The sequence below is a fragment of the Lepus europaeus genome, chromosome 5 (genome assembly GCF_033115175.1).
Source record: "Lepus europaeus isolate LE1 chromosome 5, mLepTim1.pri, whole genome shotgun sequence".
NCBI classification, from domain to species: Eukaryota; Metazoa; Chordata; class Mammalia; order Lagomorpha; family Leporidae; genus Lepus; species Lepus europaeus.
Genome location: NC_084831.1, coordinates 135,153,492 through 135,297,670, shown reverse-complemented (window position 1 = coordinate 135,297,670; position 144,179 = coordinate 135,153,492). Strand labels below are relative to the sequence as shown.

At 38.7% G+C, this 144,179-nt stretch overlaps 1 protein-coding gene across 1 annotated transcript; it reads left to right on the top strand.

Annotated features, from left to right (window-relative positions):
• The first annotated feature begins 27,049 nt into the window (after positions 1 to 27,049).
• MROH9 (maestro heat like repeat family member 9) lies at positions 27,050 to 121,192 on the top strand. The gene is made up of 20 exons (XM_062190198.1): positions 27,050 to 27,286; positions 36,004 to 36,083; positions 37,023 to 37,158; positions 37,733 to 37,819; positions 39,304 to 39,408; positions 54,624 to 54,759; positions 69,097 to 69,221; positions 70,455 to 70,604; positions 85,696 to 85,850; positions 88,712 to 88,877; positions 89,165 to 89,307; positions 90,329 to 90,466; positions 92,809 to 92,929; positions 98,625 to 98,762; positions 100,102 to 100,278; positions 104,353 to 104,505; positions 104,598 to 104,714; positions 105,283 to 105,385; positions 120,210 to 120,272; positions 120,909 to 121,192. Exons 1-20 carry the CDS (start codon positions 27,050 to 27,052, stop codon positions 121,190 to 121,192), a joined length of 2,814 nt encoding a protein of 937 aa, XP_062046182.1.
• Positions 121,193 to 144,179: the final 22,987 nt, after the last annotated feature.

The window sequence follows — 144,179 nt, the reverse complement described above, 5'->3', positions numbered from 1 at the left end:
GGTTCACATTTACAAATCAATCAATATGATACATCACATACATGCAGAAAAAGAAAAAGCATTTGATAAAATACAATACCTTTTCAGGATGAAAACTCTAAGGAAATTGGGTATAGAAGAAAAATTCCTCAAAATCAAGGTAAATTTATGACAAACCCTATTGATTGGGAAAAGTTGGAAGCATTCCTGTTGAGATCCAGAGTCAGAAAGGGATGCCTACTGTCACCACTGTTTATCGATATAATCCTGGAAGTTATAACCATAGCCATTAGGTAAGAAAAATGAATCAAAGAGATACAAATTGGGAAGGAGGAAGTCAACTATCCCTACTTTTTAATGACATATTTCTATATATAGGAGATCCAAAAGACTCCATTAGGACACTATTGGAATTCATAAAAATTTGGTAAAGTAAAAGGATATAAAATCAACACACAGAAGTCAGCAGCCTTTGTATACACAGAAAATGCCATGGCTGAGAAAAAAATTTCTAAGATCTATTCTATTCACAATAGCTACAAAAAATCAAATACATTGGAATAAATTTAACCAAGGATGTCAAAAATCTCTACAATGAGAATAACAAAACATTAAAGAAGTAGAAAAAGATAAAAAATGGAAAAACCTTACATGTTCATGGATTTTAAGAATCAATACCAAGATCCCCTTACCACCAAAACCAGTTTAAAGATTCAGTGTGATACCAATTAAAATAGCAAGGACATTCTTCTCAGATAGAGAAAAAATGGTGCTGAAATTCACATGGAAACAGGATACCCTGAATAGCTAAAGAAATCTTACACAACTAAAACAAAGCTAGAGGCATCACGATACCAGAGTTCAAGATATACCACAGGGCAATTATAATCAAAAGAGCATGGTCCTAGTATAAAAACAGATGGATAGAACATGGAACAGAATAGAAATGCCAGAAATAAATCCACTAGTCTACAAACAACTTATCTTTCACAAAGGAGCTAAAATCAATCCCTATAGCAAGGACAGACTGTTCAACAAATGGTGCTGGGAAAACTGGATCTCCACATGCAGATGTATGAAGCAAGGCTTATCCCTTATCCCTTTCACAAAAATCCACTCAAAATCGATTAAAGATCTAAATCTATGACCCAATATCATCAAATTATCAGAGAACCTTGAGGAAACCCTGCAAGACATTGGCGCAGGCACAGAGTTCTTGGAAAAGACCCGACAGGCATAGGCAATCAAAGCCAAAACTGACCAACATCAAGTTGAGAAACTTCTGAACTGTAAAAGAAACACTAAGTGAAGTGAAGAGGCAGCTTCAGAATGGGAGAAATTACCTGCAACCTATGCAATTGATAAAAGATTAATGACCAGAATACACAAAGAGAACAAAATACTCAACAAACAAACAAACAAACAAATAAAAAACCCAGTTAATAATGGGCAAAGGACTTTAAAAGACATTTTTCAAAAGAGGAAATCCAAATGGCCAACAGGCACATCAAAATATGTTCAGTATCACTAGCCATCAGGGAAATGCAAATCAAACCACAATGAAATTCCACATCACTTCAGTTAGAATGACTTTCATACAGAAATCAACAAACGACAAATGCTGGTGAGGATGTGGTGGAAAAAGCACCTTAATTCACTTGGTGGGAATATAAAGTGGTATAGCTAATATCTAAGAAGTATGAATATAGACCTACCATATGACTCAATCATCACACTCCAGGGAATTTACCCAAGAGAAATGAAATCAGTATATTAAAGATTTTTCTGTACCCCCATGCTTATTGCAGCTCAATTCACAATAGCTAAGACATGGAATCACCACAACACCCATCAACAAAAGACTGAATAAAGAAATTATGGGAAATGTACACCATAGAATACTACACAGGAGTGAAAAAAATGAAATCCAGTCAACTGCTACAAAATGGATGAACCTGAAAACTTCATTCTTAGTGAAATAAGCCAATCCCAAAAGAACAAATACCGTATGTTCTCCCTTACCTGTGATAAGTAGTAGAGCACCTAAAAGGCAATATGTAGAAATGAAATTGACATTTTGAGAAGCAAAGTGAAAAGTCCTTGTCTCGACTTTTGAAGAACAGTTTTTTTTTGTTGTTGTTCCATAATATTTCTTGAACTCTTTACTTACCATAGAGTTAATCTCATATGTATAATGTTTATTGACAACAGAAAAAAAATGTTTTGCCTTACACATGAAAAAATAACTAGTGGCAATTTTTTAATGTTGTAGCCTACTGCTGTGGCAACACCAGTTGTAGAAAACAGTAAACTGACCAAAATGTTTGAAAGGAGCGAAATGTCTACAGGGGGCTTAGAAAGGTCTCATATATTCCTGGAAACTGAGGAGGGCACTCATTATGCTGGACTCTGCTCATGTCAAATAAATACCCAAGGAAACCCTACTCTCTAGTTTTGGCTGACTGTAAGGCTATTCACAACCAGAAAGTAAGGGTTAAAGCAGATGGTGGGATATTGAAAGTGTTGAAGATATTCTATCACATATTAATAGACCCTACTAGCAAAGGTTAATTGGCTTATTGGTTGAAAGCTTTTAAGGCAATCTGTCCAGTGATTCACTGACCAGTAATCTAACCGAGAAGAGAATTCAATGCTACATGTGAGTATGAAGATTTTATGTAATTAGTCTGGACATTTGTTAATTTATAAAATAAAACAAGCATTTATACAATGATAACAAGCACACCAACAAATCTTGGCAAGGCAAGGGATAGATCTGATTGCCATAGCAGCAACATCATGTTATTTCCATGTCCAGATTTCACTGATCACACCTGGAAGGAAATGGAGAAGTATGGACCACATACAGAAAAAAATAGTCAATAGCTGAGAAAACTTGAAACTAAATTTATTAAATGAAGATTTTAGCAAATTGTTAGTAGTATAGTCAAAGAACTTTAGGAAGCCAAGATTAAACAAGTAAAAGATGGTACAAGAATGATGCCTCTTTTATCAAATATAGAATCACAAAAAATAAATTATATAAAATAACGAAATATACATTATGGAGTTAAAAAGTAAAATAACTGCATTGAAAAATGTACACAACAATATATTTGAGTAGCAGAAGGAAAGATGAGCAAGCCTGATGTTAGATAAATTAATATTATCCAGTCTAAAGGGTATAAATAAAAAGGAAACAATAAAAATAAAGAGTATCAGAGCTTTGTGGGACATCATGAAACATGCCAACATATGAATAATAAGGGTCTCAGAAGGATATATGAGATGGAAAAAGTAGAAAAAGTATACTTCTAAGAATGTTGATAGGCTGGCGCCGTGACTCACTAGGCTAATCCTCCGCCTTGCGGCGCCGGCACACCGGGTTCTAGTCCTGGTTGGGGTGCCGGATTCTGTCCCAATTGCTCCTCTTCCAGTCCAGCTCTCTGCTGTGGCCCGGGAGTGCAGTGGAGGATGGCCCAAGTTCTGGGGCCCTGGACCCGCATGGGAGATCAGGAGAGGCACCTGGCTCCTGGCTTCAGATTAGCGCGGTGCCCTGGCCACAGCGGCCATTGGAGGGTGAACCAACGGAAAAGGAAGACCTTTCTCTCTGTCTCTCTTTCACTGTCCACTCTGCCTGTCAAAAAAAAAAAAAAAAAGAATGTTGACAAAAACTTCCTTAATCTGATGAAAAACAGCAACTTGTGCAATTGAAAAAGCATAGCAAATTTCAAATAGGATCTCTAAAAACAAAGACCAAAATAGAAGTAGCTGAAAAGTAATTGAAAATGTATTGGATATTATCATTAAAATTAACTGGATTTATCACCAGAAACCATAGAGGCCAGAAGGCAATGAGATCATATTCTCTGAGGAACAGGAATGAAAACCTATCAACCAGGGGCTGACATTGTGGTGTGGTGGGTAAAGTCACCACCTTTGATGCCAGGATCCGAAATGGGTGACAATCTGTGTCCTTGCTGCTCCACTTCTGATCCAGCTCCCTACAAATGACCTGGGAAATCAGCAGAAGATATGCCAAGTGTTTGGGGCCCTGTCACTCTTGTGGGCTCCTAGTTCCTGGCTTCAGCCTGGACCATCCCTGAGCACTGTGGCTATCTGGGGAGTGAACAAGTGGTTGGAATATCATTCTCTCCCTCCCTCTCTCTCTCATGCTGACTTTCAAATAAATAAATAAATCTTTTTTACAAAAAGGATTTCCAACAAAAAATTTCATATCTGGCAAAACTATCCTTCAAAAATGAAGGAAAATTTAAGGCATTGACAGATAAACCAAAATGGATTTTGGATTTATTTCTGATCGTTTCTTTTTGTTAAGAGATCTGCCCAGGAAGAAATACTACAGGCATTGCTCCAGGCTGTAGAGAAAGCATAATAGTCAGTGATTCAAATTTGTATAGAAAGCATATGAGTAAATCACAGAGTAAACTAAATTTTTCCTTGTAATCACAGGACTAACACTAAGGAGATAATTTTAAAATATGAGACCATAAAATAAGCTGCAACATATTTATGATGGAAATCAAATGATGTGTGTTTCCATACACAATGAAGTATAATCAGAAATCAGTAACGGAAGGAAATGTGGGAAAATATACAAATAAGCAAGAATTAAACAGCATACTTCTAAATAATCTATAGATCAAAAAATCAAATAACAAGGAAATAAGAAAATACCTTGAAATACCTGAAAACAAAAATATAAGCTGCGAAAAGTTGAAGGATGCCCATAATTTATAATAGTAATGTTTATATCTAGAAAGGAGATAAAGATTGTTGGTCACAGCCATATTGGTCTGCCCAATGTTTGACTTCCTGCCACGGCTGGCCACCAAATCTCAGGCTGTGAAGCGCCCTCTCCCCCCACCTCAGCTTTGGTGAGTGCCTTGATTTCCTTTTCAGCATAGTCCGAACCACCTTCCCAATCTTGTGTGGTCACAATTTGTCAGGTGCACCAACCCAGGATATACATTCCCTTCTTTAGTGGGCCTCAGCTTTGATGAGTGCCCCCGACTCCAGCCTAGGTGCGGTCCAGACCCATTCCAGCTTTGGTGGGCATCATTGGCATGCACACCTCTGAGGCAGTATGACTTCCTTCTGTAGTGGGCTCCAGCTTTGATGAGCACCTGGACGCCAGCAACATTTTAGTCTGAGCTTTCCTTTGCTTGGTGAGAGTGATTGTTCACACACATGTACTCAGGCTTCCCTCAGGTTTGGTAAGCAGCCCAGACTGAAACCCCAAGCTTCCTGAGCTATTCACTGCTCTGGTGGATGTGGCTGAATGTGCACATCTGCTGGGATGTGTAGCTCTCTTCTCCAATGGTCCTGACTTTGGTTCGTGTCCTGGACTCCAGCCTCATGGCAGATTGGGCCACCCCTGTTCTTGGTGGGCACATGTGACAGACTAACATGCCCCAGACTTGGGCCTGGCACTGTCACAATCCCAGCTACCACCACTGAGGCCCACTTGTCCCTACTGGAACTGATGGAGCTCTACATGCCACGACCATCATTAAAGGTAGAAGAAGATGTAGGGAGACTCGACTTCAGTGTGCAACTGTAACAAAACCCAATGTAGCCTGCCTAGTTGATGTCCAAATACACATGTGAAAATGCCTTCAATCCATAGAAGCTACCATTTTACACAATAGAAACTAGTGATCTTCCAGATTCATAAAAGTTAATATAGAAATACAAGTATTAAACAGAAAGGCAATATGACACTACAAAAGGAACTCAATAAAAACACTTTAACATTAGACTCCATGGAAGGATTCTTTGAAAAAATGCCTGAAAAATAATTTAAAAGAATGATTATATATACTCAGAGAGGGGGCTGGCTCCGTGGCGCAGTAGGTTGATACTCTGCCTGCAGCACCGGCATCCCGTATGGGCACTGGTTCTAGTCCTGGCTGCTCCTCTTCCCATCCAGCTCTCTGCTGTGATCTGAGAACTCTGTAGAAAATGGCCCAAGTCCTTGGGCCCCTGCACCCACATGGGAGACCAGGAAGAAACACCTGGCTCCTGGCTTCAGATCAGTGCAGCTCTGGTAGTTGCGGCCATCTGGGGAATGAACCAATGGAAAGAAGACTTTTCTCTCTGTCTCTCCCTCTCACTGTCTGTAATTCTACCTCTCAAATAAATAAAATCTTTAAAATAAAGATATTCATAGAGATACAAGAGAATACAGATAGACAGCTACATGAAATTAGGAAATTGACACATGATATGTGTGGGAAATGCAGCAAAGAGATAGATATTGAGAAAGAAACAAGAAGAAATTTTAGAAATGAAGAATTCAATAAGTCAATTAGAAAATACAGTTGAGGGGCTGACGCTGTGGCACAGCTGGTTAAAGCCCCATGCCTGTAGAGCCGGCATCCCATAAAGGTGTTGATTTGAGTCTCGGCTATTATATTTCCGATCCAGCTCTGTGCTATGGCCTGGAAAAGCCATAGCAGTAGAGAATGGCCTAAGTGCTTGGGCCTCCGCACCCACATGGGAGACCTGGAAGAAGTTATTGACTCCTAGCTTTGACTCAGCTCAGCTCTGGTGAGTGATTTGGGGGAGTGAACCAGCTGGTGGAAGACTTTTCTCTCTTTCTCTGGTTCTATCTCTCTCATAAACTGTCTTTCAAATAAACAAAATAAATCAAAAAAAGAAGTACAGTTGAAAGCCTAAAAAACAGACTATATCTACCAGAAGAAAGAATATCTGAACTTAAAGACAGTCCTTATGGAATGTTCTAGTCACAAAAAAGAAAAGTAAAAAAAGGTAATAAGCATGAAAACAGTCTTTCCCCATTAAACTAACAAATATTTGAATTGTTAGGATTTCTGAGGACAAAGAGAGGAATACAGGCCTAGAAATTTTTTTTAATGATAGCTGTAAACTTACCTAGTCTGGGGAAAGATATGGACCAGATCCTTGGTCCTGGCTCCTGGCTTCAGATTAGCCCAGCTCAGGCCGCTGTGGCCATTTGGGGAATGAAACAGTGGGTAGAAAACTTTCTCTCTCTGTATCTCTCTTTCTCTGCCTCTCTATAACTCTGCCTTTAAAATAAATAAATAAATCTTTTAAAAACATATATATTTATTTATTTGAAAGGCAGTTAGAGAGAGAGAAAGAGAGAGAGAGAGAGAGAGAGAGAGAGATCTTCTGTCTGCTGGTTCAGTTCTCAAATGACCACAGTAGCTAGAGCTGGGCCAATTGAAAGCCAGAGGCCAGGAGCTTCTTCTGGGTCTTGCACACGAGTGTATGGGACTAAGAACTTGGACCATCTTCCCCTGATTTCCCCAGCCATAGCAGAGAGCCTGATCAGAAGTGGAGCAGCCGGGACTCGAAATTCCACCCATATGAGATGCCAGCACAGCAGCAGTGGCTGCACCCACTATGGCATACACCGCTCCCTCTTAAAAACTAGAAAAAGAGCAGTAACCTAACTCCACACTATCAGAAGGAAAGTAATATAATGATTGATGTGAAAATAAATGCAATAGAGTTTAGAAAAGGGCAAAAGAATGAAAATGAAATAAGTTCATTTTACTTAAAATGGTAAAATTAACAAACCTTTACTATACATCTCTTCTTCCCTGGCCTCTTGCCAAGAGGGGGCTGGCTGTAGCCCCAGGCCTCCAGGGCACATGGCCTTCGGGCCACACGCCCTAGGCTCCCTGGCCTAGATGCTCATCCACGTGGCTGGTTCCTGGTGCTCGGTTTGAACCGCTATTCACCTCTCTCTCTTAAATAAAGCTCTCACTCTCCAATGCATCTTTCTCACTAAATAAAGCTTAAAATCTAAAAAAAAATATATATATATATATACTGTCCAAAAAAATACTATACTCTCCAAGAAAAATACAGAAGACTTAAATAATCAAAACTGCTAGTAAGAGAATTTTGCAGTAAATATTATGAAAATACAAAGAATTGTATCAGAAGGCTCTAAATAATTATGTGCAAAAAATTCCCAGAGATCAAACTACCAACAAATATTAAAGAGGTAGAAACAATTTAATAGATCTATAATAAATAAAGAGATTGAATTGGTAATCAAAAACCTTTCTATAAAGCAAACTTCAGAATAAGCTGGCTTTACTGGTTAAATCTTCCTAATGATTAAAGACAAATTAACATCAATCCTTCCAAAATCTTCTTGCCCCATAAAGGGAATTGAAATACTCTCCAGTTCACTTCATGAGGCCAGTATTACTCTTATTCCCAAACCAGACATACATCACAAGGATATAAAACTACAGAGCAGTATATTACATTATAAGATAGATACAAAAAGCTTAACAAAATATTATTTCTTGCCATTTTCAAATTTATTTTTGTCATTTTCTCAGTCTTTAGTATTATTGAGTTAAATAGTTATTATTATTCACCTTGAAAAAACTTTAACAAAATAGTAGCAAACTGAATCCATTAACATTTAAAAGGATTCTATATTACAACCAAATAAAATTTATTTCAAGAACACAATATTGACTTAGTATCTAAAAATGTATCAATGCAAAATACTATGTTAATGAAAACATTCTAGCATTACTAGATATGGAGAAAACTTTTGATAAATAAAACAACTTTATTTAGTAAACTTAGGAACAACAACTACTGTTTCTTCTTCTTTTTAAATATTTATTTTATTTATCTGGAAGGCAAAGTTACAGAGAGAGGGACAGGGAGGAAAAACTTTCCACTAGCTGGTTTACTCCCCAGATGACTGCAGGGCTGGGCCAGACCAAAGTCAGGAGCCAGGAGATTCATCTAGGTTTCCCACATGGATGCAGGGGCCCAAACACTTGGACCATCCTCTGCTGCTTTCCAAGGCACATTTTTTAGCAGGGAGCTGGATCAGAAGTGGAACAGCAGGGTCTTGATTCAGTCTCATATGGATGCTGGCATTGCTGACAATGGCTTAACCTACCACAACACAATGCCAACCCCCAACAAAAATTTCTCCAATCAGATAAAAGGAAACTGTGAAGAAAACCATGGCTGACATCACTTAGTGGTGGAAGACTGAATACTCTCATTAATTACACTTATAATGTCAAGGTACTAGTAGGCAAACAGTAATAACAACAATAATAATAACAACAACAATAACAAAAAAGTGTCTAGACTGAAAAGACAAAATTAAAACTGTCTTCATAGGTGACATAATCTTGTACATGGAAAACACAAGAAATGTAAAACTTTTGGAACTAACAGATAAGCTCCATAAGTCAATATATAAAAGTTCATTGTATTTCTAATGTTTATTTGTGTATTTGTATATTTTATTTGTGTATTTGTGTAGAGAGACAGAGAGAGAGAGAGCTCCCATCTGCTGATTCACTCCACAAATGCCTACATTGACTGCAGATTCTTAGGCTAAAGCTGGAAGTAAGAATTCCATCCAGGTCTCCCACATGGGCAGTAGGTATCCAACCATTTGACCCATCACTTACCCTCAGCAGGAAACTGGAATAGGGAGTGGAGCTAAGGCACAAACTCAAACACTCTGAAATGGCATGTGGGTGCCCCGAGCAGCATTTTCACTGTTACGCCACTCACTCACTCACTCCTCAACTGAATAAAGAAATATGAGATTAAGAAAACAATTCCTTTCAGAGTTACATGCAAAAGAATGACATATTTGGCAGCAATTTAACAAAATAAGTGTACCAACTGTACTCTGGAAACTGTAAGATGAAGCTGAAAAAATTTGAGAGAAGATAATAAATGAAAAGTTCATGGATCAGAACTTAATATTATTAAGAGAGCTCTATACTCCCCAAATTGTTCTATATATTTGACTCAATCCCTCCCAAAATCCAAGCTGTGTATATTGCATAAATTGACAATCAAATTCTAAAATTCATGTAGAAACTTCAAGGATCCAGGATGGATAAGACAAGCTTGGAAAAAAAAAAAAACCACACACAAAGCTTAAGATGTAATTCAAGGATGCCAAGACAATTCATTTGGGGGAAAGAATAGCCTTTTAAACAAGATAGGGTGGAGAACAGCCATTTTTAACAAATGAGACTAAGTTAACTCAACATGCAGATGCAGAGGTATAAAGGTAGACTTATAACTCCCATCACATACTAAAATTAGCTCAAAGGATGATGGACGTTTGATATAGCAGTTAAGATACCACAGATTAGAGTTCCTGGGTGGGGTAGCAGCTCCACACCCAACTAAAACTTCAGTATTTGTGTCCCTACCACCACATGGGCAACCTAGATGAATTCCCATATTTGGCTTTATCCAGGCCCAGCCCCAGCTTTTGCAGGAATTTTGGAGAGTGAACCAGGAGATGAGAGAGCTCTGTGTGTCACACTCACTCTCTCAACTTTTAAGTCAATAACAATTCTTAAAAATAAAGAAACCTCAAAGTTTATCAAAGACCTAAATGTAAGACACAAAAATTACAAAACTCTTAGAAAAAAAGAGACAATTTCAGACTAGTTGGATCAGACAGTTAATTCTTAGATGTGAGTCCAAAACATAAGTACTAAATAAATAATAAATTGAATTTCATTTAAATTAAAAACTTTTTTGCTTCAAAGGATAGTTTTAAGAAAGTGTAAAGGTAGCTCACAGAATAGTAGGGGATATTTGCAAATCATATACCTTATAACAATCTGGCATCCAGGATATATTTGAAAAATTCATCTGCAGCTCAACATTAAAAAGACACAAAATGTCATTTATTGTATTTTGTTTATATGAAATGTCCAGAAAGGGAAAATTCATGAAGAGAGAAAAGAGATTAATGGTTTCCAGGCACTGGGGGACAAAGAGGAATGAGGATTTGACCGCTTGTGGGTACGAGGTTTCTTGCAACTCAAAAACTCAACAATAAAAATAACAACCAATCCAGCGGAGATGAAAATGTTCCAAAATAAGGTTTGAGGCCAGCGCCATGGCTCAATAGGCTAATCCTCCGCCTAGCAGTGCCGGCACACCGGGTTCTAGTCCCAGTAGGGGCGCCGGATTCTGTCCCAGTTGCTCCTCTTCCAGTCCAGCTCTTTGCTGTGGCCAGGGAGTGCAGTGGAGGATGGCCCAAGTGCTTGGGCCCTGCACCCCATGGGAGACCAGGAGTAGCACCTGGCTCCTGCCTTTGGATCAGCGCCGTGCACAGGCCACGCCGGTTGCGGCGGCCATTGGAGGGTGAACCAAAGGAAAAAAGGAAGACCTTTCTCTCTGTCTGTCTCTCTCTCTCTCTCTCACTGTCCACTCTGCCTGTCCAAAAAAAATAATTTCTGATTGTTGTGTGATTGTACATATATTAAAAAGCACTAATTGTATACTTTAAAACTATGAATTTTATAGTATATGAATTATCTTAACAAATATGTTATAAAGAGAATACTACAATGAACATCCTTCTCCATGTTTTAGTACATCAATTGTTTAAATGTTTCTATAATCTTTGGACCTACAATTAGAAATTCTAGGTTGTAGGATTAAAATGTTGCTAGAACATGATAAATTGTTCTATAAGTTACTTATATCACTTATGCTTTAACCAGTTGTATGAGAAATCTCAAAAGTTCTATTTATCCTTTATTTGCTTGACATCAAATTTTATTGATTTATTTTTAATTATTATTTTGTTTTTACTTACTATAAATTTATGTTTAACTGACTTACTTTGAACCGAAGTGAAATTAAATATATTTTCATACTTTTTAGCCATTCAGTTTCCTCTTCTATAAAATTTCTATTCATATCCTTTGTTTACTTCTACTGAGCTGTTAGTTTGCAAAAATATCTGTCATTGCTAGTTACACAGGAACCAGAAACTTTCCATTCTCTGTAGTGAGAGATGAGCATTAACAGTCACTTGAACATGTTAGAATATTCTATCCAGGCACCACAACCATTCTGGAATGGAATCTTGGAAACATATGGTTACCATGACAAGTGAAAACATTACAGAGGATTCTCATCATTTAACTGAACAGAGGATTTTACCTTTGCTTAAAAGGAAATATAAGTTTCTCTTCTATACTTTGCCTTACCAGTGATTACAGAGAAATTATAAAAGGTAAGTAATTATGCCCCTGTTAATCTTTCAGTCAAAATCTTGTCTGCTTTCTAACCCTGACCTTTTTTCTTAAGTGTTTTTGTTTTGGTTATTGATGTTATTGTTGTTGTGATAAGAGAAAAACCATGGATATATTAGAAAATATTTCACCATAGGCCCTCATCTAAAATTCCCACCAAATTTAACAATTGGAAGAATTTAACTGTTAGTTGAACTCTCCAACTTCATGTTGCATTAACCAGCATTCTCCAGAGAAATAGAACCCATACATGAAAACGGACTTATTGTAAGGAATTACTGACATGATTACAGAGATTGAGAAGTCCTACAACTTTCTAGCTGTAAGCCAGAGATGCAGGAAGTCCAACGGTGTAGTTTGAAGGTCTTAGAGCCAGAGCCAGTGATGTGGATTCCAGCCTGATACTGAAGGCTTGAAAACAAGGAGTGCTGAGGCAAAAAGACCAATGTCCCAACTCCGTCATCAGCTGTCATTGCTTACTGTGTAAGTGATGCAGAGAGAAAGTGAACATTCCTAAGCTTTCTTGTTTCATTTAAGCCCTCAGCTGAATGGAGGATGCCCTTTCAATTGGGGAAGGCCAACTGCTTTACTGAGTCCACAAATTTAAATGTCAATATCTCCTGGATCACTTTCACAAACACAATTGAAACTAATGTTTATCAATACTGGGCATCCTATGGTTCAGTCAGGTTGATATATGAGTCTACTTTCTGTCAACTTGGTTAACATTTCCTTAAACTTAATCTCTGAGTAGAGACAAAATAAAAACTCCACCTTACATGATACAACTATTCTGCATACAATCCCAAAAGGCTCCACCAAGACACTATTTGGAATTCATAGAAGAGTTTGGTAAAGCAGCAGGATACAAAATTAACACACAAAAATCAATAGCCTTTTTGAAAAGATTTATTTACTTATTTGAAAGGCAGAGTTACAGAGAGGCAGAAGCAGAAAGAGAGAGAGAGAGAGAGAGAGGACTTCCATCCATGAGTTCACTCTCCAAATAGTTGCAATGGCCACAGCTGTGCCAATCCGAAGCCAGGAGCCAGGACTTCTGGGTCACCCACGTAGGTGCAGAGACTGAAGGACTTGGGCTACTTTCTAATGTTTCCCAGGCCATGTCAGAGAGCTGGATTGGAAGTGGATCAGCCGGGACTCAAACCGGCACCCAAATAGGATGCCGGCACTGCAGGCAGGGCTTTACCTGCTACACCATGACACTGGCCCAAATACCCTTTGTATACATAGACAATGCCATAACTGAGAAAGAACGTCTATGATCAATCCCATTCAGAATAGCTCCAGAAAGAATTAAATCCCTTGTAATAAATTTAACCGAGGAGGTCAAAGATCACTATGATGAAAATTACAAAGCATTAAAGAAAGAAATAGAAGAAGACAAATAAGAGTTTAAAAAGTCTTCGATGTTCATGGATTGGAAGAATCGACATCATTGAAATGTTCATACTTCCAAAAGTGATTTTTAGATTCATGTGATTGAAATCAAAAAATCAACAACATTCTTCACAGATCTAGAAATAATGATGCTAAAATTCATATGTAAACACAAGAGATCCCGAATAGCTAAAGCAATTTTAAGACAAAAAAAAAAAAAAAAAAAAAAAAAAGGAAGAAACTGGAGGCATTACAATAACAGATCTCAAGACATACAGTTTATAATTAAAACAGCCTGGCACTGGGGCCGGCGCTGTGGTGTAGTGGTTAAAGCCGCCACCTGCAGTGCCGGCATCCCATTTGGGTGCCGGTTCAAGACCCTGCTGCTCCACTTCCAATCCAGCTCTCTGCTGTGGCCTGGGAAAGTAGTAGAAGACGGCCCAAGTCCTTGAGCCTCTGCACCCATGTGGGAGACCCAGAAGAAGCTTAGGATCAGCGCAGCTCCAACTGTTGCAGCCATCTTGGGAGTGAACCAGTGAATGGAAGATTCTCTCTCTCATTCTCTCTCTCTCACTCTATCTCTCTCTTTCTGCTTCTCCTTCTCTCATTGTGTAACTCTGACTTTCAAGTAAAATAAATAAATCTTAAAAAAATAGCCTGGTACTGGCACAAAAACAGATGTGTAGACAAAGGAACAGAATAGAAACTCCAGAAATCAATCCATACATCTACAATTAACTTTTCTTTGATGAAAGAGGAAAAATTAATCCTTGGAGAAAAAGCACTTTCTTCAACAAATTGTGCTGGGAAAACCGGATAGTTGTATGCAGAAGTATGGAACAAGACCCCTAACTTACACCTTACACAAAAATTCACTTAAAATGGATCAGAGGCCTGGAATTACGACCTAATATCTTTCAAATTACTAGAGAGCATTGGGAAAGCCCTACAAGATATTGACATAGGAAAAGACATCTTGGAAAATACTCCAGAAGAACAGGCAATCAAATTAACAAATGGGATTACATCAAACTGAGAAGCTTCTGCATGGCAAAAAATTCTCAGCAAAGTGGAGAGGCAACAGATATAATAGGAGAAAATATTTGCAAACTATGCAACTGATAAAGTATTGATTTCCTGAATCTATGAAGAGGTCAAGAAGCCCAACAATAACAAAACAAACAACCCAGTTAAGAAATGGGCAAAGGACCTGAACAGAAAGTTTTCAAGAGGGAAATTCAAAAGGCCAACAGACACATGAAAAAATTGCTTAGGATGGCTAGCATCAGGAAATGCAAATCAAAACCACAGTGAGGTTTCACCTCACTCCCATTAGAATGGCTTCCTTGCAGAAATCAATAAATAACAAATGCTGGCGAGGATGTAGGGGGAAAAGTTCCTTAATCCACTATTGGTGGGAATGTAAGCTGATAAAGCCACTGTGGAAGACATTATGGAGATACCTCAGAAATCTGAGGGTCTGGTGTACAGGGTAAAGCCGCTGCCTATGATGCTGTCATCCCATAGGGGCGCCGGTTCAAGTTCCGACTGCTCCACTTCCAATCCAGCTCTCTGGTATGGCCCGGGAAAGCAGTAGAAGATGGCCCAAGTCCTTGGGCCTCTGCACTCGCATGGGAGACCTGGAAGAAGCTCCTGGCTCCTGGCTTTGGATTGGCGCAGCTCTGGCCATTGCAACCAATTGGGGAGTGAACCAGTGGATAGAAGATCCCTCTCTCTCTCTCTCTCTCTGCCTCTCCTTCTCTCTCTGTGTAACTCTGACTTTCAAATAAATACCCAAATCTAAACTGATCTTCTGTATATAAAGAGAATTGAAAATGAATCTTGATGTGAATGGAAGGGGAGAGGGAGCGGGAAAGGGGAGGGTTGCGGGTGGGAGGGAAGTTATGGGAGGGGGGAAGCCATTGTAATCCATAAGCTGTACTTTGGAAATTTATATTCATTAAATAAAAGTTTAATAAATGAAAATAAATAAATAAATACCTAAATCTTAAAAAAAAAAGAAATCTGAATATAGACCTACCATATATCCCAGCCATCCCACTCGTAGAAATTCACCCAAGGTTAATGAAATCAGTATATGAAAGAGGATCTGTACCCCCATGTTCATTGTAACTCAATTTACAATAGCTAAGATATGAAATCAACACAGATGTCCATCAACATGAATGAATACTGAATAAATAAATTATTTATACACACACACATAACACACACACACAGACTATGGAATACTATACAGTGGTAAGAAAAAAATGAAATCCTGTCATTTCTAACAAATTGGATGCAACTGGAAACCATTATACTTAGTGAAATAAACCAGTCACAAAAAGATAAATACCATATGGTCTCTGATCTGTGGTAATTAATAGAGTACCTAAAAGGTAATCTATAAGGATGACACTGACACCTTGAGATGTGATGATTTTGAACAGCCCTTATCTTAACTGTTGAGGAACAATTTTTTGTTTTTGTTTTTGTTGATTTTTTTTTCCTTCATACTATTTGGTGAACTCTCTATTTCATGTAGGGTTAACCTCATGAGTATAAAATTGACTGAAAATAGATTTGTTAAAAATAAGAATGGGAGTGGGAGAGGGGGAAGGAAGAAGGGTTTAAGCATGGGCAGGAGGGAAGTCTAGAGAAGGAATCATGGTGTTCACAAATTTGCATATATTAAATGCATGAAGTTTGTATTCCCCAAATAAAAGAAAAAAATGACAAAAGGGACTCTAATAAGTGCCCAGTGTGCCAGTAGTAGAGACCAACACTGAGTTCTCAATCTATTTTATCCAGGATGATCAACTAGTCACCTTGTGGCAGGTTGCTTATATTGGACCATGTCCTTCATAGAAAGAGCAGAATTTTGGTTTTTATAGGAATAGACTCTTACTCTGGATACAGGTTCTCTGCACGCGACATTTCTTCCATAACTGAATTTGTGGACTTTCAGAATACCTTATCTACCATCATGGTGTTCCACATAACATTGTGTCTGAAAGGAATTCACTTCACAGCCAAAGAAATGGGACAATGGGATCATGCTCATGGAATTCACCATCCTAAAGCAGCTTTTTTGATAAAATGGTAGAATGACTATTTGAAGACTCAGATTTGTCTGTAGAATTGACAGCTAGGTGGCACTATCTTACAAGATTGAGAAAAGCTTCCTCATGAGACTGACTATATTCTGAATTGGTGTTCAATTAATGGTACAGTTTCTCCCATAACCACTATTCATAGGTCTAAAAATCAATGAGTGGAAATGAGAGTGGCACCACTCACTGTTATTCTTGGTGATGCACTGGCTTCCAGTTCCTGTGACCTTATGACCTTCTGGCCTAAAAGTCAGATACAGAAGAAAGAAGCATCCCTCTTCTACCAGGAGACAACAGTTCCACTGAATTGGAAATTAAGGATGCCAACTGGCCACTTTGGTCTCCTTCCTGTGAATCAGAAAGAAAAGAAGGGAGTTCACTATGCTGGTTAAACTGTCTCACTCTCACTACTAAGGATAAATTGGACCACTATTTGGCAGTAGAAATTAGGAAGAGTGTATCTGGAATGTAGGAGATCCCTTAGGGCATTTTCCAGTTTTACCATGCTTGTGATCAAAATAAATGGAAACATACAGCAACTCAATTCAGGTAGAATTTCTAATGGTCTACGTGTTTCAGAAGAATTCGGGTCCCCTCAGTAAGTAAAAAACCATGAGGTACTTGCTGAAAGCAAAGGAATGCAGAATAGGAAGCAAAAGGAAGGCAATTAAAAACACAACTTATGATAGTGTGACAAGTAAAAAAATGAGAACTGCAATCGTTATGAGTGTTTTGCCCAATATTTTCTTAATTTATTATGAATAACTGTGTTTATAGGAAATATTTTTGTTTTCATTTCTCTCTTATTCCTTCAACATGCATTGACTTCAAATCATGGCATTTAAATATTCTTAATTTTATATCATAGCATTTAAGTTTTGGCATATCAAGTAAAAAAAATCACTTGAGGACTTTTTGTCCTTTTATTGAATTAGTTCTTGGACTTATGATATTCTGTGTCTAATATGAAGAAGTTAAATTGGTTATTTGCTATTTCTAGTAGTAGAGAGACCATTGGTGGTCCATGTCATGAACCGTTATATAGAGATACATGAAGTATCTTTATTGAAATGTAATCAGTTTGTTATAACTGGAAGAGAGGAATTTGTAGAGGCATAGTGTTTAAATAAATAAATAAAAGCCTGAAAATCCTATGGCATAATGAAACTGACACATAAAATTATTCATCACAACATCTAACTTCTTTCCCATCTTCTGACCTCTCCTGCCTTACAAGCATCTTGGGCACTTATGTTTTCTTCTCGCTGTCTAACAGCCTATAAGTTGGTATCTAGCCAAGTTTGGTCTGACTCCAAGCACTCAAGCTCTGAAATTGAAATCCCCTCCAGGAAACATTTTATTTTCCCCAGTGAAGCTGGATTTCAAGGAGTCAGAAAATAGAAAATCTCACCTGGTAGTGAAAATATCATAAGACTGAGTAGTTGAAAGATCAACAAAAGTGGCTGGCACTGTGTCATAGTAGGCTTAGCCTCCACCTGTGGCGCTGGCACCCCATATGGGTGCCGGTTCCTATCCCACCTGCTCTTTATCCAATCCTGCTCTCTGCAATGGACTGGGAAAGCAGTAGAAGATGGCCCAAGTGCTTTGGCCCCTGAACCCATATGGAGGACTTGAAAGAATCTCCTGGCTCCATGCTTTGGATTGGTCCAGCCTTGGCAGTTGCAGTCACATGGGGAGTGAACCAGAAGACCTTTCTCTCTGTCTCTCCCTCTCTCTGTCTGTAACTCAACCTCTGAAATATATATATATATATATATATATATATATATATATATATATTTAAAAAAACAAAAGAGTGTGGTCATTTATTAATTAAAATAAACCACACTCACTTATAAAAGTAAAAATTATATTATGAGGAATATTCCATATATGTCCTAAAATTTCCTCCTGTATGTATTTAATCTAAGAGAACTGAAGCAGCAAACATTTGTCATAGCAAACTCTTTGATTGAGCAATAACACAAATTGTTTGGAAAAGATACTGAAAGCGTACTAGCTATTAAATAGCTGAATTTTGAGTAAATAGAGCATTTCTGCAATGGGGCTTTTGTCCCCATGTACGGTCTCAGGGATATCTCCATGGGGAGTTGGCTGATGCTTCTCTTGGGTGATGAGGACATGAGAAAATCAAGGTGAGCATCTTAGAGAAGTGGGAATGGGATGTGGATATTGAAAGTTCTTCCCTGGTTTTGATTTGGCACCGGGATAAGTTGGTGACACAGGAATATCCAAGAAAGCACACACTAAGTGTTTTTGTAGGGGGGCAGATGGAAGGAGGTCAGCTCTGCAGGCACTCTGGAGCTGCTGGGGTGGAACAGCTGGAGGGGAGACAAAGGGGGCCAAGTCACATTCTGGGTCAGGTGGAGAATTCCTACAGGTGAAAGTCTCGCAAACGTTTGAACTGGGAAAAATTCATCTCTTTTACTTATGAATCATAATGAAAAAATAAGTGAACGTAAGGTCAAAGTGAAGATTGCTACAAGAAAATCTAGAAAAGCAATGATAAAGCCAATGACAAATAACTGAGAAAATATTGTCAGAGAAGATAATTTTTTAAACTGAATAAAGCAACTTCAGCTATAAAATGTGATATTCAAGTACAGCTATAGCAGTTTAAGAATAAAATAGCACAGCTCAATAAGAAAGTGGAGTAGGGGCATATTCTCACAAAACAAACTCTGTTGGAAACAGCACCAAGAAAATACACACCGTTGGCCGGCACCGTGGCTCACTAGGCTAATCCTCCGCCTAGCGGCGCCGGCACACCAGGTTCAAGTCCCGGTCGGGGCGCCGGATTCTGTCCCGGTTGCCCCTCTTCCAGGCCAGCTCTCTGCTATGGCCCGGGAGTGCAGTGGAGGATGGCCCAAGTGCTTGGGCCCTGCACCCCATGGGAGACCAGGAGAAGCACCTGGCTCCTGGCTTCGGATCAGCATGGTGCGCCAGCCACGGCGGCCATTGGAGGGTGAACCAACGGCAAAAGGAAGACCTTTCTCCCTGTCTCTCTCTCTCACTATCCACTCTGCCTGACAAAAATAAATAAATAAATAAATAAATAAATAAAAGAAAATACACATTGTTAAAGCATGGTAAGGAGCATGAAGCACAAGTTCTAGGTAAGCTAAAAAGACTTTTGAAAGGAGAACTAATAGAAGCATAATTAGTGACACCAAAGTAGAGACCCAAAATAACAAAAGATAAAATCTTTAAACAAAAATTTTAATAAAACTTTTCATGAATATATACATAGCAAACCAGATTATGACCTAAGAAAAATTAACTCAAGACAATCCATAATTAGCTGTATTCTTTCAGAGTTAATTTCTAAGATAAATAATTCATTGTAAATCCAAGAAAAGAAAAAAAAAGTTACTCTACATAGGAAAATAAAATAAAAACCCAACTAACCTTGGCCTTTTCTATAGCTAGATAACAATAGCATAGACCCTGTGAAATCCTAAAAGGAAACATTGTGACCTGAGAATGTTTTACCCAAAGTGTGACTCAGTGAAACAAACAGTTTTGAACATGAAAAATTCAAGGAATGTGACTCTTCAGAGCCCCACTTAATTATACCAACATAAAGTGAACTTTAACTCAGATAAATGGAGAAAGCCTGGCAGTGTGCACTGTTGAATGCAGGTTTAAGACATAAAGGAAGGTGAAGTTAATGTTATAAAACTTAATGCAAATATTATAAACCTTGAAAGCATGCAAGTGATATAACTACTAATGATTACAGGGACTGGCATTATGGGGTAGTCACTGCCTGTGATGCAAGCATTCCATATGGGTGCTAGTTCATGTCCCAGGTACTCCACTTCCCATCCAGCTCCTTGCTAATGGACTGAGAAAGTAGGCCTACATGGTATAACCATTTGGGTGCCTGCCACCCACGTGGGTGACATAGATGAGGCTCCTGACTTCAGCCTGGTCCAGTGCTGTCCACTGGGGCTATCTGAGGAGTTAATCAGTTGATGAAAGTTCTCTCATTCTCTTTCTGTGTCTCCCTCTCTCTTTGTAACTCTGAATTTCAAATTAAATGTCTTGAAATTATAAAAAAAATAAGAAATGGGGTAAGGAACATAAGTACATTGATTTCTTCACCATGAAAATTATGATTATTGAGTAATCATGTCAATATAAAAACAAAGGTATAAAGATTTCACTAGTTTAATTAATAAATTTTATGAGGAACGAGGAAATGGAGAAAATAGAAATCAGCAAATTTTATCTATGTTTATAGCTAGGAATCAACAGATTCTGTCTGGAGTTTGAGGAATAAATGTATCAAATCAAGTGATGGTCATTCTAAGCATCACCATAACAGGGTTATGAGCCTTTCACGTTAAAGATCCCCACAAACACCATTTCCCTCTCTCCTCCCTTTCTCCACATCCCTGTCTCTCTCCCTCTCTCTCACATACACAATCCAAATAATAAAGTATTTAATAGTAACAACAACAAGAAACATAAAATATAATAGGACGACAAAATCTGTTATGTAAATAAGAATGGATTGAACTCATCTAAAAGGAAAGGTTAAGTTACAAATAAATCTAAGAATATGTTACATACTCTAAATTCTTAGAAAACAGTCTATAGGGTGAGCGTGGGAATAGCAGTTAAGATGCCATTTGAGATACCCACATTCCATACTGGAGTGTCTGGGTTTGAGTCCTGTCTCTGCATCCAATTCTACCTTCCTGCTAATGTGTACCCTAAGCAGCAGCAGGTGATAACTGATGCAGTTACTGGGTCCCTGCCACCCATGTTAGACCTAAATTGAATTCCTATCTCCCACTTTTGACCCACCCCAATCCTGGCTATGGTGGGCATTTGAGGAGCAAACCACTAAGTGGGAGTGCTGGGTCTCTCTCTCTTTGCCTTACAAAAAAATTAAAATAACATTGAATAAATTATTTTAAAATAATGAAAATAAAGATTGAGGAAAAAAAGAATACCAGGAGAGTATAAGTAATAACAACAACAAAGCAGATGTTGGGGTCTTTATTCAGAAAAATTTGAATTTCAGAATTGGAATTCATGATTAAAGCAATAAATAGGAGTTAAAAAGAAAATATTGGATATCAAATAATTGGAAAATTTATAACAAAAAGAAAAAATACAAAGGAGTATTAAAAATGTAAATGATAAAAAAGTAAAAAATGGCCTCCAATATTCTTGTCCCTGGCATCCATGTTTTGTTATAAATCTCTCCCCGTGGAAGCTGAGAAGTTAAGAAAGGATACTGCTTATGCTGTGACTATGACAGGGTCTCAATCTTGTGATTATGTTGCATAACACATCAAAAGGCATTGTATGGCTGTGATCAGTGTTACCAGTCAATTAAGAGGGAGATTATCTGAGAGAGCCTCACAAAGCATGAGCCTGTTAAGTCTGGTCTGGAAAGTCAAGGACAAACGTAAGAGACTGGTAGGGTGGGGACCCCTTTGGAAGGGGAATTGCAAATGGCTTCTCAGAGCTGAGAGGTGCCTTGTGTCACAGCCAGGAAAACAGCAGAGCCCTCAGTCTCACAGCCTCAAAGAAGGGGGGGCTCTGCTAACACCTAAGTGACATTGGAAGAGGACCCTGAGACTCAAATAAGATAACAGTCCCAGGTAACCCCTGGGTTTCAGCTGCATGAGACCCTGAGCAGAGAATACAGCAAAGATGAGATAGGATTTCCTGACCTGCAGAAAAATGACAAACAATAAATCAGTGTTTTTTAGAACATTAAATTTGTGTTAATTTGATACATAGCAACAGATAACTAATACAATCTTCATATCTTAGAATATTATATAATTAGTAGCATCAAAGCTGATGAAACAAACAGAACTATAAGAATGTTACTGGTTTATGTGTTAATACATAATATTCTTTTTCAGCATTAGTGGTGGAAGAATTTAATTGACTTCTGTCAACATGCCATTGAGGAACCAGAGAACAAGTAAGGCTTTAGGACACCATAAAGAGAAATAAGTGTCTGTGTATGTGTGTGTGTGTGTGCATGTCAGAGGGAGAAAGACAGAGAGGGCATGAAGAGAAAGAGAGACAGCCATAATCAATTCCATCCATGGAAACAAAAAATGTACATTTTTCCCTTAATACTCATAGAACATTCCCAAAAATATCCATATGTTATGATAGACTTTTCTGTATAAATTTCAAAAAGTACAAATAGCAGAGAAATATTTTCTGAACCCAGTGTAAAAATTATAAATGTACAATTTGTATATGTAATTTAATTTCTAGTAATACTAGGAAATACTTCCTTTTTAAAAAATATTTATTATATATATTTGAAAGTCAAAGTTACAGAGAGAAAGAGAGGGAGGGAGTGAGAGTGAGCAAGAGAGAGAGAAAATCTTCCATCCGCTGGTTCACTCCCCAAATGTCCACAATGGCCAGGACTGAACCGATTCAAGCCAGGAGCCAGGAGCTTCTTCCAGGTCTCCCACATGGGTGCAGGGGCCCAAAGACTTGGGCCATCTTCTGCTGCTTTCCCAGGCACATTAGCAGGGAGCTGGATTGGAAGTGGTACAGCCAGGACTCGAACCAGCACTCATATGGGATGCTGGCGCTGCAGGCCGGAGCTTTAACCTGCTGTGCTACAGTGCAGGCCCCTAGAAGAAACTTCAAAGTAAAGGATTTTGTGTTTATCACGTTAAGAAATTAACTACAAAGCTATCTCATTAAGTATTATAGAGAATAGATTTAAAATACAATCAAAAAATTTTGTCACAAAAGTATTATGTAGATTTTCTTTTTTAGCAATGGTTGTTGAAAATGGTACTATTGATTTTGTTTTATTGAGCAACCTGGTGTGTTTGGCATAAATACCACTTGGTAATATTGTATTCATTCAATGTGATGCCATAATCCATCTGTTAACTGTTTTGTTAAGTGTTGTTTAGTAATATTCATAAAGATTTTATCTGTATTTTTGTGTATGTGCGTGTAGGTGTGTGTGTGTGTGTGTTGGGCTTTACCATCAACTTAACTCAGGGTTGGAAACATGGGCATTCCTTTTAAACTACTCTCCTTCTTCCTTCTGGATAGTAAGCAGTCTCCAGACTCTGCAATCCAGTGTGAAATGGCACCACATGGTGAGTGATATTCCATAGCGACATTGATATAACTGAAATTTCTTGGGCAAAAATGACATATTCATTTTCTCCATTACAACAATGTTACAATTAATGTTTAACGCATACATGATGTAGGTGGAAAGAGATAAAGGGAAATTAGTGGAAGATGTGTTTATCTTGTTCTTCCTGACAGCAACATTTTTTCTCAACCTCCCGAGCCCTGGAAATAGGCTTCAACACTAATTCAAAAGGGTTTTTCTTTGCTGTTTTCCACACCTGTGTTCCATCTCTTGACATGTCTCTACTTCAGTCTCCTGCTCATATCCTTCCCTCTATCATGTGGAAACCCTTCTCATCAAATCACAGCCCCTACCATCTAGCCTCTGATAGGCTGGCTGCACTTTCTTCTCTGAGAACCATGCTACTTTACATCTTTCCATTTCCACTTACCATATTCTGCATTGTCTTTTAGGCATGTGGGTGGTTTGCGTGTCCTTTGAGAATTCAGAACAGAGATTGTGATCATTTGTCTTTCTGTTCTCGTAGTACAGCACTTAGCAGGTATTCACAGTTTTAAAAATTCTGGCAAAATCCTGAACCTTGAATAGATCCTGCCACCAGTTTAATATGCAAGGTCAAATTAACCTAGAATCTATGAGGAAGGGCTATGGTAATAAGTCAGTGGATCTTTTACTCTTAGAAAAATGGGCCAGTGAGAATACTAAAACTTTCATAGACTGTTTCTTTAGGTTCCCTAGATCAAAGTCTCTGATAATTAAAGAAAATCAATAGTGCTCCTGCCATTGGATCAGCGCGGTGCGCCGGCCGCAGCGCGCCAACCGCGGCAGCCATTGGAGGGTGAACCAATGGCAAAAGGAAGACCTTTCTCTCTGTCTCTCTCTCTCACTGTCCACTCTGCCTGTAAAAAAAAAAAAAAGAAAGAAAATCAATAGTAATTGTTGATGGAAAAGTTGATTCTGCTAGTCGTGACTTGAGAACAGTTGACAATAAAATAACATTCTATTAAGCAGAGCTGTTTCAACATTTTCAGATTTTTATAGCCCTTAGAGACTGAAACACACAGTTTAGCATTTGCATTTTTTACTCTTTCACTCCTTTATTTATCCCACAAATACTTATTATCTTCTATATGTCAAATATTATGCTATCCATGTGATACACAAAGTAGAATAAAACTAAAAGACTAGCCTCAAAGTGCTTCTAAGAGTACTTTAGTGGAGGAGAAAAGTTTGAAAAGACAGTATTTAGAAATTGGTATAAGTTATGAGGAAGTGACAATAAGCAGGAAATGAGGGAAGAAGACTCATGTGTTCCTTAAAATCTAACTTCAGATAGGATAGTATCTGAGCTGGTCTTTAACGTATGAGTGGAAGGCCCGGATGAAAATGAAGGAGGGCCGGTGCCGCGGCTCAACAGGCTAATCCTCCACCTGCGGTGCCCGTAAACCGGGTTCTAGTCCTGGTTGGGGCACCAGATTCTGTCCCGGTCGCTCCTCTTCCTGTCCAGCTCTCTGCTGTAGCCCTGGGAGTGCAGTGGAGGATGGCTCAAGTCCTTGGGCCCTGCACCCGCATGGGAGACCAGGAGAAGCACCTGGCTCCTGGCTTCGGATCAGTGTGGTACACCGGCTGCAGTGCACTGGCTGTAGCGGCCATTGGAGGGTGAACCAATGGAAAAGGAAGACCTTTCTCTCTGTCTCTCTGTCTCTCTCTCATTGTCCACTCTGCCTGTAAAAAAAAAAAAAAAAAAAAAAAAAAAAAAAAAAAAAAAAAAAAAAAAGAAGGAGGAGGAAATAACAGATGGAAAGGCCTGAGAAAGGAAACAAGACGTATTTGTGGAATCATAGATTTCAGGTATGCTTTCCCAGAAAGTAATGAAAGAAAGACGGGGGTTTTGTCTCTAAAAGTTTGTTGGACTTGTACTTGGAGTCACTTTTTGGGGATGATGGTTGGGGTCAGGTGAAAAAACAGGGTTGAGTACAGAGAGGAGTGGAACTCATATGCAATTGCAAGACAGAACACAGAACCTAAGGGAGCTGTGGAGCTAGGATGGCTGTCCAGAGTTCAACCTCTTTGAGAAAGAAACTGAGCCCTTGTGTCCTCATATTAAAGAGGTTGAATATATGTTAATCCCAAGGACATGATATGATGTTGGGTAAGGAAGCTCGTTGGTTTTCTCACTGCTCATTTGAGAGTTGCCAATACTCCTAGAAGCTCAGGAAAACAGTGTTTGAGTGCCAAAGGAGAGATAAGAGATTTACAATGTGCCCCCACAGCATCCACCTACAACAACAGGTGTATCTCAAGTGAAGAGTGTGTGCAGGGAGTTGTGTTGTGGAGAGAGTACAGTTTTTTTCAGAGACCCACTTATTATTTTTAAGAAAGCTGTTATTTAATGAGTACAAATTTCATAGGTATAGCTTTAGGAATATAGTGGTTCTTCCTCCCATACATGCCTTCCCACCCCCATACCCATCCCACCTCCTACTCATTCTCCCTTCCTATTCTTCATTAAGATTCATTTAAATTAATTTTATATACAGAAGACCAATGCTATACTAAGTAAATATTTTCACAATTTGCACCCACGCAGACACACAAAGTATAACGTACTGTTTGAAAAAAAGTTTTACAGTTAATTCTCATAGTACAACTCATTAAGGACAGAAGTCCTTCATGGGGAGTAAGTTCACAGTGATTCTTGTTGTTGACTTAGCAATCGACACTCTTGAGGCTCTTGACATGAGCTGCCAAGGCTATGGAAGCCTTTTGAGTCCACAAACTCTGTCAGTATTTAGACAGGGCCATAAGCAAAGTGGAAGTTCTCTCCTCCCTTCAGAGAAAAGTACATCCCTCTTTGATAACCCCTTCTTTCTGCTGGAGAGAGACCCACTTTTGAAGAGAACTGAGTTTTGCCAAGGAGGACTTAATGAATTAAGGGATTATTTTACTCCAACAGAATTATAGATTAGAAAATATAAACAGAATGATTATAAGATAGAGCAGGAATCTCAGAGAATATCTTTGAGAGATTCTGGCTATTGGGAAACCCTGCACATGGGTCAAGAAGATTTGTGCTTCATAATTTCTAAAAGAAACAAATACATGTAGTCAACAGTGTTCAGAACATGTAGCTGGACCTTGAAAGTAACACTTCACTAGGGTATCAGTTCCTCTTTAGGAGGGCTGTTGGGGACACCACTTGTTGGTCAGAAGTGATGACCAGAGGTTCCAAGATGGTGGAATAGCAACAGGACAGTCTTATTTATGCAGGGCAAATTTATATTTTAAAAAGGAGAGAGAGTACACTCTCCGGATAAAGGTGTGGGAGAGCTGCAATGTGGGACCCTGCCAGAGCAATGGAGGCAGTCCAGATCCCTGCTGAGAGAGCAGATACACAACAGAAGACCCACAAACTTGGATCCGGGGAAGAGGATGTCTGCCTCAGCAAGCCACGGGCCCACGGCACTGCTAACACAATGGGAGGGAGAGCTGTGAGAACTGCTTCTGGAGTCCTACGTGGATCCCCACAACAGCAGACCACCAATCGCCCAGAAGTTGTGGGGGAGAAGAAAGTGATCTGTCTCCTTCCCCTACTCCCTGCTACAGCACAGACCTGAGGCCAGCAGGGGGAGAGATGACACCAATTTTGGACACAGGCAGGTGGCAACCAACCCAGCCTCTGTGCACACAACCAGCAATAGCCAGGGTCACCCCCCCCCCCCCCAGTCCTTCAGGGCTACAGAAATTTGGTGAAATAGTAACAGAAAACTTCCGTAATTTGGAGAAAGAAAGGGATATCCAAGAACAGGAAGCACATAGAACTCTCAGTAGACATGACCAGAAAAGATCTTCAGCACGACACACTATAGTCAAACTCACCACAATAAAACAAAGAAAAGATTCTAATATGTGAATGAGAGAAATTCCAGACTATTTCAGAGGATCTCTTATTAGACTCAAAGCAGACTTCTTATCAGAAACCCTACAGGTTAGGAGAGAATGGTGAGATATAGTCCAAGTCTTAAAAGAAATAAAACTGTCAACCCAGAATACTGTATCCTGCAAAGCTCTCTTTTATGAATGCAGGTGAAATAAAGATCTTTCACAGCAAACAGAAATTGAAAGAATTTGTCACCACCCACCCAGCATCACCAAAAAAATAAGAATATTATTAAGGATATGCTACACACAGAAACACAGAAACATGGCCACCACTATGAAAGAAGGTGAAGGCAAAAAAATCTCCTAGTAGAAGTACAAAGGAAATCCAAAGTAAACAATAGGAATATTTATGGAAAAATGGCAGGGCAAACTCATTATTTATCAATAGACACTTAGAATGTAAATGACCTCAATTCTGCAGTTAAAAGACATGGACTGACTAAATGAACTAAAAAACAAAACTCATTTATTTGTTGCCTACAGGAAACACATCCCACCAACAAAGACACATGCAGATTGAAAATGAAAGGATGGAAAAAGATATTCTATACTAACAGAAACCAAAAACTGGAGTATCCATCCAGTATCTGACAAAATAGACTTTAGCATAAAAAGGTTAAAATAGAGAAAGAAGGACACTATAAAATCATTAAGGGATCAATTCAGCAGGAAGAAATGTCTATTATAAATGAATGTGAACCTAATTACAGGGTATCTGGCTGTTTAAAAGATCCAGGGACATAGATGCAAATACAAAAAGTAATGGGGGACTTCAATACCTCACTTTCAGTAATAGACAGATCAACCAGACAGAAAATTGGCAAGGAAACACCAGAGTTAATTGGCACTATAGACCAACTAGACGTAATGGACACCTACAGAATTTTCTTCCTACAGTTGCAGTTCTCACCAGTGCATGGAATCATCTCCAGGATTGACCCCATGCTAGATCATAAAGCAAGTTTCAGCAAATTCAAACAAATTGAAACCATACTATGCATCTTCTCAGAACATGATCCAATAAAACTGGAAATCAGCAACTCAGGAATTTCTAGAACATATGGAAACATATGGAGATTGAACAGCATGCTCCTAAATGAACAGTGGGTCATAGAAGAAATCAAAAGAGAAATAAAAAAATTTTCTGGAAACAAATGAAGATTACAATTACAACAAACCAAAACTTATGGCATACAGTAAAAGCAGTGTTGAGGAAAGTTTATAGCAATTGGTACCTACATCAAGAAATTGGAAAAGTTTCAGATAAATGAGCTATCAATGCATCTCAAGGATCTAGAAAAATAATTGCAATCCAAACGAAAAGCTTGTAGGAGAAAAATAAATCATTAAAATTAGAGAAGAAATTGGCCGGCGCCGTGGCTTAATAGGCTAATCCTCTGCCTTGCGGTGCCGGCACACCGGGTTCTAGTCCTGGTTGGGGTGCCGGATTCTATCCCAGTTGCCCCTCTTCCAGGCCAGCTCTCTGCTATGGCCCGGGAGTGCAGTGGAGGATGGCCCAAGTGCTTGGGCCCTGCACCCGCATGGGAGAACAGGAGAAGCACCTGGCTCCTGGCTTCAGATCAGCGAGATGTGCCAGCCACAGTGGCCATTGGAGGGTGAACCAACGACAAAAAGGAAGACCTTTCTCTCTGTCTCTCTCTCTCACTATCCACTCTGCCTGTCAAAAAAAAAATTAGAGAAGAAATCAATACAATTGAAACAAAAAAATACAAAATATAAGCAAAATGAAAAGCTGTTTTTTGAAAAAATAAACAAAATTGACACATCTATGGTACAACAAACTAATAACAGGAGAGAGAAGACCCAAATCAATAAAATTAGAGATTAAAAAGGAAATGTAACAACAAACACCGCAGAAATAAAAAGAATCATCAGAAATTACTACAAAGAGCTGTATGGCAACAAACTAGGAAACCTAGAAGAAATGGATAGATTCCTGGACACATACAACCTACCTAAATTGAGCCATGAAGACATAGAAAACCTAAACAGACTCATAACTGAGACAAATTGAATCAGTAATAAAGGCCCTATCAACAAAGAAAAGTCTAGGCCTGGATTGCTTTACTGCTGAATTCTACCAGACATTTTAAAACTAACTCAATTCTTCTCAAGTTATTAAAAACAATTGAAAAGAAGGCTATGTGCTCAAACTCCTATAGGAAGCCAGCATCTTTTTAATTTCTAAACATGAAAAGATGCAACAGAGAAAGAGCACTCCAGACCAATTTCCATGATGAACATAGACACAAAAAACCTTAACAAAATGCTAGCAAATCAAATCTAACAACACATGAGAAGGATCATTCACCCAGAACAAATGGGATTTATCCCTGGTATGTAAGTATGGTGCAACATTCATAAATCAATCAATGTGATACATCACATTAACAAACTTAAGATAGAAAAACGGAACAGAGCAGAAATGCCAGAAATCAGTCCAAACATCTACAACCAACTTCTCTTTGACAAAGAAGCTGAAACCAATCCCTGGAGTTAGGACAATGTCTTCAACAAATGGTGCCAGGAAAACTGGATCTCCATATGCCAAAGTATGAAGTAAGACCCATATCTAACACTTTACACAAGAATCCACTCAAAATGAATTAAAGATCTAAATCTCTGACCTGAAACCATCAAATTCCTAGGAAACATTGGCAAAACCCTGCAAGACGTAGGCACAGCCAAAGAGTTGTTGGAAAAGACCCCAGAGGCACAGGCAATCAAAGCTAAAATGAACAAATGGGATTACATCAAGTTGAGAAGTGTCTGTACTGAAAAAGAAACACTCAATAATGTGAAGAAACAACTGACAGGATGGGAAAAGATATTTGCAAACAATGCAACTGATAAAGGATTAATAACCAGAGTATATAAAGAGATCAAGAAAATTCACAATAACAAAACAAACAACCCAGTTAAGAAATGGGCAAAAGATTTAAACAGACATTTTTCAAAGAGGAAATCCAAATGGTCAACAGACACATGAAAAAATGCTCAGGACCACTAGCCATCCAGGAGTTGCAAATCAAAACCACAATGATGTTTAATCTCACCCCATTTAGAATGGTTTTCATACAGAAACCAACAAACAACAAATGTTGCTGAGGATGTGGGAAAAAGGCACCCTAATCCACTGTTGGAAGGAATGTAAACTGGTACCTCAGAAATCTGAGTTTGACTACAGATAAATTATACCAAAGTCTCCATAGGGATGGCCCAATATTTTCAGTCTCTTAAGGTGCTGTGGCTATAGAGCTGCTATTTAGAATAGTGTAAGGATACAAATTGATTTCCAAGCCTTCAATCCCAGTTAAAAAGCTGGTCCATGAGGAAAGTTCCACTGAAGCAGCAGGCCTGGAGGCTCATTGCTTCCATGGAGGCAGAATGTTCAATTAGTCACTGCCTAGTGGGGGTTCATGAATTTCTGCACAAATAGACTTAAATTCATGAGGAGTATGAAAACTTCTTATTTCAGGATAGACAAATCACCACACAGAACATGTTGTGTCTGCTTTCTATGTTACAGCACGAGCTGTCTGTATAAAGCAGATTTTATGTTCTATGATAACATACAGTATGCTATTAATCAACATAACAACAAATTATTCTCTTAAGCAAAATCATAGTTGGTCTTGTAAGGAATTAATTAATTGTGAACATGTTATTAATAAATTGGAGACAGGAGAATATCTCTTCTGCTCCACCTAGTCTCAGTATAGCCCAGAAAGATGTTAGCAATGGATATGAATGCTCAATGGGGAAATGCCATGCTTTAGTTCAGACCCCAAATAAGAAGCTTCTCTAACTTAACAGACCAGTAAAGAGCCCTACCCGTTGCGCTAGCTCTCACACACCCCAGAGCTAGGATCCAGACCCCAAAATACTCTTAACTCTGGAAATAGGGGGTCAGCATCTAGCAAACAGAGGACATTTTTGTTTTTTAGAGTGGTAAGGAATCGTTGGCCGGCATTTGCCTATGCATTAGCAAGAATAAATTTGTTTAGATGCATCATTGTAATACAGCAAATCTAGGAAGGAACTTGGAACTATTTCAGAAGTAGGGAGTGAGACTTTATATGACCAGTTAACAGCTCTGAACAAGAACATGACATTGCAACAGATTCTCGCATGGACACGAATAAGGTATATGGAAGAAAATATATGTTATTGTCTAGTCACTTAAGGTATACAACATGACTTTATATACACACATAAGTTGTGGAATAATTACACTTACTGGTACTTCCATTAACGCACTTAATCACCAGCGTGTGTGTGGAGTGTGAAGTGTGGTATGTATTAGGGGGCTGGGGGGCACTTAAGATCTACTCTCAGCAAATTTCAAATAAGCAAAGTATTAACTATACTAGCCATGCCCTACATTACACCCTCATAACTTACTCATCTTACATCTCAAAGTTTGTACCATTTTAGCAACATATGCTGATTTCCTTCCTCCCCACCCCAACACCCGGAGACCGCTATTCTCTGATTCTGCAAACTCATTTAATTAGTTAGTTATTATTTTATTTAGGCAGGGAGACACACGAGAGACATACATCTCCTGTAGTCTGCTCACTCCCCAAATTCCTGTAACCGACAGGGCTAGGCCAGGCTGAAGCTAGATGCAAGAAACTCAATCCAGATTTCCCATATGAGTGGCAAGAATCCAACTGCTTGAGCCATTATCTGCTGCCTCGCAAAGTGCACATTAGCCGGAAGCTGGAGATTGAAGTGGAGTCTGGACTCAAAGCCAGGCACTCTGATATGGCATGTAGTGATCCAAAGTGGCATGATAACAGCAGTGCCAAATGCCCACTCCTTCAATTTTTTTTTTAGATCCTAATAGAAGTGAGATGATATGGTACCTGTCATTCTATACCTAGCTTATTTCGCTTAGCATAGTCTCCTCCAAGTTTATTCATGTTGTTATAAATGGCAAGATTTTCTTATTTTCATGGATAAATAGTATTCCATTATTTATCTACCACATTTTCTTTATCCATTCACTGACAGACCCTTATGTTGATTCCATAGCTTGGTTAGCATCAATAGTGCTTCAAAGCACATGGGAGAACAGATATCTCTGAGATTCTAATTTTTTTAAATGTATTCTCATCAGTGAGATTGCTGGATCATAAGACGGTTTCATGTTTAACTTTTTTGAAAGTTAAACATACTATTTTCCATAATGGCTGTTAACTTACATTCACATCAACAGTGTGTGTGGATTCTTTTCTCCATACCCTCACCGACACTTCTTACCTACAGTCTAATTTGATTGTTCTGTTTAGCTCGTGTTCATACTCCTGTAGAACTGTGGTCTTTTTATTTTTTGCGTGTTGAATATGGTGAGTGGTGCATTTAGCCTGTAATTATAGAGTGGATTGAAATTATGTTTTTGCAAAAACTATAAAAAACACAAAAAGAAAGGAAGGAAGAAGGATTGAGGAAGGGTGTGGGTAGGAGGGAAATATGATTATCCTAGAATTGTATCTATGAAATATATGAAATATTTTCTCCTTATATTAATATAAAATTTTTAAAAGTATAGTCATCTTAAAAGAATGTAAGGTGATAGTAATTAGTGATAATCAACATTATTTTCATATACCTATTGGTCATTTATTTATCTTCTTTGCAAAAATGTCTATTCAATTTCTTTGCAAATTTTAATTGGGTTATTTGCTTTTTTGTTACTGTATACATTTATACACACTGTATATATACATTTAACTAAATGTACAGTGTATATATACACCTACACTAAATATTAGGCCTTTGTTAGATATGTTGTTTTCAAACATTTTTTCCTTTTCATAGGTTACCTTTGTTTTGTTGATTTTCTTTTTCTGAAACCTTTCTAAGTTTGATGAAATCTCTTTTGTGTGTTTTCATTTGCTTACCTGTATTTTAGATGCCACACCCCAAAATATTAATGCCAAGACTAATGGTAACCTTTTTTCCCCTACATATTCTTTTAGGAGTGTTAGTTATACTTTCAGATCTAAAATTTAGGTCTTTAACGGGGCCATCAAAGAAGGAGGTACCTTTCTCTGAAGGGAGGAGAGAACTTCCACTTTGACTATGACCCTGTCGGAATAAGATCAAAGCTGGTGAACCCTAAAGGCGTCCATAGCCTTGGCAACTTATGACTAGAGCCTAGGGAGATTACTGACGCCATAAACAAGAGTGTCAAATTGTTAAATCAACAACAGGAGTCACTGTGTACTTACGTCCCATGTGGGATCTGTCCTTAATGTGTTGTCCAATGTGAAGTGATGCTATAACTAGTACTAAAACAGTATTTTTACACTTTGTGTGTCTGTGTGGGTGCAAACTGATGAAATCTTTACTTAGCATATACTGAATCGATCTGCTGTATATAAAGATAATTGAAAATGAAAAAAAAAACCTGGTGTTAAATTGGAAATTGCATACAAAATTAATCAATTTTTTAAAAATATCATGTAGTATCTCTGTCTTTAATGTGCTGTACACTGTTATTTAATGCTATAACTAGTACTCCAACAGTATTTTTTCACTTTGTGTTGCTATGTGGGGGCAAACTGTTGAAATCTTTACTTAATATATACTAAACTGATTTTCTGTATATAAAGAGAATTGAAAATGAATCTTGATGTGAATGGAAGGGGAGAGGGAGTGGGAAAGGGGAGGGTTGTGGGTGGGAGGGAAGTTATGGGAGGGTGGAAGCCATTTTAATTCATAAGCTGTACTTTGGAAATTTATATTCATTAAATAAAAGTTAAAAAATACTATAAAAATTTAGGTCTTTAATCCATTATGACTTAAATTTTGTACATGATATAAGAACTAAATTTAGTGTGTTTGCCTCTGCACACCTAGTTTTCTCAACACCGTTATTGAAGAGAATATCCTTTCTCCATTGTGTACCTTTGGCATCATATAGAGATGAATTTATTTCTGGACTCTGTTTCATTCCGTTGGTCTATGTGTCTATATTTATGACTGTGCACACTGCTGAAATATGGTAGCTTAAGTAGTATTCCTGATGTCAGGAGGGGCAATGCCTCCAGATTTTTTTTAAGATTAATTTATTTATTTGGAAGGCACTGTTAGAGAGAGAGAGAGAGAGAGAGGAAAAATGAAAGATAAAGATCTTTCATCTGCTGGTTCACTTGGCTGCAATGGCTAGGCTGGGCCAGACCAAGCTTCTTCTGGTCTCCCACTGTGGTAGCAAGGGACCAACCATTTGAGCCATCTTCTGCTGCTTTCTTGAGTGCATTATCAGGGAGCTAGATGGCAGTAGAGCAACCAGGACTCAAATCAGTGCTCATATGGGATGCCAGCATTGCAGGCAGTGGCTTTACCTGCTGTGCTACAGAACTGACCCAGATGCCTCTAGCTTTATTCTTTCTCAAGGTTCTCTTGGCTAATTGAGTTCTACTACTTCTTCAGTTTCTTGAAAATTGTACTATAATCTTTTTTAAAGATTTATTTATTTATTTGAAAGGCAGAGTTACACAGAGAGAAGAGAGGCAGCGAGAAAGGTCTTCTACCCACTGGTTCACTCTCTAATTGATGGCAATGGCCGGAGCTGTGCCGATCCAAAGCCAGGAGCCAGGAGTTTCTTCCAGGTCTCCCACATGGATGCAGGGGCTAATGGAATTGAGCCATCTTCTACTGCTTTCCCAGGCCATAGCAGAGAGCTGGATAGGAAGTGGAGCAGCCGGGACTAGAACCGGCACCCATATGGGATGCTGGCACTGCAGGTGGTGGCTTCATCACTACACCACAGCGCCAGCCCCTGTAGTATAATCTATTAATGGAATTCTTTTAATTATCATTTTAAAGGTTAAATCATTACATTAGATAGCTGTATATTGACCTGTATGTAATTTTCATTTCTGCAGTGCAAATTTATTCATTTTTCAGCAAACCTGACTTAAATTGCACTGCTTACAGTTTTATAGGTGGACTCCACACTGAATCCAAGTTACAGTGGAATTAAAAAGTGTACCTGGAAAACAGTACTCCTAACAACATGGTATCTGGAAATGTTAATTATGAAAAACTGTGGTGGGTTGTAAAACACCACCACTTAGGCCAATATACTACTATGAACTTAAGTTACAGCTTTTCTGGTCTCAACACTTCTATGAATTCCTGGGCTTATCTTCAAAACTGATGTAGTCCCTTCAGTCTCTACAAAAAAAGAGAGAGAAAAAGTTATGACATTATGTGCCTCACTGATCTATGATCATTGATTTTACTTCTTTGTGGTACCATTATGAGCCTCACTGATCTATGATCATTGATTTTACTTCTTTGTGGTACGTAGGAGCACAAAGCTGCCAGTTTGTGGGATGCATACGCAGGACTGTTATGTCATCAATCCATGATCCTAGCCACAAACTCCAGGTACAATAAACTTCATGTTCTTGTTTCTCATTGATTGAAAAATGTTAGTTTTCAGAAACATCACAATTGTAAAACATAAAAAAAACTCCAAATTCCACCACCTAAACTCAGCAACAATTATTTCTGTCTTGTGGTTTTTCCCAATCTTTCTGTACTACATGATAAACAGATAGTCCTTCTTGTTGGTTATGGGTAGATTTCTTTTGCCATGAATTCGAAGATGCATTTCACTATCAGAAATGTAAAATCAAAATGTAGAAAACATAATATCACCGATTACAGAAATTATAGCAGTTTACGCAGTTTCACTCCTAAACTGTAATGTGGGTATATGAACTTGACTAGGAATTTAACCCTACTTTACAAAATTATGTTTATAGAAATATATTCGATGTCTAAATAATTTAGTGATCATTCTTTGCAAAGAAATTGATTATTTTATATTTAAAATCTCACTGTCATTTTAAAGAGAAGATTTGGCAAATGTGTGTCATATAAAGCCAAACACTGAAAGAGTTACAGAGAGGCAGAGGCAGGGAGAGAGAAAGAGAGAGAGAGAGAGAGAGAGAGAGAGAGAGAGAGAGAGAGAGGTCTTCCATCCACTGGTTCACTCCTCAAATGGTTGCAATGGCCAGAGCTATGCCCATCTGAAGCCAGGAGCTTCTTCTGGGTCTCCCACGTGGGTTGGGGGCCCAAGGATTTGGATCATCTTCTACTGCTTTCCCAGATGATAGCAGAGAGAGAAGTGGAGCAGCAGGACTCAAACCAGCACCCATATGGGATACTGGCACTTCAGGTGGTGGCTTTACCTGCTACACTACAGCATTAACCCCTGGACCTCATGTTTTAGTGCATTTTTATCACCAGAAAAATACTTCTAGAGTTAGGCGACATTTTTTTCTTAACCATTTAATGGTTATACTTACTTCTTTTTGTCAGCTATGTGGATCCCTATATTCAATTTGAAATTCAATTGCATCTAATAGAGGCAGCCTTTAAAATGGTATTTTCCATACCACATCTTGATGAAGTGAGAGGCTTGGGAACCAGTGCCGAGGACATGGTGGACCTGGTGGTAAGCTCTTCCTTCCTCTACTCACAATAAGACACCATCACACACCGCAGCAGTCCTTCAGAGAGCCTCTCAGTGGGTCACAGTATTTATTGTCTTCTCCTTTACTATTCTTAGATATAGCAAGAGATAGTCCTTTCTAGAACTAATACTTCGTCTCTGTAGTCCTTGTGAATTCCACAAACCATGAGATTTAATGGGTTGCAAAGAACTTATAGGAACCAATAGATGAAGATGTTTCTGGTTAATTGATTTTGTGATGGTGGAGAGGTTACTATCAAGTGCTCCCAAAAAAGGAATAGGATCAGAGAAAAGTTAAGTTAGAAAGCTTTCTCTAGCAAGATCAGCAACATCTTCAGTTTCTGTTTCCTCCACATTGCTAGGAGTGTGCTTGCTCCATAAACTGGGAAAGAAAAAAAAAAAAAAACCCTCATGCCATGATGTATTGATGGTTCATATTAGCATATTCACTCCTCTCCTTTCTTATCTTGTTTATGAAGAGAGCTTAAGACATTTGGAGGCAAAATCTGATGTTGACTGGTTAGTTGCACAACTCATTTTTTTTTTTGTATTTCAGAGTTTATATCAGAATATTTTAAACATATATGAAGACACTCTTCTGATCTTAGTAGCTAAAGATCTCTACAAGCTACAGATCTTAAAGGTAAAGCAAAAGGAAATGAGAAATTTTGTCGTCATATATACAAATTAACTGTTTCATTTATTTCCCATGTGCCACATTTCCATCTCTTTCAAGTATTTGTGGCTGAAAATTTGTCTTTACTTCCCAAGGAGTGAAATTACTCACAAAAAGAAATCAGTTTCCTTTATTTCAATTATAAAGGCGTACATTTAAGAAATCGATCTTGAGGACATGGCCTCAACAGACCCTGGAGAAGCTGCGTCTTACGGATAAATACAGTATATATCATGTAGAGCAGCAGAGAATAGTGTTGACTTCACCTACCTTCAAGTACACATAAAATGAACCATACTGTGACAACATCTATACACATGCTTCTTCCCCATCACTTCTCGAGGTTTAGAATCCTGTGGCATTCTGTCTTCATGGATATCACTTTCTATGATTTAAATGCGTCCTGCAAGATTCATGTATTAGAGAGTTAATCCTTAATGTGATGGCATTTGGAGGGGCCCCTTTGAAAGGTGATTGGGTCATGAGGGTTGTGCCTTCATGAGTAGTTGGATGTAATTTTTGTAGAAGTGGGTTAGTTATTACTGACTGGGTTTCTGGTAAAATGATGAGTTTGACCCCCTCTCCTCTTGCTATTGCTCCCTTTCGAGATGAAGATGTCTACCCAGTGTCTGACGCACCATTCTGGAAACATATAACAGGCTCACAGCTAGAGAGAACCTGGATTCAGGGGATTGTGCCTTCATTCTCACTTAGATGAGTCAGATGAGATTCTAGCTTTGAGGCTTTTAGGTTGGTGCTGAAATGAATTATGACTTTAGAGCTATTGCGATGGAATGAATGTACTTTGCATGTAAGAAGAACATGAATTTGGAGAGGGCGGTTAGAGGTAAAATGCTACAATTTGAATATGCCTCCAATTCATGTGTTGAAAATTTAATCCCCAATGCAGCAGTGTTGAGAGCCGGGGTCTGCAGTAAGGTGATGAGCTCATGGGGAGCCCTCATGACTAATGCCGTTATTATAAGCTGCCTCCTAAAAGGTACTTTCTAACCATGAGCCAGAATATTTCTGGGTGGTAAACGAGTTCAGAGCCAGGATGCCCTTTGAGGATCAAATAACACTTCAATTCTGTTTTAAAATCAAAAGGCAGATTATGTGTTTTTTCAAAGAATACATACTCTGAAAGAAAATGAGTGGGGAAGCAGTTGATTGCTGAGCTTTTCATGTTGCCTGACAAAGTGACTCTTACAGCAATATTAGTGGATACATGAATAGAATTGAATCAAATAAATCCAAGAAGTGTTTTTTATATTCAATGTAGTAGCATCCTAGATGCATATTGGCTGTATTTTTGAGATAAAATTAGATTAAGTGTGAAATAATCAGTAGACTGTAGGGACTGCTGAATTGGTGACATTGCAGACTAACAGGAGAGGACTTTATGAAGTGGAAATGCCACAGTAATAGAGTGACCCTTGTGTTTCCAATAGGAGATGGCTGTATGGATGCATGAAGATAGTTCATACCTGCAAGAGAGAGTCATGGTGATCATCAGCAGGGTGTTAAATTTTGCATCAAGGAAAGTCAGGGAATATGTAAGTCACAAAATGCAATAATGCCTCTCCTTCTGAAGACTATTTCTATATTGCTGCTCACTACCTTTTAAATATTGAAGTCAGTAAATTACCGCATTGATAAGTTTGGAAATGAGTCAATATCTTACATGACTTTGTATCAATCCGGGCAGAATGTTTCAGACAATGAATGAGAATGCACTACACTTCTCAGAAATAGTAAGAGTGGATCAAGCCAGGATTTTTCCAACTCTCTCAATTCTCTCTGTGGACCACAATCAATGAAATTTGCAACATCATTTTGCCCTTAAAAATCCTTTAAATTATTTTTCATTTATCTTAAATTTGTGTAAGTAATTCTCAAGTACTTTCATGTTAGAGCATGCTAGAGATAGAAATTAAGTCTCCATCACCTGCTGCCTTCCATGTGAATTAGCAGGAAGCTGGATCAGAAGTGCAGAGTAGCTAGGACTTGAACCAGGCACTCTGCTGTGGGATGCTGACATTCCTTAATCCACTATGCCTGAATATTTGCCCCTATTTAATTATTTTAAACACCGCATATATCCCATTGTTTTGATGAATGATAATCTATCATTGAGTAGACTGACATGAGGTATATTTTAAGTTTTTCTACTTCAAACATACAAAATTGTCATCTCTCTGCAAGTATGTGACCATGTACTTGGAAATGCTGTGAGAGATAATGGTCAGATCAGAACATGTGATAGCTTAAAGATGAATAATGAAAATTGTCTTCCAATTTACATCCTAGTTACTAACAGAATGCATATTTTCATACACTTTCATATACCCTGCAATACATCAATCTTTCTAATTGTACCTTCAATAGAGAATAAATAGGTATCTCATAATTGCTAATGTTTAGCGAGATTTTCTGTACTTTGAATGGCATGAATGACTTGCCTTCTCAGAAACCTCGCAATATCTATGAACACTCCTCTACGTAGAGACAGCACATTTTGGTTTGGTCTTTGTTTCCCAACTCAGCCTTCACAGTGATTTTTAAAAAGATGTGTTTACTTATTTAATTTAAAGGCAGAATTACAGAGAAAAAGGAAGACACACAGACAGAAAGGTATCTTGTATCCACTGTTTTGCTCCCCTAAATGGCCATAACCACCAAGGCTGGGCCAGGCTGAAGCCAGGAGTCAGGAACTACATCCAGGTCTCCACATGTGTAGCAGGAGTCCAAACACTTAGCCATCTTCCCCTGTTTTCCATGCCACTAAAATTATCAGGGAACTGCATCAGACATGAAGCAGCGAGCACTAGAACTGGTGCTCATGTAGGATGCTACTGTTGCAGGCAGCAGCAAAACTCACTGGGCCACAACACCAGCCTTTCAAAGCGACTTTTTAAATTATTCTATTAATAACTACTCTATTAATTGCTTATCTGATTGCTTGAGTCATTGCAGTAGGCATCAAATTCAAAGGAGGCTGGAGTTGTGCATTCATGAAGTATCTTCATGTAGTCATTTTCTACTACTCGTATAAACAGATCTCACATGTACTGAGACAAACAACACTAGATCAACCTTATCACATATCTGAATTTTACTGCTTTGTTTAAAATCAACTTTGGTGAACCCGCATATCACTGCCGGGAAGAGAAACAAAGTATCTTGTTTAACACTTTTGATTCCCGGATCTGGAAAGGCAGTCTGTCTCCCCTTCCAAAATGATTTGAGCTGTCCATACAAATGTCCTGAAGATCATCAGAGAAAAATTTGCAAGTGAGGCTTGAGATAAAGAGTAATTCACTACTCAGGCCTGTTTATACACAATTCACACAGTCCCTAATTTATGTTACACTCTCACCAAAGATTTGATGCCAACTGTTTCAGTGCTTTTTATCACATGATTCTTTCTGCATTTGAATATTTATTGTAGTGAGTACAACACATTTTGAAGTGTTCTATAACTCTATCTCTTTTTACTCTTCTTCCTCTTATTTTTTTTAATATTAGTTTATTTGAAAGGCAGAGTGACAGGGAGCAAGGAATAAAGAGAGATAAATCTTCCATCCGCTGGTTCACTCTCCAAATGCTCACAACAGCCAGGTCAAAATCAAGAGCCAGGAATTCATGCAGATCTCTCCTGTGGGTGGCAGGAGCCCATGTACTTGAACCATCATCCACTGCCTTCCCAAGGACATTAGCAGGAAGCTGGATCAGAAGCAGAGTAAGTGGGATGCAGGCATGGTAACAGGCAGTTTAACCTGCTGGGCCACAATAGCAACCCCATCTTCTCCCTTTGCATCACTGTATCAGAGTTCATTCTCCCTTGCACACCACTGACCCTTCAACCATGCAAGAATGACTACCTACATCTGTGTACAAAGCCCAAAGCTTTAGTAAATTCTTGTTTGACGGTTCCTGGCGTTTAACTGATTTTCGGGAGAAAACCAGGGGATAATCTCTGTTCTGCAATGTTCACTAATTGCCACCAGGTGGAAGTATATCAGCATTTTACAGAACATAAAGAGCTGGAATCATGGTCATGGAAGCATAAAACATCCATGGCTGTGGAAGTTAGCTTTCACTTTTAAGTAGTGGCTTCTAAGGATGGTTAAGTCAGTAAAATCAATAGAGGAGAACAAATATATAAAACAAAATAATCAAAAAATGTTGTTGATAAATTAAAAGCTGACCTTCCCCCAGTCCTGTTCCATGTATCTCTATCCAGCACATTGTTAACAAACACAATAAATGTTTGTTTTTCCCAACAAATATAGTTGATTACATATTCTGTTCTCAGATGTTGTTGATAGACTGAATAAATAATTTTTTTCTCCGTAATCACCCTATGTTATATCTTCCAGAGTCTCAGAAGCTGTTGATGTATTGCACAATCCTGACTACCATTTTTATTTTGTCAGAAATACTTTAAGGTGATAATTCCTCTGACATAACCCATGTGGCCATCAGGGTGGAGAAACTCCAACACTCAGTATTTTTCTTTCAGTTAAATTATTCAATTTTCAACAAAGAAATGTCAGCTAAACAAGTCATCTTACAGACTTTCTATAGCGGAATTTCTCTAAGCTCTCTCCTGTTGGCACATCAGCATTTAAAGTTAGAAGGAGTATTTCCTGCTAAAACTAACAGGTTGCCCACATGTATTTCTCCTCTCTTGCCACAAAATGATAGGAACACAATTTGTTAAAGGCATAAATTCACAGCAACAAGGAGATTAGTGACTGGGTTAATGGGCTACAGATGGAGACAACCTTCTGAAAGACTAATGAGATAAAGGACCGAAGTCTTACAGAGGAACTGAGTGGCAGGAACTCATCACCATTAGGATGGGGGGGGGGGGGTGACAATTGAAAAGAGAGGCAGTTTGCACTGGAGAACCTTGAAGATTCTGGAGCATAGAAGACAAGGAGTCAAAGTGAGACTAGAAACACATGCACTAATTGGCAGCTGACAGAAAATTCAATGTTGGGGCTGGTGCTGTGGCACAGTAGGTTAATTCTCCGCCTGCAGCTCCGGTATCCCATATGAGTGCTGGTTCTAGTTCCAGCTGCTCCTCTTCCAATCCAGCTCTCTGTGATGGCCTAGGAAAGCAGTAGAAGATGGCCCAAGTGCTTGTACCCCTGCACCCATGTGGCAGACCTGAAAGAAGCTCCTGGCTTCGGATTGGCCCAGCTCCAGCCGTTGAGGCCATTTGGGGAGTGAACCAGCAGATGGAAGACCTTTCTCTCTGTCTCTCTGTCTATAACTCTACTTTTCAAATAAATAAATAAAATCTTTTTAAAAAAATAAGAAGAAAAATCCATGTTACCTCCTATCTTCCTTTGACATATGAGTTCATTGGCAGATGAAATTGAAGGACTTTTTTTCAAAATCAATTTTTTTCAAGTTCCTGCAAAATAGAATCTTGCGTTCAGCATGGCTAAAGCATAGCATGACCTCAACATTGCCACCAGCCTCTCAGGCCAAAGCAAAGTAGATTGAAAAGGTTATAAACCTTGCTAACAAACAAAACTCCACTAGGGGGCAGTATATTCCTAAATACAAATAGATAATCGACTGCCAGAGAGTTGATAAAAACCTTCAGATAAAAGAGATGAAAGTAGATAAAGAAAAAAACATGACTATCAAAAATAGATAATGCAGGGCACAAGACAAGTTGTTCTCCTTTAAAAATATGAAATAAATTTCTAAAAATATTTTTAAAATGTTGTCCTCCAAAAGCATAGAAAACATATATGCTAAAAAGGAATATAACTAAAGTGGACATGGTCTATGTGTTGAGCAATTTTAGTCAGAATGAAGCAATATTATTGATTTTCAATTTTTTTAGGCTCACAGACCAAGCACTAAATGAGTTACTGCACACAATGCAAATGTTATGAACTGAACAGTTAAAAAGTTATTAACAATTTAAGCATAGAATTTCCATTTGACCCGGCAATTCAAAGTACATAACTCCCCAATTTAAAGCAGGTATTAAAGAAAGAAAACTTGTACATAAGTGTTAATTGTAGCAAAATTCACAAGAGCCACAAAATGGAACCAACTGAAATTTCCCTCAATAGATGGAAGAGAAAATAAAAATATGCCTTATCCATAATACTGAATACTACCCAGGCAGAAGGGAGTGAAATTTGGTATATGCTACAACAAGATGGGTTTTTAAAACTCAGTAAGAGGCGGGCTGCCACCTGCAGTGCTGGCTCCACTTCCCATCCAGTTTTCTGCTATGGCCTGGGAAAGCAGTAGAAGATGTCCCAAGTACTTAGGCCACTGGCCCCATGTGAGAGACCTGGAAGAAGTTCCTGTCTCCTGTCTTCGGATTGGTGCAGCTCTAGCTGTTGTGGCCAATTGGGGAGTGAACCAGTAGATGGAAGACCTCTCTCTCTCTCTCTCTCTGCCTGTGCTTCTCTGTGACTCTGCCTTTCAAATAAATAAATCTTTAAAAAACCATAATAGGACAAGGAAATCAGACAGAAAAGCCTATATATTGTATGATTTCATTTATAGAAATAACAGAATAAGAAAATCCTTAGAGACAGAAAGCAGATTTGTGATTGACAGGGATAGAAAGAGAGGGGCAATAAATAACTTCTTAATGGGAAACAGTTTCTACTTTTGGTGATGAAAATGTTTGGTATAGCATAGGTGTGCTTCTCACACAACAATGAATAGTTAAAAATGGATATATTGGAAAGTTTTTTGTTACAAAATCTTTTACTGTAATGAAGAATGCAAAAAGTAAACTACACGTAACAGAAGTTTGAAAGAAGGTGATGGAGGGAAGTTGAAGAAAGTGAGACTGCTCCAATTTGCTCACACTATTAAGTTGAGGAACTACAAGATTTCCCTGTTTTATGGAGCAAATGTCACTATATTATCAAAACAAAGAGTAAAAGAATTAAAAATGGCAACCTGAGGGGTCATAAAAAAGTTCATGAAAAGCATTATACATTTTTATATTGCATGGATTTCCAATTTTTGCACCTAAATAAAAAGCATTTTGATGCATTTTTCACAATAGTTTTAAAGTACTCTTGTATACTGTGATGAGTAACAAATTCTATTCAAAATATTGTGGCAAAGTGGAGACATGTAATTGAGCTAAATACTAATTTATTATAGCAGGAATACCTAGGCATTGTCCAAAATTGATGTTAAAAACAGAAGTGGAAATACATTGTTTAGAGTTGCAGGAGTCACTTCCAGAGGAAGGAACTCAAAACACTTAGGACTGGCCGGCGCCGTGGCTCAACAGGCTAATCCTCCGCCTTGCGGCGCCGGCACCGGGTTCTAGTCCCGGTCGGGGCACCGATCCTGTCCCAGTTGCCCCTCTTCCAGGCCAGCTCTCTGCTGTGGCCAGGGAGTGCAGTGGAGGATAGCCCAAGTGTTTGGGCTCTGCACCCCATGGGAGACCAGGAGAAGCACCTGGCTCCTGCCATCGGAACAGCGCGGTGCGCTGGCCGCAGCGCGCTACCGCGGCGGCCATTGGAGGGTGAACCAACGGCAAAAGGAAGACCTTTCTCTCTGTCTCTCTCTCTCACTGTCCACTCTGCCTGTCAAAAATAAAAAAAAAAATAAAAATAAAAAAAAACACTTAGGACTAATTGCCTCTAAAATCTAACACTTAAAATTATTAGCATTGTTAGGACAAGGAATTGGAGAGGCAGATCTGCAAAGAAGAAAGGCTCTGGTAAAGACCAGAAAACCCAACAAGAGCACCTAGGTTGTGGGGTGAGAATTGAGAAGCTACTTCTTCAGGTCTTTGGTTATAGATTTTTCATTGTATATATTTTGTATAAAAGCCATGTTATATTGAAAGTTCTCAAAGCCTGGTTTTGAGGAGGTGTAACCTGTGGTTGGCCCACATCCAAACAGACTGTGAAAGGTAGAATCAGTGTGCTCCACCATCCTCACTGCCTTGTTCCTCTCCCAGCCTATACTAGGTCATTCTGCATTCTCTAAACACTCACCTTTTTAGTGGGTGAAGGTAAGGAAAGACACAGCCTAGACCTGGACATGCCTACTCTGCTAGAGACATCCACCTAGACAGATCTTGTGTTCCTTTGAAAACACTGACTGAGAATTACACACCCACAAGTTCATGAGAGGGACTAACCAGAGAGGACATTCAAGGCAAAAACTGTAATTCAGTGAGATCTGAGAGCCAATCCCAAGCAAATGGCCCCAACGTCAGTGAATCTAATCTACGACAAGTGTGTCTCCTCCATCATGCCCAACAGAGAACTCCAACCCATAACACAATGGTGGTCCTTCAGATCTTGCCATCAGATGGAAAAGGGAAATCCAGAATGCACGTACAGTGAAAAGGACACCCCAGGAAACAAGACTATTTCTCCTTAGGGACTAGAGTAGATGCATCTCCTAAAATCTGCTTCTAGAGTCTAGAAGTTATAGGTCTCCTAAAACTGGGAGTCCTAAGCAAGCCTTTTGCAAAAGTATGGGCCAAAAATTTGAAGAGGAACATACACAGGAGATAGCAATTATCTTCCTGTCTCCAACTGAGACCATCATTCCTATCATTCCAATTCCATTATGGCCCATGAACTAGGTCACATTAGAGCTTTTCCTCAGGAATCTCTCTCTGCTTTTCTCTCTCTCTACTGCTGCCTTCCCAACACACACACACAAACACAGACACACACGCACACACACACACAGGTAAGTTAAGCCAAATGAGGAGCAGAGATAAGGGAACATGGAGAAGAAAAAAGAACACAGCAGAAGCAGCAGGCCTTTTGGTCCCCCGGCAAGGTTTACTTGAAGTCTGACTTTTACCACCAATACCTACTCCAACCATCAGAGCAGCTGTCTAGGAATAGTAGTCACTTGTCTTAGAGATAAGAATACCCAGGAGGCCATGCCACTATTTGCCAAACCTGCATGTTAGCAAAGACTTTTTTGTTTCAAAAAATGTGAAATTCAAGTATCTTTGCCTCCTACACTCTCTTCTTTAATTTCCATGCCTCTCTCTCTCTCTCTCTCTTTCTCTCTCTCTCTCTCTCTCTCTCTCTCTCTCTCTCTTTCTTCTTATATTTTATGTAGCCACATATGTTAGTCAAGATTGAACAATCTATGTGGCAAAGAAATTGAGTGGGTGTGTAGGAGGGACGATACATAAAGGTATCACAATAATAAATAGCAAATGCTCTGAAGTTTTAGAAATGAATTTCCCTGGGAAGAGTCAGAGGAATTCCAAGAGGGAAAATCACACTTCCCCAGTGGCAGGTTCATTTGAAGTGTCACATGGGTGAAGAAAGAAGCACTCAAAGAATTTGGAAGTTGATAGCTTACCCTGCTCCTCTATATTCTAGGAACTTGCCACCTACAAAGCTTTACTTGCTTAACGTAATAGAAATAAATATTAGTCGATTCATTATTGTTTACAAAGTATTTTTTTCCTTTTTTTAAACTTTTATTTAATAAATATAAATTTCCTAGATACAACTTTTGGATTATAACAGCTTTTTCCCCCCATAACCTCCCTCCCACCCGCAACCATCCCATCTCCCACTCCCTCTCCCATCCCATTCACATCAAGATTCATTTTTAATTATCTTTATATACAGAAGATCAATTTAGTATTTACTAAGTAAAGATTTCAACAGTTTGCACCCACACAGAAACACTAAGTATAAAGTACTGTTTGAGTACTAGTTATACCATTAATTCACATAGTACAACACATTAAGGACAGAGTTCCTACATGGGGAGTAAATGCACAGTGACTCCTGTTGTTGATTTAACAATTGACACTCCTATATATGATGTCAGTAATCACTCGAGGCTCCTGTCATGAGCTGCCAAGTCTATGGAAGCCTCTTGAATTCTCCAACTCCAATTTTATTCAGACAAGGTCATAGTCAAAGTGGAAGTTATCTCCTCCCTTCAGAGAAAGGTACCTCCTTCTTTGATGGCCAATTCTTTCCACTGGGATCTCACTCACAGAGATCTTTCATTTAGGTCACTTTTTTTTATTTTTTTGCCACAGTGTCTTGGCTTTCCATGCCTGAAATACTCTCATGGACTTTTTAGCTAGATCTGAATGCCTTAAGGGCTGTTTCTATGGCCAGAGTGCTGTTTAGGACATCTGCCATTCTATGAGTCTGCTGTGTATCCCACTTCCCATGTTGGATTGTTCTCTCCTTTTTAATTCTATCAGTTAGTATTAGCGGACACTAGTCTTGTTTATGGGATCCCTTTGACTCTTATTCTTATCATTATGATCAATTATGAACTGAAACTGATCACTTTGACTAGTGAGATGGCAATGGTACATGCCACCTTGATGGGATTGAGTTGGAATCCCCTGGCACTTTTCTAATTCTACCATTAGGGGTAAATCCGATTGAACATGTGCCAAACTGCACATCTCCTTCATCTCTTATTCCTACTCTTATATTTAACGGGGATCACTTTTCAGTTAAATTTAAACACCTAAGAATATTTGTGTGTTAATTAAAGAGTTCAACCAATGGTATTAAATAGAACAAAAATAATAAAAGGAATAAAGTAGTAAGTTGTTCCTCGACAATCAGGACAAGGGCTGATCAAGTCATTGTTTCTCATGGTGTCCATTTCACTTCAACAAGTTTCCTTTTAGGTGCTCAGTTAGTTGTCACTGATCATATGATATTTGTCCCTTTGGGACTGGCTTATTTCAGCATGATATTTTCTAGATTCCTCCATTTTGTTGCAAATGACCGGATTTCATTTTTTCTACTGCTGTATAATATTCTATAGAGTACATGTCCCATAATTTTTTTATCCAGTCTTCTGTTGATAGGCATTTAGATTGATTCCATTTCTAGGCTATTGTGAATTGAGCTGCAATAAACATTGAGGTGCAGACAGCGCTTTTATTTGCCAATTTAATTTCCTTTGGGTAAATCAAGGAGTGGGATGGCTGGTTTGTATGGTAGGGTTATATTCAGGTTTCTGAGGAATCTCCAAACTGACTTCCATAGCAGCTTTACCAGTTTGCATTCCCATCAACAGTGGGTTAGTGTCCCTTTTTCCCCACATCCTTGCCAGCATCTGTTGTTGGTAGATTTCTTTATGTAAGCCATGCTAACCAGGGTGAGGTGAAACCTCACTGTGGTTTTTATTTGCATTTCCTTGATTGCTAGTGATCCTGAACATTTTTTCATGTGTCTGTTGGCCATTTGAATTTCCTCTTTTGAAAAATGTTTATTGAGGAGAGCGGCAAGATGGCAGAATAGGAAGGGAGCACACTATTAGTCCGGGGGTCGAGACAGGTTAATAAAAGTGGAGATACCGCAGGGTCAAGGAAGAGTAGGGGAAGAAACAGCAGAGGAAACTCTTCCGGAACTAGTGATTCACAGTGGACCTGCGTGGAGAGCGTGGGAGCCCAAGTTCGGGATACCAGTGGCAGACTCAACACACCAGCGCTGGAATGTGAGGTGAACCGAACCTCAATAGCCTGAGACACTGGTGGGCAAGCGGAAAGAGGAGACTAGAGGGAACGAGGCTTGAAACTCCGTGGGGAAGAGTTCACCAGGCTAACTAGAAGAGAGAGAGGAAAAAAAAAAGTGACCGATACAGACATGAGTTTCTCTCTCTCCACTCACCCCTCAAAGGCTAGCAAGACAAAGAGCAGGCGCCATTTTGGACATACATCATAAGCAGGGCGACCTCAGGTCTGCACCGGCCCTGAGCCTAGCAGAAAAACCTGACTCTGGGGAGAGGGGTGAAATAACAGGAGATTAGGATCTAACTTGGCAACGCAGTAGGAGACTGCAGGAGAATTGGAGCCCACACTGAGGGCAGCAGAGATTCCCTGTGTGGTCCTTGGGAAAGAGCTTCTGATATCTGGTTCCTGTGGGTATATCATTTGCCTGCTAACTACCTCCAATTACGTTCAGCTGTGCGGAATTACTTCCCTTTTAAATCAAAAAAAAAAAAAAAAAAAGAAAGAAAGAAAGAGAGATTTACCATGCCTAACCTGGGAGTGTCATCTTTGACACACCCTCAACCCTGAGGAACCAAACACAGCTCTCAGGCCACACTCATCTGAAGCCTCTAAGGCTCCACCGAAAGCAGACAGTCCACTTAATATAGAGCCATAGTGTAACAAGAAAAAACACCACAGTGAAGAAACCAAATATCTCCAACATGCCAAACAACAAACGCAGAAACCGAGGTAACAAGAACAAGGAAGACACTATGACGCCCCCAAATGAAAAAGACACCCCAATTCAAGATTATGAAGATGATGAGATCGAAGAAATGCAAGAAGCGGATCTCAAAAAATTGATAAGAACATTAAGAAGTTCTCAAAAACAAATTCTTGAACTACAGAAATCCTTCATGGACAAGATAGAAAATCTCTCTCGTGAAAATGAAATATTAAGGAGGAATCAAAATGAAATGAAACAACTAGTAGAACAAGAAACTGTGATAGTGACAAGAAATCACAATGAAATGAAGAATTCAATAGATCAAATGACAAACACATTAGAGAGACTTAAAAACAGAATGGGCAAAGCAGAAGAGAGAATATCAGACTTAGAAGACAGAAAACAGGAAAGGAAACAGGCAAACCAAAGGAAAGAATAGGAAATTAGAAACCTAAAAAATATTGTCGGGAATCTACAGGATACTATTAAAAAAACCCAACATTCGGGTTCTAGGAGTTCCTGAAGGCATGGAGAGGGAGAAAGGATTAGAAGGCATTTTCAGTGACATACTAACAGAAAATTTCCCAGGTTTGAAGAAGGACACAGGCATCTTAGTACAGGAAGCTTATAGAACCCCTAATAAACATGACCAAAAGAGAACCTCACCACGACATGTTGTAATCAAACTCACCACAGTGAAACATAAAGAAAAGATCCCAAAATGTGCAAGAGAGAAACGTCAGATTACTCTCAGAGGATCTCCAATTAGACTCACAGTAGAATACTCATCAGAAACCCTACAAGCTAGAAGGGAATGGCGAGACATAGCCCAGGTACTAAGAGAGAAAAACTGCCAGCCCAGAATATTATATCAAGCAAAGCTCTCATTTGTGAATGAAGTTGAAATAAAGAATTTTCATAGCAAACAGAAACTGAAGGAATTAGTCGCCACTCGTCCTGCCCTGCAAAAGATGCTTAAAGATGTGTTACACACAGAAACACAGAAACATGGTCATCAATATGAAAGAAGGTAAAGGAAGGAAACCTCACAACAAAAGATCACAAAGCTCAATTTCTCTTTGACATAGAATTAAACTCTGATGCTCTGTTAAATCAATGTGTTAAAGTAATCTACTATGTTCTCTTGATGTCTGTTAAATTCTAATTGTTCAAAAAACAGCTGAATTTTTATTAAGAGCTATGGGTTATTTAAATATGTGCTTATTTTCAAAGATTTGAATAATCACCTTGAACAATGATCAAATTTGGTCTATGTTATGTCATGATTTTAAGGAATCTTATTTCAACCAGATATTTTGGATTTTGAGCCTTCTTGGCATTCTTGACAGGCATTCAAAAAATCAAAGTTTCAAACAATCTGGACTCTAAAATTTCCAGTAAATCTTGGACTTTGGTTTTTCCAGTTTGGGCCCAACTGAAAAAATCGAAGGACCTATGTCTCATCTTATAGAGACACCAACTAATCAGGCTATTTGGATTATATTAGAAGTACTGTCAAGATGTGACATGGTACTAAGTTTTAAGTTTCTACAATGGAAAATGCTATTAATAAAAATGTTTGAGAATTAAAAAGTCTAATGATCTTGTGTTACTAGACATGATAGTTATCTTGATGAGAAAGCCCCAGAGGCCTAAAGGGTTAAATACTTGTAAAATCCTACAAGTGCTTTCAAAAATACTGTGAAGTAAGCAAGTGCCTCTTGTTGGCTTATGAGTTTATAATTTTAAACATGGCGACTTAAAGTCTTTTGTCATCCACAGTTATATATGATGTGCTGCTCATAAAACTAAAGCGTTGTTGGTTCTGTGTTTAGCTGTCCTCCTATAGGTTCCTATGGACTTTTTCCAGCCACTTCTATTGTATTCAGTACTTTGGGATGGCTCTGTAAACAGATGAAGCCAATAATGTATTAACAGTACCAACTGAGAGAAAGTATGGTTAACTGAGGTTACTAAAAACAAAAAGCAATTCAAATTAATTGGAAATCTACAAAAAGAGTTAAAGATTTTAAAAGTTATTATTAAAATTGCTATATTGGTCTATTATGCTATGTTATATGTGTGTACATATTGTATGTCCACATGGGAAAATTTTATTGAGTTTTTTTTTAATTGGCTTATAGATAAGATTGTCCATAAATTTAAGCTGCTAAAATCAGTCAAAGATACATTTTAATTTGTGTGACCTGAATCTGTGTATCATATGTTTTAAACGTGTTGGTAGAAAGAAACTAAAAACATTTTATATGGTTGTGCTTAAGTTTACTGGTTAAACAAACTACACCATCTTAGATATTTAAGAGGTGTTTTCAAATACATGATTCTTAAAATTTATAGAAGGCATTGGACCTTCTGGTAAATGTTTTCTTAAGTTGTTATCTAATGGTTGAAACTGTTTGCTAAGTATTCATGTAATATTGCTAATGTCAGCAAGCGATCTAGGACTTGCTCCCTCATTTCTCTATTCTAAGCCCAACTTGTTCTTTCATTTCTCTATTCTCCTCAAGGTAGGAAACTAATTCTATTATGAAGGAATCTGTAGGATGCACAATTTAATCTTTAGACCTTATAAAAGAGATGGCTAACATTTTTCTGTAATAGCATAGCCAAAATAATAACTAATAATCTCATAGCTAGATTTACTTCACCATCAGCGAAGTATACAGTAAGTAGAATAAACCTCCCTTTCAGACCAAAGGGAAAGAAAGTTTTAAAGTGAGAATATAATTTTCCTCATGGGCATTGTCTACTTTAGAAAAACTACTACAGAACATGCCTGTGACTATAGACTTGTAGTTCAGGCCACTGAAGATTAGAGATGGGACACGGGCACTCCCTTGACTTGCATCCTCTGGTCTGCTTTAACACAAACCAGGAGGAAAAGAATAGCTAGGCATCAGAAGCAATGGGTGGCAGGCCTATTAATGGCTGATCTGTAGAGTGATCTGCCCTCAAGGAGACCCAACAGGCCAGTCCACTGCAGTGGCTTTCAACGAGGTATGCCTGGGCTTCAGCAGAAGTCAGCTTGTGAAGAGCCCTGGCAGCTCTGCCAAGAGTTGGATCACTGGAAATGGACCTGCCCTGGAGTCGAAGGATGCCCAGGTCAGAGCCACAGATCTTATTGGCTCTAAGCTGAAAAGCCCTTCACTCAGCCCATCTTCCAAAGTGACCCCTGCAGCTGAGGGGACAGCCAAGCAGGGTCAGCAACATTGCAGGCAGAACTGTAAATTTCTTGTTAGAGATGCCCCCTGCCTTTACCTGGCCAGCTCTCCTCCCAGGCCAGCCAAGTAATGAAAGTCAACAGAGTGCCTTCCCCTAGGAGGTTCACACCTCCCTTAGGATATACCCCATGTGAAGAGATAGATAGGCCTGGGCCTCTTAACTTACAAGGCCTAAAGCCCACCAGATTATTATCAAGCCCCTTCTGTCAGGTTCTATTTGCCTCTCAATCAGAAAACTTAATTGTAGCTTAGACAGCACCTTTCTTAGCTCCTCTAATAATGACTCTGTCCTTTGTTCTAGACCCTGTCTAGCGCACTTGGGCCTCATTCCTTTGTAATCATAACCTCTACTCTACCACCAATGGCTCTACTCCCAACCTGTGTGTACTGATGGTCCTCTTCCCCACTTAATGCTGTATAATTGTTCAAACCTGGTAAATGCCACTCTTAGGATCATTGGTTACTATCCTCACTCTGTCTTTATGACCTTGTCTAAATATGATCAGAGTCGGCAAACTTGGAAGGCTTCCATAGCCTTGGCAACTCATGACGACAGCCTAGGGTGTTACTGGCACCATAAACTAGAGTGTCAATTTGTTGTGTCAACAACAGGAGTCACTGTGCACTTGCTCCTCATGTGGGATCTCTGTCCTGAATGTGCTTTGCTGTACATTTTGATTTAATGCTATAGCTAGTACTCAAACAGTATGTTTCACTTTGTGTTTCTATGTGGGTGCAAACTGTTGAAATCTTTATACTAAATTGATCTTCTGTATATAAAGAGAATTGAAAATGAATCTTGATGTGAATGGAAGGGGAGAGGGAGCGGGAGAGGGGAGGGTTGCGGGTGGGAGGGAAGTTATGGGAGGGGGAAGCCATTGTAATCCATAAGCTGTACACTGGAAATTTATATTCATTAAATAAAAGTTAAAAAAAATTTTAAAAAAAGAAAAATGTTTATTGAGGTCCTTGGCACATCTCTTAAATGGGTTGTTTGTTTTGATGTTGCGGAATTTCTAGATCTCTTTGTAGATTCTGGTTATTAAACCTTTTTCGGTTGCATAGTTTTCAAATATTTTTTTTACAAAGGATTTTATTGTCCTAAATGTTATTTATTTGTTTTTCCCCACTGTAAGTGTTAGAATATGGCCTTTGTGATATTCATTTCACAGATGAGGAAATAGACTTAATGACAGAGCCAGGATTTAAATACAAATTCTGAAAACCCTGAGTTTATCCTTCTATTCGAGTCTGATATATAAAAGGATCAGATACAGATATTTAATGTTGACTGTGCATACCAAATACATTTTCCTGTTTCTCCTTTAGACAAGTGTTGATGCTCCATGTCTAGGAGTCCTGGCAGCAGAGCTGTCTCTTTTGTGTTCCCATGATGATCCTTCAATCACGTGCCAAGCGTCTTTGGGAATGTATCACCTCCTCTGCATCGCCAAGTGTCAAAATGGTAAGAATGGTTCACAGCTTCCCTAAAGGTTACTAGGATTTGTTCCTAATTATTCTGCTTGAGAGTCCAGGTAAGTTTCCTTGTGTTTGAATATCTTAATCCTGTGCCCAAACCCATAACTCTACTTTCTACAATGTTGTTTTTAAAAATTGTTTTTAGCATTTTCAAAATCATAGTAATGATGTCATTGATTCTTTACGATCTATTAAGTACCCTGCTTAGATTAGTGTTGGGTGTTAATGGTAGGGAGGAGAGTGCCAGGTGGAGTCAGGAAGTAAAGGGAAGGAAATAGCTTATTCATGGGACATTTAAAAGAATCATGGAAGAGACATTTGGATTAGTGGTTACTTATTTTAAATTTATTTTTATTTTATTTGAAGTATGCAAAGTTCATGAATATCATATAGACAGATTTAGGAACAGAAATACTTTCTACCTTACCCTCCCTCCCACCCATGATCTCAACCTTCCTCCTCCTTCCTTTTATATTCTCTCAATTTTTACAATGATGTACTTTCAATTTACTTTATACTCATAAGGTTAACCTATACTAAGTAAAGAGTTCAATAAACAGTATGAAGGAAAAAACACTGTTATTCAATAGTAAAACAACAGCTGAAAACAATTATCAAATCTCAAAATGTCAATTTCACTACATTACATTTTAGGTACTATATTAGTTACCACAGATCAGGGAAAATATATGGTATTTTTCTTTTGAAACTAGTTTGCGTCACTGAGTATAATGGCTTGCAGCTGCATCTATTTTGTTGCAAATGACAGGATTTCATTTTTTATGGCTTAATAGTATTACATAGAGTGCATATATATATATATGTGTGTGTGTATATATATATATATACATATATATATTTTTTTCTTTTTCCTTTTTTTTTGACAGGCAGAGTTAGACAGTGAGAGAGAGACAGAGAGAATGGTCTTCCTTCCGTTGGTTCACCCCCCCAAATGGCCACTACAGCTGGTGTGCTGTACTGATCTGAAGCCAGGAGCCAAGTGCTTCCTCCTGGTCTCCTATATGGGTGCAGCGCCCAAGCACTTGGGCCATCCTCCACTGCCTTCCCAGGCCACAGCAAAGAGCTAGACTGGAAGAGGAACAACTGAGACAGAATCCAGCGCCCCAACCGGGACTAGAAGCCAGGGTGCCGGTGCCGCAGATGGAGGATTAGCCTAGTGAGCCATGGTGCCAGCCATGTGTGTGTGTATATGTATATATATATATATATATATATATATATATATATTTCTTTATCCAGTCATCAGTTGATAGACATCTGGGTTGATTCCACATTCTAGCTATTGTGAACTGAGCTGCAATGAACATAGAGGTATAGGCAATACTTCTATATGCTGATCTCACTCCCCTTGGGTACATTCTCAGGCGTGGGATTGCTGGGTCATATGGTAGATCTATGTTCAGCTTTCTGAGATATTTTCATACTGTCTTCCACAATGGCTGTAACTAGTTTACATTCTCACCAACAGTGGGTTAGGGAACCTTTTTCCCTACATCCTTGCCAGCATTTTCTGTTTGTGGATTTCTGTCTGAGAGCCATTCTAACTAGGGTAGGTGAATCCTCACTGTGGTTTTGATTTGCATTTCCCTGATGGCTAGTGATCCTGAACATTCTGTCTTGTGTATGTTGGCCATTTGAATTTCCTCTTTTGAAAAGTGCCTGTTCAAAGTCCTTTTTCCATTTCTTAATTGGATGGTTTGTTTAGTTGTTGTTGAGTTTCTTGAGCACTTTATAGATTCTGGATATAGATTATAGAGCTATTTATCAGTTTCATAGTTTGCAAATGTTTTCTTCCATTCTGTTGGTTACCTCCTTCCTTTGCTGAGTGGTTACTTTGCAGTGCAGAAGTTTAAAGCTTGATATAATCCCATTCATGTATTTTTGCTTTGTTTTCTTGTGCTTCTGTAGTCTTTAATAGGCTAATGTCTTGCAAATTTCCTCCAATGTTCTCCTCTAGTAATTTGAGGGTATCAGGTCTTTGATTTAGATCTTTGACACATTTTGAGTCAATTTTTGTATAACATGTAAGGTAGGAGTCCTGTTTCATACTTCTGCACATGAAAATTCAATTTTCCCAGCAATGTTAGTTGAAGAGGTTGTCCTTTCTCTTCTCCAAGGATTGATTTTAGATCCTTTCTCAAAGGTCAGTTGGTTGTGGATTGATTTCTGGAGTTTCAATTGTGTTCTATTGGTCTACATGTCTATATTTGTTTTTTATTATAACTGCCCTATAGTATATCTTGAAGTCTGGTGTTGTGATGCTCCCAGCTTTTTGTCGTTTTTGTTGTTTAGATTGCTTTCACTATTCAGTCTCTCTTATGATCCTGTATGAGTTACAGCACATTTTTTCTAGATCTGAGACAAATGCCATTTTTTTTTTTAATTTACAGATGAACTCACTTGTGGGTGCCAACTCTCATTTGCAGAAGCTCGAAAATAAGTGCCTCCTGGAGTATTTTTTCCTTTTTAAGATTCATTTATTTATTTGGCAGGCAGATTTACAGAGAGGCAGAGGGAGGGAGAGAGAGAGGGAGAGAGAGAGTAAGAGAGAGCCTTCCACCCACTCGTTCACTCCCTAAATAGCCACAATGGCCAGAGCTGGGCCCATCTGAAGCTAGGAGCCAGGAGTTTCTTCTGGGTCTCCCATGAGAATGCAAGCACTTGGACCATCTTTTACTGCTTTCTCAGTCCATAGCAGAGAGCTGGATCAGAAGAAGGGCAGCCGGGACTCCGACCAGTGCCCATATAGGATGCTGGCACTGCAGGTGGCAGCTTTACGTGCTGTGCCACAGTGCAGGCCCTGTCGTTAGTATTTTGATAGTGGTTGCATTGAATTTTTAAATCGCTTTCAGTAGTAAGGACATTTTGATGATATTAATTGTTCCGATCCATAAACATGAAAGATTTTTCCAGTTTTTATTTTGTTTCTTCTATTCATTTCTTTGTTTTATAATTGACATCATATAGATGTTTCCCTTCTTTGATTGAATGTATTTCAAGATATTTTTATCTGTACCTACTGTGAATGGTATCTACCTTAGAAATTCTTTCTCATCTTGGCATTGTCTGTGCATACAAAGGTTACTGATTTTTGAATGTTAATTTTATATCCTTCCACTTTACCAAACTCTTTTATGAGTTCTGATAGTCTCTTATTGGAGTCTTTTGAGTCCCTGTATATAGAAATGTCTCATCTGCAAATAGCAACAGACTTGTAGTAATTTCTGATTTTTTTTATTTCTGTGAAATTTATTGCTACATTTCCTTTTTCATCTCTAATTTTATTGATTTGGGTCTTTTCTCTCTCTCTCTCTCTCTCTCTCTCTCTCTCTCTCTTTGGTTAGTTGGTCCAGTGGTGTGTCAATTTTATTTATTTTACAAAAAACCAGCTTTTCATTTTGCTGATCCTTTGTGATTTTTTGTTTCAATTTTATTTCTTCTCTAATTTTATTATTTTTCTTTTCTCCTTCTAGTTTTGGGTTTGTTTTGCTATTGCTTTTCTATGTCCTTGAGATGAATTGACAACTCATTCATTTATAACATTTCCAATTTCTTGATGTAGGAACCAATTGCTATAAACTTCCCTCTTAACACTGCTTTTGCTGTATCCCATAAGTTTTCATATGTTGCATTGTCATTTTCATTCATTTTCCAGAATTCTTTTGATTTCTCTTTTGATTTCTTCAGTGACCTGCTATTCTTTCAGGATCGTATTGTTCAATCTCCATGTATTTGCAGATGTTCTAGAGGTTCTTGAGTTTTGATTTCCAGCTTCATTCCATTGTGCTCAGAGAATAAGCATGGTATGATTTTGATTTTTTTTTTAATTAGCTGAGACTTGCTTTATGGCCTATCATGTGGTCTATCCTAGAGAAAGTTCTATGCACTGGTGAGAAGAATGTTTATTTTGCATCTGTAGTATGAAAAGTTTTTTAGATATCTGTTAGGTCTGTTTGGTGTATAGTTAGATAGGCTCTGCTATTCCTTTGTTGATTTTCTGTATAGTTTATTTGATGAAAATGGGTGTTGAAGTCCCTAATTACTATTGCATTGGAGTCTCTGTCTCCCTTTAGATCAATTAACATTTATTTAAATAGCAAAGCACCCTTTAATTGGGTGCTTGTACATTTAAAATAGTCAAAACTCCCTGTTGAATTGATCCTTAATCATTACATAGTGCCCTTCTTTGTCTCTTTTAACAGTTTTGTGTTAAAGTCTATTTTGTCTGATAATAGGATGGCTATGTCTGCTGGTATTTGCTTTCTGTTACAAGGAATATCTTTTTCCATTTTTTCACTTTCATTTTGCATGTATCTTTGTTAGTGAGGTAGTTTTCTTGTTGGCAGAAAATAGATGGGTCTTGTTTTTTAATCTGTTCAGGTAGTTTTTACCTTTGAATTGGAGAATTTAGGCCATTTAGATTCAAGGTTACTATTGTTAAATTGCAAGTAGGCCTTGCTATTTTTCTGTAAATATTCTTATTGTTTGCTTTGGATTTCCTTTGCCTTTTTACTGGCAGATATTCTGCTTTCATTTTTTTTTTCATAATGATGACTGTCTTTCTGTGTTTTTGTGTGTAGTACATCCCTAAGCACCATTAAGCCTTGAACTACATCTTTCCATTGTCCTGTAGTGTTTCTTATGAGAAATCAGTTGTGAATTCATTGGAGATCCTCTGAAAGTAACCTGGCATTTCTGTAATGCATATTTTAGAATGATTTCTTTAAGTTTTACTGTTGAATAAGTTTGATTACAATGTCTCATGGTGAAGGTCTTTTATAGTCATGTCTGTTAGGAGTTCTATGTGCTTTGTGTAGTTGGATGGCTTTCTTTCTCCAAATCAGAATTTCACTGAATAGGATTTCTAATCCATTCCTTCTTTCCATATTCAGAAACTCTAAGACCCATATATTGGGCCCTTTGATAATATCCCATAAATCTCCAGCACTAATTTTAATTTTTCTATTTCTTTCTCTTTTTTTTTGATTGAGAAATTTCCAAAGATTTGTCTTCTAGCTCAAGCACTCTTTCTTCTGCCTCACTAAGTATGTTGTCAAGACTTCCCTCTGAATTTTTTGTTTGATATGTAGAATTCTTCATTTTTTTTTGACAGGCAGAGTGGACAATGAGAGAGAGAGAGAGAGAGAGAGACAGAGAGAAAGGTTTTCCTTTTTTACCATTGGTTCACCCTCCAATGGCTGCTGCGGCTGCTGTGCTTTGGCCGTGCACCATGCTGATTCGAAGCCAGGAGCCAGGTGCTTCTCCTGGTCTCCCATGCGGGTGCAGGGCCCAAGGACTTGAGCCATCCTCCACTGCACTCCTGGGCCACAGCGTAGAGCTGAAATGGAAGAGGGGTAACCGGGATAGAATCCGGTGCCCCAACCGGGACTAGAACCCAGTGTGCTGACACCGCAGGTGGAGGATTAACCTATTGAGCCATGGCACAGGCCAGAATTCTTCATTTCTAATGTTCCTGTTTTATTTCTCTTCAATATCAATCATGGAAAAATTTTTTCTTCTGATTGCTTCTGAGCAATCCTATGATTAATCTTCTAAATTCCTTTTCAGGAATTTCATCAATTTCTTTGCCTTCACATTCTCATATAGAAGTGTTCATTTGGGGGAGTCATGTTATCTTCCTTATTCTTGTTTCTTGAATGTATTTATTCCCAGGTATTTGTCTAAATATTTGTGGGTTTTCTCCTCTCATGGCATTTATCTTTGAACTGTGCTTCTGTGGCTTAGAGGTGAGAGCTGAATGTGGCCCCAAGGAGATAAATATCTTGGGTTATACCACAGTGGGTGCAACACTCACCACTGCTGCTACATGAATTGCAGTGAGGATCTGTGCAGTCCTCTTGTGAGCATGGATTCCAATACAATGAACCACCCCATTCAATCAGGGAGCTCTCAACTTTTGGTACCATGTGCAATCATTGCCCAGAGACCCAGTTGTATCCTGTGCCATTCAGGCAGTTATAGAATCTCCACTCCCACATCATGGGATGCAGAGCATCATCTCTGTCCCGCTAGTCTCTCCCGACCACAGAGAGGCAGAGATGTTCCCAGAGCTGGCTGGCTGTGGGTGTTCCATCTGTGCAGATTGAGCCCTGGACCCTGTGGTATGTTGGGAGGCTGAGGATACCTCACAATCCTTCATGGGTGCCCAGCCCCCTGTCAATCCTCCCATTCATATTCAAAGTCAGCAAGGGACAGTGATTTTTCCCTCTGGCAAAATCCCTGGATCATATGCCTGCACAAGAGCTGCTTTAGCCACTATTCATGCTACAATGGCACCTTCTCTCCCTACCCCTCCTGCCCTGTTGCTGAGTGCAACCACAGGAGCCATCAGACCACTGCTGGTGTTAAAATGATGCCTTTTCCCCACTAGGTGACAGGCGTGCACAAGAACCATCACAGCTGGTACTGATGTCAAAATAGTGTGTCATCTCTGCCAGTTGCTGGGTGCATGCGCAATAGATGCTGTGGCCCATTCTGGTGTCAAGAAGGAGCCCTCTCCCAGCCAGGTGCTGGGCATGATTGTGGGGGCATGGGGAGAGAGAAAATTGCCCTTTTATCTCCTGGGTTATGCAGGTACTCTGTCCCCTTAAGATACCAGGCTGGACTGAAAGGCAGTGTAGTTCTCCAGGCTTTCCCTCCAGCAATATCACCAGTGCTGCTGCAGTCTGTTCTCACCATTCTCTCCAAATCTGATGCTTCCAACTGCTCTCAGCTGCAGGAATTGTGTGTTGTGTCTGTGCTCATTGCTGCACAACTTTATCTTCCACAATGATCCAAGCCATCCCTCTTCCTTCTGTAGAGTTTCCACTGCAGGTTTCTCTCTAACTCTCCTCTGGGATTATACTTTCTCCACTTTTTTGTTACTATTTTCCCTTAGCCTAAAGCAGTGCATCTTTTCTCTATTCCTCCAATTAAGACACCATGTCTCACATCAGATGGGTTTGATTCCTGACTCCAGCTCTTGATTACAGCTGCTTGCTAATGCATACCCTGGGAGACAGTGATGACGGTTCAAGTACTTGGGTTCATACTACAAATGTGGACTTGGATTTATTTCTCAGCTCCCAGCTGTGGCCCCTTGACCACTGTGAACATTTGGGGAATGAATTAGTAGATAGAAATGCTAGCTCTTCTGTGTGTTTCTTGCTCTCACTCTTGCTCTCTCTTGCTCCCATTCTTTCTCTCACTCTCCCTTTCAAATAAATAAGCTTAATTATTTTTCAAAAGTTACACATTTTTTACCTTAAATGAGGCAACTCAGAAGATTCTTGCTTCAATGGTGAGGAAGAACTCAGCCCAAAACTAAAATAAATGTGCTGTGAATTACACAGCAAAGTGTGCAATGAAAACCTAAAGGTTTCAGACTATTTCCAAGCAACTTAATTGATTTGAAAACAAAGCTTAAAAATATTTGTGGTATCCCTCTCTTTTCTTTCCAGGATATAATATCTGAAGGCAGATGTACTCTCCCATAAGGAACAACTTTAAAACACTCACACACACACACACACACACACCCCAACTAGATGGGAACATATGAGATGGGGTTTATAATTGTTGAAGAATACCACCTAGGCTCCAGCAATGGCAGGTAATTCCCGTGAAAGAGACTGATTAGGGAGCTTAAGGAGGTCATGAAGGTTTTAGTTTACAAGGCAGAGAAACAAAGAGTATACAAAACAGAGCCCCAGAATCTGCAGAAACCTGCAGAGTGCCCCATTTACATAGTTAGCTGGGTACCGATGAGAGTAAGCACATGAGGAAACCACCTGGGGCTGGACTGGAGAGCACCAAAATTATTAGAGAAAAAAATCCAGTGAGCTCACAGAGGCTGGTAATAGTACCTGGGCCAACACGCCAGAATTTAAAACTTCATAATTTACAAATAATGAGATAGAACACTCAGAGATATTTTGTCTCATTAGGAGGAGAAAATTATCCCTAGGAAAAAAACCACTGTAGTGTCATTGAACAAGGCTTGCAAACAAAATCTAAAATCATAAAGCTAATTTTAAATAGTTTAATTGCTTACAAGAAAATAGTTGAAGATTTTTTCTAGGAATACAAAAATCCCAGCACTTAACAACTTAAAATTGTCTGACATCCAATAAAAATTACTAGGCATGCAAATAAGCAGAAAAATACAACCCACGATGAGAATACAAAACAATCAAAAATAACTCAAAGGGACCAGTGCTGTGGCACAGTGGATTAAATCACCACCTGCTATGCTGCTATCCCAAATGATTTGAGTCCCAGCAGCTACACTTCTGATGCAGCTCCCTGCTAACACACCTGAGAAGGCAGTGGAGGATGACCCAAGAACTTGGGCCCTTGCACATGCATAGGACACCCTGAGGAAGCTCCTGTCTCCTGGCTTTGGTCTTCTCCAGCCTTAGTTGTTGTAGCCATTTGGGGAGTAAACCAGTGGTTGGAAATCTCTCATTCTCTCTCTCTCTCTCTCTCTCTTTCTCTCTCTCTCTCTCTCTCTCTCTCTCTCTCTCTCTCTCTTTCTCTCTATCTCTCCGTCTCTCTCGCTCCTATTCTCTCTGTAACTCTACCTTTAAATAAACTAAATAAATCTGTAGACAAAAAGCTAACTCAGAAATTGCACAGAGGATGTAATTAGTAGAGAGGGACATTAAAATAATTTTATTTCATTTATGGAGTTAGAGGAAAAGATGAACGTGTTAAGTAGAGACAAAGAAAAAAATCTAAAGGACTCTTAAAAACCTCTCAAGATAACTGTCATATCTAAGGTTAAGAATTCTCTGGCAGGGACTAAGAGTATTTAGACATTGCAGAAGAAAAAAATGGTCACTGGGCTTGTGGCCATAATAACACTAATTACCAAAAGTAAACCAGAGATGTAAAAGATTGGAAAATATGAACAGAGCACTGGGGAGCTGCAAGACAACTTCATTCAGCCTAATACAGTATAATCTGAATTCCCAATGGTAAGGAAGGGAGGACAGAAACAAATATTCGAACAATCATGAATATTCTCAAAATTAGAGAAATGCAATAAATCCAAAAAATCCAAAATTCTTAACGAAACATAGAAATTATAATTAGAAATCAAAATGCAATAGACAAAAACAGAAATTCCAGGAGAAACAAAAACATCCAAATTCACAATCAGAGGATTCAACACTTTTTCAATAATTCATAATTACATAGCAAATCAACAAGAATATGGACTTAAATCAACTTGACATAATTGACATAGGGCATTCAGCCAATGACAGAAAAATGAACATTTTTTCAATTCTTTCGGTAAACAGAGCATTTCTCAAAATAGATAGTTTTCTAAGCTATAAAATAGATCTCAAGAAATGAAAATTATTCTCTGACCAAAATGGAGTTAAATTGGAATGTAAAAACAAAAAGATATCTGGAAAAGTACATATACCTGGAAACTGAATATCATCCTTCTAAATAACCCATGGTTAAATACAAAAGTATAAAAGGTAAAGCCCTTTGAACAGAATGAAAATGAAAATAAATTCTTTGGATGCAGCTGAAGGAGTACTCAGAACATTGCTTTAAATAGAGAAAAATTCTCTAATCAATGATCTCAGCTTTTGCCTTCCAAAAATAGAGAAAATGAGAGCAAATAAACCCAAAACAATAAGAAGACACGAAATAATGGAGATCAGAATAAAGGTCCAATGTAATAGAAATCAGAAAACAAGAGAAAAGCAATGAAGTCCAAAGTAGATTCTTTGAGAAGATCATGGGGAGAAGAAGAAAACACAAATTACCAGTGTTAGGAATAAGCAACTCGATGAGCATTACAAGAATAGCGGGGAAATTGTTGAGACAACAATGTTGACAAATTAAATAAAATAGATAAATTAATTGAAAGGCACAAATTCTTAAAGCATACTCATGAAGAAATTGGTAACCTATATACATGGGTACTTCAAAAAGTTCATGGAAAATGTATATTCTGAAATACTAAATATAGATGTAAAAATCTATATTAACATTTGATAAAGTATTTCTGATTAAAAACTCATGACAAACTAGGAGTAGAGGGAAACTGTCTTCATCTGCTAAAATGTATGTGAAAAATCTAAAGCTACAACATACTTAATGATGAAATATAAAATGATTTCCCTAAAATATCAGGATCAAGGCAAGGAAACGTATTGTCATTACTTCTATTCAATGTAGATAAAATAGAATGTCCAGAAGTAGATCCACACATATAAAGTCTGTTGATTTTTGGCAAAGTCCAGGAAAGTCAGTGGAGAAAGAATAAACTTCTTGGTAAATAGTGTTGGAAAAACTGAACATTTACATTCAGAAAACAACTCAGATCCATACTTCATACACAGAAAAAAATTAATTAAAATAGATAAGCAGAGCTAAAGTAAAGCCTAAAACCAGAAAACTAGACAAAAATATTTGGACCTTGGGTTAGGCATAGATTTCCTAGGTATGACACAAAAAGCATATTAAATAAATTAAAACCAAATATGAATTAAGTATTTCTGCTCTTTGAAAGACATTGTTAATAGTTAAGCACACAGGAGGAGAAAATATTTACAAATTAATTTATCTGGATAAAAGTTTATATTCAGAATCTATAAGGGACATTAAAGGATATTACATATTAACTAATTACATTTTTTATAAATGAATTACAAATTTTATTAATTACAAACTAGTAAAAAGCCAATGTAAAAAGTGATAATAGATTTGAATAAATTTGTTAGTTTTCTAAAAAGTTAAACTTTTGGGGCCAGCGCTGTGGCATAGCAGGTGGAGCTGCCGCCTGTAGTGCTGGTATACCATATGGGCACCAGTTCATTTCCTGGCTACTCCTCTTCTTATCCAGCTCTCTGCTGTGGCCTGGAAAAGCTTTGGAAGATGGTCCAGGTTTCCAAATGGGAAAACTCAGAGGAGGCTTCTGGCTTTAAATCTGCCCATCTCCAACCATTGTGGACAACTGGGGAGTGAACCAGCAGATGGAAGACCTCTCTCTCTCTAACTCTCTTTTCTTCGTGTAACTCTGACTTTAAAATAAGTAAATGAATCTTAAAAAACAAGTTAAACTTTTCCAAAGTTGTTAGACCATTTTATACTTTTACCTGCAATATGGAAATATTTGAGTTCAAATTGTTATACATACTTAACAATACATGAAAGTGTAAGTTATTTTAATTTGAGATATTACAATGAGTCTTTAGAAGTATCTTAGTATTAATTAATATTCCTTTAAAGAATACATGAATGTGCTTTTTGTCATATATGTTTCTTTGCTAAAATGATTATTCAAATTTATTATTACTAACACATGATGCAGTCATTCCACAATTTGTATTTACCAAACAAAATGAAAGCCAATACCCATACACACACTGATATATAGTGTTCAAAGCACCTTTGCTTGCAATTGACAATCACTGGAAACAACCTAGATGCCCATCAACAAGTGAATGGATTAAGAGCTCAATCGGACTTGCCCCAAATGGTGGAGTTAGAAACGTGCCAGGGGATTCCAATGCAATCCCATCAAGGTGGCATGTACCAACGCCATCTCACTAGTCCATTTGATCAACCTCAGTTCACAATTGCTCACACTGATAGGTCTAAGAGTCAAAGGGATCACACAAGCAAGACTAGTGTCTGCTAATACTAACTGATAGAATCAAAAAGGGAGAGAACGATCCAACATGGGAAGAGGGAGACACAGCAGACTCATAGAATGGCAGATGTCCTAAATAGCACTCTGGCCTCAAAATCAGCCCTTAAGGCATTCGGATCTGGCTGAAGAGCCCATGAGAGTATTGTAGGCATGGAAAGCCAAGACACTCTGGGAAAAAAAAGAAGAGCTAAAAGAAAGATCTGCACGAGCGAGATCCCTGTGGAAAGAACGGGGCCATCAAAGAAGGAGGTACCTTTCTCTGAAGGGAGGAGAGAACTTCCACTTTGACTATGACCCTGTCAGAATAAGATCGAAGTCAGCAAACCCTAAAGGCTTCCATAGCCTTGGCAACTCATGACTAGAGCCTAGGGAGATTACTGACGCCATGAACAGGAGTGTCAAATTGTTAAGTCAGCAACAGGAGTCACTGTGTACTTATGTCTCATGTGGAATCTGTCCTTAATGTGTTGTCCAATGTGAAGTAATGCTATAACTAGTACTGAAACAGTATTTTTACACCTTGTGTTTCTGTGTGGGTGCAAACTGATGAAATCTTTACTTAGTATATACTGAATTGATCTTCTGTATATAAAGGTAATTGAAAATGAAAAAAAAAATCTGGTGTTAAATTGAAATTGCATAGAAAATTAATTACTTTTTAAAAAATATCATGTAGGATCTCTGTCCTTAATGTGCTGTACATTGTTATTTAATGTTATAACTAGTACTCCAACAGTATTTTTTCACTTTGTGTTGCTATGTGGGGGCACATAGCTTAATATATACTAAACTGATCTTCTGTATATAAAGAGAATTGAAAATGAATCTTGATGTGAATGGAAGGGGAGAGGGAGTGGGAAAGGGGAGGGTTGCAGGTGGGAGGGAAGTTATGGGGGGGAGAAGCCATTGTAATCCATAAGCTGTACTTTGGAAATTTATATTCATTAAATAAAAGTTTAAAAAAAGAAAGATTATGGCATATAGCACACATACAATAAATACAGTCATCAGTAAAAAGGAATGCACTGTTGGTGTACACATAGCAATATCGATGAAGCACAATTCTGCTGAGTGAATGAAGCCAAACAAAAAGTCTGACTCCACTTATGTATAGTTGGGGAATAGTAATTTAATATAAAGTAGATCAGTGGTAGCTATGGAATCAGGAGGTGGGTACAGAGAGCAGGTATGGGGAAATGTTTGGAGGCCAATGGATACATTAATTTTTTAGCTAGTAATGTTTTCATAAGTACACAGGAGTACCTACAAAATATTCAAGGAAAATGGAATTAAAAGGTAAGTTTATGTTCGGTGCAAAAGGTTTGAAGTGAAGTTTTTCAATACCATGAATTATCCATGAGTTTTTGGCAGCTTCTTTGTACATATACAAAAAATTATATTTTAAATATGGAATATGTCAATTATATCTATGAAACTATTAAAAACAAATAGAATCATTCAAAATCCACCTCATGGAGTGGGTAGGCATTTAGCCTAGCAGTTAAGATGCCTGAACCACGCATTGGAGCACCTGGGTTTGAATTCTGGCTCCAACTCCTAATTCCATCTTTCTACTAGAGCAGTCCCTGAGAGGCAGCAGATAACGCCCAAGTGGTTGAGCTTCTGTTACTCACTTGGGAGACCTAGATTGGATTACTGTCTCCCAGCTTTGGCAGTACCCATCAGTCCAACCCATTGCAGGCATTTGGAGAACCAAGTGACAGATGGAATAAATCTCTCTGTCTCTGTGTCTCAGTCTCTCTGTCTCTCAAATAAAACTGCTTTTTTAAAAATTCACCTCTAAAAAGCACTTACCTGGAATTAAAGATTTCTGAAGCTGAAGTTTTTACTGAGAGTTTCTGGCTTTATTGACATACCACTACACAGCTCTTTTCAAAATGCCTCATCTTCTCTTTCACCAATAAATACTCCAACTTAAAAATCACATTTTCAATGCACTGCACAATGCATTTGATAGCCTAAATACATTTGATATCTCATCAGTCTACCAAAATTAATTATGTCTTTCATTCATATTTTTAAAAGATTACTTATTTATTTGAAATACAGAGTTACAGACAGAAAATGAGAGACACGGAGAGAGACAGAGATAGATATAGGAAGATAAAGACAGAAAGAGAGAAAGAGAGGGAGAGAGAGAATCTTCCAACTGCTGGTTCATCCCCAGAATGGCTGCAAAGAAACAAAGCTGGGCCAGGCCAAAGCCAGAAACCAAGAGCTTCATCCAGTCTCCCACCTGGGAGGTAGGGGCCCAAGCACTTGGGCCGCCCCCTGCTGCTTTTCCCAGGCTATTACCAGGGAGTTGAATTGGAGGTGGAGCAGCTAGAACTCAAATGGGTGCCCATATGGGATGCTAGTACTGTAGGCAGTGACTTAACTCACTGTGCCATAATGCTAGCCCCTATTCATGATTCACAAGACCTTTCATTAGGACCTTATTAATTCTGGGTGAGCATCATCGTAAAATTGTATGTGACCAAACTATGAGCAGAGACTTAACTATTCAGAGACTAATATTCAGAAAATTTCAGATTATCACAATAAACAAAAAATGACAATGTCATAGAAGAAACTGATCAAATAAAAACCTTTTCCTTTTTGCAGCGGATATCGAAAAAAATAAGCCAACAACGTGGGCTGAGCGTGGAAGCTGTTGCCTCCTGGAGTCTTCTCCTGATGTAGATTTTCTACCCAAGGTCTTGCAACGAAACAAAACTAAAATTGCTCAGGTGTCTTCACCTCTTCTTTATCACATATTCTTTGTTTTGTATTTGTTCCTGTTAATGACACTTTATTTCCACAAACTTTAAATTTTTAATAATTCTCCCTTTTTAAAAATTCAGACACGTGAAAATCATATGTAGTGCAGCTGATTTCCATCTATATTAATATGAATTATTCCTAGTGTTCCGAAATATAGTAACTTATTTTTATTTAATCTTCATAAAATACAAATAATGTAGTGTTTCTTAGTTATATTTCTTGTTTGCCTAACAAAGAGTTCATGAAGAATGGGGAATTTGTGATAATTTAGCAAATAAGCAGTCATCAATTAATAAACTTTTCAGTACTATCATAATTTATTCCAGAAACAGGCTCATGACATTGTGGCTTAGATTTTGTTTGAAAGAACTATTAAGCTTAAAAAAGAAAGGTTTACATGAAGAACTCAATGCCAAGGAAATAGTTTGAACACTGTCAAGTCCTTGGGAGAAACATGAGGCTCTGTATCCAACCTAACCTTCCTCAAAGTAAGTAGGCCAATGAATAGGCATGAGAAACCAGCCAGCAAATGTGGCCTGCTAGCATAGGGTAGCAGAAGACATTCCAGCTATGCACATCAAGTCGAGCTCAGCAAAATTTCTGATGCAGCCCTGCAAGCCAGCTCACCTCCTGAGTGAGAATGCTCATGTTTTCCCTAAAACAAGGTATAGGAAAGAGTGCCTTCACCCAACATTAAGGTCATCAGAATTGTGTGAGATTGAGAAGATGTTGGAGAATGCATTTAACATGATATAGTTAAAAAACACCTGCATAGAAGTCCTAAATGTGCATCCATATGGAGCATGGAGGTACATTTTTCCAAAATCAAGAGATTTTCTTCCTCACTTCTCCAAAATCATATGCCTGGGTGAGTATGAAGTTGGCCATTTACAGAAACAAACCAGACATCAGTGTAGGTTTACTAGTAAATCCTTCATCCATCCACTCTGCACTCTATTTGATTTGTAATTTCAATCATGGGATTTTATATGAATGAAATAAGTCAAAATAATATACCTATTTGTGAAAAGAGTTGCTTCAACTCAAGTAAATGTATGAGTGTTATACAAGTCATTAAAATGAGTAGCATCAAGAGCATGTAAAGGTGTAGTATTGTAGTAAGAAGCAGAAGCTGAGTTTGGATATCCTTATGTCGGAGTAGGTGAGGCCTGAGGTCACCACCTTGCTTGTGATTGCAGAATGTAGGGCAAACCTTACTGCCCTCTTTGCTGACTGACTTCGTGTGGAGTCTCCTGATGAAATTGTCTGAACCTAACTACAAAACTGCATCAGAGGCGGCATCCATCCTGAACCTGACTCTGGAAAATTATGCACAGAAGATCACCATGGTAAGACACTGATTGACGGACTTTATTCTTGAAAGTTAAACTTTTGCCATTATTGTGTGTCTACTTCTTTTCGTACTGAATTCATGTCATTGTGTATTATATGATTTTCATAAAGTGATGCTATTTTGTTTAATTTTTTTCAAGGTTTATTTATTTATTTGAAACTCAGAGTTGCCAAGAGGCAGAGGTAGAGACAGACAGAGGAAGGGGGAGGGGAGAGTCTTCCATCTGTTGGTTCACTCCACAAATGGCCACAATGGCCGGAGGTTGGCCTATTTGAAGCCAGGAGCCAGGAACTTCTTCTGGATCTTTCTATGTGGGTGCAGAGGCCCAAGCACTTGGGCCATCCTCTACTGCATTCCCAGGCTATAGCAGAGAGCTGGATCAGAAATGGAGCAGCCAGGACTTGAACTGGCACCCATATGGGATGCCAGCACTGTGGGCAGTGGCTTTACCTCCTATGCCACAGTGCCATCCCTATTTTATTAAATTTTATGCCTTTCATCTTTTTAAATTTTATTTATGGTATATAAATTTCAAGTATTTCATGTACATAGATTTAGGAATGTAGTGATAATTCCCACTTTACCCTCCCTCCCACCATCACTACCACACTTCCTCCTCATTCCTCTCCTGTTCCCTCTCCTAATTTTTAAAATGATCTAATATCAATTAACTTCATACTTAAAAGATTAACCCGACACTAAGTAAAGAGTTCAACAAATAGTGTGCTGAAAAAACATCATTCTGAAACATAGAGACAAGGGATGTAAACAATCATCGAAGCTCAAAATGTCAATTTTACTCCTATAATTTACATTTTTGGTACTCTGTTAGTTACTACAGATCAGGGAAAACATGATTATTTGTCTTTTTGGGACCGGCTTATTTCACTAAGTATAATGGCTCCCAGCTGCATCCATTCTGTTGCAAAAGACCAATTTCATTCTTTTGCAGTTGAGTAGTATTCTATAGTGTATGCATACCATAATTTTTTATCCAGTTATCAGTTGATGGACATCTGGGTTGATTCCGTATCTTAGCTATTGTGAATTAAGCAGCAATAAACATGGAGGTACAGATAACTCTTTCATAAACAAATTTCATTAGCCTTGGATCAATTCCCAGGGGTGGGATTGTTGGGTCATATGGTACATCTATTTTCAGCTTTCTGAAGTATTTCCATATTGTCTTCCACAGTGGCTATACTAGTTTACATTCCCACCGATAGGGGATTAGTGTAGCTGCTTTCACACATTCTCATCAGCATGCATTGTCTTTTGATTATGGTATGGGAGTCATTCTAATGGGATGAGGTAAACCTCATTGTGGTTTTGATTTGTTTTCCTGGTGACTGGTGATCATGAGCGTTTTTTTCACGTGACTATTGTCCATTTGAACTTCCTCCTTTGAACAATGCCTCTTCAAGTATTTTGCCCATTTCTTCACTGGATTGTTTTTGTTGTTTTTTGAATTTCTTGAGCTCTTTATAGATTCTGAATATTAATCCCTTATCAGCTGCATAGCTTGCAAATATTTTCTCCCATTCTGTCAGTTAACTCTTCACATTGTTTAGTGTTTCTTTTGCAGTGCAGAAGCCTCTCAGCTTGATGTAACCCTCTCTGTCCATTTTAGATTTCATTACTTGTGCCTCTGAGGTGTTTGTCTATTCCAATGTGTTGCAGTTTCCTCAAAGTTCTCTTCTAGTAATTTGATAATATCAGGTCACAGATTTAGGTCCTTGATCCATTTTGAGATGATTTTTATGTAAATGTAAGGTAGGGGTCTTGTTTCATGGGGAGATCAGTTTTCCCAGCACCATTTGTTGAAAAGATAGTCCTTGCTTCAAGGGTTGATTTTAGCTGCTTTTAAAAAGTTAATTGGTAGATGGGGCTGGTGCTGTGGCCTAGCAGGTTAAAGCCTTGGCCTGAAGTGCCTGCATCCCATATGGGCACCAGTTCTAGTCCTGGCAGCTCCTCTTCTTTTTTTTTATTATTATTGTTTTTTTTTTTTATTTTTGACAGGCAGAGTGGACAGTGAGAGAGAGAGAGACAGAGAGAAAGGTCTTCCTTTTGCCGTTGGTTCACCCTCCAATGGCCGCCGCGGTAGTGCGCTGCAGCCGGCGCACCGCGCTGTTCCGATGGCAGGAGCCAGGTGCTTATCCTCCTCTTCTGATCCAGCTCTCTGCTATGGCCTAGGAAAGCAGTAGAAGATGGCCCAAGTTTGGACCCCTGCACCCATGTGGGAGACCTGGAAGAAGCTTCTGGCTCCTGGCTTCAGATCGGCTCAGCTCGGGCCATTGAGGCCAGTTGGGGAGTGAGCCATTGGATGGAAGACCTCTCTCTCTCTCTCTCTCTCTCTCTGCCTCTCCTCTCTCTGTGTAACTCTAACTTTCAAATAAATAAATAAATAAATCTTTAATACAAAAGTTAATTGACTGTGGATGAGTGAATAATTTCTGGAGTTTTTATTCTGTTACATTGGTCTACAAGTCTAATTTTGTACCAGTACCAGGCTGTTTGATTATAATTGAAATGTAGTATGCCTTGAAATCTAGTAGTGATACCTACAGCATTTTTTTTAATAAGATCTGGGGGCTGTTGTGTTTCCATATGAATGGTATCATTGTTTTTCTAGATCTGAGAATAATTTCCTTGGTATTTTGATAGGGCTTGAATTGAATCTGTAAATTGCTTTTGGTAGGATGCACATTTTGCTTATATTAATTTTTGCAGTCTACAAACATGGAAGATTTTCCTCTTTTTTTTTTTTTGTTTATTGGTAGGGAAACCCAGAGGGAAGGGGCGAAGAAGGAAAAGGGGGAAAGGAGAGCATAAGAGAGAGATGGAAATCTCATAATAGAGGTCTTTAACATCCTTGGTTAAGTTTATTCCAAGGTATTTGATTGTTTTTGTAGCTATTGTGAATAGGATTGATCTTAGCAGTTCTTTCTCAACTGTGGCATTGCCTGTGTATACAAAGGCTGTTGATTTTTGTGCATTGATTTTATATCCTGCTACTTTGCCAAACTCTTCTCTGAGTTCCAATAGTCTCTTAGTAGAGTTCTTTGGGTCCCCTAAATTAAGAATCATATCCACATAGAAACACAAAGTGAAACATACTGTTTGAGTACTAGCTATAGCATTAAGTCAAAATGTACAGCACATTAAGGACAGAGATCCCACATGAGGAGCAAGTGCACAGTGGCTCCTGTTGTTGACCCAACAAATTGACACTCTAGTTTATGGTGCCAGTAAGCATCCTAGGCTGTCGTCATGAGTTGCCAAGGCTATGGAAGCCTTCCAAGTTTGCCGACTCTGATCATATTTAGACAAGGTCATAAAAGACAGGGTGAGGATAGTAACCAATGATCCTAAGAGTGGCATTTACCAGGTTTGAACAATTATACAGCATTAAGTGGGGAAGAGGACCATCAGTACACACAGGTTGGGAGTAGAGCCATTGGTGGTAGAGTAGAGGTTATGATTACAAAGGAATGAGGCCCAAGTGCGCTAGACAGGGTCTAGAACAAAGGACAGAGTCATTATTAGAGGAGCTAAGAAAGGTGCTGTCTAAGCTACAAGTAATTTTTCTGATTGAGAGGCAAATAGAACCTGATAGAAGGGGCTTGATAATAATCTGGTGGGCTTTAGGCCTTGTAAATTCAGAGGCCCAGACCTTCACATGGGGTATATCCTAAGGGATATATCCTAAGGGAGGTGTGAACCTCCTAGAGGAAGGCACTCTGTTGACTTTCATTACTTGGCTGGCCTGGGAGGAGAGCTGGCCAGGTAAAGGCAGGGGGCATCTCTAACAAGAAATTTACAGTTCTGCCTGCAATGTTGCTGACCCTACTTGACCATCCCCTCAGCTGCAGTGGTCACTTTGGAAGTTGGGCTGAGTGAAGGGCTTTTCAGATTAGAGCCAATAAGATCTGTGGCTCTGACCTGGGCATCCTTCGACTCCAGGGCAGGTCCATTTCCAGTGATCCAACTCTTGGCAGAGCTGCCAGGGCTCTTCACAAGCTGACTTCTGCTGAAGCCCAGGCATACCTCGTTGAAAGCCACTGCAGTGGACTGGCCTGTTGGGTCTCTTTGAGGCAGATCACTGTACAGATCAGCCATTAATAGGCCTGCCACCCATTGCTTCTGATGCCGAGCTTTCTTTTCCTCCTGGTTTGTGTTAAAGCAGACCAGAGGATGCAAGTCAAGGGAGTGCCCGTGTCCCATCTCTAATCTTCGGTGGCCTGAACTACAAGTCTATAGTCACAGGCATGTTCTGTAGTAGTTTTTCTAAGGTAGACAATGCCCATGAGGAAAATTATATTCTCACTTTAAAACTTTCTTTCCCTTTGGTCTGAAAGGGTGGTTTTTTCTACTTACTGTATACTTCGCTGATGGCGAAGTGAATCTAGCTATGAGATTATTAGTTAAGTTCTTATTTTGGCTATGCTATTACAGAAAAATTTTAGCCATCTCTTTTATAAGGTCTAAAGATTAAATTGTGCATCCTACAGATTCCTTCATAATAGAATTAGTTTCCTACCTTGAACTGTTGAAATCTTTATACTAAATTGATCTTCTGTATATAAAGAGAATTGAAAATGAATCTTGATGCAAATGGAAGGGGAGAGGGAGCGGGAGAAGGGAGGGTTGTGGGTGGGAGGGAAGTTATGGGAGGAGGAAGCCATTGTAATCCATAAGCTGTACACTGGAAATTTATATTCATTAAATAAAAAAAAAGAATCATATCATCTGCAAAGAGGGATAGTTTGAGTTCTTCCTTCCCAATTTGTATCCCTTTAATTTCTTTTTCTTGCCTAATAGCTCTGGCTAAAACTTCCAGAACTATATTGAATAGCAGTGGTGAGAGTGGGCATCCCTGTCTGGTACCAGATCTCAGTGGAAATGCTTCCAACTTTTCCCCATTTAGTAGGATGCTGGCCGTGAGTTTTTCATATATTGCTTTGATTGTATTGAGGAATGTTCCTTCTATAACCAATTTGCTTAGGGTTTTCATCATGAAAGGGTGTTGAATTTTATCAAATGCTTTCTTTGCATCTATTGAGATAATCATATGGTTTTTCTTCTGCAGTCTGTTAATGTGATGTATCACATTGATTGATTTGCAAACACTGAACCATCCCTGCATACCAGGGATAAATCCCACTTGGTCTGGGTGGATGATTTTTCTGATGTGTTGTTGTATTCTATTGGCAAGAATTTTATTGAGTATTTTTGCATCTATGTTCATCAGGGATATTGGTCTGTAATTCTCTTTCAATGCCGCAATTTTTCTGGCTTAGGGATTAAGGTGATGCTGGCTTCATAGGAAGAATTTGGCAGGATTCCATCTTTTTCGATTGTTCTGAATAGTTTGAGAAGAATTGGAGTTAGTTCTTCTTTACATGTCTGGTAGAATTCAGCAGTGAATCCACCTGGTCCTGGGCTTTTCTTTGTTGGGAGGTCCTTTATTACTGTTTCAATTTCTGATTCAGTTATGGGTCTGTTTAGGTTTTCTATGTTTTCATGGTTCAATTTAGGTAGGTGCATGTGTCCCAGAATCTATCCATTTCTGATAGATTTCCCTGTTTGCTGGCATACAATTCTTTGTAGTAATTTCTGATGATTCTTTTTATTTCTGTAGTGTCTGTTGTTACATTTCCTTTTTCATCTCTGATTTTATTGATTTGGTTCTTTTCTCTTCTTTTTTTAGTTAGTTGAGCCAATGGTGTGTCAATTTTATTCTTTTTTTTTTTTTTTCAAAAAAACAGCTCTTCGTTTGGCTGATTTTTTGTAATTTTTTTTGGATTCAATCCTATTGATTTTTTTCTCTGATTTTAATTATTTCTCTTCTCCTACTAGATTTGGGTCTGGTTTGCTGCTGATTTTTCTAGATCTTGAGATGCGTTGAAAGCTCATTTATTTGGTGCCTTTCCAATTTCTTGATGTAGGCACCTATTGCTATAAACTTTCCTCTCAACACTGCTTTTGCTGTATCCCATAAGTTTTGATATATTGTGCTGTTTCCCTCATTTACTTCCAGAAAGTTTTTGATTTCTCTTTTGATTTCTTCTATGACCCAGTGTTCATTCAGGAGCATGTTGTTCAATCTCCATGTGTTTGCATACTCTCTAGGGATTCCTGAGTTGCTAATTTCCACCTTCATTCCGTTGTGGTCTGAGAAGCTGCATGGTGTGATTCTAATTCTTTTGAATTTGCTGAGACTTGCTTTATGGCCTAGTATGTGGTCAATCCTAGAGAAGGTTCCATGCACTGCTGAGAAGAATGTAAAATCTTAAATGTAGGATTGAAAGTTCTGTAGATATCTGTTAGATCCATTTGGGCTATAGTGTCGATTAAATCTGCTATTTCCTTGTTGATCTTCCTTCCGGATGATCTGTCGATTTCTGAGAGTGGAGTATCGAAGTCCCCCAGTACTATTGTATTGGAATCTAAGTCTCCCTTTAAGTCCCTTAACAAATCTTTTGAATAAACCGGTGCCCTGTAATTAGGTGCATATACATTTATAATAGTTACATCTTCCTGTTGAATTGAACCCTTAATCATTATATAGTGTCCCTCTTTGTGTCTCTTAACAGTTTTTGTGTTAAAGTTTATTTTGTCTGATATTAATATGGATACACCTGCTTTTTTTTGCTTTCTGTTGGCATGGAATATCTTTTTCCAACCTTTCACTTTCAGTCTGCATGCATCTTTGTTGGTAAGATGTGTTTCTTGTAGGCAGAAGCCTGCTGCCTTGTGGCAGCTCATTTATCCCAGGCCACTTATTTTGAATAAAAACCCTATGAGAGATGGTGCGAAAAACTGGGTTGTATGACTCTTAGTACAGAGTACAGAAACGCATTGCCAAGGCTACTATATCCCAGGTCACTTTATCTGAATAAATGCCCTGTCAGAGATGGTGCAAAACAAAACAAAACAAAACAAGACAAACTTTGCCAGGGGGCAAGCAGGGAAGTAGAAGTAGCAGATAGGGTTAGGATGGGGGTGGAACATACACCAGTGGTTGGGCCATGTGATCACCTAGCTTCTAGCAATGGTGGCCGGGCTAGAGCCTAGGATGGTATCCAGGGCATAGATTGTTCCATAGATAAGACTGCACCATTTTACTACCATTCCCTCCTTTTGTTTTTTATAAAGCAAGAGTTGTATGGGATTACATTAGCCCCAAAAGTCCAGGAGGGGTAGAGGGATGATGATCTGTCTTTACAGCTACTTCCTGCTGACATGGGGCGACAAGGTACTCTCTGCTGGCAGGGAGTGATGTCTCAAGTCGCTGACCCCTGGGTGGGAGATTTTTCCATTTTCAATGTCTTCTTCTATTTCTTTCTTTAATTTTTTTTTTAATTTTCATCATAGAGATCTTTCACCTTCTTTGCTGAATTTATTCCAAGGTATTTAATTTTCTGTAGCTATTGTGAATGCAATTGGTCTTAGAAGTTCTTTCTCAGCCAGGGCATTGTCTGTGTATACAAAGGATTTTGAATTTTTTGTGTTAATTTTATATCCTGTCACTTTACTCAACTCTTCTATGAGTTGGGTAGTCTCTTAGTGAAGTCTTTTGTTCCCCTATATGTAGAGTCATGTCATCTGCAAATAAGGATAATTTGACTTTCTTCTTTCCACTTTGTATTCCTTTGATATCTTTTCTTGTTTAATGGCTTTGGCTAAAACCTCCAGGAATATAGTGAATAGCAATGGTGAAAGTTGGTATGCTTGTCTGGTTCTGGATGCTTCCAACTTTTTCCCATTCAATAGGATGCTGACTGTGGGCTTATTACAAATTGCTTTGATTGTATTGAGGAATGTCCCTTCTGTACCCAATTTGTAAAGGTTTTCATTATGAAAGGGTATTGCATTTCATCCAATGCTTTCTCTGCATCTGTTGAGTTAATCATGAGTTTTTTGTTCTTCAGTTTGTTAATGTGATTGTTTTGCAAATATTGAATGATCCCTACATACCAGGGATAAATCTTACTTGGTCTAGCTGAATGATCTTTCTGTTGTTGGATTCAATTAGCTAGCATTTTGTTGAGGATTTTTTGTTTGTTTATTTTCTCTCTTATTTTTTTATTTATTTGACAGATAGGGTTATAGACAGTGAGAGAGAGAGATAGAGAAAGGTCTTCCTTCCGTTGGTTCACTCCCCAAGTGGCCCCCAAGGCCAGTGCTGTGCCGATTTGAAGCCAGAAGCCAGGTACCTCATCCTGGTCTCCCATGAGGGTGCAGGGGCCCAAGCACTTGGGCCATCCTCCACTGCCCTCCCAGGCCACAGCAGAGAGCTGGACTGGAAGAGGAGCAACCAGGACTAGAACCTGGTGCCCCTATGGGATGTCAGCACTGGAGGTGGAGGATTAACCAAGTGAGCCATGGTGCCGACCCCATTGTTGAGGATTTTTACATCTATGTTCATAAGGGATATGAGTCTATAGTTCTCTTTCTCTCTTGTATCTTTTTCTGGTTTAGGAATTAAGGTGATGCTGGCCTCATAGGAGGAGTTTGAGAGAAATCCCTCCCTTTAAATTGTTTTTAATATCTTGAGTAGAATTGGAATTAGTTCTTCTTTGAAAATCTGGTAGAATTCATCAGTGAAGCCATTTGGTCCTTGGCTTTCTTTGTTGGGAGGATCCTTATTACTCATTCAACCTCCATCTTTGTTATTGGTCTGTTTAGGTTTTCTATGTCTTCATTACTCTTTTTTTTGTAGATGGTATGTGTCCAGGAATTTTTCATTTCTTCTTGAATTTCCAATTTGTTGACATATAGTATGTGTAGTAATTCCTGATGATTCTTTTTATTTCTGGGGTATTTGTTGCTACATTTCCTTTTTCATCTCTGATTCTACTAATTATGGTCTTCTCCCTCTTTTTTGGTAGATTTTCCCAATGATCTATCAATTTTGTTTATTTTTTACAAAAATCAATTCTTCATTTCATTGATCTTTTGTATTTTTTATTTCAATTTTGTTTATTTCTTCTCTAATTTTAATTATTTATTTTCTCCTACTAATTTGGGGTTTGGTTTGTTGTTTTCTAGATCCTTGAGATGCATTGATAGCTCATTGATTTGGTAGCTTTATAATTTTTTGATGTAGACACTAATTTCTACATGCATCCCTCTTAACATTTCTTTTGCTGCATCCCATGTTTTGATATGCTGTGTTGTTATCTTCAAGTTTCCAGAAACTTTTTGATTTCCATTTTTATTTCTTCTATGACCCATTGTGCATTCAGAAGCATGTTGTTCAGTCTCCATGTGTGTGCATATGTCCAAGAGATTCTTTAATTTTTAATTTCCAGCTTCATTTTTTTTTCAGAAAGGATGCATGGTATGATTTCAATTTTTTTAATTTGATGAGACTTGTTTATGGCCTAACATATGTTCTGTCCTAGAGATCATGCACTGATGAAAAGAATCTATATTCTGCAACTGTGGGAAGAAAATTTTGTAGGTAACAGGTAGGTTCATTTGATCCAGATTATAGATAGCTCTGTTTCTCTGTGAATTATCTGTCTAATTGATCCGTTAATTAATGAGAGTGGGGTGTTGAAGTAGTCCATTACTATTGTATTGGAGTCTATGCCTCACTTTAAATCCATTAAAGTTTGTTTTAAGTAGTCAGGCACCCTGACATTGAGTATATATACATTTATTATAGTCATATCTTTCTGTTAAATCAATCTCTTAATCATTATATAATGCTCTTCTTTGTTTCTTTACCAGTTTTGTGTTAATGTCTATTTTGTCTAATATTATGATGGCTACACCTGCTCATTTTTACTTTACTTTAGCATGGAATATTTTTTCCATCCCTTCATTTTCAGTCTGCATGTATCTTTGTTGATAAGATTCATTTCTTGTAGTCAGCAAGTAGATAGTTCTCATTTTAATCCATTCAGCCAGTCTGTATATGTGAATTGGAGAATTTAGGCCATTTACTTTCAAGGTTACTATTAATAAGTAATGACATAGCCCTGCCATTTTTCTGTAATATTCCTATTGTTTGCTTTGGATTTCCTTTGTCCTTTTACTGGGGGATTTTCTGCCTTCACAATCTTTCATAATTATGACTATCTTTCTGTGTTTCCATGTGTAGAAATACTTAGGCATCATTTTTAAGGCTGGATGTGTGGTTACAAATTCTCTGAATTTCTGTTTGTTTTAGAAGGTCTTTATTTCACCTTCATTCATAAATGAAAACCTTTTAGGGTACAGTATTCTGGGTTGACAGTTTTTTTTCTTTTAAGACTCACTATGTGTCTCCATTTTGTTCTAGCCCTTAGGGTTTCAGATGAGAAGTCAGCTGTGAGTCTAATTGGGGGTCCTCTAAAAGTAATCTGGCATTTCTCTTTTGTACATTTTAGATTCTTTTCTTTATGTTTTACTATTGAAAATTTGAGTGCAAAGTGTCATGGTAAAGATCTTCTTTGGTCTGTTAGGAGCTCTTGTGGTTCATGTGCTTGGACATGCCTTTCTCCAAATTAGGAAAGATGTAATTATTTCACTGAATAGCCTTCTAATAAGTTCTCTATTTCCACATCTCAGGAACTCCTAAGCCCCTTCTTTGAGCTGTTTGATAGTATTCCATAAATCTTCAGCGCTTATTTTATTTTTTCTAATTTCTTCTTCTTTTTTTTTTTTTTGGTCTGATTGAGAAATTTACAAAGATTTGTCTTCTAATTCAAATATTCTTTCTTCTTCCTCACACAGTGTACTGTTAAGGCTTTCCACTGTATTTTTTATTTGACATATTAAATATTTCAAGAATACAGGAAATGTTAGAAAATAATTTAATGAAAATTTAACTACCCAACATATTAAATCAGATTATGTGCCATATTTGTTCAAATTATTAAAATAAACACATCACACAGCTATAATTAAAATCTCCTGTGTAGCTCTTAAAGAAAAATTTTCAAGAACCTAGCTTGTTATAAGGTCTCTACATAATTTGTGGGGCCCAGTGCAAAGTGAAGCATGAGGCTTATTCTGTACATTATAGGAAAAAATAAAAATAGGAAAAAAATTACATAAGTACAAGCAGGTTGAGATATCTTTATCCCACACTGAGGGCCTGGGTTTGAGTCCTGGCTCTGCTTCCAATTTGAGAAACTTTAGAGACAGCAGGTTGATATTTCAAGTACTTGAGACCCTGAAACCCACTTGGGAGACCTGAATGGAGTTCCCTACTCCTGCCTTCAGCTTGGCCCAGCCCCAGCTGCTGGTGGCATTTAAGGAGCGAACCAATGGATGGAGGATCTCTCTTTTTATCTCTCTCTTTCTTTAGATTTCAAAAAAAAGGAAATAATTTTAAAAAATTATTTAAGTAAATAAATATTAAGCTATTAAGTATTTTCCTTGCCTTCATATTGTCCCCTACCCCTTTCTCTCAGGTCTTCATGGTTTTTATTTTCTATTTAATGTCTTCTAAGTAAAAAAAAGCCAAAATTTAAAATTATTGGTATATATTTTGATACCCATATTATATTGTGCAATGCCATTTATAAATGTACATATAAGAGCATTTAACTAACTATATAATCACCAAAATAACGTCATAGATCATAAATGCATAGTATTTCATTCTTCCCAGAAGACTGAAAACACTAACTAAAACTGATTATTTTAATTTCATTTCTCATTATTGACATATTTTAGCATTCTCTAACCTTCAACTCCTTGCTGAATAAGGAAGGACTGAATGGGAGAGGGTTTATATATTTCTGCCTCAGTCTGCTATGTGTTGCTCTAATAGGATACCTGAGATCAGGTAATCCATAAAAATGGAAACTTATTTTTTATAGTTCTGGAGGCTGGAAAGTCAGAGATTGAGAGACCTGCATTTGTTGAGGGTCTTCTTTTTGTGTCATTTCACAGCTTAGGAAGAAGGACAAAAGAGAATATATGAAAGCCAGAGGAAGGGGCTAAACTGTCCTTAGTCCACCATAATTAACCCACCTACACAATAACAACAGCACTCAAGATCAAATTACCTCTTAATTTCCCACTTCTCTATATGATTGTGTAGGGGTAATCTCAATGTTTCCAACACATGTCTTTTGTAGGACATGTTGAAATCCTAGAACACATCTTATTCTTTCTTTCTTTCTTTCTTTCTTTCTTTCTTTCTTTCTTTCTTTCTTTCTTTCTTTCCTTATCATATGAAGCAGATGAGGCTTCAATAAGATGCTTATATTGTACTCTGTAATTCAGTGAATTCCCCCATATTATTGGTCCACTGGAATTCTATGCTCATAGAGTTTTGTGAACTCTACATTTGGGACTGCAGGAACCACTGTAGACTTATATATCACAGATATCTCCTCTATCCCCATGTGCTTTATAAAACAAACCTAATGATAAAAATTATTTAAAATTTCAAGATGACAAAGGTAAAGTTTTACACAAACATAGAGGGTATTTTAAGCATGGATCTCTGTACATGTGTATAGGTTATAAGTGCAAGAAATCAGCCCTGATAATGACATAGGGCTAAATTCTCTATCTGACATTTCAGTCCAATGTGACTGAAATTAGCTGAGAGCTGTCTGAAGTTCAAATGGCAAGAAAAGGGGCATAATGCTACATATAAATTTCCCCATGCTACTAGATACAGGAACATTCTGTAGGAAAAACACAACTACAGGAAAAACTTAAGAGCATTGGAAGGCTCCTTGGCAAAATAGAGTCCTCCCATGTCTTATAATGAATAAGAAAAAACACTTAAAGGGAAGTTAGATAAAGCCATACCAAGAATCTGGAGAGAATGAGGCACCTAACAGAAAACTAAATATGCAGAAATAGCTACAGTGAAATCACTATCTCCTAAAAACAGAACCAAATGAAGATCATCAACTTAAATTATCCCACACCAGCTCCTACAAACATCTGAAGGACCACATAAACAAGGTTAGGTTCTAAGGCCCAGTATAAGGAAAAATGGTGTATAAATGAAAATATCCCAAAGTTGCATGTATACCATTATGGGCTTGTGATCTAAATAGATTTACCACATCAAGTCTTTCCTTGGGGATAAGAGCCGATCATCCTTTCCATAATTGAGCACCCAATGGCATAGCTAATTTGTTTGAAAGATTTGCTGCCTTTAACAAAGGTAGGGGACAATGAGGAGCAGCTCTAAAACCTACAGTCAAGGAGAAGAACAAGATTTCATGTCTCTCATTTCAAGCTCACCTTGTAGCATGTGCTAGGAGGAATGCCTTATGCTATTTAACATTTCATTCACTTTTTTCTTTTGTGTAGAGTGGAAGAACTGAATTATGTATGATTCACTGCAATGTAGTAGAAATTTAGATAAACTAACTTCAGAATAAGTGAAGAGTATTTTCTTTTTTCTTTTCTTTTTTACTTTTATTTAATGCATATAAATTTCCAAAGTACAGCTTATGGATTAAAATGGCTTTCCCCCCCATAACTTCCCTCCCACTCGCAACCCTCCCCTTTCCCACTCCCTCTCCCCTTCCATTCACATCAAGATTCATTTTCAATTCTCTTCATATGCAGAAGATCAGTTTAGTATATATTAAGTAAAAATTTCAACAGTTTGCACCCACATAGAAACACAAAGTGAAAAATACTGTCTGAGTACTAGTTATAGCATTAAATCACAATGCACATCACATTAAGGACAGAGATCCTACATGAGGAGTAAGTGCACAGTGACTCCTGTTGTTGACTTAACAAATTGACACTCTTGTTTATGGCATCAATAATCACCCTAGGCTCTTGTCATGAGTTGTCAAAGCTATGGAAGCCTTTTGAGTTCACCAACTTTGGTCATATTTAGACAAGGTCATAGTCAAAGTGGAAGTTCTCTCCTCCCTTCAGAGAAAGGTACCTCTTTCTTTGATGACCTGTTCTTTCCACTGGGATCTCATTCACAGAGATCTTTCATTTAGGTCATTTTTTTTTTGCCAGAGTGTCTTGGCTTTCCATGCCTAAAATACTCTCATGGGCTTTTCAGCTGGATCCGAATGCCTTAAGGGCTGATTCTGAGGCCAGAGTGCTGTTTAGGACATCTACCATTCTATGAGTCTGCTATGTTTTCCGCTTCCCATGTTGGATCGTTCTCTCCCTTTTTTGTTCTATCGGTTAGTATTTTCAGACACTAGTCTTGTTTATGTGATACCTTTGATTCTTGGTCCTATCATTATGATCATTTGTGAACAGAAATTGATCAAATGGACTAGTGGGATGGCATTGGTACATGCAACCTTGATGGGATTGAATTGGAATCCCCTCATGTGTTTCTAACTCTACCGTTTGGGGCAAGTCAGTTTGAGCATGTCCCAAATTGTACATCTCTTCCCTCTCTTATTCCCACTCTTATATTTAACAGGGATCACTTTTCAGTTAAGTTTCAACACTTAAGAATAACTGTGTATTAATTACAGAATTAAACCAATAGTACTAAGAAGAACAGACAAAAAATACTAAGAGGGATAACGTATTTTCAAAATATGTGATCTGGGTGATTAATTTTGATGTTGACAGCAAATTACAGGTCTAGCAAGAAGTCTCCTTATTCAAGAATGAATGAAATAGAGAGGGGAAAAACAAAACTGGAATGGGGTCTTCGAGTAGAGTTTGCAAGATTATGGCTTAGTTCTTACCATCAGGATATCCCCCTGATGTGCAGTTAATCCTTTCAATATATAGATTCAAATATTTAATTTTCAGAGGTTTTTTAGTATATTGTCACATTTTTTTATTCTTGGTCATTGCTTCTATTTTCAAGTATTTTGATTGTACAGGTATTTTCTACACTGAACGCATGTCTTTTAGAATGAAATAGACCCCCTCTCAAAATAAAATTTTCTTAAAAAAATCTGTATTTTCTCATTACCCATATATGCACAGGTTTGTTCCTTATCAAAATTACATGGTCTCTCACACACACACACAAACACGCTTTATGGCGATGCTTATTTATGTGTTCCTGTCTTGTTCAGTTTAATAAAGATTGAATTCTTAATGCAAAAATATTCCTTGATTTAGAGGGGACCATGAAGGAAGCCTCCTGTTAACCTGTGAAATTTCTTTTCTAGGTGTCTAAGATTGTGGATGCAATTTATAAGCAATTGTGTGAGAATTCTTTTCATAATATGAAGCAAGCCTTGTTGCGGGTCATCACCTTGCTGACATGCACTTCACCCAAAAAGGTTATCTTTCAACTCATGGACTACCCAGTCCCAGCTGACAAGTAAGGTCTCCCTTTTCCTGACCCTCACAAGTTTTGTTTACCATCTCCTCAATGAGATAGACCTGTGTCCAAGGCCTGAGCTATCAGAATCAGGCCTGGTTTATTTTTTCTGAAACAGAAAAACACCAAAAAATTATAAAGCCACCAAATCAATGAGCTATCACTGCATCAAAAGGAGCTAGAAAACAACAAACCAAACCCCAAATAAGACCAGATACTAGCGTGTTATTCATATCTCTATACAGCATGCTGCACAGAGCACACCCCCAGGAAACGATCAACATCTCTTTGCATACACAGGACTCTAAGTTGTGTTTGGTTTCATGCCCTGTAGGAACAAACCTTTCTTCAAGGTGGTTATGAGTTTTCCTTCTAATTTGTGAATTTATCTATTTTTCTAGAGAAAAAAAAAACATACAGAGTTTTCTAGTCTATGAAGGCCAGTAAACTAACAAATAAAGTAACAAAATAAAAGAACTTAAATATAATTGGAAGTTCTCTGTCCTTAACTGTTAATCTGAAATTCATAATCCAAAATTATAAAGAATTTAAAAATGTTAATGTAAGTTTATAGGACAACATGAAACTAAAGACACATAAAAACACTTAGAAAATCACATCACTCCTTTCTTATAACTTGCGCACTGGAAATAAAGATGTTCTCTACTATTAGCATTGTAAAAGTTAGGAAGTCATATTGTGGATTGAGATCTGGATTTGAAAACAAGTAAATCAGCATTTCATCTCAACCTTGACCCTTGCAAATCTCCAGGATGCTCAATTCCCTCATCTGTGAAAGGTGGAAAGTCCTTTCCATCCAAAGAGGTTTAAGATGTCTGCATTAATGAAAGTTCTAAACAAATTATAAAGCTTTATTGATATGACTGAAAGATTATCTTGATTTAGGCAGTTTTAAAGTCACATAATATTTTGCTATTTATAATTGTTCTAGAAAGATCTTCATAAAACTCAGTGTTTTTCATTCAGGAACAAAGCACCTGCTGTGTGTAAAGTATTACTTGCCCTTTTATTTATTTATTTTTTTTTTAAGGAGAAGGAATGTACCCTCATGGAAATAAGACACAAGTTACCAATGAGTCTAGCACAAATAATGAGTGTTGAGGAGATACAGAAAGCAGGCATAATTAGAACCAGCTGAATTTAACTAAAGAAGTCACCAGCGGCCGATGCCGCGACTCAATAGGCTAATTCTCCGCCTGTGGCGCTGGCACACCGGGTTCTAGTCCCAGACGGGGCGCCGGATTCTGTCCCGGTCGCTCCTCTTCTTGTGCAGCTCTCTGCTCTGGCCCGGGAGTGCAGTGGAGGATGGCCCAGGTCCTTGGGCCCTGCACCTGCATAGGAGACCAGGAGAAGCACCTGGCTCCTGGCTTCGGATCAGCTCAGTGGGCTGGCCGCAGTGCTCCAGCTGCAGCAGCCACTGGAGGGTGAACTAACTGTAAAGGAAGACCTTTCTCTCTGTCTCTCTCTCTCCCTCTCTCTCACTGTCCACTCTGCCTGTCAAAAAAAAAAAATTAAAAAAAAAAAGAAGTCACGAGCAAGACTAGGGGCCAGTGTGTGGAACAGTGGGTGAGACAGCTGCCTGCGATGCTGGCATCCCATATGTGTGCCAGTTGGTGTCCCAGCTGCTCCACTTCAGTCCAGCTCACTGCTAATGGCCTAGATCAGTAGAAGATGGGCCAGGTGCCTGGGCTGCGGCCACCCTCTTGGGAGACCTGGAGGAAGTTCCTAGCTCCTGACTTGAGCCTGGCTCAGCCCTGGCCATTATGGCTTGTTGAGGAGTGAAACAATGGATGGAAGACCTCTCTCTGTCATTCCCTCTCTCTCTATAATTCTTTCAAATAAATAAATAAATCCTTTAAAAAAAATAAGTCACCAGCAGGTCTTAAGAGATGAGAGGTGAGTATGAGAACAGAAAAGACCAGATTCTGGAATTAAGATAAACCAGAGAAACATGTAGGCAATTTGACCATTCAGCAGAAACAAACAAGGAGAGGATCAGACAGGGCACTTGAGGTATGATATGGTTCTAAGCATGAGCCCTGCTGGCGACAGCAGTTTGGCAATGGGTTGTACAGAGCTGGGTGTACCCATGTTCCAGAAGATTAGGCACTTTAAGAACTTAAAAGCAGAAATCTTGAACAATAGACTTCAGAACCCAGTGTGAATTGACAAGGTATCAGGAATACATTGATACAGAAACATTCAGCACTTTTAACAGAACAATAGTAAGAAAAATCTTAAGAGTGACCAAGTCTATAGGGGAATGAGCTAGTTGAAGATCAAGCAGCCAGTGTTCTAGTCATATCTGTGTCGCTAATCAACATTGACATTTGGCAAAAGGATGGCCCCTCCAAATTCAGTATTTGTTTTTATTTTTCATCAGTTCATTAGTGTTTTTATTTGTTTAAGGTTATAAACATTTTATATGTGTTTATTTTATCTATTAATTTATATTCTCATGTCTGCTTTTAAATTTTCTAGCATTTTTGAGCAAACAAGGTCACATAGTGAGAGCAGCAGAGAGGTCGGTGGTGCAGAAAGTTGGTCAGCATTTGGCAATGAGCTGGACAGGTGTTTCACCAGCAGCAGGAAATGAGCCTGTAGACTTACCCACTGTGTTCTCCACAGGATCTTATTTAAATTCCTCATCTGCTTTTGAGGATAGGAGGTTTACAGGGTCGTTTGGAAACGGCAGTCTCAGGGTGTTCTGGATTTGTCTGCAGTGTATATGCTATACAGAAATGTAAAACCAAGATCCCTTCCCTGATTTGTTTCACTGTACCAAGTAGGAAAACAATAAACATGATCCTCACTGCAGGGGTTGGGGGGCTCTGTTGCAGCACTCTGATACTGATGTGGCAAGCGGCAGGCTCTGAGTCAAGTGTGGCCCCTCACGTGCTGAAGACAATCCTTCTGATACTGAAAGGAAAGCCTGGGGAAATGGAGGAAAACCAAATAGACAGGAGACGTTTCTCTCTTGATGCTACCAACATGATGCCTGTGGCGGTAAATGACATACATGTTTCTCCATTGCTGGAATGTTCTGTTCATGCAAATTCCTGCCTGCACACAGACAATCATGCATCCATTCACCCAACACATAGTTAATGAGTGCCTGGCTCACAATCAACTTAATGGCTGTTGTGGAGTGAGTGCATACACATGCATGCTTCAGGTTTCCTTCAAGGAGACCACAGGCTGGACTGAAGAGTTCCCTACTTACTCTGCTCAATAAGACTGGGTTTAGAAGGGGATAGCTTCCTTTTTTTAACTCTATTTTCCTTCCTTTACAGGCATCCCAGGCCCTGTGCACTTTGCTCCCTGTTGGCTCTTACAAGAAAGCTGTGGCCCAGTTTTTCCCGCAGCTCTTGGTGGCCCTCATGCTTCAGCTCTTCTACAGCACGGAGCTGAGACTGATGCCAGAGGCCAGGCCCCTGTGAGACACTGCTGGTTCTTTCAGATGGAATAAGAGAAGCATCCAGCTGTAGACTCTGTCCACTCCCTTGTGCTTATGTGGGATTGTTTATAACCCTGTGTTCAGTGCATGCGTTTGTTAGTTTTCTCTCTTATGACGAGTCAAATGCCTTCAGAAAAGTGACCCTTGTGTACATAGACGTTAGCTAGCCCTTCCCTGAATGTGTGTTTATAGCACTAAAGAGCTACTATCACAGAGCTCAGTGTATGCTTGCCATATCCACTGTCACATCAAAGCAAGGCACTGTCACATCAGGCAGGGAGAGAGCAAGGAGGAGAGCTGGATCCAAGACAGACACATTGAAGCTATGCCATTTACTTACTCTCTGGGAGTCACTTCTCAGGGTCATTGTGCATCTAAGATGCAGCAGTGTGCACAAACATACTTCGAGAGCTGTAAAGTTGTTCTGTGGTTTGGAATGTGGTGTGTGCCTTATGAAAACATTCCACTGTCATCTGTCCACGTAGAGAAGAGTTTAGCAATTCCCTTTTGCCCAAGAGGATACAATGCAGTTGGATTCACTGCCCTGCAGGGAAATCTCCACTCAGCTGGGAGCTGTTTGCCCTTATCCAGTGTGGATGTCAAAGCCATGCAGAGCTCTAAAACACATCCAGTCCCTTTAAGATAGGCAATCCGCTCTTGTCCTCCAAGCAGGCATACACCAAATCAGCCCGAGATGAGACCTACTGACTCAAGGCATCCACAAAAGAAAACTCACACCTTTAGCAAGTGATCACATCAAACATTTCTGACAGATAACCTAAACCAATAGGCTGTTGTGTGATTTACCCTAGATTCAGTTTAAACACGTATCTTATGCACTGCCAATCAGGGTCAACAAAGAGCACTTAACAACTCCTTCCTTTGAAGCATCCCCCTTCCTCACCATCTGTGTCCTGTCCAAGATGGGACAAATGGGCGGTGATACGTAGTTATGTGATGTCACAGTCAGGTGATTACTCTGCCTTTCTTTGGGCCTTAGCTATGCACAAGATGCCCTGAGAGTTCTGCTAAACTGTTCCGGATTACAAAATGTGGATATAGCTCTAAAGAAAAAGAACTGCTGGAACCAGTTTTCCCAAGCTCTCTATCACCATCATGGGGTCTACCTCGTTGCCAAGTAAGAACAGGGGCCTCTCGGATCTGGCTGAAGAGCCCATGGGAGTATAGCAGGCATGGAAAGCCAAGATATCATGGGAAAAAAAAAAAAAAAAAAGACCTAAATGAATGATCTCTGTGAGTGAGATCCCAGTGGAAAGAACGGGGCCATCAAAGAAGGAGGTACCCTTCTCCGAAGGGAGGAGAGAACCTCCACTTTGACTATGACCCTATCGGAATAAGATCAAAGTCAGCGAACTCTAAAGGCTTCCATAGCCCTGGCAACTCATGACTAGAGCCTAGGGAGATTACTGACGCCATGAACAGGAGTGTCAAATTGTTAAATCAGCAACAGGAGTCACTGTGTACTTACACCCCATGTGGGATCTGTCCCTAATGTGTCGTCTAAAGCCAAGTGATGCTACGACTGGTACTGAAACGGTATTTTTATACTTTGCGTTTCTGTGTGGGCGCAGACTGATGAGGTCTTTGCTAATTATATACTGAAGTGATCTTCTGTATATAAAGAGAATTGGAAATGAAAAAAAAAAAAATAACCTGGTGTTAAAATGGAAATGGCATAGAAAATTAATTAATTTGAAAAAAAAAAAATTCTGTAGGATCTCTGTCTTTAATGTGCTGTACATTGCTATTTAATGCTATAATTAGTAATCCAATGGTAGTTTTTTCACTTGATGTTGCTATATGGGCAAAAAGTTGAAATCTTTACCTAATATATACTAAACTGATCTTCTGTATACAAAGAGAATTGAAAATGAATCTTTACATGAATGGAAGGGGTAAGGGAGCGGGAAAGGGGAGGGTAGCGGGCGGGAGGGAAGTTATGGGAGGGGGGAAGCCATTGTAACCCATAAGCTATACTTTGGAAATCTATATTCATTAAATAAAAGTTTAATAAAAAAAAAAAAAAAAAAAAAAAAAAATAAAAAAAAATAAAAAAAAAAATAAAAAAAAAAAAAAAAAAAGAACAGGGGCCTCTGCAAAGGATTCTTGGTCTCTATCCCACCTTGTCCATTTTTTTTTTTTCAATTACACCATGTGGAACACAATCAGTTTATACCACAATTTCCAAATGTCTCTTAACGATCTGAATTGCCATTTGATTTTTACTTCTTTGGTTATTTTGAGGGGTTTTTATTTGGGTCTCTTTTGATGTTTGCTATCCTCTTTTCTCTTGATGATGCAGATGGCTAGTGGCCCTCCCTTTACAAAACAGGTTGGTCTTTCAGATACCTGTACATAGAACTAGAAGTGAGTCTGTTTTGTTCCCTCTGATGTTAGCTGATTACTTCTTTAAAGGCATCATAGTTTGAAATGTGCTCCCATTTTTAAAAGGGCTGATGAAAAGCTCTGCTCAATGAGCCAAATAAATTTTGGGAAAATAACAGAAGAGTGTTTTCATTTTTCTTGTACTGGAAAGGGTTTGTTTTGTTTTGTTTGTTTCCTGGTTAGTGCTTTAGTACATAGCAAGCTTCTGATGATAGAGATCAGATTTCAGGATCAAGAATCAGGTTACAAAGCCTTGGAAACATTCCAGACCATTTGAAGTTGTGTCTGATTCAGAAAGTACAGTATGCTTTATGGGCTCTTGGTGCTTTGCAAACATCAACTCATTGGCACATATAGTTCAGGAGTACATCCTGTTTTGTAAAAGGTTAGTACATTTGCACCTTATAAGTGGCCAGCTGTCCCAGCAACACCTGTGAGTTAAAAATTCAGAATCTCAGGCACAGCACAAAACCTACTCAATAGAATCTGCATTGGCATAATTTCCAGGTGATTTGCATGCACATTAAAGTTTAAGAAGCATTGATCTGAAGACAAGACCAAATTGGAGTCTTGCGATAGAAACTTTTTCACTTCCTTCTTCCCAGTCCTACCTCGACCAATCTGATCCAGGCCAGTCCAAGTGTGTTAATGGAGAATGGTTTCGCTAATCATAGCTCACCACTTCTCTTCTTAAGTGACACAGAGTTGTACCAAACTGTCCTTTTTATTATGCATTCGAAGGAAGGGCATAGTCCCAAAAAACAAAGATGAGCTGTACTGCCATCTTGAAGTGAGTGCTGGAAGTTTGGTTAGGAATTGGAGACAAAAGAAAGAAAAGTGACAGTAAGGAAAGAGATGGTGACAAGGACCCAGGTATCACAATTCCCCAGGGTCTGCGTTGCTGCAACAGTGGGGGTGCACTTTGCCTTAGATGAGGATTGAATGTTAGAGTCTTTTTTTATCTGAAAGGCACAAGATATGAGGATGGTTCTCTCTTTGTCACTATTAGCATCTGCTAATGTAGAATGTCTTTTCATCCTCCAAGATAATCCAGTATTTCATTCTCTTTTGCAGAACTCTCAGTGACTATAACTTTCCACAGTTTCCAGAGACCTTACATTATCTCTACAAGATCTCAGTGGAAGGTCCTAGAAGGTCAGAAGACAGTATCATCACAACAATATTCCTTACTGAAGTGAGTTTTATTAGGATACTAGGAGCAACCTAATTTTCATTCTCTATCAAATCAACCACCACTCCAGCCTCACATCTCCCTCCCTGAATATTTTTTCTTATGATGGATTAGGATAATGAAAAATATCTTAAGTTGGGGATGGGTGGGGTGTACAGTTAGATCTGGATTATGCGACATGTTTTGATCCTTTAGACTGCCTTAGGAGCTGGCTTTTATCTTCTCCTACAAGGTGTGGCTCAGTACAAACACTAATAACTTTTGTAGTACCAGTTCATCTATTCCTGCAATCCTGTTCAAGTATGTGGGTGGTTGTTTTCTTGTTTTAAAATTTATTTATTTATTTGAAAGTCAGAGTTACACAGAGAAAGAGAGGCAGAGAGAGAGGTCTTTCACCCACTGGTTCACTCCCCAGTTACCCACAACGGCCGAAGCTGCACATATATGAGGCCAGATCAGCCTCTTCCAGGTCTCCTGCACGGGTGCAGGGGCCCAAGGACTTGGGCCATTCTCCACTGCTTTTCCAGGCCACAGCAGAGAGCTGGATCAGAAGTGGAGCAGCCAGGACTCGAGCCGGCACTCATATGGGTTGCCAGCTCTGCAGCTGGTGGCGCTACCCGCTGTGCCACAGTGGTGGCCCCAAAGTACATGGATGTTTAATTGGATATACTAAAGATAGAGGGTAACAGGATGATACTTCAGACTGTTGTGAAGGGGAAAAAATGAAGACAGGGAACCATTTTACTTAGTATATAGATATTTTGCTACATATTCTAATTCCCACTGGAATCAAGCAAATTAAGGAAATCTTTTTTCTTATAAAAATAATTATCTGAATGAAGTCTAATTTTTCCATGAAGACCGTGTTTCAATAAGCAAGTATTTCCTAAGGTGTGATGTCTAATATCTTAAAACATTTAAGATAATTTCAAACATTATAACAAAACTTTTAATGAACTATAAAAGATACCCATTTACAATATTCTCTACTTCTAAAGCTTTAACAAGTACACATGTACATAAATCAATTTAACTGGACATTGTCATAGGAAATCATCACTGGTTTTCAAAAGTACGTAAGCCATTTAGATCTCTCATTAATTTTATTGTTAGTCATGTTTTCATTGTATTACTATTTATGTATATAGAAACAGTAAAAGGGTTTAAACATAACTTAAATAAGAGTTTCCACAAAATGATGCATTCAATAGAAATTTGCAAACTACATATGATTTATATTAGCACCATCAATATGATGGATGACATTTAAGGAAATGGATTGCTTTTCCTGGCATGAATACATGAATGTTTTTACTACAGGAGGCTGGCATACCCACCCTTCCAGGTTCTCAGTCATGACCACATTCTTGCACCACTTTCTCCAATTTGGATTCTGGGCATCTTCAGTTATCTAGCATACTATGAGATCACTTGGCCCTGGATTGTTTTCAGTACACAATATGTGTATTTTACCAATATAGCCAATCAATTAGGCCAGTGATAATTAAATACTACCTTTAATGCCTATGCCAATTTATCCATGCATACTTGTTATTTCTATTTTTTACTAATATAAATATGAAAAGAGTATACATTTTTGTGCCTATATATTATCAACGATAAAGATTTTTAATGTCCACTTCACTTCTGAACAGCAGCATTCCACTGATGCGTACATAGCTTGTGGAAGCACACATCTTTCCTTTGGATTCTTAGGTCGAGGAGATTACCCCTGGGATTGTGGATGAGTGGAGGCTGAGCTGGATCCTTTAATGCTGGGACCTGCTGTTGTTGGGCTTATCACCAGGGACTCAAACAGGCATGGCTCCTGTCTGATCCCTGGGTGAACTGAATTATCTCCAAACCTCAGTCAATAATGTTGGCATTGTGATGAGAGGCCTCATTCAGAGTGTACAGATGGCACACCTGTTATCAAGTACACAATGACTCCTTCTGGTTGCAGTAGGGGACTCCCACTATGCCACTGGATAAATCCCTGAACAGGACTGGACCCAGACCATTGTAAATAAGGCCAGAATCACAAGGCTGTTTCTGTGCCCACAGCCAGAATCACATCTTTTTGATGCGTAGATAGGTGCATCACCCAGAAGTCTCTGGGTAGGTAAGACTACTACTAAACTCAAGCTGAAAGGGGCTGGAGCTGAGCTACAGGACTGTTTCAGGACTTTTGTGGGAACAATTAGCAGGTCCACTTGCAAGGTCATAGATGGACATGTCACCAACAGGTCATCAAGCTGGCTGTCTCTGAGAGGGGCTGGATTCTAGTCTAGCCATAGGTCCACTTCAGCGTCCACAGCTAAGCTCAATGTCAGCAGGACAGGCACCCCAGGAACAAGTGCATGTGACTCTTCCTAGCTTGTTTGAGGGATGGATCTGGTGAAGGGCTAAAGCCAAACAGAGCTATTGTCAGTCCAGAGTAGGATATGATCCTTTCTGGGTCTGGCACTGTGACTACATAGGAAGCCTGCTATGTGGTTGTTGGTTTGCCTTCTCAGAACAACCCTCCTCTCCAGGGCAGGCGCTGTGGCATAGTGGTAAAGCTGCCACCTACAGTGCTGGCATCCCATATGGGTGCTGGTTTGAGACCTAACTGCTCCACTTCCTATCCAGCTCCCTGCTAATGTGCCTGGGAAAGAAGTGGAAGATGGCCCAAGTCCTAGGGCCCTTGCACCCATGTGAGAGATCTGGAAAAATCCCCAAGCTCCTGGCTTTGGATTGGTCCAGCATCAGCCATTGTGGCCATTTGGGGAGTGAACCAGAGGGTGGAAGACCTTTCTCTCTCTCTGCCTCTGTCTCTCTGTAACTCTGCCTTTCAAATAAACAAATAAATGTTAAAAAAATAAAAAACTATTCAATGTTAGGTTTCATCAAGGCTTCTGGGCCTTGTACCTAAATCCCAGTGCCCCTGAAAAGCTACGTTAGCTTCTGGATGGCTGTAAAATTATTTCTGATGTGTGTGTCGGGGGGAGGGAGGGTATGTGAGCAGGGCCTCTCCTCAGCCATCCTGCTGCACAGTTTTAAATATTCATGGTGATAGTACCCCATTCTGGTTCCATTATGGATTTTTATCATAGTTATAATTGAAATGTTGAATTTTATTGACTATTTTAACTCTAAACAATGTGATGTTTTTCTTATACAACTTAATGATATGCACTATTCACAAATGGCCTACTATTAAAATTATCATTGCAATATTGTATAAACTAGGAATATGTAGAAATTGATTTGTTAGCATTTCATTAAGAATTTTCATGTTCATATTTAACAGCAACTCTGTTCTGCATTTATCTATTATGTTGGATTCTCTCCTGTTTTGGTACAGTATTTCTAGTATATTTAAAAATCAATTAGGTGATGCCCAATATTTTTCTACAATATTGAATAATCTGTGGATCTTGTAAATCACATATCCTTAAAATGTTGGAAGAATTCTGTAGTTAAATTAATTGAGAGTCATGTGATTTCGAGTACTATGTTCCATCTTGTTTCTCTTGATTTCAGGAAGCAAATTCTTTATTTCTAGGTAAATTATTTTAGGCCAAATGATGCAGTTACTTCCAACTAAGAATAAATATTTATTTTCTTATAGAACAGTTTCATTGTTTTTCAGTTTCTGTGGTAACTCCTGCTGCATGTTTGTTTCCCTCTATGCTTAAACATTTTGATTCACAAATTGGAGGGCTCTTTAAATTTCCGAGAGTTTACAGACTTTATTTTTTCATTTAAACTTCTTTTATTATACCATATTTTTCAAAAGTTATTTTTACATGTTTTGTCTTAAATGTTTCATTTGTTGGTGTCTTTTGACCTGGTATGTAATTTTCATAAAAGTTACTTGGAAGTTTGAAAAGGAGGTGTGTTCTCTCCCTCCTCTCCTGTCACTCACTGCCCCTCTTTCTCATTGTGTCACCCTCTCTCTGTGCGCTTCATCTATTTTAGTGGTATCTTAATTGTTTCTTGGAAAGCGTGCTTTCAGAAAACTGTCATTTTAAAGGCAAGCACGTTTGGCTGCCAGTTACCAGGTGCATGAAGGCTCATGATAAGCATGTCCTCATTTGGGGCATTGGCTACTAAACCTCATCTGGCTGGTTTCTGGGTCTGGGCCACCTTTCCTGGATGCCCTGGAGCCTCACCACCTCTGTCTTCTGTTCCTGCTTCACTCCAGTGCTCCTCATTCAGGTGCCCAGACACACCCTGATCCATCTAGTCCAAGGCTTTTGTACCTGGCTAACCCTCCTTGGACACTTGATCTAGCTAATGCCACTACACTTTCACGTTCAAACCTAAATATCACTCTTCTTTATAAAATCCATTTACCCTAATATACCTAAACTCAGTACTTCTATAAATGTTCTTGTGGCATCTTGTGACTTTCTATCCTAGTACCAATTGCAGTTAGAAACTATTTTCATTTGATTGGCATCGTTATACAATTACTATTGTAAGAGTATATATACTATGCACTATACTATATATATGTTACATACTGTCAGTCTCTCCAGTCATCACATACACTCCAGTTTATAGGTTGAGAGTCTTTCACTCATCAGTATATCCTTGTATGTTAGCATAGTGCCTAGCCTGTAGTAAGCATCAGTTCCTAGCAAATAAAAATGCACACATGGGCAGGCGTTTAGCTTGGGGGTGGAGTTAAGTTGCTGAAGACACCCACATTCCACATCAGAGTGCGTGACTTTGATAGCAGACTCTGGTTTGTGATTCCAGCTTCCTGCTTGTGTAGACCCGAGGTCATCCAGGGATGGCTCCAATGATTGGGTTTCTGATACTCACATCAGAGTACTGAGTTACATTCCCAGCTTCTGACTTCAGACCTGCCAACAATCACAGACATTTAGAGAGTAAGCCAGCAGATGGGAATTCTGTGTGTTTTTCTCTCCCTGTCTTTCTCTCTCCCTCACAATAAATAAAACTTTAAAATAATAATAAAAACATACTCTACAGGAAACTCACCCAGCTGATTGCCAACCAGAACTTGCTTTCTCCATTTCTATGAGTACAGAAATACCAGTTTGCTTCACATAGATTTTTTGAAAATGGAATTAGACGTTTATTTTGGTGCCAAAAAAATGTTGAAATCGTGTATACAAAGGTGTTCAAAAAGTTTGAGGAAATCATATATATATATATGAAAAAGTCATGCAATGATTTAAAACATTTTTAGACCAAATAAACTTATCTTTAAAACATATATTTATTTCTTTGTAATACAGACAGGGAGAAATAGCTCCCACTCTTGGACCCACTCCCCAAATGCCCACAATTTCAAGGGGCCAGAGCTGGGTGCCAGGGACCCAGTAAATGTCTCCCACAAGGGTGGCAGAAGCTATCACGGGTTGACTCCCAGCATTCGTACAAGCAGAGAGCTGGAATCATGAGGTGGATCTTGGTATCAAGTGCGGGTTCTGTAGTGTAGAATGAGGATGTCTTAATCAGCACCTTAACCACTATGTGAAGCATCCACCCTTAAATGTATATTTTAATTCCATTTTCCACAAACATTTTTCAGTAGCCTGATTTTACAGAGATACATGTGAATATTTGGAGTTCCAGTGTGATTTGTGTTTGATTTTACTAAAAATACCTTGGGTTTTTATGACAGACAGAAACGCGATTGACCTGTCCTCTGCTTATGAGATTAACTTCTTTCTTTCAGCTTCTGAATAACTTCTTCAGGGACCCATTCCCAGAAGAGTTTCTGGTCCTTTTCAGAAACTGGGTCAATGATTCCAACCCTGCAGTTTGCAAACTGAGCCTTCAGAAACTGGCCAGCATGGCCCCAGTTATCAATGAGGTATGTGAGTGTGAGTTGTGTCTACCAGCACCATCAAAGTCTTGCTCTGCGAGCTGGACGTTGCTCAGTATTTTTACTGCTCAAACACTGAGACTTTTCAGTTTCCATATATCAGAAGCAATACCAAAGCCTGGTGTTTAACCATTCAGGAAACTGAGTTGAATAGAATGGATGTGTTGCCAGTTTAGTGGCTTTATCAACTTAGTGCTTTTCTAGAAAGTTATTTATTGCACCCAGAATGTGTTTGGCCTTCATGAACATTCTTGCTTAATAAACCTAATAAATTAACATAATCTAATAAATCTAATAAGTAGTCCTTATTTATCTATTGACTTAGTTTCTGAAAGCTTAAGTTCTGTCAGTGAACATTCATTTTTCATTTAGAATGACAAAATGTATGGTCTGTTTGCTTTATATAAAAATTACAAGAGCTAATGGATTTATTAACAATGCATATTCTTTCAGTAAGCAGTAGGTTATTTTTTCTTTGTCCAGCGCTCTTCCCAGTGCTGCTGACAACTGAAGGGAGAGTGTGTGACCAAGAGAGCTAGGAGAATTAAAGAGAAGCACTGGAGATAAACCTGGGTGGAAGCAACACATACTTTTGGTAAAAACTCAACTTTCCAGCCAGTTACAAGTGGTCTCTAGCTGTAATATTATCCTTATCTCTTTTTTATCTGCTCCTTAAAGCTATGTGCTGCAAATAATGTTTACAAACTTCCTATACTTGTTTTCTCTACCCCTCCCCACTTAAATGTTTTCTTTGGTGTCTCCTTTTGCATGTTTTCCTTTCACTCCCATTCTGCTTGGCTGTCTTCTGTAGCTGAATGCCATAATTGCCCCAGCAGCCACACTCAGCTCTCATGTCTAAACAGATCACCTGCCAAGGGAGTGCTGGTACATGTTTTGTATATGCTTAGTACATCTCTGGAGATAAGGCCATTTTCTCTGGTATAATTATAACCATGCCTTATTTTGAGATTTCACAAGGATGTTACCTAAAACAGATTGAAAGAAATACCCAGTGGCAAACCATTATTTTATATTCTCACCATTCAAATACATTACATGTAAATAAATTCAAGAGTATAAATAATAGCAAAATATAGCAGAATAACTAGGAAGTTATGACATTTGAGTATTTTTATTTAATTCTTAATGGTATATTTTAATGGCTTTTATTTAAAAGTCAGCTCACAACATTTTTGACAATTGACTCCAATGAGTCGGTTTTAGCACAGCATGGTGTGCTGGCCAGACTCAGAGGTGTACACACTAATGCCAGCTCAAGTCTCCTTCTTGTTTCTGAATTCCACTATTTTCCTCCTTTTCTGTGTAGATAGAAAGTGCCTGCAGCTTATTAATAGCCATCCTGGGTGCCTTCGTTTCCAAAGACAAGACTGTTGTAATTCGGGCCTTGGTCACCCTCCGAAGACTTCTAGGCAAACTGGACAAGATGACCTATTCCACGCTATGTACCCAAATTGCTTCCAGCTACTGTCCTCTGATGGATCATGTGAGTTGAATTGTTACATGTGCAAGATCATTAGGTTTTATTTTATTTTATTATGATTATTTTTTAAAATTTTTATTTATTTGAAAGAGTTACACAGAGAGAGAAGCAGAGGCAGAGAGAGAGAAAGAGAGAGATCTTCCATTCTGCTGGCTCACACCCCAATTGGCCCCAACTGCTAGAGCTGCACTGATCTGAAGCCAGGAGCCAGGAGCTTCTTCCAGGTCTCCCACGTGGGTACAGGGACCCAAGGACTTGGGCCTTCTACTGCTTTCCCAGGCCATAGCAGGGAGCTGGATCAGCAGTGGAGCAGCCGGACTCGATCTGGCACCCATATAGGATGCCAGCACTGCAGGCGGTGGCTTTACCCACTGCGCCACAGCACCAGCCTTTAGGTTTTGTGGTCCAACTGAATAATACTTGAGGAAATGATTTTATACCCCAGAATAAGTCAATAGAATATGGTCATTTTCACACAACCACCTATCATTTCTTTCTTTTTTTTTTTTTTTTTTTGGACAGGCAGAGTTAGACAGTGAGAGAGAGAGAGAGAGAGAGAGAGAGAGAGAGAGGTCTTCCTTTTTTCCATTGGTTCACCGCCCCAAGTGGCTGCTACGACTGTCACATTACGGTAGTCGCGTTGCGGCTAGTGCGCTGCACCGATCCGAAGCCAGGAGCCAGGTGCTTCCTCCTGGTAGCCCATGCGGGTGCAGGGCCCAAGCACCTGGGCCATCCTCTACTACATTCCCAGGCCGCAGCAGAGAGCTGGACTGGAAGAGGAGCAACAGGGACTGGAACCCGGTGCCCCAACCGGGACTAGAACCCGGGGTAGCAGTGCTGCAGGCGGAGGATTAGCCTAGTGAGCGGTGGCGCAGCCACCTACCATTTCTGTTCCAGAACTAATACCTGACTGGTAAATACTGCCCCTTTTAAACTACACTGTGAGAATCTGCATATAAGAAAGGAGATTCAAAATACAGTCTGTTTTCTTGGATGAAGGAGGAATTGTAGCATGCCGGATACACACTGGTTAACCCTATATCTGGACTGTCTGGGTTCAAATCATTGTTCAACCTCTTACTGTGACATCTTCCTCAGAGAATACAACAAGGTAAAATGGCCTGTATGTTCAACACAGACAAAACCATCACAGGCCTAACTATATTTTTGATTGTGGAACCCACATCTCACAAGGCTAATTGTACATGGATTTCCCATGGCATACAAAATATTTCTATTTACAAAAATATAGTTCTTTCATTCCTCATTTCTGAAATACAATTACCATATAAAATGACAATTTTCAAAATGCACAACTTTCTGGTGAAATACATTTTAAAGCATTTTTTAAAAAGATTTATTTATTTGAAAGGCAGAGTGACAGAGAGAATCTTCCTTCCACTGGTTCACTCCCCAAATGGATGCAGCTATTTGCCTACCATTTACACCAAATGAGATAATACAAGTAATCCTGAGATGATTTAAAGTATGTGAGATGAATGCATAGGTTAAAGGCAAATACTCCACCATTTTCTATAAGGGCTGAGTGTTGGAAGATGTGGTAACCACAGAGGCCCCTTAAAACCAATCCCCCATGGATACTAAGAGACAATTATTTAATAAATTGTCTTGTCAAAATTTATATAAGTTCTCAATTATTTCAATGAAGAACAAACTATTATTAAATAGTAAAAAGAAGAAATTTAGTAGCAAAAACGATCTTCATAGACATATTGATAGTAATAATAATAGTGACTAGAATTTATTTAGCATTTACTGTGTACTAGGCACTGTTGTAAGGGATGTACATCATCTACCTTAAATAATTTTCTAAGGAATTCTATCATCCAGCTTACATATAAAGAAACTGTAGCAAAGAGAAGTCAATATTTGGTCAAGGTCATACAGTAGTCGGAATATGCATGTAAAAATTATTTTCAAAATGAGGTGATAAATACTTCCTTAAAATTGGAAGGTGGTTCATGTTTTTGCAATTATTCTCTTCCTCTAACTTCCAATTTTTCACTTCTAGAATATCTTTAGTCTGCAATCAACTCACTATTTGGCCCTTGGAAACCTGGTTGGATATCATTATCCAAAGAGTTAATATTAATATTCAGTAGTAACTCTGCAAAGCCCCCTGGCCTCTGAATACAACACAATTTCATTTAACATTTTTAGGAAAATTATCTGCAATTTATGCAGATTATTTCAATTTATACGTTTAGCATAAATTCAAGAAACTTAATTTTCACCAATTTTTAATGCAATCTTAATTTTAGTAGGTAATTCCTTAACATCTAAAGAAGGAAATAATCATTTTTATTCTATAGATTTGAGGTATGCAACAGGTTGTTTTGATGTACACAGTGATGTGATTAGTGTAGTCAAACAAATTAACATGTTTTCATAGTTATTATACATAATATTTTTAATGATAGTTACAGTGCTATATAAGAATATCCAGAAATTACTCCTTCTAACTGAAACTTTGTATCCTTTAACAAACATCTCCCCAAATTTTTTTACCCCATTCCTCAGTCCCAGGCTCTGGTAACAACCATTCTACTTTCTGCTTCTATAAATTCAATTTTTTTGAAACCCACTCTAAGTGAGATTAAAATCGGACATGACCCCCTAAAATTTACACCAAAAATGTGGCCCTTTAAGGTTCCCCAGAAGTGGTATCTGGGGTGCTACATATGCTACCAGAATTTGGGGTCCCATACGATTTCACCATATGCTTATTAATAAATCCCAAATATTAATAAGCACAGAGGGCTCTTGCCTAATATTTAGACAAGAATTCTAAATACCGGCACAGATAAATGAGGCAGCATGGTATGTTTTAAGCTTTTATTTAATGCAAGACGTATCTAGGAAAGTGAGGATTTAGTTCAGGTTGGAGAGAGAGGAAAGTCTGGAAACTAGGGTAGCATCCATACCAAGCAGAGAGCAGGCCAAAAGCCACGTGCAGCAAGCACCTTAAGCTGCTATCCACCGCTTATCACCAACACCAAAGCAGAGGCAGAGCACTTTATTTAAGAGAGAGAGGTAATATGGGTTCATACCGAGCACCAGGAATCAGCCACATGGAGGAATAGGCCAGGAAGCCTAGGGTGCGTGGCCCATGCACCCTGGAGGCGCAGGGCTACAGCAAGCCTCCTCCTGGCAAGAGGCCAAGGAAAAGAGAAGCCCCGACACACCGTGTCCCAGGCTTTTAACCCACTTCCAGAGGGGAGTGGTTAATTAACCTGAGTGGCTGGTGGGCAGCCAGGTGTGGCCAGGTAAGGGCATGAGGTCACACAGGGGCTTGGCAAAGGCGTGGTCTTCCAGCTCACAAACCTAATCAGTTTTAACCTGTGTGCCTGCCTACTTCAAGATCATGCAGAATTTGTCTTTCTGCATCTTGCTGATTTCACTTAGCACAGTGTCTTCCGGGTTCCAGTTCCCAGCTTCAGCAGGGCCCAGTTCCAACCATTTCAGGCATTCTGACAGTGAGCCAATAGATGGCAGCAGGGATTCTCCTCTCTCTCTCTCTCTCTCTCTCTCTCTCTCTCTCTCTCTCTCTCTGTCTTTCTCTCTCTTTCTCCACACCTCTCCTCTCCTTCTGTACCCCTGTCTCACTCTGTCAAATAAAGAATTTAAAAGAAAAAAAAAACTCAAACAAAATGGAGTGTTGACTGCTTAAACATAAGGTAAATCATTTTTTTTGACAGATAGAGTTAGACAGAGAGCGAGACAGAGAGAAAGGTCTTCTTTCCGTTGGTTCACCCCCCAAAATGGCCCCTGCAGCCAGAACTACACCAATCCGAAGCCAGGAGCCAGGTACTTCCTCCTGGTCTCCCATGCAGGGCCCAAGCACTTGGGCCATCCTCCACTGCCTTCCTTGGCCACAGCAGAGAGTTGTACTGGAAGAAGAACAACCGGGACTAGAACCTGGTGCCCATATGGGATGCCGGCGCCACAGGCGGAGGATTAACCAAGTGAGAATAATTTTAATATATATCACTAAGGAAAGAAAGAAGCCCTAATACCCTCAAATGAGACCTTTCACTTTCTGGGCGCACATTTCAGAGCAATGGAGGTATTCGGAGCATGGCCATTCGGCATTTCGGCGAATTACTCAGAGATATGAGTCAGTACATGTGGATGCTGAGCCCTGTGGTCCTCGGAGCCTTGGTACCCCTTATTCTGTTCTTGGAAGATGAAGAGATAAGAGTAGTTAAGGTAAGTCCTTTTGGTATTTTTTTTCTTAATTTTGCATGTTTTATAGATCAGCTGATGAAAAAAATCCTCACTGACCTTTTTCTGTCTCAAAGGCATGTAAATACACATTGGAAATATGTGCCTCACAATTAAAGTGGTCAACTTCATATTTCCAAAAGGATAAAAAGTTCAATTTTGAGATGGTGGTGCTCAACATCTGTAACAATCTTGTAAGTGTTCCTGTTTTTATCACCATAAAAGTTACAGACAAAGTTTAAAGGCTATGTAAAGCCTTTCCTGAATGGGAAAGGTGGATCTTAGAGACAGAATGTGAGGAAATGATAATAAGTGACTACTGCTAAAGCTTTACATGGGAAAACTTAGATTTTTCCTCTTGATCTTTCCAAACGTTGATGATCTTTTCTTGTTCCTTCAATTAATCTCCTTTGAGCTATGGATGTTTATAAAGGTAGGAAGAACACTACAGATCACCAAAAGGGATATTACTTGGCTACTGTTTCATAGCTGGTGCCATGAAAACCCACAAGCATTACAGAAAAAGTGGAGGTGGATGAAGACTAACCAATGATTGAAGATAAAATATTTGGTTTGGGGTTCAAGTCATAAGGAGAATAGTACCAGCCAGCCAAACCGTAGAGCCTACACATGAAAATCCCCAAATGTCAAATTCTTTCCAATATGGTATAAAGAACCAAGTTCTCTCCTGAAGCCCTTCCGGAAACAGCAAACTGGCTTTCTCAGCAGTTGACACAATTTGTTTTTCCTTTTTATTCTCAGATTATTTCCCATGAGAGCTACATCACAGATTTGATATCTGATACCTTAGGATTCCTGGGGAGCTCACGAACATATCTGAAGAGAGGAGCACTTATTTTAATAGGTAAATAAAATTCTATTCTCACTTCCTAATTTGTTTTGGAATGTTCAGAGTAGGACAGCAAATAAAAGTTTTCCTTAAAAATATGATTTTTTAATATTGATGGATGGCGCCTTTTATGGTAATATCTACCATGAATAGAATCATATGTGACTTGGGAAGAGTCCTATTTTTGTAGTACTCAGTGAGTGTTGCTGTGTGATTACATTATACAAAGTATGTTCCAGAGGATGGATTTTGAAATTTAAGATGGTGACATACTACTGCTCATCATTCCCCTCTCCTACTTAAAAATTACTATGCAAAGAATAACTGTAGTCTAAAAATACATTCAAACAGCATCTTCAATGAAATGTGGACATCTATAATCATAAACTACAACAAATGAGAAAGAGTTACCAAATACAATAAAGTTTTGTCAAATAAAAACTGGGGTGGGTTAAGTCCAAAAAGACACTGAGGGAAGACAACAAAACTTTTTGATCTTGCACAAACTGACCAAGTAGTTTGTTCCCACTAGATGTTCACTGGGAAGATTACAATAAATAATGTCTTATTTTGGAACTCGAAACTTGGTAGTGGAATCTTTCCTTCCCTGTCTGACACCATGGGATAACAGGGGGAGAAAGAATGAGGAAATACTTGCAGGGAGTGAATCAGTCAGAAGAGGTGACAAATTGAATTATGATTGGCATCAGAGCTCTTTTTCTATGTTAATCCAAGTAAAGAAACATATGCCCACACATCCAAGAAAAACCCTGTGTCATAAGAACTTTATTTCGAACCAGAAAAACATTCCTACTATCCTGAATTCTACCCTATCACTTTCCATAACTAAATTTCTCCCTGTAACATTTTCAAGATCCGAACATAAGCAATTTTATGGCTATTTATTTGAAAGGCAGAGTTACAGAGAGAGAGGGAGAGACAGAGAGCTCTCCCATCCACTGGTTCACTCTCTAAAGGGCTCCAACTGCTGGACCTGGGCCAATCCGAAGCCAGGAGCTTCCTCTAGGTTTTCCTTGGGTGCAGAAGACCAGAGAGTTGGCCCATCTTCTGCTGATTTCCCAGGCACATCAGCAGGGAGCTGGATTGGAAGTGGAGCAGCTAGGACTCAAAACTGACACCTATATGAGATGATGGCACCACAGGCAGCAGCTTTACCCACAATGCCACAGCACTATTATACAGGAAATAGCATTGCCTATAATTCTACATTGGGAGAACATTAAAAAATTAGCATTTCAAAGTTAGAAGAAAAATGGAAGAAAAGCTACAAAACCATCACAGAAAAGGAAAACTACATTGTAATCAGCAAAAGTGAAAATAGGTGTTGTGCTTGGAGCCTTGGTGCCCCTTATTCTGTTCTTGGAAGATGTAGAGATAAGAGTAGTTAAGGTAACAAGGAAACCCTTTAAGGGATAAAGAATATAGAGCTGAGGAATGCATGCAAAGTGAAATGTAAACCAGCAAGGAATAGTGCTAAAAATGTGAGAGCAATGATATAAAAGATGAGTGAAAAAGGAAATAGATTTAAATTATATCCCTAAAGAAGAGAAATTAATTACAAAAGGAAAAATTCATTTAAGAAATAAAAAGTTCATTAAACATACTTAGATGGTATAACATATTTCAAGAAATAGTTTATGGAGTATATAACACATTTCTTGATAAAGTTATGGAACTTTAGAATTAAACAATTCTTCGAATATTTAGGAAAATAAGTCACCTATCAGTTAAATAAAAGTCAGGAATTAGACTTTGCTTTAGTATTCAACTCTAAAATATAGAATAGCATCAAGAAAAAAGCTGATGAGTTGTGACTTGAGAGTTACATTTGACAAAACTATAACCAGCAAAAATAAAGCTTTATTATATAGATTGTCATTGTGGCACAGCAGTACAATCATTGCCTGCAATGCCAGCATTCCATATGGGCACCAGTACTAGTCTCAGTTGCTCCACTTCTAATCCAGTTCCCTGCTAATGCACAGAAGAAAGCAGCAGAAGATAGTCCAAGTGCTTTGATTCCTATACCTATATAGGATACCTGGATGAAACTCCTGACTCCTGGTTTGCCTGGCTCAGCCCTGACCATTGCAGTCATTTAGGGAGTGAACCAACAGATGGAAGATCTCTTTCTTTCTTCTTTCTCTCTGTAACTCTGCCTTGTGAATTAATGCTATAACTAGTACTCAAACAGTATTTTACACTTTGTGTTTCGGTGTGGGTGCAAGCTGTTGAAATCTTTACTTAATTTATACTAAATTGATCTTCTGTATATAAAGATAATTGAAAATGAATCTTGATGTGAAGGGAATGGGAGAGGGAGTGGGAGATGGGAGGGGTGCGGGTGGGAGGGAAGTTATGGGGGAAAAAGCCATTGTAATCCATAAACTGTACTTTGGAAATTTAAATTTATTAAATAAAAGTTTAAAAAAAAGAAAAGATCTTATTTACAGTAGGGAAAAATAAAGAAGGAAAGATAATGAGGGTGGCAGTGAGGAAAGGAAGGAAAACTGAGGGGAGATGGGACAGAGGAGGGAAGAAAGGAGAGAAACAAGGAAGGACATACAGAGAGAGCAAATCAGTAGACCTTAAAATGCATGCAATATTTCTATAAAAATTACAAAAATACTGAAGGACACAAAGGAAACTTGAATAAATAAAAAGGTATAAACTCTATTTTGGGAGATAAAGAATCAAATTTAAATATGTCAATTCTTTCCTAAATGAACTTACACAAGAAATGAGATGCTGTTAAAATTTTAATATTTTTCCTTTTACAAAATTGGAATTTTGATTCTAAAATGAGTGTAGAAAAGTTAGCTTGCTAGAATACCCCACTTTCAGCAATGGACAGATCAACCAAACAGAAAATCAACAAGGAAACAACAAAATTAATCAGCACATAAACGAAATAAACCTAGCAGATATCTACAGAGCCTTCCAACCTATAGCCACAGAATACACATTTTTCTCACCAGTGCATAAAGCTTTCTCTAAGATTGACTACATGCTAGACCATAAAGCAAGTCTCAGCAAATTTAAAAAAAAATTGAAATAATACCAAACATCTTCTTAGACCACAATGAAATGAAGCTGGAAATCAGGAATTCAGAAATCTCCAGAACATAAAGAAACACATGGAAACTGAACAAGATGCTCTTGAATGAACAGTGAGTCACAGAATAAACCAGAGAGAAATGAAAAAAAGCTCTGGAAACAAATGAAGACAGCAATACAACATATCAAAATTCATGGGATACAACAAACGTAATGTTAAGAGAAGAGTTATAAATTTGATGCTTACACTAAGAAATTTGAAAGAAACCAAATAAATTAACTTTGTATGCACCTCAAGGATCTAGAAAAACAATGGCAAACTAAACTCAAAACAAATAGAAGCAAAGAAATAATTAAAATTAGGAAGAAATCAACAAAATTGAAACCAAGAAAGCAATACAAAAGATAAGCAAAATGAAGAGGTGCTTTTTTGAACAAATAAACAAAATTGACACACCATTGGACTAACTAAACAAAAAAAGGAGAGATAAGACCCAAATCAATAAAATTAAAAATGAAAAAGGAAATGTGACAACAGACACCACAGAAATAAAAACAGTCATCAGAAATTACTACAAAGAGCTGTATACCAACAAACGGGGAAACTTAGAAGAAATGGCAAGACACATATGACCTACGTAAATTGATTCATAAATACATAGAAAACCTAAACAGACCCATAACTAAGACGGAAATTGAATCAGTAATAAAGACCCTCCCAACAAAGGAAAGCCAAGGACCAGAAGGCTTCACTGTTGAATTCTACCAGACATTTAAAGAAGAACTAACTCCAATTCTTTTCAAATTATTCAAAACAATTGTAAGGGAGGAAATCCTCCCAAATTATTCTATGAAGCCAGCATCATCTTAATTCCTAAACCCAGAAAAGACACAACAGAGAAAGAAAACTATGGACCAATTTCCCTAATGAATATAGATGCAAAAATCCTCAACAAAATTCTAGCCAATCAAATCCAACAACACATCAGAAAGATCATTAACCCGGACCAAGTGGGATTTATTCCTGGTATGTAGAGAAGGTTCAACATCTGCAAATCAATCAATACATCACATTAACAAATGGAAGAGGAGCCTGGGTACCGGGTAAAGCCACTGCCTGCAGTGCCAGCATCCCATATGGGTGCCAGTTCAAGTCCCAGCTGCTCCACTTCTGATCGAACTCTCTGCTAAGACCTGGGAAAGCAGTGGAAGATGGCCCAAATACTTGGGCCCTTGCACCTGTGTGGGAGACCCAGAAGAAGCTCCGGCTCCTGACTTTGGATCGGCACAGCTCCAGCCATTGTGGCCATTTGGAGAGTGAACCAGCAGATGGAAGACCTCCCTATCTCTCTCCTTCTCAATGTTCCAACATGGGAACCACACAGCAGACCCATTGAATGAGAAATGCCCTAAACAGCACTCTGAACTCAGAATCATGCCTTAAGTCATTTGGGTCTAGCTGAAAAGCCCATGAGAGCATTTCAGGCATGGAAAGCCAGGATACTATGGCAAAAAAAAATGGTCTTATGTGAAGAATCTCTGTGAGTGAGATCTAAGGGAAAAGAAGGGACCATCAAAGGAGGATCTACTTTTCTCCAAAGAGAGAGGAGAACTTCTACTTTGCTGTTGGCCCTGTCTAAAAACTGATTGAGATCATGAACTCAAAAGGCTTCTTTAGCCTTGGCAACTCATGTTAAGAACATTGGATGATCACTGACGTCATACATAAAGTGTTAATTGTTAAATTAACAACAGAAGTCACTGTGCACTTACTACCCATGCAGGACCTCTGCCCTTAATGAGTTGTACTATGAGAATTAACTGTAAATCTTCTTCTCAAACATTTCTTTATATTTTATGTGTGGGTATGGATGCAAATTGTTGAAATCTTTACTTAGTATATAGTTGGTCTTCTGTATATAAAGTTAATTAAGAATGAATCTTAATGAAGAGTGGGATAGGAGAGGGAAGAGGATGTGGGATGGAAGTGGGGGAAGGAGGGGGTGATTGGGGGGATGAACCACTATATTCGTAAAATTGTACTTATGAAATTTGCATTTATTAAATAAGAGGCTTCTTAAAAAAGAATACTGGAACTAATAACCAAACAAATAAATAAGGAGGTCTAGTCCTATCAGACATTATTATAACTACAGTAATTAAAATCATGTGGAATGAATAAAGATAACAGAATAATCAAAGAATAGTATCCAGAAATAATCCCCAAAGTGTGCAGTATTTTAGAAAGTGAATCACTATCTTCTTTTTTAAAAGATTTATTTATTTAATAAAGGTTGAGTTAAAGAGAGGCAGAGGTAGAAAGAGAGGGAGAAAGAGAGAGGTCTTCCATCCTCTAATTCATTCTCCAGATGGACGCGATGGCTGGAACTGTGCTGATCCAAGCACATAGCCAGGAGATTCTTCAGGTTCTCCCATGTGGGTGCAGGGCCCCAAGGACTCGGACCATCCTCTGCTGCTTTCCCAGGCCACAGCAGAGAGCTGGATCAGAAGTGGAACACCTGGGACACAAATTGGCACCCATATGGGATACTGGCATAGCAGGCGGCAGCTTTACCTGATACACCAAAGCGCCAGCCCTATGAATCACTCTTTAACTGACAGTGACACAAATATGGATTATTCCTTGAATGATATGGGGACACCTAGTGAGTTATCTGAGATTTTAAAAAACTGTTTAAAATTTCTTCTTACACTAAATAAATTCCAAGTGCTGAAAGGTTAAAATACTGAAAATAAAACTATAATAATAAATAAAATAACATGGGTCTGCTGTGTATCCAACTTCCCATGTTGGATCTTTCTCTCCCTTTTTGATTCTATCAGTTAGTATTAGCAGACAGTAGTCTTGTTTGTGTGATCCCTTTGTTTCTTAGACCTATCCAAGCCATCGAATGTGAACTGAAATTGATCAATTAGACTAGTGAGATGGCATTGGTACATGCCACCTTGATGGGATTGTATTGGAATCCCCTGGTACATTTCTAACTCCATCATTTGGGGCAAGTCTGATTGTGCATGTCCCAAATTGTACATCTCCTCCCTCTCTTTTTCCACTCTTAAATTTAACAGGGATCACTTTTCAGTTAAAATTTAAACGCCTAAGAATAATTGTGTGTTAATTACAGAGTTCAACCACTAGTACTAGAACAACAACAACAACAACAAATACTAAAAAGGATAAAGTATTACATTGTACATCTAGAGTCAGGACAAGAGCTGATCAGGTCATTGTTTCTTATAGTGTCCATTTCACTTCAACAGGTTTCCCCTTTGGTGCTCAGTTGTCGCCGATCAGGGAAAACAAATGATATTTGTCTCTTTGGGACTGGCTTAATTCACTCAGCATGATGTTTTCCAGATTCCTCCATCTTGTTGCAAATGACTGGGTTTCATATGACCCTATCGGAATAAGATCAAAGTCAGCGAACTCTAAAGGCTTCCATAGCCCTGGCAACTCATGACTAGAGCCTAGGGAGATTACTGACACCATGAACAGGAGTGTCAAATTGTTAAGTCAGCAACAGAAGTCACTGTATACTTACATCCCATGTGGGATCTGTCCTTAATGTGTTGTCTAAAGTGCAGTGATGCTATAACTAGTACTGAAACAGTATTTTTACACTTTGTGTTTCTGCGTGGGTACAAACTGATGAGATCTTTACTAATTATATACTGAATCGATCTTCTGTATATAAAGATAATTGGAAATGAAAAAAAAAAAAAACCCTGGTGTTAAATTGGAAATGGCATAGAAAATTAATTTTTTTTTTTGACAGGCTGAGTGGACAGTGAGAGAGAGAGAGAGAGAGACAGAGAGAAAGGTCTTCCTGTTGCCATTGGTTCACCCTCCAATGGCCACCGCGGTAGGCGCGCTGCGGCCGGCGCACCGCGCTGATCCGAAGCCAGGAGCCAGGTGCTTCTCCTGGTCTCCCATGGGGTGCAGGGCCCAAGCACTTGGGCCATCCTCCACTGCACTCCCTGGCCACAGCAGAGAGCTGGCCTGGAAGAGGGGCAACCGAGACAGAATCCAGCACCCCGACCGGGACTAGAACCAGGTGTGCCGGCGCTGCAAGGCGGAGGATTAGCCTAGTGAGCCGCGGCGCTGGCCAGAAAATTAATTTTTTTTAAAAAAAATATTATGTGGGATCTCTGTCTTTAATGTGCTATACACTCTTATTTAATGCTATAACTAGTACTCCAACAGTATTTTTTTTCACTTTGTGTTGCTATATGGGGGCAAACTGTTGAAATCGTTACCTAATATATACTAAACTGATCTTCTGCATATAAAGAGAATTGAAAATGAATCATGATGTGATTGGAAGGGGAGAGGGAGCGGGAAAGGGGAGGGTTGTGGGTGGGAGGGAAATTTTGGGAGGGGGAAGCCATTGTAACCCATAAGCTGTATTTGGAAATTTATATTCATTAAATAAAAGTTTAATAAAAAAAGTAAAAAAAGAAAAAATAATAACATGGAAAATTATCTCCACAATCATGGAGAAGGGAAGATCTTTTTAAGTAGAAGTCAAGTCCAGGTGCCATAATGAAAAGATTGGTGACTAAGCATGAATGAAACATTTTTGTAAAACAAAACTATGATAGATAAAAACAAAAGCCAAGCTGAGATAAAATATTTAAGCTTATCAGAGAGAAAGGGTAATTTCTCACTGTCTGAAGAATCCTTATGCATTCAAAAGTCTATAAGCATTGTGTGTTAATAAAAATGTTTTTAGGGACCAGCACTGTGGTGAAGTGGATAAAGTCACTGCCTGTGACACGAGCATCCCATGTGGGCATCAGCTGGAGTCTTGACTGCTCTACTTGGGATCCAGCTCCCTGCTAATGGCCTGGGAAAGGCAGTGGAAGATGTGTTTGGGCAAATGCCAACTGTGTGGAAGACACAGATGAAGCTCCTGACTCCTGGGTCCTGCCTGGCTCAACCCTGGCTATTGTGGCCACTTGGGGAACAAACCAGCAGATGGAAGATCTCTCTTTCTCTGCCTTTTCCCTTTCTGTGTAATTCTGACCTTGAAAAAAAATTTTTAATTTTAAATAGAGGGGTAGCACTGTGGCTTAGTGGGTAAAGCCACCACTTGCACTGTCAGCATCCCATACAGGTGCTCCTTCAAGTCCTGGCTGCTCCACTTCCAGTCCAGCTCTCTGCTATAGCCTGGGAAAGCAGTAAAAGATGACATAAGTCCTTGGACCCCTCCACCCACATGGGAGACCCAGAAGAAGCTCCTTGCTCCTGGCTTCAGATCAGCGCAACTCCAGTCATTGTGGCCATCTGGGGAGTGAACCAGTGGATGGAAGACTGCCTCTGCTTCTGCCTCTCAGTAACTCTGCCTTTCGAATAAATGAATAAATAATCCTTTAAAAATTTTTAAAATAGAATAAAATTTAAAGAAGATGAACAACCCTGTAGAAAAATGAGCAAAGAATATGAAAAAAGATCATTTGACTCCTAAACATGAAATTTCTACAACTTCATCTAGGAGGTGATGCAGGATGACAATGAAATCTTCTGCCAATGAAGGTAACAAAGATCAGAAGTTTTACACTGTGCAATTTTGGCCAGGTTGTAGGAGGTAAAGAATCACTTACATTTCTGGTGAGAGAGTGATTTGTTAGTTTCTCTAAGAAGCACAATAAGGTGGCTGGCGCCACGGCTCACTAGGCTAATCCTCTGCCTGTGACACCAGCACCCCGGGTTCTAGTCCCACTTGGGGGGCCGGATTCTGTCCTGGTTGCTCCTCTTCCAGTCCAGCTCTCTGCTGTGGCCCGGGAGTGCAGTGGAGGATGGCCCAGGTGCTTGGGTCCTCCACCCGCATGGGAGACCAGGAGGAAGCACCTGGCTCCTGGCTTCTGGCCGTAGCAGCCACTTGGGAGGTGAACCAATGGAAAAAGGAAGACCTTTCTCTCTGTCTCACTGTCTAACTCTGCTTGTTAAAAAAAAAAAAAAGCACAATAAGTTAATATCAATTAAAACGTGAAATGCATATTTTTCTGATTCAGTATCTCCTCTCAAGGAATTTATCCTCAGATATTGTCTCTCAGGTAAAAAAAGAATAACGTGTATATGTAGTAATTCATTATTCACTATTCACTGTATACTACTGCCCCAGACATGTGGCTCTTGTGTTTTCTGATTGCCTACAGTGTTCAACAACATCACACCAAGGAAAAAAGCAAAATGTAAAGGGAAATAGATGGGTTTTCAACTGGGTCAGCCCAATTTTGCAAAACTTTCTTCAAAGTCCCAATCAGTGTCTTAATTTATAGTCCCAAAGACCAAAGCTATCAGTTCAAGAGATGTCAGGAAATATGTTTATTTTAATGGACAAGAAGGGACAAGGATATTGGATTGACAGCCAGCAGTGTGTGACAATTGTCAATAATTAAAATTTGAGAGCTTGCATGTAAGGACCTTGATTACAATTATTAAGCAGAAAAAGAGAGAGAAAGAGGTGCTCTCGCTCACTAATCCATATGCATGCAATGGGCAGCACTAGGCATGGCTAAAGTCAGGAGCCAGGAACTCACCCCAGATCTCCCATGTGGGTGGCCAGAACTGAATTACTTGAGTCATCACCTGCTATGCCCCGGGTGTTCATTGGCAGGAAGTTGGAGTTGAGAGTGCAGCTGAGTATAGAACCCAGGTATTCTGTGGGATACAGCTGTCTTAACCACTAGACCACACACACACTCCTTGCAGTCACTATTTTGACTGAAAGAGACATTATAAAATATTGGTTAACAGATGGACAAGTGAAAGAGATACTGCCATTGTTGACAATATAGTGGAGCCTAGAAAACATTATATTGTAACCAGCATTGTGGCATTGTGGCACAGCAGGTTAAGCCACCCTATATGATGTCAGCATCTCATATTTGGGCACTGGTTTGAGTCCTACCTGCTCCTCTTTTGATCCAGCTCTCTGCTCAATCACTTAGGAAAGCAACAGCCACCACCGACATGGGAGACTCGAATTGAGTTCCTGGCTTCTGGCTGCCACTTGGCCCAGCTCTGAACATTGTGACCATTTGGGGAGTGAACCTACGGGTGGAAGATCTCTCTCCCTCTGTCTGTCCATCTCTTTGTGTCACTCTGCCTTTCAAATAAATAAAATAAATCTTGGGAAAAAAACCATTAAAGTTGAAACAATCCAGATACAGAACGAAAAATACTCCATGATCTCAATTATATCTGGACTCTTTAAAAGAAAAATCAAAGAAAGGCACAACAGTGGTTTTCTTGAAAAGAAAATTTTTATTTAGAAATTTTATGTAAAAAATTAAGATAGAACAGTGGTTACCAGGAGTGGGAGAAATAAGAATATACAGATCAAAAGGTACAAAGTTGCTGTTATGTAAGATAAATTAGTCTAGAGATCTAAGGTGTGGCATGAGAACCAAAATTAGTATTATACTTTATACTGGAAATTTGCTGTAAGAGTAGATTTCAGGTGCTATTATCACACATACAGAAGGTAATGGTGTAAGATGATGGATATGTTTATTTATTCCTTCTAATATGTATACAAAAAGATTATATTGTATACCTTAAATATACACAATAAAAAGTTGATCAATTTCTTTTTTTTACACAAGTAAAAATGAGTCAAATAAACTTATATTAAAATTTCAAAATGAGTGCCCAGTAGCTGTGTGACCTTAACCAAGGCACTTAATCTCTATTTGCTTTGGTTCTATCACTGTAAAATGAGAATAAAGCAAGCAGTTCCACAAATAGATGTGGAGAGTCACTGAAGTAAAGTGTTTTGGAGAGTGTTTGGCATATAGGAGGCATCAATTCTTTACAGTATTTTGTTCGTCCAGTCCCTATATTTAAAATCATTTTGATTTCTGCTTCTCACTATGGTTGGCAAATTTGTCTTATGCCTGCCTTCTGGTAAAAACAACTGGAAAAGTGGGAGAAACTATTTTTAAAACCTTCTCTTGGAGGTGGCACTGTGGCGTAGCAGGAAAAGCTGCTGCCTGCAGTGCTGGCATCCCTAATGGGCACTGGTTTGAGTCCCGGCTACTGTATTTCCAATTCAACTCTCTGCTACGGCCTGGGAAAGCAGTAGAAGATGGCCCAAGTGCTTGGGCCTGCACCTACGCGGGAGACCTGGAAGAAGCTCCTGGCTCCTGTCTTGGGATCAGTAGAGTTCTGACTGTTGAAGCCACCTGGGGAGTGAACCAGTGGATGGAAGACCCCTCTCTCTCTCTCTCTCTCTCTCTCTCTCTCTCTCTCTGCCTCTGCCTCTGCCTCTCTGTAACTCTGCCTTTCAAATAAATAAATAAATAAAACTTCTCTGAAGACATTAGAGGGTTCTTGGTAAGGCAGTGATTCAGAAAAGATTAAAGAAGCCAGAAGAAACAAACCTGATATTTGGGCATTATTTTCCTTTTTTAGGTTTTACCTATTTTGCTTTATTTTTCTAAAATATTTTCAAGCTTTTTTTTTTATTTATATGAAAGGCAGAATTACAGAGCCAGAGAGAAGTAGAGAGATCTTCCATCCACTGTCCCACTCCTCATATGGCTGAATGGCTGGGACAAGACCAGACTGAAATCAAGAGCCAGGAGCTTCATCTGGGTCTCCCAAGTGGGTGCAGAGACTAGGGCCATCTTCTGCTACTTTCCTAGACAGATTATCAGGGAGCCAGAAGAGAAGTGAAATGGCTAGGATTCAAACCAGCGCCTATATGAGTTGCCTGTGTTTCAGACAGCAGCTTTACCATCTATGCTACAACACTGGCCTCAGGTTTTACCAATTTTAAATTTAAAAAATATCATTTAAGAGACTCAAAAGCTGTAAGAGATTTTAGCTCTCTCACTGACCTGGAGGAGCATATCTGAGTGGACTCAACAGTGAAGAGGAGCTCTGGTAAACACTCAGGCTTTTAGCTGCTATCTCTGATGGTCCCACCCTTAGAGCAAGATTGAAGTGGAAATGGAACAGCCCTCACACAGGACCAAAGTCCTTGCACTGGCTGGAGCCCCCCTAGTGACTGAAGCCTTGAATGTCTTATCCCTGGTTGGATTGAGGAGAAATATATCCTTAATCAAAAAATACATCCCTTCTGAGAGAAAATTTTACTGTTCATAGACTCAAATTTTATTCACAATGTCTTACACTTAACCATAAATAATCAGATATATAGAAAAATTTTTATTACAAGACAAAAGTAAACAACAAAAAAGGAATACAGGGTATGTAGTTATTGAAGTAGTTAGACGTGAATTTTAATACAGATATGATTGATATATTCAAAATATTAAATAATGAGATGGATTGCAGAACTCAGTGGATGAAGTTAACCACAAGTGAGAAATTAAAGAGGGGCTGGTGTCAGCACCCCAAATGGGCCCTGGTTCATCTCCTGGCTGCTCCTCTTCTGATTCAGTTCTCTGCTTATGGCCTGGGAAAGCAGCAGAGGATTGCCCAAATGCTTGGGCCCCTGCACCCACATGGGAGATCTAGAGGAAACTCCTGGCTCCTGGCTTTGTGGCCATTTGGGGAGTGAACTAGGGGATAGAAAACCTCTCTGTAACAAAACCTCTCTGTGACAAAATACCGTAGGCAGGTTAACTTTATGAAATAAAGGTTTGTTTTGGCTCACAGCTCTGGAGGCTCACAGTCTAAGATTGGGCAGTCCCATCTGTTTGGCCTGTGCTGATCTCCTTGGTGCTGGCAGAGTCCTGAGGTGATACAGGAAATCACACAGCAAGGAACAGGAAGCAAACATATCTTTGTCTTTTAATCTGTGCGAGACATTAACATAGGCAAAGACTTCTTGGAAAAGAGGCCAGAAGCACAACCAATCAAAATAAAAATAGACAAATGGGATTAAATCAAGCTGAGAAGCTTTTGCACTGCAAAGGAAACACTCAGCAAAATTAAGAGAAAATATTTGTAAACTATGCAAATGATAAAGGATTAATATCCAGAATCTATAAAGAGCTCGAGAAACTCAACAACAGCAAAACAAACAATCCAGTTAAAAATGGGCAAAGGACTTGAACAGGCATTTTTCAAAAGAGGAAATTCACATGGCTAACATGAAAAAATGCATGGGATCACTAGCCATCAGGGAAAACAAATCAAAACCACAATGAGGTTTCACCTCACTCAAGTGGGATTGGCTCTCACACAGAAATCAACAAAAAATGCTGGTGAGGATGTGGGGGAAAAGATGCCTTAATCCACTGTTGGTAGGGCTGTAAATAAGTACAGCCATTGTGGAAGACATTATGGAAATACCTTAGAAAGATGAAAATAAACATGCTATATGACCCAGCAATTCCACTCTGGGAATTTACCCAGACCAAAAGAAATCAGCAAATGAAAGAGTTATCTGTACCCCCATGTTCATTGCAGCTCAATTCAGAGTAGCTAAGATATGGAATCAACTCAGATATCCATAAACTGATGACTGGATAAAGAAATTATGGTACATACATACTATGGAATATTACTCAGCTATAACAAAGAATAAAATCCTGTCTTTTGTATCAAGATTGATGCAGCTGGATATCATTATACTTAATGAAAGAAGCCAGTTCAAAAAGGACAAATACCATATATTTTTCCCCTTTTTCCTGTTTTTTTTTCCTCTGGTAACTAATAGAGTTCCAAAAATGTAATGTATATGAGTGAAATTGACATTCTGAGATTTGATGATTGTTTACAACCCTTGTCTCTACTGCTGAGGAACAATTTTTTTTTCATCGTACTCTTTACTTAGTGTAGGATTAATCTTATGAGTTTAAAGTAAGCTGAATTGAGATTGTTGTAAAAAATAGGAGAAGGAATATAGAGGAAGAAAGCGGAAATGTGGGAGCATGGGTGGGATGGAGACTAAGTTGGGGAGCAATACTAGCCCCTATATCTATATATATTAAATACATGAAATTTGTCTACCTTATAAAAACCTTATATAAAAATAATAACATTAATAGGATTCAAACAAGGGGGCTCCAGGATCACATCTTAATGCAATATAATTTCTTCCCAAAGGGCCAGCTCCAAATACCATAGTTAGAATAAATTTACATTCTCATAAGATCAAGTACCATTAACAGAATATTTTGGAGACTAAACTGTGTAAGTTGTGGAGACAAAATTTCAATCCATAGTAAACCCAAACTGGAAACAATGCAAATGTCCATTATCTGCCAATGGATTTAAAAATGTTGCTTTTATAAAATGGAATATCACATAGCAGAGTTGAGCAAACTTTCCTAGGGTAAAAGAAGTCATAGATAAAAGTAAGTAAATGAGTCAATTTATGTGGTTATATTTCTCGAAAAATTTGCCAATCTCTGCCACACTGCAAAGCAAACAAATTATTACTTCATGAAAGAAAGTGGAGAGCCCTCACAAAAAGAAGGCAGACACAAAATAGTGTATATGAAAGGTGCAGGGAGAGATTGGAGCAAACCTATGGAAGTTTGTGGGATGTTAGTAATATTTTGTTGAATGGTTTAGATGGATCCTAGGATGTGTTCACTTTGTGGTCACTCACTGTGCTGTGCAATTTGGTTTGTATACAATCATGTACATACATATATCTCAGCAAACAGTTGTCTTGAATAGCAATTATTTGAAAGCATTGAAAGATGACTCACAGACAAACCAAAGTTTGTTATCTTGCTTTGAACAAAGCAAGGAAAATGTATTAGAGAATGCATTTTCATAGTGTACTTTGGTATAACTTTACTTTCCGTATAGGATATTTGGCAACATTGGGTGGCCATTTGCTGCTCAGAGATGAAATTGAAGTCATGTTTGAGGGTAAGTGCAGAGGTTATCCTGAAGTCTTTATGCAAAGGTACAAATATATTCACCATTTGTGATTCTGGAGTGCCAGGATGGATGGAGGGTGTTAATGGTGGGTGAATATAAGGGAAATCAATGAAAAGACTGCATTAAAGGGCTTCTTTTTTTTTTTCCTCTTTCTATCATTTTTACTTTCCCTCCCTGCTTCAGTCTCTATTTTCTCTTTTTATTGAAATCTGAATATTATCCTGGAGACCTTGGAAACCACAAAAAGTTGAGGATTCATTCAATCATTCATCCAACAACCATTGGTCCAGTTTCTCCTTGGGCCATGGGCATGTCTCTCTCTTAGCCTCTACAACCTGCTCATGGTCACAATTACAAATAAGTGAGTTAGAAAATAGAGAGTGGCCTGCAGTATTTCTTTTTTTAAAAATAAACCTCATTTTTAAAAGAATAGCAGAACTATTGAACTGGAGATTTCCATACATCTCCTACCTATATATATATGGATAGCCACTCCTATTAACATCACCTCACATGTGTGAGAAAGCGGTAGATAGGAAGAAGATTAGATTCAACTCAGCATTATAATTGCTTAAAACTATGAGAAGAAGATGCCTTGAACTAAAGGTTTTTCTGTGATTACAGTTATTGAACGAGTGCTTCGGGATGAAGACCCTGTGATCAGGGAGTTGGCAGAAAAAACTCGTAGCATTTTTAAGGAAATTGCCCATGGAATGACCTCTTCAACTATTAGACAAAGCTTTAGAAGAGTGATTAAGTTCATCTATGTAAAAAAATTGAAGCCTCTTTATTATTATAATTGGCCCAAAGATGAAGAAGACAGCCCTACAGATATGAAAAATGGCAAGGAAGGCTGTGCAGAAGAGACTGAAGAAGGCATGATTTCCAAAGAATTCAACAAAATTTAGGAGCATGACTTTTCTTTCCTTCTTGATTGCTTTAGCCTATTTGTAGATGCTTTCCTGAAGGATGCAAGAATCTTCTGTCCCTTCTTAATTCTCTATTCAAATATAGAAATCTGAAAAATCTGGTGTCTCCCTTTTATTGACAGTGAACAGAAGTACTATTGCATCAAACCCACTAAGGCAATGGGAAAAAAATAATCTCTCAATGTCCAAAGGGGATTGGTCCCAGCACCCCCAAGGATACCAAAACATGCAGGAACTCAAGTTCTTTATGTAAAATGACACAGTATTTGCACATATCCAATATAGTTTTCAATATACTTGATTTTTGAAATTATATTTATTTATTTGAGAGGGAGAGGCAGCAAGCTCCCATCCTCTGCTTCACTCCCCAAATGTCTGCAGCATAATGGATTGGGGTGGTGGTGGAGCAGAACCAGAAAACAGCAACGGAATCTAGAAGTGGTGGGTGATAGGAACCCAATTACCTGAGCCATGGCTCCTGCTTCCAAGGTCTCCATTGGTGAGAAGCTGGAGTCAGGAGCCAGAGCCAGAAATCAAACCAAAGTGGTCCAAAGGGGTAGACAGGCATCTTAACCTCTAAACTAAATGCCCATTCTTCTTCCCATAAAGTATTATTTTTTAAAGATTTATTTATTTATTTGAAAGGCAGAGTGACATGGAGGGAGAGACAGAGTAAGACAGAAATCTTCCATTAGCTGGCTCACTCCCCAGATGGCTGCAACAACTGGTAGCACACCAGGCTGAAGGCAGGAGCTTGGAACTCCATCCAAGTCTCCAATGTAGGCGACAGGGGCCCAAGTAGCTGGGCCATCTCTGCTCTCCCAGGCTCATTAACATGGAGCCAGATCAGAAGTAGAGCAACCAGGACTCAAACCAGCATCCATATGAGATGATAGTATTGCAGCATAACCCTCTGTGCCATAATGTCAATCCTTCTCAGATTTTAAATAATATCCAGATTACATATGCTACTTAATACAAGTAAATGCTATGTAGATAATTGCTAAATTATGTTGTTTAAGGAACAAGAAAATAAGTTTGTACTTGCTCAATGCATACGCGATTCTTTTTTCAAGTATTTTCAATCTGTGATTGGCTTAAGCTATGAATGTGGGAGCCAAGAACATGGAGGATTGATTGTATAAGGTAATTGCTTGATGAGAAGCTCTTGGAACTTGATTCAGATTATAAGCGTCTATTGAGCATCTTCAAAGTGCCAGGCACTGTGCAAAACAGTGGAGAACTTTTGGATGATATAGACAAGGTTCCTGTTCTCAGCGTGGTGACAATTTAGTGACACAGACTGTGGTCATTTATATACTGCCTTGGGAGGAATAAAGGGGAAAGGGAAAGGGAAACATACTCAAGCTGAGACACAAGAGAAGATTATGCTATGCTACTGGGCTTGAATTTTTTGAAACAAAGACTTCATAGTATATCTCACTGCTTTCCTGCAAGCAAACACAATGTCCTGGATTATAAATCCTTGTCAATGATCTTGTTTAAGGATGCTTATTTGTCTTTCAGTCCTCCCACCTTAACATCTACCTATCTCTGGATCCCACCTGAGAATAAGCTACTCCAACTTGAGTAAATTTGCAGTTAGACAAAAGCCTTTTTCCCTCTGTTGATTCAAGTGTGATGCCTTTCTAAGGTGTCAACCTGTATTTCACATAGATTTTCATTTTGCTGCTGGATCATCTTTCTGCGTTGGGATAGCCATCCCACCCTACCTCAGATTCTCCTCCAGCTTTTAGATTAGTTTCATGGATGAAGGACACCAGCTTTTCCTGCATCATCATCACCAGCATCAGTGTTGGAACCAGTAAGGGACAGACACAGTCATGAGCTTGTGGATTCTATATTGTACTTGCTCTCCTTACATCACACACCTTCCTTATCAACTGCCTGCCCTGTAGATTTTAAGCTCCAGCATGAAATGTGAAGATAATAGTATTCAGAGACCAACTTGCTCCCACAACTGCACAATGTAAAAAAAATATGATTCTGTTTCTGTAACTGAACCCTGAATGATATAGATGGAATGCCATTTGCAGTCCCTCTTTGATCAGGTTGGGTGGACATTGCTTCTATGTTTTGCTTAACAGCCTGTGATTACACCTGTCATTGCTTTTATTATATATTTGATTATATATTATAATATAATATATCATATATATTATATATTTTATTATATATACAATTATTTATTTCCTCTCCTCTGTCCCACAAAACTGAAGTTTCTTGAAAGCATGGTCATGTCTCACATCTGGTTGTGTACTCTGGGACTCAGTGCCTGATACTCAGTGTACTCTTAATGAATACTTGCCCAAAAGAATGAAGTCTTAATAGAATGTAGCACCCTAATGCTTCAATAACAATTTTTACAACTGTAGGAGTTCTACTTAGTAATGAAAATTATGAAACAATGGTGTATTTTAAGTTGTTAATCCATATTATTTTATGTCACTTAGATGTCTCAGAGATTCCCTTACAAAATTGGGTCAAGTTTCTTTACCCATTTCCTGAATTAGCAGGATACCTAAAGAGGTAGGCTGAATAATGACTTCCTGCAAAGATCTCCAATCAATTCCTGATGCCCAGAATATGCAAATATGTTGCTTTTCATAGAAAAAAGAACTTACAGATATGATTAAGCATCTTGAGATAGGAAGATTATTCTGGGTTATCCAGGTGGGCCCAGAATATCACAAGGGTCTTTGTAAGAGTAAAGTGGGAGTTCAGAGAAGAAAGATATGTTTAACAATGGAGGTTGGGACCATGAGCCAAGGGATGCAACTCTGGAACTAAAAAAGGGCAAAGAAATGGCTTCTCTTCTAGAGTTTCTACAAAGAGTCACGTCCTGTCAACACTTTGACTTCAGACCAATGAAACCCATTTTAGCTGTTTGACATCTAGAACTATAAGACAGCAAATTAGTGCTGCTTTAAGGTTCCAAATTTGTAGTAATTTGTTAGAGCAGCAAAAGGAATTTAATATTGCATTTCTTTAAAATAAAGTAAAATGAATCAAACCATACCCATCAAACAGTCATACAGCCATAAAATTATAAAATGGACCTTACGCAACTTAGAGATTACTGTAAAAGATACGATATTTATATCTGATTTGTTTTTCAAAATGCTTTAGACCTCCTCACTACCAGGGATTTCTCCCTTACTACCAACCTGAAGAGTAACCTCATTCATCTCCTGGTTTTGTCTTTTCTTAATTCCTTCAATCACATCTTGCCTTCACTCCAATTTGCTTCATTTCCTCAGGATCTCCAAGTTGTTTTCACTTCATTTGGAAAGGTCCTTAACTCTCTCCAGATTGCAACTCCAAACTGGGTATGTAGATCCTCCATGTTCTCTAAAGACTGAAAGGCATCCCTCTAATACATTCCATCTTCTTTAGGAAACAGTTGTGGTGATGAACAGCAGCTTTCTCCTTATCACATGTGTATGTTACTCCCACTTGTTAAAATTATCATAGACCTTACAGGTTTCCCAATTTTTGGTAGGGTTGAGATAAAATCAGTTAACATGGCTGTTGAGGGCCTGTGGGTTCTGGCCCTGAATCATGTGGAAACTGATGAGATGAACATCGCCTTGCTAACCCTTGCTCCAGAGACACTGACCTCAACTCCGCACTGCATCCTACATGATAAAGGCCACACTCAGGCTTTGTGTATGTCTGAAACACCCTTGCTTCCCCCTGAGCCAGTCAGTTCCTACCATACCTTAACAATTCAGATCGAAAGTTACATTCACTTGGGAGTCTCCCAGATCCTTATATACCTATGGAGCACTTACCACAATATTTAGGAAGAAAAATTATAAAGCAAGTTAATAGGAAAATATGCATTTTAGATTGTTTCCTCTAATGTAATCCCATTGCTGAAGCATCAGCTCCATAAGGTTATGAATTGTGTCTGGTTAACTCATCTGTACATCCACAGGGTCATTGTAATGTTTAGTGCACAATTTAACTCATGGGTGAATGATTAAGTGAATAAACACAACACCAGATTTTCTGATACTAAGTGGATAGATATGTTGAATGTAAATGGCCTAAACTCTCCAGTTAAAAGATGCAGACTGGCTGAATGGATTAAAAAGATAAGATCTATCTATTTTCTGCCTACAAGAAACACATCTCACCACACACACACAAAAAAAAAAAAAAAACCTGAAAGTGAAAGGATGGAAAAAGATATCCCAAACTAATGGCAAGCCAAAAAGTGTAGGTGTAGCCATCCTAATATCAGACAAAATAGACTTTAACTCAAAAACCATTAAAAGAAACAGAGAAGGGCACTATGTAATGATTACGCCATCAATTCAACAGGAAGATGTGACTATAATAAACATATGTGCACCCAATTACAGGATGCCTGCCTATTTAAAAGAATTATTAATGGATCTAAAGGGAAACACAGCCTTCAATACAATAGCAATGGGGGACTTTAACATCCCACTTTCATCAATAGATAAATCAACCAGACAGAAAACCAAAAAACAGAGCTAATGAAAACCAAGTGGACCTAACCAATATCTACAGAACTTTTCACCCCACAGTGGCAGAATACACATTCTTCTCATCAGTTCTTGGAACTTTTCTCTAAGATAGACCATATACTTGGCCATAAAGCAAGTCTCATCAAATTTTAAAAAATTTTAAAAAATCATACCATGATCTTCTCTGATCACAATGGATTGAAGATGGAAATCCACAACTCAAGACTCTGTAGAGCATATGCAAACACATGGAGACTGAACAACATATTCCTGAATGAAGAATGAGTCATGGAAAACATTGAAAGAGAAATAAAAATAATTCCTGGAGACAAATAAAAATGACAAAACATCATATCAAAACTTTATGGGATATAGCAAAAGCAGTGTTAAGAGGAACTTTACAGCAACTGGTGCCTATATCAAGAAACTGAAAGTCACCAAATAAATAAGCTATCAATGCATCTCAAGCTCCTAGAAAAACAACAACAACAAACCAAACCCAAATTAGTAGAAACAAAGAAATAATTAAAATTAGAGAAATAAACAAAACTGAAGCAAAAATGCAAAAGCTTAATGAAATAAATAACTGATTTTTTGAAAAACTAAACAAAATTGACATAACATTGGCCCAACTAACCAAAAAAAAAAGAGGGAGAAGATCCAAATCAATAAAATCAGAGATGAAAAAGGAAATGTAATAACATATATACAGAAATAAAAAAGAATCATCAGGAATTACTACAAAGATCTGTATGCCAACAAATTAGGACACCTAGAAAAAAATGAATAGATTCCTGGGCACATACAATCTACCAAAAGGTAGAGACTGTTAATTGTTCTCCACATGACTTCTTGACCACACAATCTTTGGCCACTCAATATGGTCAAAACATTGACCACCAGTCAATGTTCTCTCTGATGAATGGTAAGCAGAAGGAAAGTGTACAAATTTAGCATCCCATGCTTGAAAGGATAACCCATGTCCAAGATATTTCTATCTTTTCCCACTGGCTGGAATTGAGACAGAGAGACTCAGCTTCAGCCTTGTAGACAATAAAATGCCCATTGTGGCGAGGAGGACCAGTGTGATGATGTAGCAGGTAAAGCCACCTCCTGCAGTGCCAGCATCACATACAGATGCCAGTTCGAGTCCCAATTGCTCCATTTCCAGTCCAGCTCTCTGTTATGGCCTGGGAATGCCGTAGATGATGACCCAAGTCAGTGGACTCCTGCACTACGTGGGAGATCTGGAAGAAGCTCCTGGCTCCCATCTCTGGCCATTGCAGCCATTTGGGGAGTGAACCAGCAGATGAAAGACCTCTCTTTCTCTCCCTCTCTGCCTCTGCCTCTGCTTCCCTGTAACTCTGCCTTTCAAATAAATAAATAAATGTATTTTTAAACAATGCTCATTGGGAAAGTAAAAGCCCTCCCATTCCACCAGCAGCTTGGGAAGCTGGAGTGCTTTACAGAGCAAGCACTAACCATCATGGACTTCTATATGAGAAAGAATATATGGTTATTCTGAATCTTTGCATTTAGGGATCTCTTTATTGCAGTGATGTAGTCCTTGCCTTAATCAATCGGCTCTTATCTAAAGATTCATCTTTCTAAAACCTGAAAACACATTACTAAAACTTTATCCTGTGCCATAAAAATCTCTCTCTTAAAAGTGCAAGCACTATCTCAGGAAGGATTAGCATAACATGGTATTATACATCAGTTGTGACTTGAAATGAATGAGCTTCTAATGATCATTTCTGGAAGAGAATGAAGAACATCACACAAGCATTCTTCCAGGCCAACAGGATGTACACCTTTCGCAGGGAAGATAGTTTTCACATGCAGTTACTGTTTTCAGCTTCAATCCTGTGAATTCTAGCTGGCAGGCATGCTCCTTAGTCACTTGCAGCTTCTTAGAGTCTAGCCTGCTTCTCAATAGCAAAACTCTTCCATTGCACTGGCAAGAGTAAAGTTATATTCAGACACAATTTTTTGTGTGTAATGATGTAAAATAGAAGATTGTATAGCAACTTGTATTTTATTATTGTAATTATTTTAATAACAGAATTTGTGGCAGGGTTTGGCTAGAGCTTCAGCAATTCCTTTTCACTTCTGGTAGGTAGGAAGAGAGTATTTCCCAGTCTGCCTGATAGTGACATTGAGTAAGTGACTGGGCAATCAGCATGAGTGAGAGTGATGATGAGTACCATTTCTGTGCCTATGAGTTTAAGAACTCAGTATTCTTACTAGTACCCTTCTGCATCAGATGCCATCTGTTAAAGACGATGGCATCACCAAGACTAAACGTGCTTGATCCTTGAGTAATTACCTGGAGGATGACTTCCCAGCCAAGGTGCCCAATTCACATCAGACTATTATATGAAGACCAGAGATAATGTTCTACACATCTGGTAAGAGTACTACTGGCCATAGTACCATAGTTTTTAGCCACACAGAGTCTTGAAATCCAACTGTTTTTTCTACTTCAAGCAAAAAGCATTACAAGTAGAAAAGAAAAAACAGGGTTACCATCAGGACAAAGCAGAAATTATTTTGATTATGATCATCATTACACAATGTAGATGTGTATCAAATCATGATGTACATCTTGAAAAAACAATCCTTATCAATTAAATATTTAAAATTAAAAATGAGATTTTTAAGGGCCCTCCATATCAGGAGCTCTTATGGTATAGATCAGTTAGCATCTAATACTTAAGGTGGACATTAATATGAAAAAAAAAAAAGAAGAAAGTCTCTGTTAAAGATGAAATTAAAGGTAAAGTCATTTGCCATTTTTTTCTTCACAATAAGAGCCATCTTAAAAGCCACCACAGAAGTCAGCAGGTAAATGAGAGGCACTTTCAAGTGTGTGAAGTATGCCATACAAGATCTTTGGCTGTGGTTTCTTATGTGTATAAATGACTAGAAGCAAATAAACAACAAGTATTCTGAATGTTGATGGGATAGATTGGTCAAAGAAATCTGGGCCATGACTTGTAAGTTTGCAATTGATAACATAATTTGGGTGAGCCCAAAGTCACACCAAAAGAAGGAGGTTTTTAAAGTTGGGCAAAATCCTAGAAGTGCACCCATCATGATCCCTACCTTAGGGAGAAACAATCCAGGTCCGTGGAGGACAATGAACAAAGCCGATTCTCTCAGAAGGTAGAAACCAGAGGAAACCAAATTGCCCAACTAAGCAGCTCACTCCAGTGCCAGGGACCAGATTCCTTGCTGTCTCTGCCTGGCAGGATTTGACTATCTCTGTAGATCAATGAACACATGTTCCCCCTTTCTCCTCCTCTTGATGGTAGCTTCTTTTTCTTTCTTTTTTAAAAAAGATTAATTTATTAATTTGAAAGGCAGACTTACTGAAAGAGAGAGAAAGAGAGATCTTCCATCTACTGGTTTGCTCCCCAAATGGCAACAATAGTTGGAGCTGGGCCAATCCAAAGCCAGGATGCAGGAGCTTCTTCCAGGTCTCCCACATGGGTGCAGGAGTCCAAGAACAGGGGCCCCGGCACTTGGGCCATCTTCCATTGCTTTCCCAAGCACATTAGCAGGGAGCTGGATTAGAAGTAAATCATCTGGGACTTCAACCAGCACCCATATTGGATACCAGCACTGCAGGCCATGGTTTTACCCACTGCATCACACCAGCAGTCACTGATGGCAGCTTTCAATGTAATTATCTCTTTCTGCTCCACTATTATATATTGAATGGGCTGGAGGCAGAGAACACCGTTTATTTCTGCCTGTAGAGTATGACACGGTCATAATTAGAGAGTTGTCCTGTTTTGATTCTGAGGAGTAGCAGAAAAAAGAATCTGATCCCCCATCAAAACGTTAAAGCTACAATTAGCCCTGCATCCCCAAGACATGGAATCTTATTACAAGAGAAAAATGACACTCTTTTTTCAAGTTAGTGACTTTCACTTCTGTTTCTTTCAGCCTAATATAATTCTTCACTATAAAATATGGTGCACTGCTGGTTTTCTGCACTCAAAGCCAAGTCCTTTACTCTTCTATGCATGTAATACCTTGTTTTATTTGCTTAATCTTGAGTCACCTCGGTTTTAAATACCACAATGAAAACATTCTTCCAATTAAAACTATAAGATGGCATTGACTATATGTCCACTTTTCAGAGAATGAAAAATGAGATTCAATTAAATATGCTGAGTGGAATTAGAGTTTGATCAATTTGGAGGGCAATGGAGGATGGCCCAAGTGCTTGGGCCCCTGCACCCCCATGGGAGACCAGGAAGAAGCACCTGGCCCCTGGCTTCAGATTGGCACAGCTTGCTGGCCATAGCGGACATTTGGGGGGTGAACCAACGGAAGGAAGACCTTTCTCTCTGTCTCTCTCTCACACTGTCTAAACTCTACCTGTCAAATTAAAAAAATAAAATATGTATTGGTATATAGAGAATATTTTGGAAATGTGCACACACAAAAAAATTCATGTTGACACCCCTGGGGAGTCAAAATGAAGGATATAGAGAGGAAAGACAGATCATAACTTTTTTAATTTTTTAAAACTTTATGCCAGATTTTGAACACAATTCGGGTGAGCATTAAATTTTATCCACCACAGTAATTCAAGTCCTAGAACTAGGCTTGTCACACAGTGAACAATCAGACATGTTGATCAAATGAATGATTTTTACAAGTCACTGTCATTGGAAATGAGGTACATTTCTTTTTCACCTCCTTAGAGTAAGAGGAGACTTCAAAAATTTCATTGAAACTGAAATTTGAAAATTCAGTGCACATTTTTTTTCAAAATCAATTCATACTTTTTTCATAATATGTATGCTCCATTAACTTATTGAAGACCTCTTAATGCATGGATTCAAAAAGGTTTTGCACTACAATAAACTGTGTTTTAATTCCATTTTCCAATAACATTTTGAAGTTTGTCATATATTTTTATAGCTAAGGTAAACATACTAGTTAACTTTTATTGTAAGCACTTTATATCTATCATTTGATTCACAGAATGACCTTCTGAAGGTAAACAAAGTTTTATTCACTTTATATCTAAGGAAACCAAAGCACAGTGACAGTAACTTTCCAGGACACATAACTAGTAAGTAGAAGTTCAAGGGTTCCAGAAAACCCAGACTTTTACTCTAATCCCACCCAACTCTTAATTGTTAACTTCTGCTTCTAAGTCCTCTGAAAGCTTATGATACAAGTTAATCATACCTTGTGATTATAGTATGCTAACTTATATGAAGATAATGACTAAATAAAATCTTCTACATATGTTACTTTCACAAAAATTTAATCTGTAGTAGAAGGGATATATCCCTATTTTAGAAAAGAAAAATCTTGGGACTAGTGCTGTGGCCTACTAGGCTAAGCCCTTGCCTGCAGGGCCAGCAACCCATTTGGGCCCCAGTTCAAGTGATAGCTGCTCCACTTCTGATCCAGCTTCCTGCTAATGGCCTGAGAAAGCAGTGGAAGATCGCCCAAGACCTTGGGTCCCTGCACCCACAAGGGTAACCGGGAAGAAACTTTTGGATCCTGGCTTTGGATTGGCCCAGCTCCAGCCATTGAAGCAATCTGGGGAGTGATCCAGCTCATGGAAGACCTCTGTCTCTTCCACTCTCTATCTGTAATTCTGCCTCTCAAATAAAATAAATAAATCTTTAAAAAAAGAACGACAAGAAAGCATCTTTAGGTTTAGCACCTTCCTTAACCAACAGATGATCATAGACTGAGCCAGTTGTAGGGATATGGAGAAATGGTAGCCCCATGGGCATCAGAAGGATGCCTGGTCCTTTTCCAAAATCAAGTCTAGGTACACTCTTAAAATTCTTTCACTTGTCATCACGTTAATAAGAATCAAGTATTTTTTGCCAGGAAGTGGTGGAGATAAAAGCTTATGTAAAATAGGCACAATCCCCTTGCTAGTTAGTGTCTACTGGAGAGGCAACGGTGAACAAATAAGATTACAAATAAGTGTACCATCATAAGTAAGTAAATTTGTTATGTATGTTATGAAAGGAATTACAGTATGCTCTCAGATCATGTCTTAAGGGACAAAATATAAAATGGGGATTTGAAGAGCTTCTTGAAAGTGAGACGTAGGAATTATATTGAAATTTATCAGTGGAGTAGTTGGGGAAGATAGTTCAGACAGAGGGGAGAGGAGTGAAGGGATGGGGAAGGGATGAGTTGGCTCGTTTAGGAAATAAATGTCCCAAAGTTGATGGGATATGTGAGGAGGAGTGGCACGTGGTGAAAATAGAGTTGTTCATACGATGTAGACTGTACCAAGAATTTTGTGTTTTATTTCAAGAGTTAATGAAGGCCAGGTGCCATGGCTCAATAGGCTAATCCTGCGCCTGCGGCGCCGGCACCCTGAATTCTGTCCTGGTTGCTCCTCTTCCAGTCCAGCTCTCTGCTGTAGCCCAGGAGTGCAGTGGAGGATGGCCCAAGTCACTGGGCCCCGCACCTGCATGGGAGACCAGGAGAAGCACCTGGCTCCTGGCTTCGGATCAGCGCAGTGCGCCAACCACAGCACACCGGGTGCAGCAGTCACTGGGGTGTGAACCAACGGAAAAAAGGAAGACCTTTCTCTCTGTCTCTCTCTCTCACTGTCCACTCTGCCTGTCAAAAAAAAAAAGAGTTAATGAATAGTTTTAGGAAGGAAGATGACCGCCAATTTGAGCACATTTGGCTGCTTCGTCAATAAAGAATTGGAGGAGCGTAAGCATGGAAACAGAAATTAGTTGTGCTATTGTAGTAGGCCAAGAAGCAAGTAATGACAGTGATCTCTACATATAAATCACCCTAAGCCAGGATGCATAATGTAAACTGAGCTCAAATCATTTTTAAAAAATATTTTTACTTATAATTGACACCTAGGAATCATACACATTTATAGGATACAGTGTGATATTTCAATGTACATATTCAACACGTAATAATGAAGTCAGAGCAATTGGGGTATCTGTCAGCTTAGACATATATAATGTTTTGTGTTGGGAATATTCAAAATATGTTCTACCAGCTATTTTGAAATGCATAATGAATGTTTTAAACCATAGTTATCCTACATTTATCTTCCATGTATAATGGAGAATATGCAGTAATTGTCTTTCTGTGCCTGATTTATTTCATCTAACCAAATGTTCTTTAGTTCCATCCATTTGCCACAAGTGACATACAATTGGGTGTACAACTATTGGGAGAAAGCAAATCACTGTGTAGCACCCAAAAGAAGATATGTATGAATCCACAAAATAATACAGAAACTTCTACTCTTGAGCATTAAAGTAAAATATGGAACATAAATTTTGAATAATTTGATGAAACATAATCTGAAAAGACTCCTTATCTTTATTCATTCATTCACTCATTCAATTTTTATTCAATTAAATATATTTTGGGTGTCTCTGGGTAATGGCAATTTCAACTTACTCTTTTTTATTACAAAATGCATTTTTTTTTCTATGCAGAAGTATACAGTGTTACAGTTACAAACTTCATACATTTTATAATTACAACTTTAGGAACAGAGTGACTCTTTCCACCATGCCGGCCCTTCCACTCCCATCTCCTTTATTCCTCGATCTTATTCCCACTATTATTTTTTACTAAGATCTATTGCAATTTACTTTATACACATATGATTAACTAGAATCCCTAGGGACCACTGATGTCAGATTCTATCTTATTTGCTTACAAAGTAGGTTGCCTCAGGAATTTTATGATAATAATAAAAATGACTAATTAGGTTTGTAATATAATTACCTTTTAGTGAAAGTATTGAGGGAATACAAACTAATAATAATGGTAATGCACAGGAGGTCAAAGGTCCAGTTTTGACTCAACCGTCAAGAAATTGATTTGAGAGCAGGTTTGTGGATCCCCCACAGGGTTTGAGGAAAAATTAAGCCAGGCGGGGCACTTTGAAGTTTCTATTGGATCAATAAACACTGACTGTGCTTGTATTTAATATAAACCACAGTACTACTCAACGGTTCTTCACTTGGGTAGCAAGTGTATCTCCCCACAGTTACCTGTGGACACATCAGGTCATGTAAGATTGAAGAACTGGTTCTGGAATCTGCTGGCTGAATAACAACTGCAGACCACTTTGCTTGGAGTCTTAGTTTCCTCTACTGCAAAATAACAGTGATGATGCCTGCCTTAGAGTTGCCCTGGGGATCAGTGTGGTAACTGTGACATTACCTGATACTCGGCAGGCATTCACTGTAAAGCAACATCTTTTAAGTCTCTATGTGCCAGACAGCATTTGAGTCATGTATGCCTACCGCCAATCTTCACTATAATCCTGCAAGATAGATGCTATTTTTCCATCTTTTATAAGCAAGAAAATTTTGCCTCAGTGGGAGTTAAATGGATTTTCACGTCATATGACAAATGCTACATCTCAGCACATTTGGCACAGTTATTTTACATTAACAGGCTGCTATACTGATGCACTAGACACTCTGAAACTACAGCTACCCTAGCAGTTAACATCCATCACAAGCTGTGGAAAAATACACATCAATGAATCTGTGGATTCCATATCTCCATACCTCATCAATGGCCATTCCAAGAGTACTGTTCCTTCTTGCTCCCCAATAAAACATAGCTGGGCTTGAAAATTTTGTCTTCTTTTTTGGTAACTGGTGTCAAGATTACAGAGAAATCCTAACATTTCTTGGAAATGAAAATTGAGTGAATATTACTATTTTAGCCCTAGTATCAAGTTGCCATGAGCAAGTCTGCAAACGAAACACGGGCAGTTGGCAGGACTGTTTCTTTCCTTCTCAGTTTCCGTGTTCGTCTGACTTCTACTTCCCGAGGACCAGGGGATCCAGAACTGTGATCTCTGTCTCTACTGCTGTCCTGGTGTTTGTCTTGTCCACACTTGATAAATAAACGTATTTTATTTTTTATCTCAGAAGGGAAGAAGATTGTATTAATTTAAAGTCATCCATTTTAGTTCCTTAAGAGCACTCAGTTCTGTGGTTATCTTCTTAGAACTGTATCAATGAAGTACATGAAATCTGTTCTCTTTATATAGATAAAATCAGACAACAAGATACAGATCTTGCTGTCAGTTACAATTACATTATTTTCAGATAGTCGAAATACTACATGAAAACAAAGTTCAATATTTCCCAAGATAGTTATAAAATGTACAACTCAGCATTCCACAGTTTCAGAGACACAGTTCACAAAATTAAGGAGGAGTGTTTTCCACCCACAAATTGTATTATGCAAACTTGAAAAAGCAAGGCAGTAGATTGAACTTTGTTTCCATGTAGTATTTTGACTATCTGAAAATAATGTAATTGTAACCTGTAATCTGTATCTTTTATCGTTGTTGGTTTATTTATATTATCTTTATTTTTATTTTCTATAAGGAGAACAGGTTTCATGTACTTCATTGATACAGTTCTAAGAAGATAACCACAGAACTGAGTGCTCTTAAGGAACTAAAATGGATGACTTTAAATTAATACAATCTTCTTCCCTTCTGAGATAAAAAATAAAATAAGTTTATTTATCAAGTATGGACAAGACAAACACCAGGACAGCAGTAGAGACAGAGATCACAGTTCTGGATCCCCTGGTCCTCGGGACGTAGAAGTCAGACGAACACGGAAACTGAGAAGGAAAGAAACAGTCCTGCCAACTGCCCGTGTTTCGTTTGCAGACTTGCTCATGGCAACTTGATACTAGGGCTAAAATAGTAATATTCACTCAATTTTCATTTCCAAGAAATGTTAGGATTTCTCTGTAATCTTGACACCAGTTACCAAAAAAGAAGGCAAAATTTTCAAGCCCAGCTATGTTTTATTGGGGAGCAAGAAGGAACAGTACTCTTGGAATGGCCATTGATGAGGTATGGAGATATGGAATCCACAGATTCATTGATGTGTATTTTTCCACAGCTTGTGATGGATGTTAACTGCTAGGGTAGCTGTAGTTTCAGAGTGTCTAGTGCATCAGTATAGCAGCCTGTTAATGTAAAATAACTGTGCCAAATGTGCTGAGATGTAGCATTTGTCATATGACGTGAAAATCCATTTAACTCCCACTGAGGCAAAATTTTCTTGCTTATAAAAGATGGAAAAATAGCATCTATCTTGCAGGATTATAGTGAAGATTGGCGGTAGGCATACATGACTCAAATGCTGTCTGGCACATAGAGATGTTGCTTTACAGTGAATGCCTGCCGAGTATCAGGTAATGTCACAGTTACCACACTGATCCCCAGGGCAACTCTAAGGCAGGCATCATCACTGTTATTTTGCAGTAGAGGAAACTAAGACTCCAAGCAAAGTGGTCTGCAGTTGTTATTCAGCCAGCAGATTCCAGAACCAGTTCTTCAATCTTACATGACCTGATGTGTCCACAGGTAACTGTGGGGAGATACACTTGCTACCCAAGTGAAGAACCGTTGAGTAGTACTGTGGTTTATATTAAATAGAAGCACAGTCAGTGTTTATTGATCCAATAGAAACTTCAAAGTGCCCCGCCTGGCTTAATTTTTCCTCAAACCCTGTGGGGGATCCACAAACCTGCTCTCAAATCAATTTCTTGACGGTTGAGTCAAAACTGGACCTTTGACCTCCTGTGCATTACCATTATTATTAGTTTGTATTTCCTCAATACTTTCACTAAAAGGTAATTATATTACAAACCTAATTAGTCATTTTTATTATTATCATAAAATTCCTGAGGCAACCTACTTTGTAAGCAAATGAGATTTGTTTAGCTCACAGTTTGGAAGGCTGAAATCCCAAACAGCTTGACACAAGTTTTGTGTAGGGGCTTCTTTGGGTACATCACTCCATGGGGATGGCCTTCTTGGTGACAAGATCCCAAAACGACCCAGGGCATCACATGGCAGAGATAGGGTGTGTGCCACAGTGTGGATGTTCTTTCTCCCTTTCCTCTTAGAGGCCCCAGGACTCAACAGGGGCTCCTAACAACCCTATCTAATCCAACCCCATTCCAAAGTCCCCACCTCTCAACATATAGTCAAATTAAATTTTTACTTTTTTAATATTATATATGCAAATATAATATGCATATACTTAACCCCTCACTGGAGTTTGGGAGCAGAGCAAGTCATTTTAATACTACAGTGAACACCAAATTTTATAGGCTTAATTTGTAACTGTTTATATGTAAGGAAGCAGCACTTTCTGGAATTAAAATGCACTAATAATTTTGTCAATTTACTCCCATCCTTCCCTAAAAAAATCAACTCCCAGGTGTTGATGAGGGAAAAGACAGCACACTTTAGGACGGTTTTAAGTTCGCAGTGGTATTTGTTGAGTGTCTACTTGTTCCAAGCACTATTCTTTTTTTTTTTAGCTTTTATATAATGAATATAAATTTCCAGTGTACAGCTTATGGATTACAATGGCTTCTCCCTCCCATAACTTCCCTCCCACCCGCAACCCTCCCCTCTCCCGCTCCTTCTCCCCTTCCATTTGCATCAAGATTCATTTTCAATTCTCTTTATATACAGAGGATCAATTTAGTATAAAGATTTCAACAGTTTGCACCCACATAGAAACACAAAGTGAAACATACTGTGTGAGTACTAGTTATAGCATCAAATCAAAATGTACAGCAAAGCACATTAAGGACAGAGATCCCACATGAGGAGCAACTGCACAGTGGCTCCTGTTGTTGACACAACAAATTGACACTCTAGTTCATGGTGCCAGTAACCATCCTAGGCTGTCGTCATGAGTTGCCAAGGCTATGGAAGCCTTCCAAGTTTGCCGACTCTGATCATATTTAGACAAGGTCATAAAAGACAGGGTGAGGATAGTAACCAATGATCCTAAGAGTGGCATTTACCAGGTTTGAACAATTATACAGCATTAATTGGGGAAGAGGACCATCAGTACACACAGGTTGGGAGTAGAGCCATTGGTGGTAGAGTAGAGGTTATGATTACACAGGAATGAGGCCCAAGTGCACTAGACAGGGCCTACAACAAAGGACAGAGTCATTATTAGAGGAGCTAAGAAAGGTGCTGTCTAAGCTACAAGTAATTTTTCTGATTGAGAGGCAAATAGAACCTGATAGAAGGGGCTTGATAATAATCTGGTGGGCTTTAGGCCTTGTAAGTTCAGAGGCCCAGACCTATCTATCTCTTCACATGGGGTATATCCTAAGGGAGGTGTGAACCTCCTAGGGGAAGGCACTCTGTTGACTTTCATTACTTGGCTGGCCTGGGAGGAGAGCTGGCCAGGTAAAGGCAGGTGGCATCTCTAACAAGAAATTTACAGTTCTGCCTGCAATGTTGCTGACTCTACTTGACCATCCCCTCAGCTGCAGTGGTCACTTTGGAAGTTGGGCTGAGTGAAGGGCTTTTCAGCTTAGAGCCAATAAGATCTGTGGCTCTGACCTGGGAATCCTTCGACTCCAGGGCAGGTCCATTTCCAGTGATCCAACTCTTGGCAGAGCTGCCAGGGCTCTTCACAAGCTGACTTCTGCTGAAGCCCAGGCTTACCACATTGAAAGCCACTGCAGTGGACTGGCCTGTTGGGTCTCCTTGAGGGCAGATCACTGTACAGATCAGCCATTAATAGGCCTGCCACCCATTGCTTCTGATGCCGAGCTTTCTTTTCCTCCTGGTTTGTGTTAAAGCAGACCAGAGGATGCAAGTCAAGGGAGTGCCCAAGTCCCATCTCTAATCTTCGGTGTCCTGAACTGCAAGTCTATAGTCACAGGCATGTTCTGTAGTAGTTTTTCTAAGGTAGACAATGCCCATGAGGAAAATTATATTCTCACTTTAAAACTTTCTTTCCCTTTGGTCTGAAAGGGAGGTTTTTTCTACTTACTGTATACTTCGCTGATGGTGAAGTAAATCTAGCTATGAGATTATTATTTAAGTTCTTATTTTGGCTATGCTATTACAGAAAAATGTTAGCCATCTCTTTTATAAGGTCTAAAGATTAAATTGTGCGTCCTACAGATTCCTTCAAAATAGAATTAGTTTCCTACCTTGAAGAGAATAGAGAAATGAAAGAACAAGTTGGGCTTAGAATAGAGAAATGAGGGAGCAAGTCCTAGATCACTTGCTGACAATAGCAATATTACATGAATACTTAGCAAACCGTTTCAACCATTAGATAACAACTTAAGAAAACATTTACCAGAAGGTCCAATGCCTTCTATAAATTTTAAGAATCATGCATTTGAAAACACCTCTTAAATATCTAACATGGTGTAGTTTGTTTAGCCAGTAAACTTAAGCACAACCATCTAAAATGTTTTTAGTTTCTTTCTACCAACACGTTTAAAACATATGATACACAGATTCAGGTCCCACAAATTAAAATGTATCTTTGATTGATTTTAGCAGCTTAAATTTATGGACAATCTTATCTATAAGCCATTTAAAATAAAACTCTTAATAAAATTTCCCCATGTGGACATACAATATGTACACACATATAACATAGCATAATAGACCGATATAGCAATTTTAATAATAGCTTTTAAAATCTTTAACTCTTTTTGTAGATTGCCAATTGATTTGAATTGCCAAGCACTATTCTTAGTACTGAGGATATGGTAGGCAATAAAATCAGAAAGAATTATTTTTTTAAAAAATATTTGTTTATTCACTTGAAAGTCAGATTTAGAGAGAGAGAGAGAGAAAGAGAAAGATCTTTCACCAGCTGGTTCATTCCCCAGATGGCCCCAATGCCCGGGGATTGGCCAGTTAGAAACCAGGAGTCAGCTGCTTTTCTCAGGGCATTAGCAGGGAGATGGATCAGAAGTGGAGCAGCTGGGACATGGACTGGCGCCCATATGCAATGTCAGTGTTGCAAGTGGCAGCTTTACCCACTATGCCACAGCACCAGCACCAAAAGGAATTCTTATATTAATGGGGCTTTTTGTAGAAGGTAGAGAGATAGATAGTAAATGTAAATAAATGATAAATAATGTTGGTTGATAGAAAGTGCCATGAGGAAACATAAACTGGGGGAGGAGGGTAGGAACTAAGAGCAGTAAGAGTGAGCAGTTCCATGCGGTCCCCTTTGCTCTACATGTGCCTGGGTTATGCAACCAGAAAAGGACATCTGAGGCTGCATGTATCTCGGTAAGGCTGCTTTCCTTTTGTACACCACCCACAGCTCATAAGTAAGAGAGTTGCTCTTCTGGGAGCTGGGAGCTTAGGCTGCCAGTTGTTAAGTGTTGCATGGATGGAAGACCTGAGCCTATTTACTTTGAGAAGTGCAGTGACTCCAGGGGACAGGAATTCTCAGGTAGAAGCCTACTACATGGGACAGGACTTTCTTGGTATTGGTAAGATTGTCTGTCTTAGGGGATCCAGATCAGATGGCAAGTATATTAAAAACAGGAGGCCCTGAATGGCTCGTTCTTTCTAGAGTCACCCCCATGTTGATCAAACCCACCATTCTGCATGCCGGGCTCTGTGTTATTCCTGGGAATGCCCCACCCATAGAATTTCACTTCCTCATGAAACTGAATCAATAAGGGTGGAAAAGTCATGGGGAGGTAATATTTTGTAGGGCAGATAAATCGGATCATGCTTCAAACAATGTTCACGTAATAGGTCTGAAATTATACACCTCGGGCTTCAGAGATTTTATTTTACGGCTTGAAATAAAAAGTTATTTTCACATTTGTTATCTCATGTGACAGCTTTTGCTATGAAATATTTACAGAGTAAAGTATAAACTGATACCTCAATTTAAACCAACACTGTTAAACTTGAGTGTCTTGTAACCCTGTCACACCAACTTTAACAATGCACCTGCACATCAGGGGTTTTCCTCACTGTGTGTAGGAACCTTCACCTTCTTATCATCCCTGCCTCCCTTCCCACAACCACACCCTGGACACTGTCCAGTTACTGCTGAGTTACCCCACTACTGGAATCTGAGACCCAAGAAACCTGCTTAAACAAAATAAATTTATTTTATTCTAATTCTGAAAGCCATGATTCTGAGATCAATTTGTCAGCAGGGTTGACGTATTCCAAGGCCTCTCTCCAGGGATTATAGATAGCCATCTTCTCTCTGTGTCCTCACATGGACTCTGGTTTGTGTGTCTGCATCCTAATCTCCTTTAGTTTTTTTTTTTTAATTATTCGTGTATTTAATTTGTTTAAGAGGTAGAAAAACAGAGAGACAGACACACAGGCAGGGAAAGAGAGTATACCCATCCCTGGTCCACTCCCCAAATGCCTGGGATCCAAGAACTCAGTCTCAATGTCCTACATGTGTGGCAGAGACCTAACTGTTGGAGCCATCATCTGCACCCTCCTTGGGTGAGTATAAGCAGGGAGGTGGAATTGGGAAAGGAGCCAGTACTAGAACCCAGATCCTCTCGACACATCTCTTAAACACTTCATCAGAATGCACTCTCTATCTCTTTTCTTTAATGCTGATCTTATTTCACTTATTTTCATCTACTTCAAAAGCAGAGAGAGAATGAGAGACAGAGACAGATTATCATACACCAGTTCACTCCCCAAATTCCCACAACAGCTGGGATTGGGCCAGACCTAAGCCAGGGTGGCAGGGGCCCAAGCACTTTAGCCATCATTTACTGCCTGTCAGGATTAGCAAGAATACTGTGTGTCATAAGAGGAGCAGATTGTACTGGAATTTGCATTCCAACGTGGCTTGCCTGTGTCGAAAGCAGTGACTTAACAAGGACATCAGCCATGCCAGATTAGGGTCTCTGCCAGTGATCTCATTTAACCTTAATTACTTCCTTAACAAACTCATCTCTAAGTATAATCACATTCTATGGTCCTGGGGATGACATTTTAACATAGGAATTGGACAGGGAGACCACAATGCAGCCCATAACACCTTCCTTCTTTCCATACCTCATCTTTCCCTTTTCTGAAACATTCAGACCCTTATGCCTTTCTATCATATTTTAATTTCCTTGTTTGCATGGTTTCAGACCCTTGTATTTCATTTCAACTTCCACTTAAAACAAAATTCTCAATTCCACCACCCCTGTTTCATTTAACCCATATAAGGAAACTGAAACCATGGTTCATTAAGCTTTTGCCTACCCCTTCTCTGAAATAGATGCTCCTAGATTATCATTGCTCATGGAGAAACATGATGAAAACACAGAGAATGGGGTTACTACACAGGAGGAAGTCATATTCTAATAAAAAGTTGTACCCCTCAACCCAACTAGATCGACCTAGATATCCCAGCAAGCTACAGAGCTGCTTCCTACCTTTAACACTCTCCTAGATTTACTATTTTAGCACCTTCCCACCAATTCTTCAAAGATCATTATGATTCTTACAGTATACAAAAAAATATAAACCATCATCTGGGAACTTCCTCAATCTCATGCTTCCAGTCCACCAGCAACTGGGCTCTATATCCTTACATCCTAATATATAACATTCATGCATTCAATTTTTGTTGGGGAAGAGAGTGGCAGAGGGGGCAGGATGCAGAGAGAAAGGGAAAGTTAGTAAGAAAATTTTAACCTGAAATCAAGCATAAAAACAAAGCATAAAAAATATTGTGCTCATGTTTTAATTCTAAGACTTTACCTTTGTTATATAAAACTTTAATATAAAATAATATCTCATCAAACTCCATTAAACTACATAGGTTTCTTCTTTCTTAAGAGGATATCAGCTTTTTTTTATACAGAAGATCAGTTTAGTATATATTAAGTAAAGATTTCAACAGTTTTCCCCCACATAGCAACACAAAGTGAAAAATACTGTTGGAGTACTAGTTATAGCATTAAATCACAATGTACAGCACATTAAAGACAGAGATCCTACATGATATTTTTAAAAAATTGATTAATTTTCTATGCCGTTTCCAATTTAAAACCAAGGTTTTTTTTTCATTTTCAATTATCTTTATATACAGAAGATCGATTCAGTATATAATTAGTAAAGATCTCATCAGTTTGCACCCACACAGAAACACAAAGTGTAAAAATACTGTTTCAGTACTAGTTATAGCATTACTTCACATTGGACAACACATTAAGGACAGATCCCACATGAGAACTAAGTACACAGTGACTCCTGCTGCTGACTTAACAATTTGACACTCTTGTTTATGGCATCAGTAATCTCCCTAGGCTCTAGTCATGAGTTGCCAAAGCTATGGAAGCCTTTAGGGTTCGCTGACTTCGATCTTATTCCGACAGGGTCATAGTCAAAGTGGAAGTTCTCTCCTCCCTTCAGAGAAAGGTACCTCCTTCTTTGATGGCCCCGTTCTTTCCACTGGGATCTCAATCGTGGAGATCTTTCATTTAGGTCTTTTTTTTTTTTTCCCCCAGAGTGTCTTGGCTTTCCATGCCTAAAATACTCTCATGGGCTCTGTTCTAGTACTATTGTTTGAACTCTATAATTAACACACAATTATTCTTAGGTGTTTACATTTTAACTGAAAAGTGATCCCTGTTAAATTTAAGAGTGGGAAAAAGAGAGGGAGGAGATGTACAATTTGGGACATGCTCAATCGGACTTGCCCCAAATGGTGGAGTTAGAAATGTGCCAGGGGATTCCAGTACAATCCCATCAAGGTGGCATGTACCAGTGCCATCTCACTAGTCCAAGTGATCAACTTCAGTTAACAATTGATCACACTGATAGGTCTAAGAGTCAAAGGGATCACACAAACAAGACTAGTGTCTGCTAATACTAACTGATAGAATCAAAAAGGGAGAGAACGATCCAACATGGGAAGTGGGATACACAGCAGACTCATAGAATGGCAGACATCCTAAACAACACTCTGGCCTCAGAATCAGCCCTTAAGGATATCAGCTTTTTAAAAGTTAATGAGACAGATTAAAAAACTGAATCTGATATCAGGGAAGTAAGCAGTGGGGTGTGTGTATGGAATATGTAATTTGTACTTGAAACAGATGTATACTAGGTAACTGCCACAGAAGAATCATTTGTACTTCCATGGTCTTAGCCTATTAGGTTTTAATTGTTTAGGGCTTTCATGGGGATTCATGGTTTTCCTGGTGCATTCTTCAAGGCTTTTCTTTTCATTTTCATTGTTTCTTCATTCCCTGCATTTTGTTAAAGTTATAAAAATCTTGATTCTTAAATTCAATAGCTCCTTGTGTTCAGTTTTTTCAATTGTGATCACATATGAGCCACTTTTTATCTCCAGTACAGCCAGCAGTTTATAGACATAGACATGAAATAATTTTACTCAATTATTATTTCAAGGTTTAAAAATACTAAAAAAAAAAAAACAAGCTTAGCAGCAAACTTGGAGTTTTTTGATCACATATGTGGTGCTTTATCAATTTGTTATAAATATTAATACTATAAAATGTAACTCTCAACAAAGAAAAAGGATTCATTGGTACACATTTATTGTGCACTATTCCAGGTCTGTATATCACTAACATATGTAAAATCTGGCATTGTTTTCTAATGTCAGTTT

Excerpts from the sequence above, each read along its gene's own strand:
- MROH9 (XM_062190198.1), top strand. The coding sequence starts at position 27,050 with ATGTGGGACCCTGCCAGAGCAATGGAGGCAGTCCAGATCCCTGCTGAG. Across the intron at positions 98,763-100,101 it reads TGGCCCCAGTTATCAATGAG|ATAGAAAGTGCCTGCAGCTT; the intron begins GTATGTGAGTGT and ends TTTTCTGTGTAG. Across the intron at positions 105,386-120,209 it reads AGGAGCACTTATTTTAATAG|GATATTTGGCAACATTGGGT; the intron begins GTAAATAAAATT and ends CTTTCCGTATAG.